General features: G+C 46.9%; 3 protein-coding genes and 1 non-coding gene across 6 annotated transcripts; 3 read left to right on the top strand and 1 right to left on the bottom strand.

Moving 5' to 3' along the window:
* Positions 1-5,225: 5,225 nt before the first annotated feature.
* Positions 5,226-5,364, top strand: LOC114810987. Its single transcript, XR_003758673.1, has one exon. It is a non-coding gene; the product is annotated as a small nucleolar RNA SNORA7 (small nucleolar RNA).
* A 6,339-nt stretch (positions 5,365-11,703) lies between these two features.
* LOC100075203 (interferon-induced protein with tetratricopeptide repeats 5) lies at positions 11,704-13,809 on the bottom strand. The gene is made up of 2 exons (XM_039911326.1): positions 13,763-13,809; positions 11,704-13,094 (listed from the first exon to the last, which is right to left on the bottom strand). Exons 1-2 carry the CDS (start codon positions 13,807-13,809, stop codon positions 11,738-11,740), a joined length of 1,404 nt encoding a protein of 467 aa, XP_039767260.1. The 3' UTR covers positions 11,704-11,737.
* A 19,476-nt stretch (positions 13,810-33,285) lies between these two features.
* LIPA (lipase A, lysosomal acid type) lies at positions 33,286-77,771 on the top strand. 3 transcript variants are annotated; one of them, XM_029060595.2, is made up of 11 exons: positions 33,289-33,622; positions 34,066-34,114; positions 38,001-38,112; positions 40,811-40,928; positions 47,640-47,838; positions 50,982-51,091; positions 52,636-52,772; positions 61,511-61,657; positions 66,186-66,257; positions 71,637-71,708; positions 76,025-77,771. In XM_029060595.2, exons 3-11 carry the CDS (start codon positions 38,008-38,010, stop codon positions 76,256-76,258), a joined length of 1,194 nt encoding a protein of 397 aa, XP_028916428.1. In that variant the 5' UTR covers positions 33,289-33,622; positions 34,066-34,114; positions 38,001-38,007; the 3' UTR covers positions 76,259-77,771. The 3 variants fall into 3 exon arrangements, with proteins under 3 accessions (XP_039767485.1, XP_028916428.1, XP_028916429.1); XM_039911551.1 differs by lacking the exons at positions 34,066-34,114; positions 76,025-77,771 and adding an exon at positions 75,835-75,978 and having other exon boundaries at positions 33,286-33,622; XM_029060596.2 differs by lacking the exon at positions 34,066-34,114.
* A 12,746-nt stretch (positions 77,772-90,517) lies between these two features.
* CH25H (cholesterol 25-hydroxylase) lies at positions 90,518-92,271 on the top strand. The gene is made up of 2 exons (XM_029058955.1): positions 90,518-91,419; positions 91,580-92,271. Exons 1-2 carry the CDS (start codon positions 90,536-90,538, stop codon positions 91,656-91,658), a joined length of 963 nt encoding a protein of 320 aa, XP_028914788.1. The 5' UTR covers positions 90,518-90,535; the 3' UTR covers positions 91,659-92,271.
* The last annotated feature ends 41,526 nt before the right edge of the window (positions 92,272-133,797 follow it).

Below are 133,797 nucleotides of genomic sequence, written 5' to 3'. Positions count from 1 at the left end.
TCCACGTGGGACAACCTGATTACCTTTTATCTACCCCAGTGCTTAGAATAGTGTTTGGCACATAGTAAGCGCTTAACAAATACCATTATTATTATTATTATTACATAATGGAGTTGGTAGACACATTCCGTGCCCACCACAAGCTTACAGTCTAGAGGGGGAGACAGACGTTAATATCAATCGATAAATTATGGATATGTACATAAGTGCTGTGGGGCTGAGGGTGGGGTGAATAAAGTGTTCAAATCCACGTGCAAGGGCGACGCAGAGGAATGTGGTAGAAGAAACGCCCACTAGGAAGGAATTAGAAAGATCCAAATCGTTTAACATCAAACCTTATTCCTTGGCTTCAGTTATCCGGGGAATCGTTTAGTAACTACTGCAGATTGTAAACTCGCTGTGGACAGGAAACATGTCTCTCAACTCTATTGTATTGTACTCTCTGGAGCAATTAGACTGAAAACTCATTATGGCCAAGGGTCATGTCTGTTAATTCGGTTGTATTTTGCTCTCCGAAGCGCTTACTACGGTGCTCTGCACATAGTATGCCATCAATTAATACCACTGGTTGATTTCCTGATTGCTCTGCACACAGTAAGCACTCAATAAATACCTTTGACTGGTGACTTTTTCTGTGGTTAAAGACACCCTCTTGTGCGGGGTTCGAGTTACTGCAATTTCCCAAGTGTTTGGACCCTGGAAACATCAAGCTTAATTTAGGTAATGATTTTACTCCTTTTTCAGGGAGAGAAATTGGTCCGTAACCCCTGGGGGCAAGAGACATTCCCCCACCCTGGCCTTCTGCCCAGCCAGTGGGAGAAGCAGCGTGGCTCAGTGGAAAGACCCTGGGCTTGGGAGTCAGAGGTCATGGGTTCGAATCCCAGACCTGCCACTTGGCAGCTGTGTGACTGTGGGCAAGTCACTTCACTTCTCTGTGCCTCAGTTACCTCATCTGTAAAATGGGGATTAAGTGTGAGCCTCATGTGGGACAACCTGATTACCCTTTATCTACCCCGGCGCTTAGAACACTGCTCTGCACATAGTAAGTGCTTAACAAATACCAACATTATTATTATTATTGTAGCGGCCAGAGCACTGGTCTGAGAGTCGGAGGCTCATGAGTTCTAATCCCGGCCCCACCACTTGTCTGCTGTGTGATCTTGGGCAAGTCATTTCACTTGTCAGTGCCTCAGTGACCTCATCTGTAAAATGGGGATTGAGACCGTGAGCGCCGCGTGGGACTGAGACTGTGTCCAACCCGATTCAAGGGCTTAGTACAGTGCTCTGCACACAGTAAGCGCTCAATAAATACGATTGAATGAATGATTGACTTGTATCCACTCCAGCGCTCAGTACAGCGCTTAACGAAAACCACAACTACAATCGCTGAAATCTACACTTGCCAAAGTTGCAGAAATGCAGGCAGTTCTGTGACTTATGCTGTTTTTACATCACATCCTCCTAGAGTAAGAAGATATCCGAGTTTTTCGGAACCCCCTTTCCAGGGATCAGAGTTGTAGGGAGCACAAGATTCCTGAAGTAAGGTGACTGTCTGAACCCATATGGTGGGGCTATCCTGAAATTTCAGCTTCAGTCCCACTTCCCTCTCTGGAACTTTTGGGAAATATTAACATTTCAGAAAGTCTGAAGAAAAAGGCAAGGTTGGCTGAGATGCACACAATCTCAACAAGAGGCTACGCATAAAAGAAAAGTAGCTTGGTGTAGTGGATAGAGCTTGGATTTGGGAGTCAGAAGAGCATGGGTTCTAATCCCGGCTCTGCCCCTTGTCTTCTGTGTGACCTTTGGCAAATCGCTTCACTTCTCTGGGCTTCAGTTACCTCATCTGTAAAATGGGGATTGAGACTGTGAGCCCTATGTGGGACAGAGAAGGTGTCCAATCCTATTTGCTTTTATCCACCCCAGCGCTTAACAGATAGCAAATCCTTAACAAATATCACAATTATTAAATGCCGTGGAGCTGAGGGATTGGTGAATAAAGGGAGCAAATCGGGGTGACACAGAAGGAAGTGGGAGAAAAGGAAATGAAGGCTTAGTCAGGGAAGACCCCCGGAAGAGATGTGACTGATTAGTTGCCATGACATTGACAAACTGGGAATCAGACACGTATCCCATTGACAAGCCCACGTTCTCTCACTGGGAACCTTAGAGCGTGGGGGAGGGTGGGGCGGAGGAAATTTGAAAATCTGAAGTTCCTCTACTTCCATCCACCCCCAGTTCCCCTTGTTTCGCTTCAAGGGGCGACTGGCATCTCCAACAGATCGAATCGGCACCGCCTCCGTCGCCTGCCTGGGCTCTTCCCAGGAGTCCTGCTAACAAGAGCGAAGCAGAGCCACCATAGGCCATAGGCCAGATCCGGCACTGTGGTCTACATAAAAGCTTACCTCAAGGCCCCCTCTAGACTGTAAGCTCATCGTGGGTAGGGAATGAATCTGTTATATTGTACTCTCCCAAGTGCTTAGTACAGTGTCCTGCAAAGGGTAAGTGCTCAATAAATAAGATTGACTGACCCAGAGCCATCCTGCCGACTGTGTGCTGTCTGTTGAGAGCAGCATTTCTCTGCGGCGGACCTGATTGGCCTTTGGATGTTGATTAGGACCGGTAGGTGGCGCTGATGTCTTAATAATAATAATAATAATACTATTAATGGCATTTGTTCGGCGCTTACTATGTGCGAAGCACTGTTCTAAGCGCTGGGGGGATACAAGGTGATCAGGTTGTCCCACGTGGGGCTCACAGTCTTAATCCCTGTTTTGCAGATGAGGTAACTGAGGCCCAGAGAAGTTAAGTGACTTGCCCAAAGTCACACAGCTGACAAGAGGTGGATCTGGGATTAGAACTCATGACCTCTGACTCCCAAGGCCGTGCTCTTTCCACTGAGCCATGCTGCTTCTCTTTTCTTGCCATTCGAGGTTGAGCAATGTCAAGTTGGTGGGATCTGGCCATTTGAGGTTGGGATGGCTCTGACAGTGAGTCAGGAGGGGTGACATTTCTGAACAAGGATCTCTAAAATTCAGAGTTCTGGAAAGAAACCCAGAAACCCCCTTCCAGCCCACAACCCTCACGCGGGGCTTACTGCAATCTTGAAAAGCTCTGAAAGAATGTAGCATTTAGTCCTGTCTGGTACATCCATTGAGAAGCAGCTTGGCTTAATGGAAAGAGCCTGGGCTTGGGAGTGAGAGGTCGTGGGTTCTAATCCCGGCTCCACCACTTGTCTGCCGTGTGACCTTGGGCAAATCACTTAACTTCTCTGTGCTTCAGTTACCTCATCTGTAAAAATGGGGATTAAAAAAATGTGAGCCCCATGTGGGACAATCTGATTACCCTGTATCTACTCCAGCGCTTAGAATAGTGCTCTTCACATAGGAAGTGCTTAACAAATACTATAATTATTATTATCATTATCCATAACTCTGTCCCGGCATCCACAGAGAGAGGATAGTAGTTCCACAGAGACAGGGATGAAGGCCAAGGGCAGGGACTATTGACTGACAGATTCATTTCAAGTTTCCTTCGTTAGGGGTCCAAGCTGAAAAAGGAAACCTCAGTTTCCCTCCCTCCCTTGCTTGCTCTCCCAACAGGAGCGACTCAGTGGCTGACTCCGGGGGAACAGAACATCGGCCAGTTTGGAAAGCTCGTTGAGGGCAGGGGATGTGTCTTTTGTATTGTATTCTTCCAAGTGTTTTGCTACAGAAATGCAGATGGCAAGCAGAGCCACCCACCCCATTCTGCTCTGTTGTCCCTAGATTGATGAGTGTGAAATTCATTTGAAAGCATCAGCTAATGCTGGTTCGTTCATTCATTCATTCATTCATTCATTCATTCATTCATTCATTCATTCATTCATATTTATTGAACACTTACTCTTCACTCATTCATTCAATGGTATTTATTGAGTGCTTACCACATGCAGATAACTACTAAACGCTTGGGAGAATACAACAATAAACAGACTCGTTCCCTGCCTACAGTGAGCTTACAGTCTAGAGGAGGGGGAGACAGACATTAATATAAATTAAAAAATGACAGATATGTACAAAAGTCCTGTGGAGCTAGGGGCAAGGGGCGAGGTGGCAGGGGTGAACAAAGGAAGTAAGTCAGGATGATTCAGAAGGGAGTGGGAGAAGAGGAAAGGGGGCTTGTCAGGGAAGGCCTCTTGGAGGAAATGTGCCCTCAGTTAGGCTTTGAAGGTGGGGAGAGTAAAACTGTGTGCAAAGCATTGTACTAAGCACTTGGGAGACTACAGTATAACAATATAACAGACACATTCCCTACCCACAACGAGCTTTCCAAACTAGCCGACGTTCTGTTCCTCTGGGGTCAGCCAATGAGTCCTGTTGGGAGAGCAAGGAAGGGAGGTGGGGAAACTGAGGCTTCAATTTTCAGCTTGGACCCCCTAACACAGGAAACCCGAAATGAATCTATTCGTCAGTCCCTGCCCTTGGCCCTCATCCCTGTCTCTATGATCTGCTTTCCTCCCTCTGTGGATGCTGGGACAGTTAGGGATGGACTCAGACACCAGGCACGACTAAGTGTTTCCATCAAGTCATCCCAGCTGCGGCTCCGTGGAACAAGCCAACCTGTTCTTGGGGGCAAAGTGATGAGTTTGATTGCCTCTCTGCTCTGACCTGATTCCCTGGCTATTACTACCGCTTTACTCTCCACTCTTTCTGCCTGTGGGGTCTGGGATTCTGACCCTGTGGTGAGTTTGGCTCAGCCTTCTCTCTGGCGTCTGCGACCTTCACTGTGCCCTTGGATCTGTTTTTCTCTTCTCTTCCCCCGGAGGGGTTAGTAGTGGACAGAGGGGCCGTGTTGCCTATTCCCACCGACCACCCTTGATGGAGCCTCTCAGTACGCGGTGCCGCCGTGAGGGAGATGGCAGTGCCAGGCTGTACCCTGAACACAAGGAGCAGGGAGACGGTGACTTTTCGAGGCGGGGGTGACCTTCGGGCAGGGTCCGTAGGAGGGTTTAAAGGGTGGCTGGTGTTAGCGCAGTCCGAGAAACCACAGCCTGGTGCTAGGCAGGTGGGCGGGTGCCCCGATTAGGTCGGAAGTCGGAATGACTCAGAACGGAGGAAACATGGGCTGGGGAAGAGCTTTAGAAAGTTGCCCATTCAACCCCGTTGACCCGCCAGAGAAGAAGATTCTTGTGATCTTTTGGGGTGCAGTATTCCTTTAGAATTATTTAAAGGAGCTCTATCTATATTCCCCTCTCAGGCTCGCACCTGGAGAGTTTCCAGTCCTCTATTGGTCTCGGCTACGGGAGGGAGGTGTCAAGCAGAGGCCTACCCATTCCATTCTTAGCTTGGGCAGTGGCTAGTGAGTGGAAGGCAATCTGCTACAAGTCAAAACTCACCCGTGCTGGGCAGCAGTGGCATGGGAGAGAGTCGAGGGCGGAGACTTGAGTTTACTGCATGGAAGGCAGCAATGGTAAACCAGTTCCGTATTTTTACCGACAAAACTCCGGATCCACTACCAGAATGATTGCAGATGAAGAGCCCGACTTTCGGGGAGAGATGTATCCGTGGTGCCGCTATGGGTCGGAAATGACTCGAAGGCATAAGACAAGATCTATCTATAGTACTCATGTATGTGCTATACAGACATCCAAGATCCACTGGGGGCCCCAAAAAAGGATGGTGGAAGGATCTCCAAGGTGGGAGGGGAGACTTACTTATGGCTTCAAGATGGGCACCGTGCCTTCAGCCCTCCGGCTCTGGGCCCCAGACCCCGAGGACCTGGAGGGCAGGGTGGCCATAGTAGTCCTGGGATAAGGATCTCAGGGTTCAGGACTTGGCTGCCGAAGCTGCCCAGTCTTCTGGACATGCAGAATCTGGAACTTGGGTTGCTTTGGCTTTCCTGTGAACTGCCTCTCCTCTCACCCCTCCCACCTTTGCGCTGTCTCAGATCCTCCATCACTACCGAGAAAAGCATTGTCATAACTGCCACCTTCTCTCCCACCGAGGGTCCCTGCTCCCAACAGGCTCTGTGCCCATCCAACTGGAGATAAATTGCTCCCGGGTCCTCCTGGACTCTGTGGTGATTGCCACCTTCCTTTCTGCCACATAGTCCCCGCACCCAGCAGGCTCCCTGTCCCCAGGATGGGATAAAAGTTGCTCCTGCATGTTCCCACAGCATGAAACTTCCACAAAACTCCTAAAAGATGAGTGGCTCTGGGTGTGCCCTGATCTTGGACCTCAAGGAGCCTGAAATTCTGCTCTTTTAACCACAGAACCCTACTGATTCTGTTTGCATTTCATGTATTTGTCGGTATGTTTTAATGTTTCTTCATTCCGGATGTGTCTGCCTCCAGCTCCTTCTCCCTGTTCAGATTCTTAGATTATGAGCCTCCCAAAAGCTAGGAACTATGTTTAATTCTTACCTGTGCATTCTCTCCCAGCACTTAGTACAGTGCTCTTCACACAGTAAGTGCTAAATAAATGCTATTACTATTCATTATGTAGAAAGGGAGAAGTGCTGTGACATGGACACTAATTTCTCTCCTCCGATCGACAGAAGTGTACATCATCATCATCACCCTCCTCTTCCTCCTCCTCTTCCTCTTTCTCTTCCTCCTTTCTCCTCCTCTTCCTCTTTCTCTTCCTCCTTTTCCTCTTCCTCTTTCTCCTCCTCCTCCTCCTGCTCCTTCTCCTCCTCAACGGTATTTCTTCAGCACCCTTTGTTGTAGAGCATTGTACTAGAAGCTTGGGAACATATATCACAGAAGCCTATCTCCTACCCCTATGGACCTTGCAGTGTAATCACTCTGTTGTCGTATTTACTGAGCCCTGACTTTGTGCTGAGCACTGTACTAAGTACTTATGTAATGTCCCAGATGACCATTTATGTTTCCTAGTGGTGTTGTTCTCCCTAGGCCTTGGATTTCTTGGGTCTGGGGGTCTCCCTCTCCATCCTCCTGGGGTGGCCAGATTATTCTTTTTGAGCTGAGTGTAGATAGAGGTGGGCAACGACTTAGACAACTGGGCCAGAAGAGGTTACCCAGAATCCGTCCCTTCTGCCTAGCTGTGAATTTTTGATTCTTTGGAGAGTGCTAACCCTTTAGGGTCATCAGCGCTATTATGGTCTCCCTCCATTAGTTTCTCATAGTGAGGTTCAATTGTTTTCACTCCCCCAGTAGTTTGGACTGCCTTTGAATCTTGTTCATTCCTTCTGTCTGACAAGACCCAAATGTTCTGTGTAGTTTGGAAAAGGCCCCAAATTAAGCCTTTCTGAACTATTAAGTGTCCCACGCCCCCTCTCATTTGCCATCCCTCTTAAAGCCACCTCCAAACCGCCTCCCTTTCCACAGTCCCCTCCTGGGTCACAGGGGACTTGAGAAGCAGGGTGGCCTAGAGGATAGAGCACGGGTCTGGGAGTCAGAAGGACTTGGGTTCTAATCCCGACTTCACCACTTGTGTGCTGTGTGACTTCACTGCTCTGGGCCTCAGTTTTCTCATCTGTGCGGTGGGGATTAAGACTGTGAGCCCCCCTGTGGAACAGGGACAGGGACTGTGTCCAACCAGATTATCTTGTATCAACCCCAGTGCTTAGAACAGTGCCTGGCACATAGTAAGCGCTTAACAAATATTATCATTATTATTATTAATAATAAGATGGGAAGAGCTGGGGAATTTGAATGGGGAGTGTTCCAAGGTGAACCAAGGAACCCGTCATCTCAAGGTCAAAACACTATCCAGGACTTCCTGAACGAGCAAGCTGGGACTCGAAAGTGTGGGAGGGGCACCAAAACCGAAACTTCTAGGCATCCCCATGGCACCATCCTATTACCGAAACCGCTAGACATTCCCAAAGTCCACAAAAGTGGAGGTGTCCCTAGTCCTTGTGCCAACCAAATAAGGCATGGAGGAGGAGGAAAGGTGGGAGAGATGGGGAGCCAGTGATTGGATAAACAGAAACCAGAAGCATGAATGACCCAGAAGGGCAGGTAAAAAATGCCTGCTGCCCCTGATGTCCTGAGCAGTCGATCGAGATTCACAGCAGCTGACTGCGGGTCATCTCTGGCCACACCAAGTGAGAAGCCGTGGGAGTGGTGAGTCTCCCGCTGAATGCTTGTGGGGCTGGAAGCTAGGGTGCTTCTCCACATGCAAGTAATGCATAGGTGAATTCCTCCCGAGTGGGAAGCATTGGTAGATGGGAGCTAGGTGCTTCGCCATGTGTAACGCATAATTGAATACCTCCACAGAGGGAAACATTTGTGGGTAGAAGCTAGGCATTTCACCACATACGTGTAACGCATACGCCAATTCCCCCCCAAGAAGGAAGCCTTCAGTTTGAATGACGCAGGGTGTTGTAGGGCACAGGGCGCCAAACTAAAAATAAATATATTCCTCCTGAAAGGGAAGTTCACTTTGCCACGTGGAATAAATTTCGCACGGCTCAGCTCTTTTGATTTCTATCACTCTCGCCGTACCGATCCTCGAACCCGTCCCCGCGTGATGGTGACGGGGTTCCAGATGGAGGGAAGGGTGTGAGCAGGGGGTCTAAACCCTGAGAGGTGAAAGCGAAGGACAGTGAGGAGAATTGCTTGGGAGAAGCATAGAAGTAGGTTCTCAACAAAAACAATTGATGGATTGCTTCCTTGGAAGGACAGTGAGGAGAATTGCTTGGGAGAAGCAAAGAAGTAGGTTCGCAACAAAAACAATTGATGGATTGCTTCCTTGCTAGCCTGAAAGGAGGGCATATCAGAAAGGAGTGGAGCGGCAGAGAGAGAGCCTGGAAGCCAGAGGCCAGCGATGCTTCCTTGTTGCTGCCGGAAATTTCTTCTTAGCCTCTGGCAAAGCTCAGGCAGTTATTCACTTCTTGTTAAATCTTCTTGACTCGTTGCCAGTGGAGTCCAGTACTTTAAACCCAACGGTTAAGGGGCCTGTTCTCCACAGCGTAGCCAGCTGGGTGTGGGAGCAATCATCCAGATAACGGCTTCAGCCTCCGACCTAGTAGCAGCATGGCAGAGTGGCTAGGGAATAGGCCTGGGAGTCAAACTCCACCGCTTGTCCGCTGTGGGACCTCGGTTAAGTCTCTTCACTTCTCTGGGCTTCAGTTTCCTCATCTGTTAAATGAGGATCGAAACTGTGAGCGGCACGTGGGACAGGAACAGTGTCCAACTTGATTTGCTCGTACCACCCAGTGTTTAGTACGGTGCCTGGCATATAGTAAGAGCTTAACAAATACCATTATTATTATTATTATTATTAGAAAAGTGGTGATTGGAAATACTTGGGAACCAAAGCTGGCTTGGATCACCCAGATTTCAGATACCCAAATCAAAGGGGGTCGGGGGCCTTTGCCAGACCCTGCCCAATTTGACCAGGCCACCCAGGCTAGGTGGAGGGTTGGGGGAAGATGGGCAGCAGTGACAAATCTGAGGTAAGGCGCACATCATAACTTCTTTACTGCCACTGCTCCCAGTTCACAAAGGTCCTAAGAGCGGGGACCCAGAATGTCCTGGAAGTTTTGAAATCCTTCCTTTACCCTGGAGGGAAAGGAAAGGGAAGAGCCTTTAAAGCCCTTAACACCTGACATGGTTTTGAACCGGCTCCATCACAGTCAATCAGTACACATAAATAACTCACCTGATTTCTATATTTCTTAAGATTTATTTGCAGCAAGCACCCTGAGATTTCCAGTAACCCAACAGCAGAAAACATGAGTGTGATATCAAGGGAATCTGTCTATTGTTCTCTCCCAAGTGCTTAGTACAATACTGTGCACACAGTAAGTTATTCTATAAATACAGTTGGTTGATTGGTATCACCTCAGGGCATGAGCCTGGGAATTGGTTCTGACACTCTTTGGAGAAGGAAATCCCTCCTGGCAATTTTTTCTTCACATTCTATGTTGGCTCCCACAAAAATCAACTGCATTTTTTCCCTGACCTAGGCTAAGCCAGGCCTCCTGATTCTACTGAGGGGCATTAAAAGGTGCAAATCACTCAAATGAATCAAAGAGTAAATTAATACATAAATATATAAATACATTCAACCATCCTGACCCCCACAGCAGTCTATATCTCACTTATTTAATTCATCACTGGTTCCATCTTTCAATCAATCCATCCATTCCTCATTCACTCAATCCCCTTCCAGTCCTCAATCAGACAATCCCTCCATCCATCCCTTAATCTCTCCATCAGTCAGTGATACTTATCGAGTGCTTACTGTGTTCGAAACACTGTACTAAACGCCGGGGAGATTATAATAATAATAATAATGAAGGTATTTGTTAAGAACTTACTATGTGCCAAGCACTGTTCTAAGCACTGACATAGATACAAGGTAACCAGGTTGTCCCACATGGGGCTCACAATCTTAACCCCCATTTTACAGATGAGGTAACTGAGGCACAGAGAAGTGAAGTGACTTGCTCAAAGTCACACAGCTGACAAGTGGCGGAGCCGGGATTAGAACCCACCACCTCTGACCCAAGCCTGTGCTCTTTCCACTAAGCCACGCTGCTTCTCTACAGCAGAGCTGGTAGACACGTCCTCTACCCATAACGAGTTTACAGCCTCCATTCATCCACCACTTGGTCTGTCCATCCATCATTAAGTCCATCCATCCAATTGCATGCCAGTGTCCGTAAGCGTTAAAAAGGGCAGGTCAGCAAAGTCATAAAGGGGGAGAGGCAGAAAACACATCACACACGAATAAGACCACCAAACTCCATCACGCCTTCACTCCTTGGTTCCTTACTGGGAGAGGGAGGGAGATGGCGACCAAAGTAAGGGCCAGGCATCATAGGAAGGGATGCAAACTGTCTAGCATGAGAGTTGGAGGGAGTCTGAAGTGGGGCGAAACCAACCCAATACAGCTTCAAGACTGTCAGCTTGTCTCTAGACTGTAAACTCATCTGTAGAATGCAAGCTCACTGTGGGCAGGGAACGTATTTATCAACTCTGTTATATTAATAATGTCGGTATTTGTTAAGCGCTTACTATGTGCAGAGCACTGTTCTAAGCGCTGGGATAGATACAGGGTAATCAAGTTGTCCCACATGAGGCTCACAGTTAATCCCCATTTTACAGATGAAGGAACTGAGGCACAGAGAATAATAATAATAATAATAATGTTGGTATTTGTTAAGCGCTTACTATGTGCAGAGCACTGTTCTAAGCGCTGGGTTAGACACAGGGGAATCATATTGTCCCACGTGGGGCTCACAGTCTTAATCCCCATTTTACAGATGAGGGAACTGAGGCACAGAGAAGTGAAGTGACTTGCCCACAGTCACACAGCTGACAAGTGGCAGAGGCGGGAGTCGAACCCATGACCTCTGACTCCGAAGCCCAGGCTCTTTCCACTGAGCCACGCCGCTTACACTCCCAAGAGTTTAGTACAGCACTCTGCACACAGTAAGCACTCGGTAAATACCACTGATGGACTGATCGATCGATCCTCGGTTCCCCCGCTCCTCCCTGCTTTACAGCGGCTGCTCCCACAAGCACTGCTTAGTACAGAGCTCCTCACACAGTAAACGCCCAATCAATACAACTGACTGATTGATTGGCATGGGTCTAGGAATCGACCACAGGATATTCTTTCACCGCACAGCGGCTGATCCCTCTAGACCGCAAACTCATTGTGAGCGGGGACTGTGTCTGTTGTATTGTTATATTGTACTCTCCCAAGCGCTTAGTACAGTGCTCTGCACACAGTAAGTGCTCAATAAATTCGATTGACTGACTGACCGACCGACTGACCGACTAATCCCCTTCTCGGCTCAATTGGCCAAGGGACCTGAGGAGACCCAAACTCTCAGCATCCGCCGGGTTGCGCCTCCGTCCCCGGCTTACTAGTCGATGCACGGCCCTCTTCAGCTTCTCTCTCTCCTGGGATTCCCTTTTGATCTTTAATCCTTCCAAGTAGTGGTGGAGGGCACTGGCTTGAGATTTCCGGTGAAACTCCTGGAAGCGGCCGTAGTTGAGGTGGATCTGTTGCTTCTCCCCATCCGTGAGCTTCTCCAGGCGGAGCACCTTCTGAAAATTGACTTCGGCGTTTTCATAATCAATGCCTTCGGCGTACATGTTGGCCAGGTCGATGTAGGCAAAAACAAACTTTGGCTTCTTCTCCACAAATTTTTCAAATTGAATCGTGGCCAGACTGATTAGCTCCTTCAAGTCGTCTTTATCCCGTCCTCGAGGCTGGTAATTGGTGGCCTTCTTGATTTTATTTATTTGGGCCCTGTAACAGAGGCCTTTCTGGTGGTGCACGAAGCCAGAGGTGGGGGTAAAGCGGGCGGCCTCGTCCAAGAGCTGCAGGGATTTCTCCAGGGCGCCTTTTCGGCGGTAGAACTTGGCGGCGTAGCGGAGGACGTAGGGGACGGAAGACATTCGTTCCAGAGCCTCTTGGATGTACTTTTCTCCCTCGGCTTCCCGGTTCACATCCTGAAGCCTCAGCCCCAGGAAGACCTGAACGGGCGTGTCGTCGGGGTTGAGCCGGACCGCCCGCCTCAGAGCTTGGAGGGACGGAGCGTCAGCGGGAGAGTTTCCGCTGGCGATGTTCTCCAGCCGGTAAATGGCAATGGCGAAGCCGGAATTGAACTCCGGGTTGTTGGGTTCCTGTTTCAGAGCCTTTTCGAAACAGGCCTTGGCCCTCTCGTAGTACTTAAATCCGAACGTGAGCAGCGCCCACCCCTCTTCGGATAAGACCTCGGCCCACTCCACCTTACAGGGGAAGGGGCCGGAGAGGGCCCGGCACACACATTCCACCTTGTCTGCGTAAGCCTGGGCCTCGGCGAGGTGGTCCGTGTGGTAATGCATCCAGGCCAGGTTGCCCCAGGTCACGACACTTCTTACTTCCGCTCGGGACGCATCTTCACCCTGAATCTCTTTCTCTGCCTTCCCCAGGCTTTCCAGGGCTTCTTCGTTATGACCTTGCAGGTACCTCGTGTAGGCCAGGAGGTTGTATGAGGTAGCTTTGGATTTGGTGGTTAGGAACTGAATCTGATTGCAGACTCTCTCTTCCAAATCCTGCAGGGCGATGTCTTCTTTCAGTAAATCCCAGGTAAAATGGCATTCTAATTGCAGCAGGCGAGTCCTTAGTGAATCCTTGGCAACGTTGCTGTGAATGGCGACATTTTCAAAGTTAAGAATGAGGAGCCACAGATCCAACCTGCGCGTGATTTACTAGAGAAAGGGAGGGATAATCTGCGTTCTAAATAGGTCTCTACGGCTATAACGTTTGCGTCTTCCAGGTTTACCGTCTCGATGGTGCGGGTTACATTACAGCCTGCCTAGCCCTGAGTGACTTAGTTTATTTTTCTTTATCGTCGTCCTTGAGCTCACTTAAATCTCATGTATTTTAAAGTCAGGGAGCCTAAAAAGCAACTTGGATTTAGAAGGATTCAAGTTATTGAGTTGTGTCATTTGAACAGCAGAGCTCTGAACGAGTATGCTTCTTTAAAAAATCTGTGACCTCGTCATCATCATAAGCAGCAGCAGCAACAGAAACAAATTTTCCAAGTTGCTCAATGGTTCAGTGACTAGAAATCAGATGTTCCTCTCTGATCTCCCTTCCTCCTGTCTTTCCCTGCTCCAGTCTATTCTTCATTCTGCTGTCCGGATCACCTTCCTACAGAAACACTGGGCATGTCATTCCCCTCCTCAAAAACCTCCAGTGGTTGCCTATCAACCTTCACTTGAAGCAAAAACTCCTCACTCTTGGCTTCAGAGCTGTCCATCACCTTGCCCCCTCCTACCTCACCTCCCTTCTCTCTTTCTACTGCCCACCCCGTGCACTCCGTTCCTTTGCCGCTCATCTCCTCATGGTCTCCCATTCTCCATTCCAAGCGCTTAGTACAGTGCTCTGCACATAGTAAATGCTCAATAAATACTAATGAATGAATGAATAGAAATCTTCATTTGGGCAGAATTTGTCCCGCTTTTTGGGGGAGGGGATTGTTCCACTGCCCTACGGGCAGGGTGGAGGAGTGGTGGTCAGACAGAGGTCAGAAAGGGTCTGCTCTTTGGCCAAGGATGGCAGGAGAAGGTCTCCCTCCCCCCGGCCCCCTGAAAGGAAGAGGACAAGGAGAGGCAGAGCAGCTTTTAGTGATAATAATAATAATAATGTTGGTATTTGTTAAGCGCTTACTATGTGCCGAGCACTGTTCTAAGCGCTGGGGTAGACATAGGGGAATCAGGTTGTCCCACGTGGGGCTCACAGTCTTAATCCCCATTTTACACATGAGGGAACTGAGGCACAGAGAAGTTAAGTGACTTGCCCACAGTTGCATAGCTGACAAGTGGTAGAGCCGGGATTAGAACCCATGACCTCTGACTCCCAAGCCCGGGCTCTTTCTACTGAACCACGCTGCTTCTCTGGCATTTGTTAAGCACTTACTATGTGCCAGGCACTGTACTAAATGCTGTGGTGGACACCCATCCCCTGTGAGGTTCACTATCTCAATCCTCATTTCACAGATGAGGTACCTGAGGCATATAGAAGTGAAGTGACTTGCCCAAGGCCACGCAGCTGACAAGTGGCGGAGCCAGGATTAGAACCCATGACTGCCTGACTTCCAGCATTGCGTGGTTGGGGTGGCTGCGGTTGCTCCTGCTATCACATTTGTGCCTGGGTTGTGACAAGGGTTGTCCGCTGCCTGGCTGGTTGGTGTTGATTCATTCAATTGTATTTACTGAGCGCTTACTGTGTGCAGAAGCACTGTGCTAAGTGCTTGGAAAGTACAATTCGGCAATTGAGACAATTGCCTACCCAACAACGGGCTCACTGTCTAGAAGGTATTCCGGTCACACTGGAAACTCTAATTCACAGTAGAGAGGGTCGGTTTGGACCCAATTAAAGTCACATCTTCTGCATGAAGTCTCCCTTGATTGAACCCTCTTTTCCCCAGCTCGCTCTCCCTTCTGCCTCATCTATGGATCTGTGACCTATGGACATTTGGTATTCGCCCCCCCCCCCCCCCAACCCTACAGCACTTATGTTCATATCTCTAAATTATCTATTAGACATTACTTAGTGACTCATATTAATGCCTGTCTTCCTCTCTAAACTGTAAGGGCAGGGCAGGGAATGCATCTGCTTATTCTCTTGTATTGTTCTCTCCCGAACGGCTCTCTTACTGGTACAGGCTCTCATAATATCCCGGCTGGATTAGTGTGTCAGCCTGCTCTCCGATCTCCCTTCCTCCTGTCTCTCCCCGCTCCAGTCTATTCTTCATTCCGCTGCCTGGCTCATCTTCCTGCAGAAACGCCCTGGGCATGTTGCTTCCCTTCTTAAAAACCTCCAGTGGTTTACCATCAACCTTCGCATGGAAAAAAAACTTCTCACTCTAGGCTTCGAGGCTCTACGTCACCTTGCCCCCTCCTACCTCTCCTCCCTTCTCTCTTTCTACCGCCCACCCTGCACCCTCCGCTCCTCTGCCACCCATCTCCTCACCTTCCCCGTTTCGCCTATCCCGCCGTCGACCCCCGCGCCTCGTCCTCCCGCGGTCCCGGAACGCCCTCCCTCCTCACCTCCGCCAAACTGATTCTCTTCCCTTCTTCAAAACCCTACTTAGAGCTCACCTCCTCCAGGAGGCTTTCCCAGATTGAGCTTCCCCTTTTCCCTCTGCTCCCTCTGCTCTCCCTTTACTCCCCCTTCACCTCCCCTCAGCTAAGCCCTCTTTTCCCCCCTTTCCCTCTGCTCCTCCCTCTCTCCCTTCCCCTCCCCTCAGCACTGTGCTTGACAGCTCAATTGTATATATTTTTCTTACCCTATTTATTTTGTTAATGAGATGTACATCACCTTGATTCTATTTATTGCTATTGTTTTAATGAGATATTCATCCCCTTGATTCTATTTATTGCTATTGTTTTTGTCCGTCTGTCTCCCCGACTTAGACTGTAAGCCCGTCAATGGGGAGGGACAGTTCCTATCTGTTGCCGATTTGTACATTCCAAGTGCTTAGTACAGTGCTCTGCACATAGTAAGCACTCACTAAATACTATTGAATGAATGAATGAATGAATGAATGCTTTGAGAATAGTATGCACTCACTAAATACCACTGATGGATTGACTGACCTGAGTAGCTGCAAATACCACCGACTCTCAGTCCCCTTTTTCTGCCACTGCTTGGCCCAAAGAGTGGGCATGTAGGGAGCAGTGTGGCCTAGTGGATAGAGCACAGGCCTGGTCACTCCTACCCCGTGGGTTGAACGGGCGGCAGCCACTTTGTGCCCTTTCCTGCTCTCTCGGCTCGCTCTCTTGAGTCTGTTCATTTCTACACCAAGGTCACGAAACCCTCTCATGTGATCGCGAGATCAAAGTCGTTTCTCTGACAAAAATCCGTAACAGTTTTGGCGACCACGAAGGGACCTTGTGCTCAGGATTGGACAGACCAGATCGAGAATCTCCGGGAACCAGGTGTCCAAGCGCGCTCAAAGGAAAACTGTAAGTAAGCCCGCTTTTAGGGTCCGGACACCCCTTCCTTGAGATCTCTCGAGCCTAATTTGGAGTGCCCGTGGGTTGAGCGGGTAAGCGGCTAGGATTCGCTCTGTGTCTCACAGAGAGGGGATTCTCTGCCCGGTTCCCAAAGAGAGGGGACTTCTCCGGGTTTGGAGAAGGGGATCACCCTAAGAGATGTCCTAGGGGGCTCTGGGAGATATCCCAGAGGGTCTTTCCTGGTTGAAGGAAAGGGGCTTCCCCGTATAGGGAAGGGTGGGGTCTCATCTGTTCAGAGAGGGCTCCTGTATTCGAAAGTTCTCCGAACCTGGGATCAAAGTCATCTTCCGTTAAGAAAAAAAAGGAAAGAAAAAAGTAATGACAAGAAAGCAATTGAGATGGTGCCATGATTCTTGGACAAATTTAACTGATCGACAGGGTCTCAATTTTTGGCCAGAAGGGGGTATTTTTGATCCTATGGCCCTGCAGACTTTATGTGAAATTCTGATCTACTTAAGACCCGATGAGATATGTTAATGGACATTGTTAAGCAAAATTGTCAGAGGGATTGCTGGGGCCTATGAAAACCCAAGATAAAACCCCCCCTTACTGAGTGTCCCCTGATAGACCTAAGTTGTGGTCAGTCCTAGAATGGACTGCCCAGCCCACGGACCTTCCGTATATCCACCTCTGCCAGTCTCCCCTCCCCTCCCCCGCTACCGCCAGTTTATGGTACCCTTTCACCCTCCCTGCAGATACCGTCCTTCTAGCCCCATTGTAACCTTCAGGCCACACTTAAATGTGAGGAGGAGGGAATCACCCTAACTATTGGGAATCTCCTTGGTAAACCCGACCTGCCTGAGCCCAAGGAGCCAAGGCTCCCTGATGGAAGTTGGTAAAGTCCCCGTGGAAACTGATGACCCCATTTTGCTTACTTTGCCACCAAGCCTTTGGAACTCTCAAACGTAGGTTTCCTCCAGGGAACTGAACCGGTTAAGATCAATACCCTGCTCCATAAGTTTCCTCCCTGTGTCCGGCAATATCTTATGTCACCTGAGGGCCGTGCAGGGTTGGACCCAATTATCTCTGAGTTCTTGGAAAACAATGCTTGTTGAATGCATTTCTCCCTGCAATACTCCCGTGTTGCCAATATGTAAGCCAGGGAACGCCCTAATAATAATAATGTTGGTATTTGTTAAGCGCTTACTATGTGCAGAGCACTGTTCTAAGCGCTGGGGGAGACACAGGGGAATCAGGTTGTCCCACGTGGGGCTCACAGTTTTAATCCCCATTTTACAGATGAGGTAACTGAGGCACAGAGAAGTGAAGTGACTTGCCCACAGTCACACAGCTGACAAGTGGCGGAGCCGGAATTCGAACCCATGACCTCTGACTCCAAAGCCCATGCTCTTTCCACTGAGCCACGCTGCTTCTCTGCTTCCCCTGACTTACGTACTGACTGATTTGTACATTCCAAGCGCTCAGTACAGTGCTCTGCACATAGTAAGTGCTCAATAAATACTATTGAATGAATGAATGAATGAACTTACCATTTCGTACAGGACCTGCAGGTCATTAATGCTTATGTCACCCCTATTCATGTGGTGGCCCGCTCTACCGCTCATTTATATGTATTTTTTTAATTACCCTATTTATTTTGTTAATGAGATGTTCATCACCTTGATTTTATTTATTGCTATTGTTTTAATGATTTGTACATCCCCTTGATTCTATTTATGGCTATTGTTTTTGTCTGTCTCCTCCGATTAGACTATAAGCCCGTCAGTGGACAGGGACTGTATCTGTTGCCGATTTGTACATTCCAAGCGCTTAGTACTGTGCCCTGCACATAATAAGCGCTCAGTAAATACTATTGAATGAAGGACCTGGGTTCTAATCCCAGCTCTGCCAGTTGCCTGCTGTGTGACCTTGGGCAAGACACTTAATTTCTCTGCACCTCGGTTTCCTCAACAGCAAAATAGGGATTCGATATCTGTGCTCCTTCCTTCTCTGTCCCTTTTGATTAACTTGTACCCACACCATTGCTTAGAACAGCACTCGATACATAATAAATGCCAACAAGTACTATAAAAGTGATAAAACGGGCAATTGGTAGAGGTCGGTGGAGAGCGGCAGCTGCTGAGGAGAAGGGAAGACTCCTACCCCTTCTATTCAGTTGTTTATTTGGATTTCTCTCTCTGTAAACAGATCTATGTCTGTTTCCCTGTTAGAATGTGGTGCTCATTTTGAGCAGGAAATGCATCCCTGACTTGTTTAGTTTTTCACAAGTGCTTAGTACGGGGGCACTGCACCCCAATGGTTGCTCAATAAATGCTATTTCTGTGACTATTCTAACTACTTTCCCCTTACTCCCTCTCTTTTCTTTTTCATCTTTTCCTTTCTCTCTCCCTTCTCTTTTTGTTCTTGCTCTGTCCCTTCTCTCCTTTTCCCCCATTTCTCCCTCTCTGCTCTCTTCTTTTTCTGTTTCTCCCTCTCCGCTCTCCCTTTCTCTGTTTTTCCCTCTCCTAACTCCCTTTCCCTGTTCCTCTCTTTTTTAAATTTATTAGTATTTGTTAAGTGCTTACTATATGTCAAGCACTGCTCTAGGCACTGAGGTTGGTACGAGTTAATCAGGTCAGACACAGTCTCTGTCCCAGATGGGGCTTACAGTCTAAGACGAAATCCTCAATTTACATTTGAGGAAACTGAGACCCAGTCAGTGAATCCCGAAAGATCACACAGCAGGCAAGTGGCAGAGCTGGGATTGAAACCCTGGTCCTGTGATTTTTTCCAACTAGGCCATACTCCTTTCTCCTTTTTCCTGTTTCTTCCTCTCCTTTATTCCTTACTCTGTTTCTCCCTTTCCTCTCTTTCCGTTTCTCCCTCTCCTCTGTCCCTTCCCCATTTCTCCCTCTCTCCTCTCCCTTTCCCTGTTTCTCCCTCTTCTTTCTCCCTTTCCCTGTTTCTCCCTCTTCTCTGCTCTCTCTTTTCCTGTTTCTCCCTCTTCTCTCTTTCTCTTTCCTAGGGAAGAAGTCCCAGAAGCTCTGTGGGACTCAGAGGTTGGGATGGGTTTGGACCCTCATTAAAGGTTGATAGTGTTTGTCTAATCAAAGGGGAAGGTCTGGCTAGTCCAGAACCCCCAGTCTTCAAGCGGCAGACTCTGTGGTTCCCAGAGAGCGAGAGAGGGAGAGAGAGAAACAGAGAGAGAGAGACCTAGTGGCCAAAGCAGAGCACCTGAATGATCCCAGATCCAGCAAAATCTGACTCCTAAGTCTGCTGGGCCCTGGGGAACCCCAAAGTCACCCCAGGATTTAGGTGTATGTGAACTAGTGCTCAGTGACTGATTTCAGCAGCTGATGCCTTCTGGAGGACAGCTTGCTGCATCAAGGGCACATAGAAAGGTGCCAGCCTGTCACCACTGAAGGCAGGGCCGAGAGGGAGGCAAGGAAATGCAAGGGAGAGCAGTCGGGTAGTTAGGCTCTAAAGAGCAGATGGGTCAGACAAAATGGATTTTAGGTCATTTCCGTCTCTCAGAAACTCTTGCCTTGTTAAGGCTGACTGGGCCTGCACAGAGCTTTGGCACTACCAAAACTTCTATCGGCAAAACCAAACCACGAATAAACGTATAAACATGTATACATTCTCCCAGCTATTCTAACCAGGGTCCTCCATTTGGCGGCTTGCCCGGCAGCCATTATGGGTTCTTCTTGACAGCTTCCAGGGATGTTTGAGAGAAGCAGTGTGGTCTGGTGGATAGAGCAGATATCTGGGAGTCAGAAGGACCTGGTTTCTAATCCCGGCTCTACCACTTGTCTGCTATATGACCATGGGCAAGTCACATAAGTTCTTCAGTTTCCTCGTCTGTAAAATGGGGACTGGGACAGTGAGCCCCATGTGGGACATGGACCGTGTCCAGCGTGATTAGCTGGTATCTACCCCAGCGCTTAGTACAGTGCCTGACATGAAGTAAGTGCTTAGCAAATACCATATAGAAGGGCAGCCGTGTGGCCACAGGAGGGTGATGGAGGTCACTGTCTCTAAGCCTCGATCATTTCAGGCTTCCATCAGGACCAGAGAACCTCTTGGCAGGAATGAAAAGAGCTAAGGGTTTCTGAAGGACACTGAAAAAAAGACAGCCATACATTCAGCTGGATTCTCCCCTTCCTACTGGTGAGTTTGACCATGGTAGGGCAGCCCTCAATCGATCAATTAATCAATCAATGGTATTTATTGAGCCCTTGCTGTGTGCAGAACACTGTATGAAGCACTTGGCAGAGAACAATACAACAGAGTTGGAAGATACAAACCCTGTCCCTGCTTACAGTTCAGAGGAGACTGATGTTAAGATGAATAAATAAACAGGGGACAGTCATGTTCATAAAGTGTAAACTCATCGTCTAAATTGTAAACTCTTTATGGGCAGGGAATGTGTCTGTTTATTGTAATATTGTACTCTTCCAAGCATGTAGTACAGAGCTCTGCACACAGAAAGTGCTCAATAAATAGGAATATTAATATGAATATAAGTATTATTGACTGAATGACACATCCTTCCCCAGCCACATGCCCCTGACATCCTACTACGCTTTTCATGGTTGGACAGTGGTCTGTTCTAATAGTAATAATAATAATAATGGTATTTGTTAAGTGCTTACTATGTGCCAGGCACCTTTCTTAGTGCTGGAGTAGGTAAGAGGTAATTGGGTTGGACACAGTCCCTATCACCTATTACCTACCTATTAATCCCCATTTTACAGATGCGGCAGCTGAGGTGCAGAAAAGTGAAGTGATTTCCCCAGGGTCACACAGCGGACAAGTAGTGGATCCGGGATTAGAGCCTACGTCCTTCTGATTCCCAGATCCTTGCTCTCTCCACTACGCCACACTGCTTCCCTGTTCTCTCCTCTCTCCTCCAGACAGGGCCAACATGAGAACCTTGCCTGCCATCTCACAGGCCTGAGATCTTTCTCCCAACACCCAGCAGCCTTTCATCTCTCAAGTAAACATAAACTTCACAAGTTGTAGAATATTTAAATAAACTTACTCATTTCACAAAAATCTACTTTCAGTAGCTGCTACCCCTCATCTAATGTCTGCACGAAAGAGAAAGGTGAGCATGGAATTGATCACTGGAATCATTCAAGTAGCAAAACAGAGGAAAAAAACAGATTTACCTCATTTTTCAGGCTGGCCATCGAGTGTCTGACGGAGGTGCTCAACTGATGTCGCCTCACTTTATAAACCTGGCTCATTTCCCATGCTCCTCTAGCTAGTTATGTCCATATCTTTGCTAAACACCCGTCACGTGACTTGTTTTTATTTTGAAGCAGAGCAGTGAAGAAGCATGAATGAAAACGTCATCATAAACAACTGCTAATCCCTCAAGAAATGCCAACCAAAGAAGTGAGAGGGGCTGGGAAACAACCAAAGAAGTGAGAGGGGCTGGGAAACAATCTGAGAGTTTCATCAGAATCTCTGAGCATCTTAGGCGATTTAATTGTGAAGAAACCCCTCATCCTGAAATTAATTGCCGAGAGCTTGTCCGAATAAAAAGCCTCTTTTGGGGTGGTTCTGTGCCAGCCCCGGGGTTGAGAAGCAGATCTGTAGATTCTCAACCTAGAGGACCTTTGGGAGGAATTGGAATTGGTGGGGGGGGGGGAGAAGGAGTGGTCCTGACAGGAGGGAGAGCTAGAGCTTCCATAGAACTTGGGGAAGAGAAATAACAGCAGCCTAAAGGAGAGGGCAGGGCAGACCCTTAAATTTGGGGACCATCCTGCCAAAATCAAAGCATTTGGTTGCCTTATGACTTTTCTCGTTTCCAAAAAAGTGATGAAATTTAGATTGTTTAGCCTGGAGAAGAAAAGTCCCAGAGGGAAAAATAAGCAACTTCTTCCTCCTCTCTTCGGTGCACGTAAAGCGACTTCACTGCGCTCTAATATTGCTATGCTCCGATCCTTCCGGCAACCACGGCCAACGGTCACGGTGACTCTGCAGGACAGGACAGGCCCCAGAGGGGGGAGAGCGGTGTAGTATTGTGTATGGTGAAGCTTGTGCAAATAAGATACAATGAGCCTGCAGTTCAAGAAGAGAACAAATCATTAAGATAACATTATGAAACATGCCTTTAGAGTGGCTTGCCCTGTCAGTTTCTATAACTCCCTTAGAGCGATGATTACTGCAAAGTGATTCCTGAGCTTGTCTCTCCCTTTCTAATTACAACAATAATAATAAAAACGGTATTTGTTAAGCCCTTACTATGTGTCAAGCTCTGTACTGAGTGCTGGGGTAGATACAAGATAACCAGGTCCCACATAGCGCTCACGTTCTTAATCCCCATTTTACAGATGAGGTAAATGAAGCAGAGAGAAGTTAAGTGACTTGCCTGGGGTCACAGAGCAGACAAGAGCCGGAATTAGAACCCATGTCTCTGACTCTCAGGGCTGTGCAATGGTTCCTTGTTACGGGAGGAGGAATTTCAAGGTGGGACAGGCAGACCGTCTCAAACTAATTCTCTGTTTACTTTCTTATGTGTCAAACACTGATCTAAGAGCTGGGGTAGATACACAGTTCCTGTACCGCATGGGCTTTGCAGTCTAAGTAGGAGAGAGAACAGGTAAACTGAGGCTCAGAGCAATTAAGTGACTTGCCTAAGGTCACGCAGCAAAAAATTGGCAGAGTTGTGGTCTTTCCGCTAGGCCATGCTGCTTCTCCAATGCGGGAGAGGCAGTTTCTGATCTGGTTTACAGAACTGCTTGTGGCCAAGGAAAACGTAGTATTCCCTTCTTGATTGCAAGTTCCTTGTGGGTAATGATCGTGCCTACCGCATGGTGTAGTGAGCACAGGGCTGGGAGTCAGAAGGTCATGAGTTCTAATCCTGACTCCGCCACTTGCCTGCTATCTGTCACTTCACTTCTCTGGGCCTCAGTTACCTCATCTATAAAATGGGGATCGAGACTGTGAGCCTCATTTGTGACAGGGACTGTGTCCAACCCTACTTGCTTGTACCCACTCCAGCTCTTAGTACAGTGCCTGGTACATAGTAAGTGCTTAACAAATACTATAATTATTATTATAACCCACTTTATTATAATGTCCTCTCCCAAGTGCTTAGTACAGTTTGACCAGTAAGCACTCAAATACCACTGATAGATTGATGCAGTTGTACTTTCCCAAGGACTTGATACAGTTCACTGCATAAAGTAGGAACTCAAAAAGTGAGGCATAGCCTGGGAGTCAGGAGGACCTGAGTTCTAATCCTAACTCTGCCACTGGTCCCCTGTAGGATCTTGTGCAAGTCAATTCCCTTTTCTTTGCTTCTGTTATCTCATCTGTAAAATGGGGATTGGGACTGTGAACCCCACTGTGGGACAGGGGCTGTGTCCTACCTAATTAGCTTGTTTCTACACCAGTGCTTAGTACAGTGCCTCCTACATAGTATGTGCTTAACAAATACCCATTAAAAAACCAAATACTAACCCTACTCTTACTTGTCCTGTACTTAAAACCTCTCGTATGATCCCGTCTGACCAAGAGGAACCCTCTCCGCTCTCTGAACATATTGGCTGAGCCACAGGAAAACCAGAAATAGGTGCAGATAGGCTTTCCAAGTTTTGAGAGAAAGCTCCTTAAGGAGGAAGTGGGGAGAATGGCTCCCAACATGGGCACTTTTTCTCCTCTCTTGGAATCTAAAAATGAATTCTGTTCAGTTTTATCCATACAAAGGTATTTATTAGGTGTTTCTTAAGGCACAGGGATGATAAACAGCCTGGCTTAGAGGAAAGGATAAGGGCTTGAGAGTCAGAAGGTCATGGATTCTTATTCCGGCTCCACCACTTGACCTTGGGCAAGCCACTTAACTTCTCTGTGCCTCAGTTACCTCATCTGTAAAATGGGAATTAAGACTGTTAGCCCCATCTGGGGCAACCTGATTACCCTGCATCTACCCCAGCATTTAGAACAGTGCTTGGCACATAGCAAGTGCTTAACACATACCATAATTTTTTTCTAGACTGTGAGCTCATTGTTGGGTAGGGATTGTCTCTATTTGTTGCCTAATTGTATTTTCTAAGAGCTCAGTACAGTGCTCTGCACACAGTAAGTGCTCAATAAATACGACTGACTGACTGAATGAATGAATAATTCAGTCAGTCCATTGTCCACAAGGGCCTCACAACTTTGGACTGAAGCGGGGGGGAGGAAGTGAGTCGGATCCACGAGGAAAGGTTGAGACGAGATAAAGATGGCCAAGAAGAAACAAAGGGCAACAGTAAGAACGACGAGAGTAGAGCCTATCATGGGCCAGGAGTGGTTTGCAGGCTTTTTATTACTCAGGCAGGTCGGTCCGGAGTTCAAGAATCCCAGCAGGCCCGACCTTCTGAGTGTTCTGAAGATTGGGTCTCAGTGCAGCTGCTGTCTGTGGTCGTGGATTTGGTGGTGGACAGTACCGTCACGTAGCCAAAAGCTAAATCCAGAGATTCACCCGATAGCCCAAACTGAATCCTGGGCAATCATCCGCACTCCTGACCTAGAGTGACCAGTCATTCAGTTCAACCCTGCCCAGTACTGGATGGTCTCAGATCTGGTTTTTCATTTTTTCATTCATTCAGTCAATCGTCTTTATCGAGCGCTTACTGTGTGCAGAGCACTGTACTGAGCACTTGGAAAGTACAATTCAGCAACAAAGAGAGACAATCCCTGCCCACACAGGCTCATAGTCTAGAAATGGGTAGACAGACATTAAGACAAGTAAACAGGCAACAAGAGCATCGGTATAGATAAATAGAATTATAGATATATACAAATCAAAACAAGTAATAATAATAATAACGTTGGTATTTGTTAAGCGCTTACTACGTGCAGAGCATTGTTCTAAGCGCTGGGGTAGATACAGGGGAATCAGGTTGACAAACAGGCATTCATTATAAATAATTAGAATGATAGATATGTACATATATACACAAGTGCTGTGGGGTGGAGAGGGGGGTAGAACAAAGGGAGCGAGTCGGGGTGATGGGGAGGGGAGGGAGAGCTGCAGAAAGAAGTGGGGGCTTAATCTGGGAAGGCCTCCTGGAGAAGGTGAGCCTTCAGTAGGGCTTTGAAGGGGGGGAAGTTTGACTGTTTGGCAGATTTGAGGAGTGAGGGCGTTTCAGGCCAGAAGCAGGAGGTGGAGCAGGGGTCGACGGCGGATCAGGTGAGAACGAGGCACAGTGAGGAGGTTTGCGGCGGCAGAGGAGCAAAGTGTGCGGGCTGAGCTGTAGAAGGCGAGAAGGAAGGTGAGGTAGGAGGGGGCCAGGTGATAGAGAGCTTTGAATCCAACAGTGAGGAGCTTGGTACGGAGGGTGATAGGCAACCACTGGAAGGCTTTTAGCATTTTTTGGCATCAAGCCTTTCTCTGCTTATACCCTGCCCTGGACTTGACACCAACCCATGACTGGAATGCATACGTCCTGGACAAGTGGGGGATTTAGTAGACCTTTTTCATTTTAAATGATACTTGTTAAACCCTTACTATGTGCCAAGCCCCGTACTAAGCGTTGAGGTAGATACAAGTACCCAGGTTGGACACAGGTCCAATCCCATATGAGTCTCAGTGTCTAAGTAGGTGCCCCCTGAGAAACACTGTAGGATTATGCAGTGTTGGCATCGTTCCACAAAACCGGCTGTGAGGGCATTACATTATGCTGCATGTGTGATATCACATGAGTCTCCTTGTCCAGTGGCAGGGAGGGATTTTTTTTTGATGGTATTTGTTAAGCGCTTACTATGTGCAAAGCACTGTTCTAAGGTTGTCAGTGGCTGCCCCATGTTGAACCCTTGTTTGGCTGCAGGACCCCTTGGGTGTTTAGATTTGACCAGCGATTGATTGCTTTGAAGATTTTGCCTCCGACCTTTCTCTCACTCCTGTCTCTGGCCTGGAACGCCTTTCCTCTTCATCGCTGACAGATAATGACCGTCAGACAATGACCAATGACCCTCCTTATTAATAATAATGATGGCATTTGTTAAGTGCTTACTATGTGCAAAGCACTGTTCTAAGCTTTGGGGGGGGCGGTACAAGGTGATTAGGTTGTCCCACGTGGGCTCACAGTCTTCATCCCCATTTTACAGATGAGGGAACTGAGGCACAGAGAAGTTGTGACTTGCCCAAAGTCACACAGCTGACAAGTGGAGGAGCCGAAATTAGAACCCATGACCTCTGACGCCCAAACCTGTGCTCTTTCCACTGAGCCACGCTGAAGGCAAACCTCCTCCGAGAGGCTTTGCCTGACTAAACCCTCCTTTTCTCTTCTCCCACTCTCTCCTCTTCACCCTGACCTGCTCCCTTCAATCACCTCCCCTTCCAGCCCCGCAGCACTAATATACATATCTGTAATTTTATTTATTTATATTCATTCATTCAATAGTATTTATTAAGCGCTTACTGTGTGCAGAGCACTGTACTAAGCGCTTGGAATGTACAAATCGGTAACAGAGACAGTCCCTGCCCTTTGACGGGCTTACGGTCCAATCGGGGGAGAAGGACAGACAAGAACAGTGGCAATAAATAGAATCGAGGGGAAGAACATCTCATTAAAGCAATAGCAAATAAATAGAATCAAGGTGATGTACATCTCATTAACAAAATAAATAGGGTAATGAAGATATATACAGTTAATTTCTATTAATGCCTGTCTCGCCCCCTAGGCTGTAAACTCATTGTGGGCAAGGAATGTGACTGTTATATGTATTCTATATGTATTCTCCCAAGCACTTAGCACAGTATTCTGCACAAGGTAAGTGCTCAATAAATACAACTGACTGGCTGACTCACACCGCAGGGGGAATCCACCCCTCCTCTACAGACCAGGCCACCGATGCCCTACAGAACTCCTGAGGGTCTAAGCATTGAGCAGCCCAGAAAGTTGGATCCCAGCCCTGTCCAACCCAGACTAATAATAATAATAATGTTGGTATTTGTTAAGCGCTTACTATGTGCCGAGCACTGTTCTAAGCGCTGGGGTAGACATAGGGGAATCAGGTTGTCCCACGTGGGGCTCACAGTCTTAATCCCCATTTTACAGATGAGGGAACTGAGGCACAGAGAAGTTAAGTGACTTGCCCACAGTCACACAGCCGACAAGTGGCAGAGCTGGGATTCGAACTCATGAGCCCTGACTCCAAAGCCCATGCTCTTTCCACTGAGCCACGCTGCTTCTCCTACACTGGCGTCTGTCCGCTGCACAGCAGCCAGGAGACTGCCACCCAGGAAGTGCTTGGTCCAAGCAAGTCACTTCACTTCTCTGTGCCTCAGTTACCTCATCTGTAAAATGAGCACTGAGACGGTGAGTTCCATGTGGGATGTGGACTGTGTCCAACATATCTTGAGAAGCAGCGTGGCTCGGTGGAAAGAGCCCGGGCTTGGGAGTCCGAGGTCATGGGTTCGAATCCCGGCTCCGCCACTTGGCAGCTGTTTGACTGTGGGCAAGTCACTTCACTTCTCTGTGCCTCAGTTACCTCATCTGTAAAATGGGGATGAAGACTGTGAGCCTCACGTGGGACAACCTGATTACCCTGTATCTCCCCCAGCGCTTAGAACAGTGCTCTGCACATAGTAAGCGCTTAACAAATGCCAACATTATTATTATTATTACCCCAGTGCTCAGCACAGTGCCTGGCACGTAGTAAGCACTTGCCATTGAAAAAAGGAAACAAGCTACAAATACCAAAATTGTTCTTATCATTTTGTCTCCTTTTTTTAATGGTATTTGTTAAGCACTTACTAAGTGCCAGATACTGAACTAAACTCTAGGGTGGATACAAGCAAATTGGCTTGGACACAGTCCCTGGCCCACATGGGGCTCACAGTCTCAATCCCTGTTTTACAGATGAGGTAATTGAGGCCCTGAGAAATTAAATATATGTTGGGATTTGTTAAGCGCTTACTATGTGCACAGCACTGTTCTAAGCCCTGGGGTAGATACAGGGTAATCAGGTCGTCCCACGTGAGGCTCACCGTCTTAATCCCCATTTTACAGATGAGGGAACTGAGGCACCGAGAAGTGAAGTGACTCGCCCACAGTCACACAGCTGACAAGGGGCAGAGCGGGGATTCAAACTCATGACCTCTGACTCCCAAGCCCGTGTTCTTACCACTGAGCCATCCTGCTTCTCTAAATGACTTGCCAAGGGTCACATAGAAAGCAAGTGGCTGAGTCAGGTTTAGAACCCAGGTCCTTCTGACTCCCAGGCCAGTGCTCTATCCACTATGTCAACCAAAAATCCCTTTCAGGGGATCCTGTGCTGTCTGTGAGGCTGTTCCACAGCGATGCTGGACTGGACACTCTCCAATAAACCGGCATGCCGACCGTCTCCCCCGATTAGACCGTAAACCCGTCAAAGGGCAGGGACTGTCTCTATCTGTCACTAAGCACATTCCAAGTGCTTAGTACAGTGCTCTGCACATAGTAAGCGCTCAATAAATACTATTGAATGAATGAATTTGGCACTGAGCCTTTCTATTTCAGTAGCACTGTGCTTTCTCCTGCAATGATAACAGTGGCCCCAGTCAAGTCTGCCCCAACTCCCCCCCGCTTTGGAGCAGGGCTGTTCTGAAGCATTACCGCTGACTGTCAAGTTTCTCTTCCCCACCCCCACCTCCCAAAGTCTCCAGGGAATTCAGGATAAAAATCTTGGTGCAGTTAATCCTGTCAGGATTTAGTCATCAGTAATAACTGCAGGGTTTATTTAGCATCTACTCCGTTAAATCAACTATTCTGAGCAGTTGGGAAGCACAGAATGAAGAAGTGACACATCCTCTGACCACAACTTTACAGCCACACCCAAACGTGTCAGATGAACTTCACTATCAGTGGTGTCTTCTAATCAATCAGTGGTATTTATTGAGCACTTACTGTGTGCAGAGCACTGTACCTACCGATTGGGAGAGTACAATACAAGTGAGTTGGTAGACTTGCTCCCTGATAAGGACAAATATCTACCTGAATCTAGATATATATTGTGGTGACTACGGCAAGAGTGCTACTTTGTTGACCAATTTGAATGTTTTCATCATTAAATTTGGAAAGAAGAGAAGCATGTGGCTCAGTGGATAGGGCACGGGGCTGGAAGTCAGAAGGCTAGACTACTGTGTCAGCCTTCTCTCTGATCTCCCTTCCTCCTCTCTCGCCCGCTCCAGTCTATTCTTCACTCCGCTGCCCGGCTCATCTTCCTGCAGAAACACTCTGGGCCTGTCACCCCCCTTCTTAAACACCTCCAGTGGTTGCCTATCGACCTCCGCTCCAAACAAAAACTCCTCACTCTAGGCTTCGAGGCTCTCCATCCCCTTGCCCCTTCCTACCTCTCCTCCCTTCTCTCTTTCTACCGCCCACCCCGCACACTCTGCTCCTCTGCCGCCCACCTCCTCACCGTCCCTCGGTCTCGCCCATCCCGCCGTCGAGCCCTGGGCCACGTCCTCTCGCGGCCCTGGAACGCCCTCCCTCCTCACCTCCGCCAAACTGATTCTCTTCCCCTCTTGAAAACCCTACTTAAAACTCACCTCCTCCAAGAGGCCTTCCCAGACTGAGCTCCTCTTCTCCCTCTACTCCTTCTACCACCCCCCTTCGCCTCTCCACAGTTTAACCCTCTTTTCCCCCCATCTCCCTCTGCTCCTCCCCCTCTCCCGTCCCATCCCCTCAGCACCGTACTCGTGCGCTCAACTGTATATATTTTCATTACCCTATTTATTTTGTTAATGAAATGTACATCGCCTCGATTCTATTTAGTTGCCATTGTTTTTACGAGATGTTCTTCCCCTCGACTCTATTTATCGCCTTCGTTCTCGTCTGTCCGTCTCCCCCGATTAGACCGTAAGCCCGTCAAACGGCAGGGACCGTCGTCTATCTGTTGCCGACTTGTTCATTCCAAGCGCTTAGTACATTGCTCTGCACATAGTAAGCGCTCAATAAATACTATTGAATGAATGAATGAAAAGGTCCTGGGTTCTAATATCTCCTCTGCCATGTCGGCTTTGTGACCTCGGACAAGTCACTTAACTTCTCTGTGTCTGTTACCTCATCTGTAAAAGGAGCCTCCTCCTTGCCCTCCACGGGCCCTGGAACCACCGAGGGGGCTTCTCCCCCAAATGAGATGTCAGAGTGGATAGAGCATGGGCCTGGGAGTTAGAAAGTCATGGGTTCTAATCCCCCCTCCGGCACGTGTCTGCTGGGTGACCTTGGGCAAGTCAAGAAGCAGCGTGGCTTAGTGGAAAGAGTGCAGTTTTGGGAGTCAAAGGACCTGGGTTCTAATCCCGGTTCCGCCACTTGTCGGCTGTATGACTTTGGGCAAGTCACTTCACTTCTCTGTGCCTCAGTACCCTTATTTGTAAAATGGGGATTAAAACTGTGAGCCCCACGTGGTACAACCTAACCTTGTTTCTATCCCAGCGCTCAGAACAGAGCTTGGCACATAGTAAGCACTTAAATAATAATAATAATGATGATGGCATTTGTTAAGCACTTAATATGTGCCAAGCACTGTTTTAAGTGCTGGGGGCATGGAGGGAGATACAAGGTAATCAGGTTGTCCCATGTGGCGCTCACAGTCTCAATCCCCATTTTACACATGAGGGAACTGAAGCACAGAGAAGTTAAGTGTCTTGCCCAAAGTCACACAGTTGACAAGTGTCAAAGTCGGGATTAGAACCCAGGACCTTCTGACTCCCAAGCCCAGGCTCTTTCCATCGTTATTATTATTCCCTTCTCTGGGCCTCAGTTCCCTTAACTGTAAAATGAGGATTGGGACTTTGAGTGCCACGTGTCCAACTCGATTTGCTTCACTCCACTCCAGGGCTTAGTACAGTGCCTGACACATAGTAAGCATGGAGAAGCAGCGTGGCTCAGTAGAAAGAGCCCGGGCTTGGGGGTCAGAGGTCATGGGTTCGAATCCCAGATATGCCATTGTCAGCTGTGTGACTGTGGGCATATCTCAACCTGATTAGACTTGTAAGCCCATCAATGGGCAGGGATTGTCTCTATGTGTTGCCGAATTGTACATTCCAAGTGCTTAGTACAGTGCTCTGCACATCCCGGCTGTGCCACTTGTCAGCTGCGTGACTGTGGGTAAGTCACTTCACTTCTCTGTGCCTCAGTGACCTCAACTGTAAACGGGGAATGAAGACTGTGAGCCTCACGTGGGACAACCTGATTACCTTGTATAATAATAATAATAATGTTGGTATTTGTTAAGCGCTTACTATGTGCAGAGCACTGTTCTAAGCGCTGGGGTAGACACAGGGGAATCAAGTCGTCCCAAGTGGGGCTCACAGTCTTAATCCCCATTTTACAGATGAAGTAACTGAGGCACAGAGAAGTGAAGTGACTTGCCCACAGTCACACAGCTGCCAAGGGGCAGAGCCGGGATTCGAACCCCTGACCTCTGACTCCAAAGTCCGTGCTCTTTCCACTGAGCCACACTGCTTCTCCGGTGTGGTGGTATAATAATGGTGGTATTTGCTAAGTTCTTACTATGTGCAAAGCACTGTTCTAAGTGCTGGGGGGATACAAGCTGATCAGGATGTCCCCCGTGGCGGGGGGGGGGGGGTTCCCCAGTCTTCATCCCCATTTTACAGATGAGGTCACTGAGGCACAGGGAGTTGCCCACAGGTATACAGCAGACAGGTGGCAGGGTCGGGATTCGAACCCATGACCTGACTCCCAAGCCTGAGTTCTTGCCACGGTGCCACGCAGCTTCTCTACCCCAGCGCTTAGAACAGTGCTCTGCACACAGTAAGCGCTTAAATATCAACATTATTATTATTATTATTATTATTATTGTAGTGAGCTTCTCCTTTTCCCTCTGCTGCCTCTCTGCCCCCCCCCCTTCACCTCCCCTCTGCTAAGCCCCCTTTTCCCCACCTTTCCCTCTGCTCGCCCCCCTCGCTTCCCTTCAGCACTGTGCTTATCTGCTCATTTGTATATATTTTTATTAACCTATTGATTTCGTTAATGAGATGTTCATCCCCTTGATTCTATTTCTTGCTATTGTTTTTGTCTGCCCGTCTCCCCCGACTAGACTGTAAGCCCGACACAGGGCAGGGACTGTCTCCCTCTGTGGCCGATTTGTCCATTCCAAGCGCTTAGTGCAGTGCTCTGCACATAGTATAAGCGCTCAATAAATACTATTGAATGAATGAGTGAATAAATGAATAAGCGCTCAATAAATATGAATGAATGATTAAGCGCTCAATAAATGTGAATGAATGAATGAATAAGCGCTCAATAAATATGAATGAGTGAATGAATGAATAAGCGCTCAATAAATATGAATGAATGAATGAACGAACGAACGAACGAATGAATGAATGTGAGGGCCCGGGGGCGGGGCGAAGTGCCTGCGCAGGCGCCGTGTGCGGGGTCGGGGAAGGGGGCGTGGCCCGGGTCGGCCTGGGGGCGTGGCCAGAGTGCCCGCGCAGACGCAGTCGGGCGGGACAGGGGGCGTGGCCCGGGTCGGCTTGGGGGCGTGGCCAGAGAACCCGCGTAGGCGCCGTCGGGCAGGGGCGGGGACAGGGGGCGTGGCCCTGGTCGGCCTGAGGGCGTGGCCAGAATCCCGCGCAGGCGCCGTCGGGAAGGGGCGGGGAAGGGGCGTGGCTCGGGCGGGCCGGGGGCGTGGCCGGAGTGCCCGCGCAGGCGCCGTCGGGTAGGGGCGGGACAGGGGGCGTGGCTTGGGCGGGACGGGGGCGTGGCCGGATAGGTGGCGCAGGCGCCGTGGGGCGGGCGTGGTCGGGGGGGGGGGGGGGCGGTCCCGGGCGGTGGGCCGGGTGTGGGGGGGGCAGCCGCCCGCAGGTGAGGTTGGGGCCGGGCGCGCCTCGGAGGGGTGGGGGGCGGGGCGGCGGGGGGCGGCCACTGCAGCCCCACCACCTCCCGGCCCGTCCTCCGAGAACCGAGCGCTCAGCACACCATTGAATGAAAGCCAGCCGCTGCTTCCCCGGGCATAGCGGCCGGGAAGAGGGCGGGGGCAGGAGGAGGAGGAGGAGGAGGGACCGACTTCGCCTGGAGATTTTCAAGCCGCCGTTGATGGGAATGTTTTCCTCTGGCAATGACAAATGAGGATGGAAAAGTCATCTTCTAAGGGCTGGGACGGGGCAGCGAGACCTTGAAACTACTCTCTCACTTTTCCTGGAGCCTAGAGAGAGAGAGGAGGCGAGGATTCTTCGCGATTTCCTGGTGAAACGGGGTAAACTGGTGTCCCCTTTCGCTTCCCACCCCTATCCATCTAGAAGTAGATCTCTATATCTATTTCTGTATCCATTTATGTGTATATCTATTTATATTTATATGCATTTATCTATCTATAGCTCTCTGTTTAAACAGGGTAAATTGGTGTCCCCTTTCACTTCCAACCCCCATCTCTCCGTCTAGAGATAATGTATATATCTATTTCTATATCCCTTTATATGTATATCTATATTTATATCCATTTTTATCTCTATTCATATCTCTCTTTTTAAACAGGGTTAATTGGTGTCCCCTTTCCATTTATATGTATATCTTTATATTTATAATATCTATTTATATCTCTCTATTGAAACAGGGTAAATTGGTGTCCCCTTTCCATTTATATGTATATCTTTATATTTATATATCCATTTATATATCTATATCTCTCTGTTTAAACAGGGTAAATTGGTGTCCCCTTTCACTTCCAACCCCCTCTCTCCATCTAGAAGTAAGTCTATATATCTATTTCTATATCCATTTAGATGTATATCTGTTTATATTGACATCTGTATATCCATTTATATATCTATTTATATCTCTCTGTTGAAACAGGGTAAATTGGTGTCCCCTTTCATTTCCCACCCCCATCTCTCCACCTAGAAGTAGATCTATATATCTATTTATATATCCATTTATATGTATATCTTTATATATCTAACTATTTATATATCTCTGTTTAAACGGGGTAAATTGGTGTCCCCTTTCACTTCCCACCTCCATCTCTCCATCTAGAAATAGAGCTATATATCCATTTATATGTATATCTTTGTATATATTTATATATCCATTTGTAGATTTATATATCTCTGCTTAAACAGGGTAAATTGGTGTCCCCTTTCGCTTCCCACCCTCATCTCTCCATCTAGAAATAGAGCTATATATCCATTTGCATGTATATTTTTCTATATGTTTATATATCCATTTATAGATTTATATATCTCTGCTTAAACAGGGTAAATTGGTTTCCCCTTTCACTTCCAACCCCCATTTTTCCAAGCGCCTAGTACAGTGCAGAGCACATAGGAAGCGCTCAATAAATACTACTGAATGAATCTAGAGGTAGATGTATATATTTATATATCCATTTATACATCTAGCTTTATATATATTTGTATATCCATTTATATATCTATATAGCTCTCTTTAAACAGGGTAAATTGATGTCCCCTTTCACTTCCAACCCCCATCTCTCCATCTAGAGATAGATCTATATGTGTATTTATATAACTCTGTTTAAACAGGGTAAATTGGTGTCCCCTTTCACTTCCAACCCCCATCTCTCCATCTAGAGATAGATCTATATGTCTATTTATATAACTCTGTTTAAACAGGGTAAATTGGTGTCCCCTTTCACTTCCAACCCCCATCTCTCCATCTAGAGATAGATCTATATGTCTATTTATATAACTCTGTTTAAACAGGGTAAATTGGTGTCCCCTTTCACTTCCAACCCCCATCTCTACATCTAGAGATATATATATCCATCTCTAGATGTAGAGGTAAGCCCGGTGTGGGAAGGGGTTATCTCTCTTGATTGCTAAATTGTACTTTCCAAGCACTTAGTACAATGCTCTGCACACACTAAAAGCTCAATAAATTTGATTGAATGAAATAGGATTGAATGAATCTCTTCATCAAGACCCCTGGCAGCAGCCCCCACGGGAGGGCTTAGGTCCCAGATAAGAAAGAGGTGGGCACAATCCTCTTGCCTTCCCAGGAAATGTGTGACTGGTTTGGAGCTCCACAAAATTCAGTCCACTAGGTTTCATATATTGTCTTTAACCCCTTTCTCCTCTTCCCAAGACTGCCCTGCCCTGTCCATGTGAGCATCCAGGAATCCAGGGAAGCAACGAGAGCCTCTTGGGAGCCTTTTGTAGATACTGCCTTTTCTTACTTTTCAAGCTTGTTTGTGTCCTTCCTCTTTCCTGACTTCTGTTTCCTGCTTTGGCCGGCTCTTAGTGTGGCAGGGCTTTCTTAAGTGGTAGAAATGCTACACCTATTAATTGTTGAACTTTTTAGTGGAAAAAACCTCTAGGAACAGAAAGGGAGACTTTGAATTGAATCCTTATTCTCTAGACTGAGTTCAAGGGGGAAAGAATTGTTTGATTTGGAGAGGGAATGTTTTGCCATTGCAGGCTCCTTATGGGCAGGGAATATGTCTATCAAGTATTATATTCTTCCAAGTGGTTAATATAGTGATCAGCCCACTGAAGCATTCAATAAATATGACTGTGCAGGTGCAGAATCGGTGCTTTAGAACTATTTAGCTTTAGTGTATTTTAGTCAGTACACTTTAGAGCAGCAGAGTGGCTCAGTGGAAAGAGCACGGGCTTGGGAGTCACAGGACATGGGTTCTAATGCCGGCTCTGCCACTTGTCAGCTGTGTGACTTTGGGCAAGTCACTTAACTTCTCTGGACCTCAGTTACCTCATCTGTAAAATGGGGATTAAAACTGTGAGCCCCATGTGAGACAACCTGATAGCCTTGTTTCTACCCCAGTGCTTAGAACAGTGCTTGGCACATAGGAAGCGCTTAACAAATACCGTAATTATTATTATTATTACTACACCTCATTATTTTTTTAAAATTCACCTCCTAAAGGAATGACCATCAGATGTGGCCTACAAGTACTTCCAAAAGAAGGAGTTTTATTTGTAGGGAGTAAGGGAAAAGGCAAGGGAAGAATCAGTCATCGGAGGTGCTCGCTAAGTGCTGTGTGCAGAGCCGTGTACTAAGCGCTACCAGTAGAGCTGTTCAGCCCGATTTGCTCTCCTACTCTTTTCCCTCTGCCCTCCTCTCCCCTCCCTGTTTTCTGTTTGGCTCTGTGGGGTTGGTTTTTAGCTCTGCATGTGCCAGGAGGCCGCATTGAGCAGGCAAGAGAAAGAAGAAATCACACCTGAGAGAAAGAGGTCCTCTGGTCAGCAACACTGACCCTCCCTGCTTTATCCTCTACTCAGTCCCCTGACCTCCCCCTTTTTCATCCTCCTTCCATCTCTGGCTCTGCTTACACTGTGACTTTGGAGAGAACCTCACCACTAGACTGTAAACTCTGTTGTACTCTCCCAAGGGCTTAGTACAGCACACAGTAAGCACTCAGATACCATTGATTGATGGATTTTTTAAAAATGGTATTTAAGTGGCTACTATGTATCGGCCACTGTACTAAGCCCCTGACTGATTGAGGGGTAGGGAGACTGCCCAAGGAGCAGCTCAGTATTTTCAGTTTCAGTTCTTATGTTGAAAGTATATGTTAACTGGAGGCAAAGAGACTTCACATTTTATACTTGTGAGGGAGAATTCCTCAGTTTTCTTGCTTAGTCAGAGTGGACAAAGTACTGTAACTCTTGCAGTATTTGTTCTTCTCCTGCCCTTTTATTCTCGTGCACAAGAAGATAACTTGTTATATCAACAGTCTTTCCTCTAGGCTTTTTTTTCAACCGGAGACTCGTGATTTTCTTCACCACTCTTGGCTGCCTTTCTCAGTGACATTTGTGGAGAGATTTCAAGTTCCAGTAGAAGTTCCTCTCAGCATTTGTTACTACTCTATCTTGACACATAGAAAACTTAAAAAAAAAAAATGAGTATCCTGCACTGAAATTTTTTTAAATTTTCCCGGCTTTAACAAGTAACTGAAAGTTCTTTGAAATTAGTTAGCTAGAGGTGGTTAGAGGCCCCCCTAAACTGTAAGCCCTATCCCCTTTTTTAAATGGTATTTGTTAAGTGCTTACTGTGTTTCAAGTACTACAAGTTTCCCATGTTGGACACAGTCTCTGTCCCACTTGGGCTTCAAAGTCTAAGTGGGAGGGAGGAGGATTTAACCCCCTTTTTACAGATGAGAAAATTGAGGCACAGAGAAGTCACACAGCGAGCAATTGGACTAGCAGGGTTGAGATCCCCAGTCTTCCGACTCCCAGGCTCATGCTGTTTCCACTTCCCCAAGCATTTAGTACAGTGCTCAAACAGCACTGATCGATTGAATTACTGAGTTGTGAAGCAAGCCCAGAGTTGTCCAGGATAAAAATCCTGCATCCTGTTCAATCAAGCAATCAATCAATGATATTTATTGAGCACTTACTGTGTACAGAGCAGTATACTAAGCACTTGGGAGCGTACAGTAGAATAGAATCAGCTGTTACTTTCCCTGCCCACAGCAAACTGACAGTCTAGAGGGATGAGGTTACAGTTTCTGGGGGAGCAGTCTGAGAGACCCCAGATGGTGTAGCTGAAACAGAGTTTAGAAAATATAAATGAACAATCTCTCTTTATTTTCACCACCTATTGGAAATTCTCAAAACAAAGTGGTGGTTGTGTTTCTGTTCCTCTTTCTTTCCCAGAGTGAAAATGTGGTCAGTAGGAATAGCGGTGTGCTGGATCCTCACGGTTGGCCTTTCCGAGTGTCATCTAAGAAAACCAAAAAATGTGGATCCCGAAACGGCTATGAATGTTGTAAGTTCTGCATTTGGAAAGTAAAACTGTGGCAAGGGTCACACATGGGACTACTTCCTATGGTAATGTGGCTTTGGTGGCCAAAAATAAGTGACAAATTGACTATCGCCCAATTACAACATTCTTTCTTTATTAACAGTCTGTGAAAGAAGTATTTTGTTTACTTTTTGGAGTTTGTTTTCACCTTACCATGCTTTTTCTTAGAAATGATCCATTTTGAATTGCCAGTCCTTTTTTTCCAGTGGTATTTGTGTAACGCTTACACAAATATATATATCAGGCACTGTACTAATGCTGGGGTAGATACAAGATAATCAGGTTGGACACAATCCATGTCCTATGTGGGGCTCAGTCTTCATCCCCATTTTGCAGATGAGGGAATAGGTACAGAGAAATGAAGTAACTTGCCCAAGGTCACACATCAGACAAGTGGTGGAGCTAGAGTTATTCATTCATTCAATTGTATTTATGGAGCACTTACGATGTGCAAAGCACTGTACTAAGCGCTTGGAATGCACAATTCGGCAACAGAGACAATCCCTGCCCAACAGTGTGCTCACAGTCTAAAGTGGGGAGACAGGCAACAAAACAAAGCAAGTATTTAGGCATCAATACCTTCAAGATAAATAGAATCATAGATATATACACATCATTAATAAAATAGAGTAATAATACATACAAATATACACAAGTGCTGTGGGGAGGGGAAGAGGGTAGAGCAGAGGGAGTAGGGGGAATGGGGAGGGGAGAAGAGGCAGAGGGAAAGGGAGGGCTTAGTCTGGAAAGGCCTCCTGGAGGAGGTGAGCTCTCAGTAGGGCTCTGAAGAGGGGAAGAGAGTTGGGCGAATGTGAGGAGGGAGGGCATTCCAGGTCAGTGGTAGGACGTGGGCCAGGTGTCGACGGGACAGGCAAGAATGAGGCACCGTGAGGAGGTGAGCGGCAGAGAAGCGGAGTGTACGCGGTGGGCTGTAGAAGGAGAGAAGGGCGGTGAGGTAGGAGGTGGGCTAGGTGATGGAGAGCTTTGAAGCCAAGAGTGAGGAGTTTTTGTTCCATGCAAAAGCTGATAGGCAACCACTGGAGGTTTTTGAGGAGGGGAGTGACATTCCCAGAGCGTTTCTGTAGAAAGGTAATCCGGGCAAAGGAATGAAGTATAGACTGGAGTGGGGAAAAACAGGAGGAAGGGAATTAGAGAGGAGGCTGATGCAGTAATGCAGTTGGGATATTATGAGAGCTTGTACCAGCATGATAGCCGTTTGGATGGAGAGTAGAGGGTGGATCTTGGCGATGTTGTGAAGGTGAGACTGGCAGGTTTTGGTGACGGATTGGAAGTGTGGGGTGAATGAGAGAGAGGAATCAAGGATGACCCCAAGGTTGCGGGCCTTTGAGACGGGAAGGATGGTAGCGCTGTCCACAGTGACGGGAAAGTAAGGGAATGGACAGGGTTTGGGAGGCAAGATAAGGAGCTCGGTCTCAGACATGTTGAGTTTTAGGTGGCGGGTGGACATCCAGGCGGAGATGTTCTGAAGGCCAGAGGAGATACGAGCCTGGAGGGAGAGAAAAGAACAGGGGAGGAGATGTAGACTTAGGTGTCATCTGCATAGAGATGATAATTGAAGCCGTGGGAGCGAATGAGTTCACCAAGGGAGTGAGTATAGATGGAGAACAGAAGGGGACCAAGAACTGACCGTTGAGGAACCCCTACAGTTAGGGGATGGGAGGGGGAGGAGGAGCCCACGAAGGAGACTGAGAATGAACGGCCAGAGAGATGAGAGAACGAAGTCCGTAAAGCCAAGTTTGGGTAATGTGTTGAGGAGAAGGGGATGGTCGACAGTGTCAAAGGCAGCTAAGAGGTCGAGGAGGATTAGGATAAAGTAGGAGCCATTGGATTTGGCGAGAAGGAGGTTATGGGTGACCTTTGAGAGGGCAGTTTTGGTGGGGTGGAGGGGGCGGAAGCCAGATTGGAGGGGGTCCAGGAGAGAGTTGGAGTTGAGGAATTCAAAGCAGTGAGTGTAAACAGCTCGTTCTAAGAGTTCGGAAAGGAAGGGTAGGTAGATCCCAGGACCTTCTGACTCTCAGGCCCATGCTCTATCCACTAGGCAACACAGCCCTTTCTTGATCCTGGAGGTAGAAGGAAACCAGACTGGCACGGATCAGTTAAAAGAACCTCTAAATTGCAAGGTCATTTTTGCTAATCATTTTAAACGGAGACCAAATGTTTTTTTTTACCCTCAAAGAGATGGAGAAGGAGAAACAAAGGTTTGATTGTGAGAGGGGTCGATTTGGGGGTGTGTGTGTGTGTGTGTGTTCTGAGTACAGGGCCTGGGCCAGGGAGGACTCCTACACCCTAAATTATTCATTTTAATGTCTGTCTCTCCCTCTAGACTGTAAGCTCATTGTGGGCAAGGAGCATGTCTCTCTCCCAAGTGCTTAGTACAGTCTTCTCTGCACACAGTAAGTGCACAATAAATACCATTGAATGATTCCCATATTGGATAATCACTTGCAGAATTTAGAGGTCATGAAATCCTTGAGGTGGGAGAGAGGAGGTATTGAGATCTGTGGTTATGACTGTGCTGCAGGTCACAGGTGCTAACTCTGTACTTTTAATTTGGTGGACTTTTAGATGGGAGAAAGCGGCCATCATTGGCCATCATTTTCAGGATCCTTTCCTTGCTCACATTTTCCTTTCCACCCTGCAGAGCGAGATCATCTCTCACTGGGGATACCCCAGCGAAGAGTACCAAGTAATGACGGAAGATGGATATATTCTTAGTGTTAACAGAATTCCTCATGGGAGGAAAAACTATTGGAGAAAAGGTATGCATTTTTTCTCTGGGGAAAAAATAAGGACTTTTGGAAATGACTGTGTTTCTAGAATTCTTACAGCTTTCACAGGGTGCATCTCGTAATATATTGAGAAGATCCTATTGGTTGTTACTTTTAAACGAGGGTCTGAAAATGATAAGATTTCGGTGAATAATTTGGTTTTCTAGGAAAAATTAGTTGACCAATATGAAATCTTTTTCTTTGCCATCTCTCTGGAAAAGGGAACAAAACAAAATTCATTGTTTTTTTGAGTGGAATGGTATTTGTTAATAGTAATTTGTAATAATTATATGGTATTTGTTAAGCACTTACTATGTGCCATGCTCTGTACTAATTGCTGGGGGAGATACAAGCTAATAGCGTTGGGCACATTCCCTGACACACCTGGGGCTGACATTCTTAAACCCATTTTCCACATGAGGGAACTGAGGCCCAGAGAAGTGAATTGACTTGCCCAAGGTCACCCAGCAGACATGTGGCGGGGTCGAGATTAGAACCCAGGGGTCCTTCTGATTCCCGGGCCTATGATCTATTAGGCCGTGTCTTATTTTAATGTGAAGCAGTGGGTGTTGGATCAGTCGTTGGACCCTTGATGGTAGGAGTTGCCTATCATTTAATGATTCAAACCAAGTGAAGGCAGTGATGTTGGTCATCACTAGAGGTCTGCCTTGGTTGGTGGATGGATCTTTCAGTGCTACATAATTGACCGATTATCTCTCATATGGTCGTTAAGAGTACGACCAGTTATGAAATCATACAAGACTGTGTTAGTAGGTCAGGCCAATGGTCTGGACTGGGCAGGATGCTGTCTTTTTCTGTGTTAGTAGAATGCTTGGAGAAATGCAACCATGTAGTTAGGAATGGATTCATTCAATAGTATTTATTGAGCACGCACTTAATAATAATGTTGGTATTTGTTAAGCGCTTACTGTATGTGCCGAGCACTGTTCTAAGCGCTGGGGTAGACACAAGGGAAGCAGGTTGTCCCACGTGGGGCTCACAGTCTTCATCCCCATTTTACAGATGAGGTAACTGAGGCACCGAGAAGTTAAGTGACTTGCCCAAAGTCACACAGCTGACAAGTGGCCAAGCTGGAATTTGGACCCATGACCTCTGACTCCAAAGCCCATGCTCTTTCCACTGAGCCACGAGCACTATACTAAGCACTTGGAATGTACAAATCGGTAACAGATAGAGACAGTCCCTGCCCTTTAATCAGGGGAGACAGACAGACAAGAATGATCAAAGAGCTTCCCTAACTTCCTACTTTCCTAGTTTTCCCTCTCTTAACCTCCTTTGCGCCATTCACATATGAATTTATCATCCACATCCCTCATGACCTTTCCTATGCTTTTGGCCTATGCAGCTTCCTGAACTTTGCACTTATTTGTTCACCCAGAGACTGCCCTGTTAAAGTTCAGGAAGTGAAGTCTTTGGGTGAACAAATCGAGAAGCAGCATGACCTGGTGGAAAGAGCGTGGGCCTCAGAGGCAGAGGACCTGTGTTCTAATCTGCTGAATGTTTGCTGTGTGGTCTTGGGTAGGTCACTGAACTTCTCCATGCCTGAGTTTCCTCATTTGTAAAATGGGGATTAACTACCTTCTCTCCCTCCTATTTAGACTGTGAGCCCCATACTAGGCAGGGATTGTGTCCAACCTGATAACCTTGTGTCTACCCCAGCTCTTAGAGCAGTGCTTGACACATTGTAAGCGCTCAACAAATACCATAACTAACTGAATACATGTGGAGGGCCTTCTGTTGATTCCACTCTAGTTTCTTACTGGGAAGACACAAAGTCTGATGTACTGAGTGGATACAAATAGTGGAAATGAAGAAAAACCTAGATAACTGGTAACAGGAAAATTCAGCAAAAAAAAGAGGAATAAACAGATATGCACACTAGAGAAGCTGCATGGCCTAGTGGATAAAGCATGGGTCTGGGAAGGACCTGTGTTCTATCCCACCTCTACTGCTTGTCTGCTGTGTGACCTTGGGCAAGACACTTCACTTCTCTGGGCCTCAGTTCCCTCATCTGTAAAATGGGGATGAAGACTGTAGTTCCCCATGTGGGACGGAGACTGTGTTCAACCCAATGTGCTTGAATCCACCCCAGCGCTTAGTACAGTGCTTGGCATATAGTAAGCTCTTAAAAAAAAAAAAGTCATTATTATTATTAGTGCAGAGGGAGGCTGATGGGATGAAATGACTGGAAGAGATGGGAATAAGTTGGGGAAGGCTTCCTGGTGGAGGTGGTCTTTCTGGAGGCCTCTGAAGGTAGGGAGTGACGTGGTCTGCTGGATTGGAAGGGGGTGAAGTTTGAGGTCGGGGACAGGGTTTGGGTAGTTGATTGGAGACAGGAGAGTGGAGAACGACATACAGTTTAGGAGGTTAGAATGGGTGGAGCGAAGAGTGTGAGCTGGAAGGGAGAGACTGAAAAGATCGAAAAGATGAAGCTAACTCTCAAGAGTCTCTTTTTGATGTGGATCAATCAATCAATCATTTATTGAGCACTCATTGTCCACGGAACACTGTGCTAAATGCTTGGGAAAATAACAGTATAACAGGGTTGGTAGAAGCATTCCTTGCCCACATCAAGAGAAGTGGGTAACTTTTTGAGGTTCTTCAGAAAGAGCGTGGCTTACTGAACACAACACGGGCCTGGGAGTCAGAAGGACCTGGGTTCTAATCCCGGCTCCACCGTATATCTGCAGTGTGACCTTGGGCATGTCACTTCACTTCTCTGGGCCTCAGTAACATCATCTGTAAAATGGGGATTAAGAGTGGGAGCCCTGTGTGTGACATGGACTGTGGCCAACCTGATTAGTGTGCATCTACCCCAGCACTTAGAACAGTGCCTGACACATAGTAAGCACTTAACAAGTGCCATCATTATTATTATTATTATGTGGAGAAATTTTGGAGGTAAGATGAGATCTGAGATTGTAGTGGAGGTGAGAAGTTGGGGCTGCTGAGTGGTAGCTGAAGCCATGTGATTGGATGAGTTCCCTGAGGGAATAAATGTGGGCAAGGTGGAGAAAGAGAAAACCTATAACAGAGCCTTGTGGGATCCTTATAGTTAAAAAGGAGGAGTAAGAAGAGCTAATATATGATACTGAGAAACAATTTTTTTTTTTGCTTTTGTTGTTTTTTATGGCATTAGCCAAGCACTTACTATGTGCTAAACCCTGGGATAGATACAAGATAGGTTGGACAGAGTCCCTGTCTCACATAGGGCTCAAACTCCTCATTTTACAGATGAGGTAATTGAGGCATGGAGATGTGAAGTGACTTGCCCAGGGGCACAGAGCAGACAAGTCGTGGAGGCGGGATTAGAACCCAGGTCCTTCTGACTCCCAGGCCCCTGCTCTGTCCATTGGATGAGGAGGACATCGGGAGAGAACCATGCCAGTGAAGCTAAGGTCAGAGTTCCTAGGAGAAGAAAGTCAGCAATATTGAAGGCAACCAAGACACCAACTAGGATGAGGACAAAGAGGAGTCCATTAGACTTGACTAAAAGGAGGTTATTGGAGGCTTGTGAGTGTAATTCCATTAGGGCAAAGTGTGAGAAAACCAGGTTGCAGGAGATTGAGAAGAGACCTGTTGGAGATAAAGTGAAGGCAGTGGGTGTGTACGGCCAGTTCAAGGAACGTGGATAAGAACAACTGCAGAGAAGCTGGTCTTAGAGAATGGAGATATAGCCGAGATGTAATTAAACTTCTCCACAAATAGGGTTCAACAGAAACAGTGACAAGATTAATACCAAGCAGACAGTGAAGGGGGAAGCAGAGAAGTATTGAGAGGGGACTTTAAAACAAATTAAAATAAACTGAGGGGCAGAGCATCAAACAGGAGAAAGTTGGTTTAATGAACTTAACCCGCATTGATTGAGCTGGTCTGCAGTAGAGCCCTTTTAAAAGATTCACTTAGAAAAGATCATACCATTCTATAGATCACAGCTAGGATTTTTCGGTGTCCGTTACCTCCGAGGAGACAAATGCTTCAAAATTTTGGTTCTGCATTTCAAGGTCTTGCCCTTTAAAACAGTGAACTTGATGAGTCAGACGTAGATGATAAAAGCAACATTGAAACACATTCCAAAATAAACAGTGATCCAGTAATCTTGTGATTAGTCAGCCACCCAGTCACTCTGAACAGGTATGGAAATAGAAAGAGGAAATACTTTTTCTGGGAATTCTTGCTCTCTTTGTTAAGCAGAGAACAAAACCCAGTGGAAATCAGTCAGTCCCTGGTATATATCAAGGGCGTACTGTGTGCAGAGCAGCCCTGTTCCAAGTGCTTGGGAGAATACTATACAACAGAGTTGGTAGACACGTTCCCTACCTACAACGAGCTTCCAGTCTAAAGTGAATCTGAGTTATTGCTCACCTGGTCAGTTGGTCATATGATAAAAAATGAAGCATCATACATCATATTCTTTACACTCCCAGTTACCCGTGCTGCTGGAGCGAATCCATAAGAGGATATTGGAAAATCATGGATAATCCACAAATTCATGTTTTCACCCTCTTGAGAAAAGAAGTTGCTCAAATCTCTGACATTTCCCTTCAGTTCTCAAAATTTATTGGCCCGATTTGGAACATTTAGAGAGGAAGAGGAGAGCGTGTGTGTATGTGTGTATATACATGCACACTGTGGACTGATCAGGAGCTGCTGTCACTTAGCAGGGATTAGGGAAGGGGCCTGTAATATCTCTGGGAATATTGACCTAGACCAGATTAATGCTAGTGGCCTAATAATAATTATAATCATTGTGGTAATCATTAACTCTTGTGCCAAGCTCTGTACTAAGCCCTGGGTTACAGGTAATCAGGTCAGATACAGTCCCTTTCCCACATGAAGCTCACAGTCTAAGGGGAGAGAGAACAGGTATTGAATCCCCATTTTGCAGATGAGGAAACTGAGATATGGAGAAGTTATGTGACTTGTCCAAGGTCAAGCAGCAGGTAAGTAGCAGAACTGGGATTAGGGCTCAGGTCTTTTGACTCGCGAACCTGTGGTCTTTCTGCTTGGCTACGCTGGTTGGGGCAGGGTCCTAGGTGACTTGTCCAGGGGACTGACTTTAGTGTGGGGCAGGATCAAAGCAAAGCCAGTTTGTGGTGGCTCCTGTGATATCCTACACAGCGTGATGTAATAATGTCATTTGTGGGCCCTGCAAAAGCGACTCATCCTCCAGCCTCATGGGAGGGTCAGTCCAGCCCCGGTGGGTCCCTGTTGATCTAGAAAAGTGAGAATAAAGAGGGGTGTTTAAAGAGGGAAAATTTCATCTTTAAATACCTTCTCCCTTCATCCCAGACTGACATTTCCTGATGTTGGTGTGCTCTTCCTAGAGGGATTCTAGACAGCCCTGGGCCCCAAACACTTCCCTCTTCCCCAGTGAGCCGAACTCCGGACGGAGAGCTGATTTGTCAGTGGGACTGTTCCCACCTGCTGGCTGCTGTTTCATAATAATTCGTAATAATTATGGTGTTTAAGTACTTATTTTGTGGTGAAAGGGGAAGGAGTTTCATGCAGGAGGGAGGTGTGAGCAAGAGGTCAGAAGTGAAAGCTTGTGGACCATTGAGTGGTTGGGCTTGAGTGGAATGAAGAAGGAGAAATGAGGTATAAGCGGGAGAGGAACGAGGATGAGTAGAAGGGAGAGATCTGATAGACTGTCTCAGAGCCAATAAGCCAGGAGTTTCTGCTTGATGAGGGAAGCGGCATAATAATAATAATAATGTTGGTATTTGTTAAGCGCTTACTATGTGCCGAGCACTGTTCTAAGCGCTGGGGTAAACACAGGGGAATCAGGTTGTCCCACGTGGGGCTCACACTTAATCCCCATTTTACAGATGAGGGAACTGAGGCACAGAGAAGTTAAGTGACTTGCCCACAGTCACACAGCTGACAAGTGGCAGAGCTGGGATTTGAACTCATGAGCCCTGACTCCAAAGCCCATGCTCTTTCCACTGCGCCACGCTGCTTCTCATATGCTTCTCATATGACATATGGCATGTCGTAATGGAAAGAACATGGGCCTAGGAGTCAGAAGGGCCTGGATTCTAATGCCGGCTCCTCCACGTGTTTGCTGTGTGGCCTCGGGCAAGCCACTTAATTTATCTGTGCCTCAGTTACCTCATCTTTAAAATGGGCTTAAGACTGTGAGCCCCATGTGGAGAAGCAGCATCGCATGGTGGAAAGAGCATGGGCTTGGGAGTCAGAGGTTGTGGGTTCTAATCCTGGATCTGCCACTTGTCAGCTGTGTGACTTTGGGCCAATGACTTCACCTCTCTGTACCTCAGTTACCTCCTCTGTAAAATGGGGATTATGACTGTGAGCCCCATGTGGGACAACTTGACTACCTTTTATCTATCCCAGTGCTTAGAACAGTGCTGGACATATACTAAGCGCTTAACAGATACCATCATTATTATTATGTGGGACAGGGACCATATCCAACTTGAGTAGCTTGTATCTACCTCACTGCTTAGTACAGTAACTGGCACGTAGTAAGCTCTTAACAGATTCCAATAAAAAAAATAGGAGAGGAACAGGCCACTTAACACCCCACTAATTTGCTTTGACCCCCTTGGAAACCCTTTGTCCTTTACTTGGAGTTCAGAGTTGAGATGTGGAATAGGGGGTTTGATTTATTTTAAACAGATGGTTCGTTCTGCCTCACTGCTAAACACTTGTTCTTTTCAGGTCCAAAGCCAGTTGTGTTTCTGCAGCACGGTTTGCTTGCGGACGGCAGTAACTGGGTCACAAACACAGCCAACAACAGCCTCGGTTTCATCCTGGCCGATGCTGGCTATGACGTGTGGATGGGGAACAGCCGAGGGAACACCTGGTCTAGGAAGCACAAGACCCTTTCAGTTTTCCAGAGAGAATTCTGGGCATTCAGGTAGACAAAATTCTCACTTTCTTGAAGCATCACTCAGCCCACTTCCCTCCTCTCCTCCAAACCTTCCACCGGCTTCCGTCAAACAGAACCTCTCCCGGTCAGCTTGAAAGTTTCTGCCAACTCACCCATCTGATCTCTGTACTCCCTTCACTCAATCGAAAAGTTAGTCAGTGGTAGTTATGGAGTGCTTACTGTGTGCAGAGCACTGTACTAAGCACTTGGGAGAGTTCAGTACGATAGAGTTGGCAGACACGTTCTCACTCACAATTCCCCAACTCTCTCCATTCTTACCCAGCTGACTTTCTAACTGTTCCCTGCTCTTGACTCTCCTGCCTCCTCCCTCATGCTGTCCTCCCGTCTTGGAATTCCCTTCCGTACAAACCCAGTTCTCTCCACATTCAAAATCCTCCTAAAATCCCAGCTCCTCCAACAGATCTTCACTAATCAATTCCCAGCACCCTAGGTTGTATAAACCCATCAGCTATCTCTAACATTATCAGCTCATTCTACTCTTCCTCAGCATTTTTGTAAATACGTGTAGAGTCAGTTGTGCATTAGATTATTATCTTGACTGCTCTATTTGTAAAAGATCTTAATGTCTCTCTCCCCGATTAGAGCGTAAATTCCTTATGGGCAGGAATCATATACCTTCTTTGTACTTCCCAGATGCTTCGTTCCGAGTAGAACACCAAAGGATAGCTCAATAAATACTACTACTAACAATAATTGCGGTATTTGTTAAGCACTGTGCCAAGCACTGTACTAAGTGTTGGGGTAGGTAAAATGCAGTCAGATCAGACAAACTCCCTATCCTACATGGAGCTCTCGATCTAAGGGGGAGGACAAAGTTATTTACTCCTCATTTTTCAGGTGAGGAAATAATAATAATAATAATAATGTTGGTATTTGATAAGCGCTTGCTATGTGCCGAGCGCTGTTCTAAGCGCTGGGGTAGATACAGGGTAATCAGCTTGTCCCACGTGAGGCTCACAGTTCATCCCCATTTTACAGATGAGGTAACTGAGGCACAGGGAAGTTAAGTGACTTGCCCACAGCCGACACGGGATTCGAACTCATGACCTCGGACTCCCAAGCCCGTGCTCTTTCCGCTGAGCCACGGAAACTGAGGCCAAGGGAAGTTAATGACGTTTCCAAGGCCAGTGGTAGAGGTAGGATTAAAACCCAGGTCCTCTGACTCCCAGGGCTGAGCTGCTTCTACTAGGCAACACTGCATCTCACTAAATGAGTTGTAAAATCGTGCCGGTCTCATAACTGCTGAAAATGAGCAATTAACATAGGGTCGTATGGCAGTTGTGAGTATTATTGCCAGATTCCCACAGTGTCGTGTGTGTGATGGGCTTTTCCTGTTACTAGGTCAGTGGTATTTATTGAGCGCTTACTGTGCGCAGAGCACCGTACTAAATGCGAAAGTTCAGTGTAACGATAAGCAGGCCCTTTCCCTGCTCACAACGAGCTTACCTGCCATCCTTCCAGGGGTGATGGAAGTGGAGGAGGCCTGGGAACCCTGCTTATTCAGGGCGATCCTAGAAGTCTCTCTGTACAACTAATGATATTTGGGGGGCCGCATGAGCTGCCCCTACTGTGAATGACCACTCCTTCTGCCCTCTCCGCCCCGCCCCACCCCAGATCTGTCAGGGAGGTCTCTGAGCTAGAGGTGATCAGGGCTGCAATAAATAGGCTCCGCCTCCCATCACTCTTTCATTCCTGGGACTGTACTGATCTGGGGTGGTCCTGGATTCCAGGGTCAAGAAGCCCCAGGATGGGAAAAGGCAAAGGGAGGGTGTGAGGGGTGAGGTTGCTACTGCCCTCCACGGAGGACCAACTGCCCGGCCGTCCTCCCAGGTTAAACCACTTCTCGCAACACAGACTCTCTTATTTGCACTAGTATTGTTCTGAAAACAGAGTGAAACCAGATCTTTCTGGCATGTCCAGGTTCGTGCGGTACATCTGGCCCAGACTTTTATAAATTGCCATCGGGTGGCCGTGTAACATAAGGGTAAGAACAGGGGACTGGGAATCAGGAGACCCAGGCCTCCTAACCTGGCTCTAGTCCAGGCTTCGTCACTTGCCTGTTGGGTGACCCTGGGTATGTCGCGTCCCTGTGCCTCAGTTTCCCCATCTGTAAAATGGGGATAAAACCACAAGTTCTCCCTCTTAGACTGTGAGTCTTTTGTGGACTAGGGACTATACTGAACTGATCATCTTGTATCTACCCCAACTCCTAGCCCAGAATTTGTCATATGATAAGTTCTCAATAAATACCGTTAATGTTGTTTGTTGCAGTAGTAATATTAATAGTACTATCGCTAGTAATTTTAAATTCTGTGTACATGAGAGCTCAGTGACGTACAACAGTGAGAAGAGCAGGTGGGTAAGATAGTGGATTATTTTATCCAGACTCAGAAATGACGTGAAATGGACATAATCAGACATACAACTCCATCTTTCCAAAGTTAGTGAGTGGATGAGGGGCTAAAATCAGTCTGGAGCTATTTTTTGGGAGGGTTGGAGGGGTGATCTTTGCTTAGATCTGTCTTGTCATCACCCTTCTCTGGGCATAGAGTAAATGCCGTCACATTTCGAAACTGTCCTCGGTTCCGTGCATTCTCGGTAATTGTACGGTTTATTTATAGAACCGTAAACTGTGTCCTGCTGGCGTCAGAACAGTATTCAGACCAGCAATCCTTTCTTTAAATGGTCTTTGTTAAGTACTTATTATGTGCCAGGCACTGTACTAAGTGCTAAGGAAGATATAGGATAATCAGGTTGGACACAGGCCGTGTCCCATATAGGGCTCCCAGCCTTAATCCCAATTTTACAGGTGAGGTAACTGAGTCACGCAGAAGGAGGGTGACTCGCTTAAGGTCACACGGCAGACAAGTGGTAGAACCCAGGGTTAGAACCCAGGTCCTCTAACCTCCAGGCCCATGCTCTTTCACTAGGCCACGCTGCTTCTCGTGAGCAGCATAAAGGCCTGGCTTCCTTGCCCTCTTTGACATCCATCTTCACCGTTAGGGATGGATTTTTGTAACATCTTTCACTTTTTCCTCTGTAGTACTTGATGGATGCTGAAGTGCAAAGTTGACAATTTTATCTCTAAAATTGTCCTTTCTGGTTTACAGTTATGATGAGATGGCGCAATATGACCTTCCAGCTGTGATCAATTTCATCTTAAATAAAACGGGTCAAGAACAAGTGTATTATGTTGGACATTCTCAAGGCACCACCATAGGTATGTTGTAAGAGCTACAAGTTGATATCCGTCTAATCTACTGCATTTTTAAGAATCAAAATTTTATTGTTAAGAAGTTGTAGAGCTGATTATTGTTCTTGGGTTTTGTTGTCTATTTTTCTGCCCTTTTACACAAACGAAGAATTCATATAGCATTCTCTGGGTAAACTGGGAGATTTTAAGAATTCGTTGAGTCTAACAAGTGGCCCGAATCTAAGCTTCCACTGAAGTGTGGGGGTTGACGTGGGCTCTGCTTGGGCTCTGCTTTTTAAACAAAAGGCTCTGTAAATGGCCCAAAATGTCACATATTCATAGCCGGGGAGGGATCGGGAATGTTTTCCTAAGATATGAGTCTGGAAAATCTTGTAAGCTGTTTAGAAATGACTGACCCCCCAGAGGTGTTTGCCCACCCCAGCGCTTAGTACAGTGCCTGGCACATAGTTAAGCACTTAACAAATACCATCATTATTATTATTATCAGAAGGAACCATGTGATGCTGGATTGCTCTTGGGCTGGAACAAAGGACTTTTTGACATATGTTTAGCCAGCCTGGGCTGCATAACAAGTGGTGTGGGGAAGAAACCTCCAGATTGAGGAAGATGAGAATGCTTCCAACTAAAAGCAAAGTTGAGGTTCTGGGCAAGCATGCAATAAGCCACTCGATTAGCTGGTTATTTAGCTCCTACCGCCTGGACAAATAGGAGACATTTTCGGGCCATGGTCTCAAAATTTTGAATTTGGGTTAGGAACTAGCAGACCCAGAGCTGGGTTAAAGCTTTCTGGTGTTTCAATGACTCTCTCAGTTTGTTCCAGTGGTCTATGGGGCGGGGAAGGGGAGAGGGAGCTCAGTCAGTCATTTGTATTTCTTGAGAGTTTACTGTGCGCAGAGCACTATAACATAATTGGTAGATTCATTCCCTCCCCATAACAAGCACAGTCTAGTGGGAGAAACAGACAGTAATGTATATAATTTAATTATGGATATGTATATATTCATAAAAGCAGCATGGCATAGTGGAGAGAACCTTGGCATGGGAATCAGAAGGTCATGGGTTCTAATCCCACATCTGCCACTTGTGTGCTTTGTGACCTTGGGCGAGTCACTTCACTTCTCTGGGCCTCAGTTACCTCATATTTAAAATGGGGATTGAGACTGTGCGCTCCACGCGGGACAGGGACTGTGTCCAACCCGATTTGTACGTAACCATCCCAGCGTTTAGAACAGAACCTGGCACATAGTAAGCGCTTAATAAATTCCATTATTATTACATCCCAGCTCTGGCATTTGCCACTTGGGCAAGTTGCTTAACTTCTCTGTGCCTCAGTTACCTCATCTGTAATATGGGAATTAAGACTGTGAGCCCCCTATGAGACATGGTCTGTGTCCAATCTCATTAGCTTGTGCTTAGAATCGTGCCTGGTTCATAGGAAACACTTAATGCCATAAAAAGTGCTCGGCAATAATTAGTGGTCAATTCTTTAGACACTGACAAAAATATTGTATTCTCTGAAAGCAGAATTCTTAACTTTTGTGTTTTCTTAGCTTTCATAGCATTTTCAACCTTGCCTCAACTAGCCAAAAAGATCAAAATGTTTTTTGCCCTGGCTCCTGTTGCTACAGTCAAGTTTTCCACTAGTCCTCTGGCAAAACTGGGAATATTTCCAGAGCTGCTGTTTAAGGTATGGGGCTTCTTTTCTTCTGAGTTTTTCCTTTGTTTTCCTGGTGGAAGTGTCACTGGTCACTTAGAGCTCCAGGGCTTTACGTAGCATTGTTTGTACTGAATACTGACAGATTGACTGTGGGGTATTGTACGGTCACGGTCTCCTTTGACCATTTGCAGGGCCAATGTCAGCGAAATTGGGAATGCCATGTTCTCAACCACTTAATTGGAATTTTTCCCTTAGTCTATCCCCGGACTGCTGAACTTGAGTGTCTGACATTGGTTCTTGTAGTCAGATCTAATTGGCGATCTGAAATGTCAGGCTCAGTCAAACTGTTCTGATCCCATGTTCAAGTACATCCAGTGAAGACTCACATACTAAAAGAAGACATTAACTTCAATCAATCCATCAATGGTATTTATTGAATGCTAGTATGTGCAGAGCACTGTTCTAAGCGCTTGAGAGAGTACACTACAAGAGATTTAGCAGGCATGTTCCTTGCCCATAGTGAACTTATAGTCTAGAAGGGAGTCTGACATTAATATGAATTAATAAGCAATTTATAATATACAATTTCAAGATGCATACATAGGTTCTGTAGGGTTGGGGATGGGGTGAATATCCAACGTCTAAAGGTCACAGACCCAGTACATAGACAAAGCAGAAGGGAGAATGAGCTGGGGAAAAGAGGGCTTAATCAGGGAAGGCCTCAGGGAGGAGATGTGACCTAACTTGGGCTTTGAAGGTGGAGAGAGTGGTGTAGTTCCAGGCTAGGGAAAGGATGTGAGAAACAGGTCGACAGCGAGATAGATGAGACCGGGGCACAGTGAGAAAGCTGGCACTAGAGGAGCGGAGTGTGCGGGCTGGGCTGGAGTAGATTAGTGAGGTGAGGTAGGATGGGGTGAGCTGATTGAGTGCTTTAAAGGAGTTAACCTTACATGAAGGTCACACTGGCCCATGGATAGAAACTAGAGCGCAACTTGAGAAGCAGTGCGGCTTAGTGGAAAGATCCCGGCCTTGGGAGTCAGAGATTGTGGGTTCTGATCCCAGCTCCGCCCCTTGTCAGCTATGTGGCTTTGTGCAAGTCACTTCATTTCTCTGATCCTCAGTTACCTCATCTAGAAAATGGGGATGAAGACTGTGACCCCCATGTGGGTCCACCTGATTGCCTTGAGTGTACCCCAGCGCTTAGAACAGTGCTCGGTACATAGTAAGCACTTAACAAATACCATCGTTATTTAGAGCGATTCACCTGTGTGTCAGGTAATGGGATACTCTTCTATTGGACACCTAAAACCAAGAGCTCTGGTTCCTGCATAAGGAATTTTAGAAGGAGTGAAACCCTCTTAAATCACATCTCTTCAAAGAGACCTTTCCTGACTAATCCCTCACTTCCCCTACTCCCTCTTCCTTCTGCATTGCCTACACACTTGGAAACAATCAATCAGTGATGTTTATCGAGTGCTTAATGTGTGTGGAGCACTGTACTGAGCACTTGGGAGAGTACAGTGCAGTAGAGAAGCAGCGTGGCTCAGTGGAAAGAGCACGGGCTTTGGAGTCAGAGGTCATGGATTCAAATCCCAGCTCGGCCACTTGTCAGCTGTGTGACTTTGGGCAAGTCACTTCACTTCTCGGTGCCTCAGTTCCCTCATCTGTAAAATGGGGATTAAGACTGTGAGCCCCACGTGGGACAACCTGATTCCCCTGTGTCTACCCCAGCGCTTAGAACAGTGCTCGACACATGGTAAGCGCTTAATAAATACCAACATAGAGTTGCTAGACACATTTCTTGCCCACAGGGAGCCTTAAACATATTCACCCCACCCTCAATCCCATAGCATTTACATACATATCCATAATTCATTTTAATGTCTGCTCCTCTAGACTGTAAGCTTCTTGAGGGCAGGAATCATGGCTACCAACTGTATTGCATTTTACTCTCTGAAATGCTTAGTATGGTAGTCTTCACACAGTAAGTGCTTTGCACAGAGTAAGTGCTCAGTAAATACAATTGAAATATATGCTGTTGATTGATTGATTAATGTCTCAGGTCATTCCCAAGAACTGAGCATGGCCCAAGGTTGTGTACTCAGGGCAGCAGGATGAGGAAAAGAGGGGGAGAGAGGGAAAGATGGAAGAGTTGGGAAGCATGGAATGATGCTGGATCATGACCTGACCAATATATGAGACCCTCTGTCTTGCTCTTCCTCTTCCTGGAACCCTTGGGTTTATTTGAACCTCAACTTTCGGCGGGGGATTTGCTCTTTCAGAAAGGCCATTTTTCTGGAAGTTCTGCTTCCTCTTTTCCTCTCCTTTCTCAAATCTGTGCTTTCCCAGGCTGATAAAATTAAGAAAAGAAAAAAATTCTTCTGCTTGTTGACTAGCCATTCCCAGGCTAGCCAGGACTGTCCTCTGAGGCATTCGAAGCCCAGTCCCATTTGGTGATTGTAAACTTCCTGAACTGGACAAATGTCCATTGCTAAACTGAATTCAGTCATTCAGTCAACCAATGGTATTTATCGAGCGCTTACTGTGCAGAACAGCAGACTGAGTGCTTGGGAGAATCCACTACAGCGGAGTTGGTAGATACATTGCCTGCCCACAAGGAGCTTACGGTCTAAAGGAGGAGACGGACATTAATATAAATACAGTACAGATAGGTATATAAATGCTGTGGGGCTGAGAGTGGGCTGAATACCAGGTGCTTACATGTACAGATACAAATGCAGAGATGCCGCAAAAGGGAAAGTGAGTAGGGGGAACTGAAGACTTTGCTGGGGAAGGCCTCTTGGAGAAGATGAGATTTTAATAAGACTTTGAAGATGGGGAGAGTGGTGATCTGATGAATATGAAGGGAGAGGGAGTTCCAAGTTAAAGGGAGGACTTGGGCAAGGAGTTGGTGGTGAGTTAGAGGAGAGTGAAGTACAGCGAGTAAGTTGGTGATAGAGGAGAGTGAAGTACAGCGAGTAAGTTGGTGATAGAGGAGTGAAGTATGGACTGGGTTATAGCAGGAAAGCAGCGAGGTAAGGTAGAGGGTGAGCTGATTTACTACTTGAAAGCCAATGGAAGGAGTTTGTTGCAGAAGTGGTTGGGCAACCACTGAAGAGTATTGAGTGGGGAAACCTGAACTTGCCAACTCCTTGCCCACATCCTCTCTCTGGCCTGGTACTTCCTCCCCTTTCATAATGAACAGACCACGACTCTCCCTTCCTTAAAAACCTTATAAAAATCACAACTCCAAAAGGCCTTCCTGGACTAATCTTTCATTTCTCTTACTCCCTCTTCCTGTTGCACTGCCCATACACTTGATTATGTACCCTTTACACATCCCACCCTCAGCCCCACAACACTTGGAGGCAGATCCATAATTTATTTTAATGTCTGTCTCCCTCTGTAGACTGAAAACTAGTAGGCAGGGAACATGTCTACTCTGTTATACTCTCCCAAGTATTCATTCAGTCGTATGTATTGAGCGCTTACTATGTGCAGAGCACTGTACTAAGCCCTTGCACTTAGTACAGTGCTCTGCACACAGTAAGCACTCATTAAATATGATTTATTTGGTTGATAGAGTGAATAGTTTTTTTAGAAAAATGATACAGACAGCAGAGTGAAGTATGGACTGGAGGGGAGAGAAAGGAGGCAAATAGGCCAGTGAAGAGGCTAATTCATTCAATAGTATTTATTGAGCACTTACTATGTGCAGAGCACTGTACTAAGCACTTGGAATGTACAAATCGGCAACAGAGACGGTCCCTGCCCATTGACGGGCTTACAGTCTAATCGGGGGAGACAGACAAAAAACAAAAACAGTAGCAATAAATAGAATCAAGGGGATGTACATCTCATTAAAACAATAGCAATAAATAGAATCAAGGTGATGTACATCTCATTAATAAAATAAATAGGGTAATGAAAATATATACAATTGAGTGGACGAGTGCAGTACTGAGGGGAGGGGAAGGGAGAGGGGGAGGAGCAGAGGGAAAGGCGGGGAAAAGAGGGCTTAGCTGAGTGGAGGTGAAGGAGGGGTAAAGAGGGAACAGAGGGAGCAGAGGGAAAAGGGGAAGCTCAGTCTGGGGCTAATGCAGTAGTCAAGTGCCTGGATCAAGGTAGGATCATTCATTCAGTCAGTCGTATTTATTGAACACTTACTGTGTGCAGAGCACTGTACTAAGCGTTTGGGATAGTTGAGTACAACAATAAACAGTGACATTCCCTGACCACAACAAGCTTACAGTTTATAGCTGGGAAGACAGACATCAATACAAATAAATAAAATTATAGATATGTACATAAGTGCTGTGGAGCTGGGAGGGGGGAAGAGCAAAGGGAACAAGTCAGAATGACGCAGAAGGGAGTGGGAGATGAGGAAAAGTGAGGCTTAGTCTGGGAAGGCCTCTTGGAGGAGAGAGAGGTTGTTGGTCGGATTTGAGGAGGGAGGGCAATCCAGGCCAGAGGCAGGATGTGGGTGAGGGGTGGACGGCAAGACAGGTGAGATGGAGACACAGTGAGAAGGTTAGCACTAGAGGAGTGAAGTGTTTGGGCAGGTTGTAGTAGGAAAGCAGAGAGGAAGGGCAGGAGGGGCAAGGTGATTGAATGCTTTAAAGGACTAAGCACTTGGAAGAATACAATACAACAGAGTTGGTAGACATGTACCCTGCCCACAGGGCGCTTACTACACTCTAGACAAACACCCTTCTATGTATCACTTACTTTAGTTTTGCCTCCTCCCGCTCCCCACTGTAAAGACGAACCGGAGTCTCAGGGATGAACAGCAACCTCCTCCCTGTCTTATAGGCCCGTAACCTTGGCGCTGTCCTTGACTCATCTCTCTTACAACTTGCGTATTTCATGTCACCAAATCCTGTTGGTTCAACCTTCACAACATTGCTAAAGTCCACCTTCTCCTCTCCATCCAAACTGCTCTCCTAACTGTTGGAGTCCCTCGAGGTTCAGTTCTGGGTCCCCTTCTAATTCTCTATCTACACCCACTCCCTTGGCGAACTCATTCATTCCCGTGGCTTCAAATACCACCTTTATGCAACTCCAACCCTGATCTCTCTCCCTCTCTCCAGTCTCGCATCTCCTCCTGCCTTCAAGACATCTCTATTGGGATGTCCTCCCATCACCTCAAGCTTAACATGTCCAAAACAACCCCTCCTCTTCCCACCCAAACCCTGTCCTACCCCTGACTTTCCCATCACTGTAGACGGCACCACTATCCTTCCTGTCTCACAAGCCTGTTACCTTCGCGTTATCCTTGACTCCTCTCTCATTCAACCCACATATTCAGTCCATCACCAAATCCTGTCGGTCCCACCTTCGCGGCACTGCTAAAAGCCCCCTTTCCTCACCATCCCAAACTGCTACTGGGTTAATACAATCACTTATCCTATCCTGCCTGGATTACTGCATCAGCCTCCTTGCTGACCACCCACCCTTTTGGTCTCTCCCCACTCTAATCCATACTTCACTCTGCTGCCCAGATCATTTTTCTACAAAAATCCTCAGGACATGATGATGATGTTGGTATTTGTTAAGCGCTTACTATGTGCAGAGCACTGTTCTAAGCGCTGGGGTAGATACAGGGTAATCAGGTTGTCCCACGTGAGGCTCACAGTCTTAATCCCCATTTTACCGATGAGGGAACTGAGGCACAGAGAAGTTAAGTGACTTGCCCACAGTCACACAGCTGACAAGTGGCAGAACTGGGATTCGAACCCATGACCTCTGACTCCCAAGCCCGGGCTCTTTCCACTGAGCCATGCTTACATGTTACCCCGCCTCCTCAAAAAGCTCCAGTGGTTGCCCATCCACCTCCATATCAAACAAAAACTTCTCACCTGGCTTTAAAGCAGTCCATCACCCTGCCCCCTCCTACCTCATCTCACTTCTCTCCTTCTACAACCCTGCCCATGCACTTCACTCCTCCCAGCCCACATCCTGCCTCTGTAATGGGCACGGGTCTGGGAGTCAGAAGGTCATGAGTTCTGATTCCACCTCCTCCACTAGTCTGCTGTGTGGCCTTGGGCAAGTCTTTTCACTGGGCCTCACTTACCTCATCTGTAAAATGGGGATTAAGACTGTGAGCCCCATGTGGGACAGGAACTGCATCCAATCAATTTGCTTGTATCCACCCCAGTGCTTAGTACAGTGCCTGACACATAGTAAGCATTTAACAAATACCACAGTTGTTATGAGTATCCAACAGAGTCATTCATTCAATCATTATTTATTGAGCACTTGGACTGTGTGCAAAGCACTGTACTAAGCAGTTAGTACAGACTTTCACTCTCCCCACCTTCAAAGCCTTATTGGTAGCACATCTCTTCTGAGAGGCCTTCCCTGATTAAGTCCTGATTTCTTCATTTCTCATTCCTCTCTGCATTGCTGTGCATTAAGGTTTGCACCCTTTATTCACTCCTCCCTTAGCCCCATAATAGTTATGTACATATCCATAATTTTATTTATGTTACGATCTGCTCCCCCTCTGGACTGTAAACTCCACATGGGGAGGGAATTTGTTTATCACTTTTGTTGTATTATATTCTCCCGAGTGCTTAGTATAGTGCTCTGCACTCAGTAAGCGCTCAAATACTACTGAATGAATATACTTTTTTGTTTTGTTCTTTCCCAAGTGCTTAGCTCTGTGCTGTACACACAGTAAGCGCTCATTGAATACCAATACCCTCTAAAGACTAAGCCCCCCTTTTCCTCAGCTCCCCCTCCCCTCTGTGTCGCCCCGACTCTCCCTTTGCTATACCCCCGTCCCCACAGCACCTATATATATATGTTCATATCTATAATTCCATTTATTTATGTCGATGCCTGTTTACTTGTTTTGATGTGTATATATCTATAATTCTATTTATACTGATGCCTATTTACTTGTTTTAATGTCTGTCTCCCCTCTTCTAGTCAGTAAGCCTGGAGTGGGCAGGGACTGTCTCTCTTTATTGCTGAAATATACTTTCCAAGCACTTAGTACAGTGCTCTGCACACAGTAAGCACTTAATAAATACGATTGGAATGAATGAATGAAGGAACCATTGATTGATTGGCCTGGACTTTCATGTCATGCTCCTTCTCTCCACGGCTTCATACTTACCCTCTCACGGTTCCTTCTCTTTCCCAGTGTTTTCCTAAGAAACACTCCTAATCACGAGGGAGAAGATTAGATAACAGTAGCCTATATAACCTGCCTGCTGATCTTCTGTGGTTAGATTGCCTGGTGCGAGAATTCCCGCACACTGTTCAGCTACACATTGGCTGAAATACATTCAGCTCCTCCCAGGATTGAGAAAGGAGTCCAGAAGTTGGTCAGCATAAATCCTTCGAACAGTCCAAGCTCAAATGTCAGATTAATGTCACCTCGCTCATGCTTGGTGTCAATATAGACAGGGACTGGAATCTCCTCTGGTTCTTGTCTCCAGTGGTATTTTGCTGATTGGATGTCTGGGTTCTGCAGAGTGTACAAGTATGGGGCACATCTGAAGTTAAAATAGCTGTCGGTTGTTTCTTAACGGTGCTAATGCTGGCAGCTTCATTTTCAACCTGGTACAGTAAGGTGTTAGCTGGAACTGGGCTAGAAGGCTTCTCCTCCTCCTGGGAGGAGGCCTTCCCTGATTAAATCCTCTTTCTCTTCCCATCTCCATGCATTTTGAGTCTGTTATATACAAGGATATGTGACCTTTGGGCATTTGGTATTTACCCACAACACATATAGACAAATCTAAAAATTACATAATAGTCATTATGTCTTTATATTAATGATCTTCTCCTCCCCTAGATTGCAAGCTCGTTGTGGGCATGGAATATGTTTATCAACTCTGTTGTACTCTCCCAAGTGCACAGTACAGTGCTCTGTACATAGTACAGCGTAAGCACTCAATAAGTAACACTAACAGATTAATTGCTTCTGGCTTTCTGGTATTAGAGCAGACTATGCTAGGATCTTGGGTTGCAACTCAGCCCAACACTATTGAAAAATTGCATAAAGAATAATAGTGATGTTAATAATAGTGGTGTTGGACCTGGACTCCCCCCCCCCCCCCCTTCATTTCGGGCAAACCGTCACTCTCCCCATCTTCAAAGCCGTATTAAAATCGTATCATCTCCTAGAGGCCTTTCCTGGCTAAACCTTCATTTTCCTTCACTCTGAGACACCTATGCACTTGAATCTGTAGCCACTAAGCACTCAATATTCATCCCACCCTCAATCGCACAGCACTTATGGAGCAGCAGCACGGCCTAGCTGATGGAACGTGACCCTGGGAGCCAGAAGCTCATGGATTCTAATCCAGGCTCCCCCACTTGTCTGCCGTGTGACCTTGGGCAAATCACTTCTCTGTGCCTCAGTTACCTCATCTGTAAAATGGGGATAGAGACTGTGAGCCCCACCTGGGACAGGGACCGTGTCCAACCCTAATTCCTTGTATCCACCCCAGTGCTTAGTACAGTGCCTGGCGCATAGTAAGTGCTTAACAAATACAATTATCATTATTATCAGTTATCGTCATCATCAGTGGTATTTGAGCACTTACTGTAGAGCTCTGTAGTATGCACTTCACTGCCCTCAGCGAATTTACAACCTGGGGGGAGAGGCATATTAATATAAATAAATAATTTATAATGTATAATTTATAAATATGTTCTTAAGTACTATGGGGTACTACTATTCCCACTATCAGAGGGATAAGACAGTTTACCATAAGGAAACTCTAATGAATGGGGGCTTCTCTTTGTTTTTTCAGGAAATATTTGGAACAAGGGAATTTTTGCCCCAGACTGCAATTATAAAATGGCTTGCTATCCACGTGTGTACTCACAGAATACTGAAAGAACTCTGTGGCAACCTCTTCTTTGTTCTTTGTGGATTTAACGAGAGAAACCTGAATATGGTATGTATTGAAGGCTTCCGAGAGCTTGCTTCGGATGAGTATTCATTTTATATTTAAATATTTGCCCATTTTCCTTTGATGTACTGATGATTCATATTCACTCTGGGGGAAGGTGATTGTTAAAACATATGGCCGTCATTACATTCATGAAAACTAATTTAATTCTAATGTTTTATATTATTTCCTAGCAAATTTTGGTCTGGTGATAGTTAATAGGAAATTAGAAGAAGAAGAATTCTGCCATTGTTAAGCACTTATTTATGTGCCAACCACTGTACTAAGCACGCAGGTATAGACAAGATTTTTCAGGTTGGGCACAGTTCCTGTCCATCCTGGGGCTCACAGTCTAAGTAGAAGGGAAAACACGTATTGAATCCCCATCGTAGAGATGAGGAAACCAGAACACAGAGAATGAAAATGGCTTACCCAGGGTCACACAGCAGGCAGGTGTTAGTGCAGAGATTAGAACCCAGATCCTCTGCCTCCCAAACCCGTGCTCTTTCTTCTGGGCCACGCTGCTTCCAACAGAACTTTTTTTAAATGAGAAATCAAGCTCTAGTTATACTAGTTTGACTAACTCTGCAGAGGCACAGAGCACTTCTACTTATCTGAAACCTTTAACCAGGCCAAAAGAGTGATTCTCTATCACCTTTCTCTTCGACTTTTTGAATGTACTGGGAATTATACAAATAAGGCCATGTTGCTAATGAGTCAATCAAGTCTCCTCTCGAGAATGATGGAAAAACCTCAGGTCCCGGAATTTCTGGGCCAAGTATCTGTGCAAAAGAATCGATGCTAGTGCCGCTTGGTCTCTCTCTTACATGCTAGTAGTGTTCCCGCTGGGGCCTGGCTGTGGTGAGTAGGCAGGAGTGCATCACCCTGCAAAATGCATGAAATGTTGTTTTATGTAAGCAGTAGTGGATAGAGCACAGGCCTGGGAGTCAGAGGTCGTGGGTTCTAATCCTGGCTCCGCCACTTGTCTGCTGTGTGACCTTGGGCAAGTCACTTTCTTCTCTGTGCCTCAGGTACCTCCTCTTTAAAATGATTCAATATGTGTTCTCTCTTCTATGAGGGTCAGGGACTGTGGTCAACACTCTCTGCTTGTATCCACCCCAGGCCCCGGTACAGTAAATGCTTAACAAATTCTGAAATAATTATTATTACAGGACCTGTTGGCAGCACAGTCCTAATAATAACATTAGCAGCATGGCCTAATGGAAAGACCATGGGTCTGGGAGTCAGAGGACCTGAATTCTAATCCCGGCTCTGCCACTTGTCTGATACGTGATCTTGGGCAAGTCGCTTCACTTCTCTGTGCCTCAGTTACCTCATCTATAAAACGAGGATTAAGGCTGTGAGCCCCGTGTGGGACAGGTACTGTGTTCAGCCTAATTAGCTTGTATCTACCCCAGCACTTAAGTCAGTGCTTTGCATATAGTTAGCCCTTAGCAAATACAATAAAAAATAACAATAATAATTGTGGTATTAGTTAAGCACTTACTATGAACTGACTCAGCTCTGTCATTCACCGCACACATCCAATCCGTCACCAATGCCTGCTGGTCTCACCTTTACAATATCGCCAAGATCCACCCTTTCTTCTCCATCCAAATGGCTATCCTACTGGTACAAGCTCTCATAATATCCCGGCTGGATTATTGTGTCAGCCTTCTCTTTGATCTCCCTTCCTCCTGTCTCTCCCTGCTCCAGTCTATTCTTCATTCCGCTGCCCGGACCATCTTCCTAAAGAAACGCTCTGGGCATGTCTCTCCCCTCCTCAAAAACCTCCAGTGGTTGCCTATCAACCTCTGCACGAAACAAAAACTTCTCATTCTGGGCTTCAAGGCTCTCCATCACCTTGCCCCTTCCTACCTCACCTCCCTTCTCTCTTTCCACTGCCCACACACTCCGCTTCTCTGCTACCCACCTCCTCACCGTCCCCCGTTCACGCCTATTCTTCCGGAGACCTCTGGCCCGCGCCCCTCTGCGGTCCCGGAATGCCCTCCCTCCTCACTTCCGCCAAACTAACTCTCCTCCCCTCTTCAAGGCCCTACTGAGAGCTCACCTTTTCCGGCAGGCCTTCCCAGACTGAGCTTCCCCTTTTCCCTCTGCTCCCTCTCTGCTCCCCCTCCGCCCTCTGCTCCCTCCCCCTTCGCTTCCCCCCTTCACTTCCCCTCAGCTAAGCCCCCTTTCCCTCTGCTCCTCCACCTCTCCCTTCCTCTCCCCTCAGCACTGTGCTCATTTGTATATGTTTTTATTACCCTATTTATTTTGTTAATGAGGTGTACATCCCCGTGATTCTATTTATCGTAATTACGTTGTCTTATTTTTGTCTCCCCCGATTAGACTGTAAGCCTGTCATTGGGCAGGGATTGTCTCTATCCGTTGCTGAATTGTACATTCCAAGCGCTTAGTACAGACAAGAACAATGGCAATAAATAGAATCAAGGGGAAGAACATCTCATTAAAACAATCGCAAATAAGTAGAATCAAGGTGATGTACGTCTCATTAACAAAATAAATAGGGTGATGAAGATATATACAGTTGAGAGGACGAATACAGAGCTGAGGGGATGGGAAGGGATGGGGGAGGAGCAGAGGGAAAGGGGGAAGAAGAGGTTTTAGCTGCGGAGAGGTGAAGGGAGGGTAGAGGGAGCAGAGGGAAAAGGGGAGCTCAGTCTGGGAAGGTCTTTTGGAGGAGGTGAGCTTTAAGTAGGGTTTTGAAGAAGGGAAGAGAATGAGTTTGGCGGAGGTGAGGAGGGAGGGCGTTCCAGGACCGCGGGAGGACGTGGCCCAGGGGTCAACTGCGGGATAGGCGAGAACGGGGGACGGTGAGAAGGTGGGCGGCAGAGGAGCAGAGCGTGCGGGGTGGGCGGTAGAAAGAGAGAAGGGAGGAGAGGTAGGAGGGGGCAAGGGGATGGAGAGCCTTGAAGCCTATCTAGTATATCTTAGAACATATAGTAAGTGTTTAACAAATGTTAGATATATGTTCTTACACTGTTCTAAGCACTGGACTAGGTGCAAGTTTATCAGGTTGGACACAGTTCCTGCCCACACGGGGCTCACAGTCTAAGGTGGAGGGAGGAGGATTTAATCCCCATTTTTCAGATGAGGTAACTGAGGCACAGAGAAATTAGTGACTTGTTCAAGGTCCTACAGCAAGCAGTTGGCAGAACTGGGTTTAGAATCCAAGTCTTCTGACTCCCAGACCTGTGCTCTTTCCACTAGGCCGCACTGCTTACTGTTTCTCGTAGCCTGCATAAATGTTAATGTTGCAAAGTAGGTAGTTCACCGGTGCTGTTTTACTCATTGACTGTCTTGCAGCATGGGTTGGTGAAATTACAAAAGATGGGTCCTCTAGACTGTAAGGTCACTGTGGGCAGGGAAAGTGTCCGCCGCCTGTTACATTGTACTCCCCCAAGCACTTAGTACAATGCTCTGTGCAAAGTAGGCAGTCAGTAAATACAGCTGATTGATTGATGGGTCTTTGTCACTTCCTGACTTTAATTTATGCCAATGAGTGTTTTGTTTTGCTGCTGCAGAACAGAGTTTATTAACAATGATAATAATAGTGGTATTTGTTGAGTGCTTACTATGTGTCAGGCACTGTAATCAGCATTGGGGTAGATACAAGATAATCAGGTCCCACATAGGGCTCACAGTCTAAGCAGGAGAAAGAACAGGTATTAAATCCCCATTTTGCAGATGAGGGAACTGAGGCACTCAATTTTTCTGTGCTTCACTTCTCCTGTTCTCCTTCCTACTTAGATTCACTCATTCACTCAATTCATTCAATTGCAATTATTGAGCGCTTACTCTGTGCAGAGCACTGTACTGAGTGCTTGGAAAGTACAATTCAGCAGTAGAGACAATCCCTGCCCACACCGGGCTTACAGTCTAGAAGGTGAGCTCCCTCAGGGACAGGGATTGACCTGATTCACCTAATTCACTTATATCTACCCCAGTGTTTAGAACAGTGACCGAGACATAGTGAGTGCTTAACAGATAACATTTTCTTAAAAAAAAGTAGTCAAATGATTTACCCCAGGTCACACACAGAAGGCAAATGGTAGAGCTGGGATTAGAACGCAGGTTCTCTGACTCCCAGACCTGTGCTCTATCTACTAGGCCATGCTGCTTTTACATTTTGATATCCTTGTGAAATCTCACAAAAAAGAAAGAGAGAATAATGTGTTCATACGGTTAAAATATAGGGTCAGTACTGAGTCGGGAGATAATGACTGGTATCACTGAGACTTTGAACCTGAAGAGGGACAGGGACTGGTGCAACTTGATTATCGTCTCTCTCCCCCACCCCCGGTGTTCATCACATATTAAACGTGTAACAGATACCACCATTATTAGTTTATTAGTTTTGTTATTATTATAATGTGTCAAATTACATAGAATCATTTTTTGGAAACTAAGTCCTGTGTCTCTTAAAATTATCTTGAAAGGTGAAAAAAGAGTAGTCCTTATCGTTGAAAGGCCAACTTCATTTTCTAATGAAACGATGTTTGTTTCTCAGTCCCGGATTGACGTTTACAGCACACACTGCCCGGCTGGAACATCTGTGCAGAACATGATTCACTGGAGTCAGGTAAGGGACCTGATGTCCCAATTCCCTGCTGGTGTTTGGTTAGAAGGGTCAGACTAGGCCATGGTGCCGGGATCTTCTAAACTTTGTTCTGTTGTTATAGGAAGGTGTTGCTTAGTTTAGCAGGCTGCAGAGTAAGCTGAATATTGTACTCTCCCAAGTATTTAGTACAGTGCTCTGCATTCATTCATTCAATAGTATTTATTGAGCGCTTACTATGTGAGAGCACTGTACTAAGCGCTTGGAATGAACAAGTCGGCAACAGATAGAGACGGTCCCTGCCGTTTGACGGGCTTACGGTCTAATCGGGGGAGACGGACAGACGAGAACGATGGCGATAAATAGAGTCGAGGGGAAGAACATCTTGTAAAAACAATGGCGACTGAATAGAATCGAGGCGATGTACATTTCATTAACAAAATAAATAGGGTGATGAAAATATATACAGTCGAGCGGACGAGTACAGTGCTGAGGGGATGGGAAGGGAGAGGGGGAGGAGCAGAGGGAGATGGGGGGAAAAGAGGGTTAAGCTGCGGAGAGGTGAAGGGCGGGTGGTAGAGGGAGTAGAGGGAGAAGAGGAGCTCAGTCTGGGAAGGCCTCTTGGAGGAGGTGAGTTTAAGTAGGGTTTTGAAGAGGGGAAGAGAATTAGTTTGGCGGAGGTGAGGAGGGAGGGCGTTCTGGGACCGTGGGAGGACGCGGCCCGGGGGTCGACGGCGGAATGGGCGAGACCGAGGGACGGTGAGGTGGGCGGCGGAGGAGCGGAGCGTGCGGGGTGGGCGGTAGAAAGAGAGAAGGGAGGAGAGGTAGGAAGGGGCGAGGTGATGGAGAGCCTCGAAGCCTAGAGTGAGGAGTTTTTGTTTGGAGCAGAGGTCGATAGGCAACCACTGGAGATGTTTAAGAAGGGGAGTGACATGCCCAGATCGTTTCTGCAGGAAGATGTGCCGGGCAGCGGAGTGAAGAATAGACTGGAGCGGGGCGAGAGAGGAGGAAGGGAGGTCAGAGAGAAGGCTGACACGGTAGTCTAGCCGGGATATAACGAGAGCCCGTAGCAGTAAGGTAGCCGTTTGGGTGGAGAGGAGAGGGCGGATCTTGGCGATATTGTAAAGGTGAAACCGGCAGGTCTCGGTAACGGATAGGATGCGTGGGGTGAACGAGAGAGACGAGTCAAGGATGACACCGAGATCGCGGGCCTGATCGACAGGAAGGATGGTCGTGCCATCTACGGTGATAGAGAAGTCTGGGAGAGGACCGGGTTTGGGAGGGAAAATGAGGAGCTCAGTCTCGCTCATGTTGAGTTTTAGGTGGCGGGCACAAAGTAAGTGTCCAGTAAATACCACTGATTGATACACCCCACATCTCTCGTGGCTCAGTGGAAAGAGCCTGGACTTAGAGGTCAAGGGTTTGAATCCCTGCTCCGCCGCTTGTCAGCTGTGTGACTGGGCAAGTCACTTAACTTCTCTGAGCCTCAGTTACCTCATCTGTTAAATGGGGATTAAGACTGTGAGCCTCGTGTGGGACAACCTGATTACCCTATATCTACCCCAGCGCTTAGAACAGTGATCTGCACATAGTAAGCGCTTAACAAGTTCCAATGTTATTATTATTATTATCTCTGGTCTGGAACAATTAGACTTGTAAATTTAGTGGGCTGACAGCTCTCTATCATTCATTCATTCAGTAGTATTTATTGAGCGCTTACTATTTGCAGAGCACTGTACTAAGCACTTGGAATGTACAATTCGGTAACAGATAGAGACAATCCTTGCCCAATGACGGGCTTACAGTCTAATCGGGGGAGACAGATGGACAAAAACAAGACAACTTAATCACGATAAATAGAATCAAGGGGATGTATACCTCATTAACAAAATAAATAGGGTAATAAATACATATACAAATGAGCACAGTGCTGAGGGGAGGGGAAGGGAGAGGGGGAGGAGCGGAGGGAAAGGGAGGGAAAGGGGCTTAGCTGAGGGGAGGTGAAGGGGGAACAGAGAGGGAGCAGAGGAGGGGCAGAGGGGGAGCAGAGGGAAAAGTTGAAGTTCAGTCTGGGAAGGCCTCTTGGAGGAGGTGAGCTCTCAGTAGGGCTTTGAAGAGGGGAAGAGAGTTAGTTTGGCAGAGGTGAGGAGGGAGGGCATTCCAAGACAGCGGTAGGACGTGGGCCAGAGGTCGACGGCGGGATAGGTGTGAACGGGGGACGGTGAGGAGGTGAGCGGCGGGGGGGGTGGAGCGTTAACTGGTTCACAACAACCAGAAATGGTTGTTGAGTAGAAGCCCTTAATTTCCTCCCCTGCTTCTACACCCTGAGCCTGGATGTGGGAACTGACCTGTCTATAGCACTGTTTTGTTTTTTTGTTTTGTTTTGTTTTGGTGTTTTTTTTTGTCTTTTGTTAAGTAAGCACTTTTACTATGTGTCAGGTACTGTATTAAGCCCCGGGGTTGATACAAGCTAATCAGGTTGGACACAATCCCTGTCCCAAATGGGGCTCACAGTCTTAATCCCCATTTTACAGATGAGGTAACTGAGGCCCAGAGAAGTAAAGTGACGTGGCCAAGGCCACAAAGCAGACTGGTGGCAGAACCGGGATTAGAACTCATGATCTTTTGACTCCCAGGCCTTGGCTCTCTCCATTAGACCACGTTGCTTCTCTTTGGTACTCAACCCTCCTTTGGCTGCTAATTTCTTGACCAGGCTGGTTATGCTCTTTTTCTCTATCAGCACAGCAGAGTTGGTAGATGTGACCCCTACCCACAAATAATTTACAGTCCACGGAGGAAGACAAACATTCAAGTAGATTAGGGGTGGGTGAAATAGTAGAGTTATAGGGGAAATAAACTTCCCCCACACTGTAAGCAACACTACTATAAATAAATAAATTACAGATAGGAGAACTGGGAAAGAAGGATTTGGGCATAATTGCTGTGGGACAGGGCTGAGTATCAAAACGTTTAAGGGGATGTCCAGCCAATAGTCAATGCAGAAGGGAGGATGGATAGGGGAAAAGCCAGCACTTCAAACATACTATATATTCTATTAATAATAATAGTGGCATTTATTATCCTCTCATTCAGTTCTACCAGTTAATTAGATTGGATGCAGTTCTTGCTCCATTTTGGGCTCACAGTGTAAGAGAAGGGGTGAACAAGCATCTTATCTGTAGTTTACTTATGAGGAAACTGAGTCCCCGAGAGGTTAAGTGACTTGCCCAGTGTCACACAGTAGTCCAGGGACAGAGCTAGGAGCCCATGATTCACAGGCCTTTGCTTTCCCCATTAGGCCGTAGCTGCAAGGTGTATTTCCTGTCACCTGTTAGAGTGCAAAGGAGAATTTGGGTTTCTCCCTGGTCTAAAATTGGAGTTTCTTCACTGTAGACTTATAAATTCATTCATTCATTCAGTTGTATTTATTGAATGCTTACTGTGTGCAGAGTACTGTACTAAGCGCTCGGGCGAATACAGTACAACAATAAACAGACACATTCCCTGCCCACAACGAGCTTACAGTTTACAGCTTACAGTCCCAACCGTTTCTTTCATTAGGTCAATTACTGTCAGCTTAAAATTGTCAGCACTTAAAATTAACTAAAGAAAGGTCCAGACTTCAGAGAGAATATGCTAAAATTTAGAACTTTACAACAAATGCAGCAAATATTTTTCATAGTAGTTTTCCTCTACCAAAACCCACATTTAAAATATTTTAGATGCGCCTACAAAAGGCTGGAAGATCATTCTACAAGCAGAGCTCCAAGATTGTTACAAATTGAAGCGTGACATCATAGATTGATGCCTACTTGAGGGTAGGAACTCTGCCTTTTTCCAAAATCCTGTGGTGTCCAATACTGGACACTGAACTAATTGATGATTTGTGAACCAGTTAATTTCATTCTAATATGAATGTAATGACTGGCTAAAATAGATAAGAGCAATTTAACGTCAACATTTAAAATAAAAGGTGGAACAGCACCAGCCTTCCTGTGTTTATAAGCATCAAAGGAAGGAGTAGACCTTAATTCCCCCAAGGATTCCATTAAAATGGTTTATAGGCCTTGGTTGAGCAACACCCACGAACAAGTAGGATTAACAAACAGGATTTAATTCAGAACACAGAGAGATACAACACAAGCTAAGCTGTATACCAGGAAGCACCCTAATAGTTCATCAGCCCCCCTCTTCTGGGGCCTTCCTTCCCATCAGCTTAATTTAAGGAAAGCGGCCTACCCACGCGGAGTGAACTCTGAAGAGATTACTTGCTTAGCAGCAGCTGGAGAGTGAAAGAGGGTGAGCAGAAATCCTACACCACCTTTGTCAAGACCCAACAGGAACTTAGCTCTGCACAGGACCCTCCACCACTGTGGTGCAGAGGCTATGAGTCAGCCCCTTAATTCCTGGGAAATGTAGTTTATCTTTTCCTTCCCCACAACTCTCTTACCAGTCTTCAGTAGGATCCATTGGATAACCAGAGACTAATAATGTAGCCCTGACGTTATAGAATCACTGTTTTCAGTAGCAGGAAAAGGAAGGGAACAGTGAAGTACTTCTCTTTATTTTTTTCCCATTTTAAACTAATTATGTCCTTTATGAAAAACCACCTCAGGACCCAAGTTTCCAATGAAACAATAGCAAAAACCTATTATGTGGCAGCAGGGTATGAACCAGGTTGTAACAGGGAAAAGAGCTATTGAAGGCGTTTTGTGATCTGAGGTCTGGTTGCTTCGAAGAAGCTTCTTCCTAAAGCTATTAAACTCTTCAGATGTCAAAATTTAAGATTAATCTTAAAATTAAGATTAAAATTAAGATTAAGATGAAAATTTAAGATTAACGTGAACCAGGAAGAAGTTGGCATTAAGCACACTTTCTTCACAATGGTGAGTTGAAGCAGCGTGGCTAGTGGAAAGAGCACAGGCCTGGAGGTGAGAAGACGTGGGTTCTAATCCTGGCTCCACATCGTGTCTGCTGTGTGACCTTAGGCAAGTCACGTAACTTCTCTGGGCCTCACTTCTCTCATTTGTAAAATGGGGATTAAGACCGTGAGCCCCATGTGGGTCAGGAACTGTATCCAACCCAATTAGCTTGTATCTACTCCAGCACTTACAACGGTGCTTGGCAAATAGTAAGCACTTAACAAATACCACTATTATTATTATTGTTATTACAGTAGTGCAGGACTAGATTACTGCAAGACAGCAGTAGTAGCATTTATGGATTGTATTAATAATTATAGTATTTGTTAAGCGCTTACTTGTGCTGAGCACTATTAGGTGCTGGGAAGTTCAGAAGTATGATGTGATGCATTCCTTATTCCCAAGGAGCTTACACTCGAACAGGGAAGACATCATAAAACATATTTACAATGAATAAACTTTTTTCCCACCTTTTTTTTAGGCTGTTAAATCTGGAGAGCTCAAAGCCTATGACTGGGGGAGCAAGGCCAAGAATTATTTTCATTATAACCAGGTAAGAAATAGGAAGTGAGTGATCTTTGACATGTAGTCAAAATGCAGCCCATTTGAATGAGTCTTCTCAGATGGGAAGCCCATCCTTCCCATCTCACAAGCCTTTAACCTCAGTGTCATCCTTAACTCCGCTCTCTCATTCACCTCACATGTCCATTCCGTCACCAAAGCCTGCCGGTCTCAACTTCACAACATCGCCAAGATCCGCCATTTCCTCTCCATCCAAACGACTACCACGTTAGCGCAGTCACTCATCCTATCCTGACAGGATTACTGCATCAGCTTCCTCTCTGACCTCCCAACCCCTTGTCTCTCCCCATTTCAGTCTATTCTCTCTGCTGCCTGGATTATCTTTCTACAGAAATGTTCTGGGCTTGTCACCCCCTTTCTCAAAAATCTCCAGTGGTTGCCTGTCATTCTCCGTATCAAACAGAAACTCCTCACTCTTGGCTTCGAAGCTGTCCATTACCTTACCCCCTCCTTCCTCACCTTCCTTCTCTCCTTCTCCAGCCCATACGCTCCACTCTTCTGATGCTAACCTCACTGTGCCTTGTTCTCGTCTATCCCACCGTCGACCACTGGCCCACATCGTACCTCTGGCCTGGAACACCCTCTCTCCTCAAATCCACCAATCACACTTCCCCCCTTCAAAGCCCTACTGAAGGCTCCCCTCTCCCAAGAGGCCTTCCCAGACCAAGCCCCCCTTTTCCTCAGCTCCCCTTGTGCTCCGCAACACCTCAACTCACTCCCTTTACTCTACCCCCTTCTCCCTGCCCCAAAGCACTTGTGTATCTGTGTACATATCTATAATAGTATTTATTTATATTTTCGCCTGTTTACTTGTTTTGATGTGTATATGTCTATAATTCTATTTATTGGTATTGATTCCTGTTTACTTGTTTTGGTGTCTGTTTCCCCCTTCTAGACTGTAAGCCCGCTGTGGGCAGGGATTGTCTCTCTTTATTGCTGAATTGTACTTCCCAAGTGCTTAGTACAGTGCTCTGCACACAATAAGCCGTCAGTAAATATGACTGAGTGAATAAATCAACGAATGAATGAAAATGAGGCTAGTTCATTTTCTGTCAGTTGTGGGCCAAATTTCTGAGGCTTTCTTCTTTTCCAGCATCTGTTTTCATGGTCTTCATCCTTCTAAATGGGGAGAGTTCTCTCTATAATAATAATCATTCATTCATTCAATAATATTTACTGAGGGATTACTATGTGCAGAGCACTGTACTAAGCGCTTGGAATGTACAATTCAGTAACAGAGACAATCCCTGCCCATTGACGGGCTTACAGTCTAATCGGGGGAGACAGACGAACAAAAAACAAGACAACTTAATCACGATAAATAGAATCAAGGGGATGTACACCTCATTAACAAAATAAATAAGGTAATAAAAATATATACAAATGAGCACAGTGCTGAGGGGAGGGGAAAGGAGGGGGGAGGAACAGAGGGAAAGGAGGGAAAGGGGGCTTAGCTGAGAGGAGGTGAAGGGGGAACAGAGAGGGAGCAGAGGGAAAAGGGGACACTGAGTCTGGGAAGACCACTTGGAGGAGGTGAGCTCTCAGTAGGGCTTTGAAGAGGGGAAGAGAGTTAGTTTGGTGGAGGTGAGGAGGGAGGGCATTTCAAGACAGCGGTAGGACGTGGGCCAGAGGTCGACGGCGGGATAGGCGTGAACGGGGGACGATGAGGAGGTGAGCGGCAGAGGAGCGAGCGTGCGGGGTGGGCAGTAGAAAGAGAGAAGGGAGGTGAGGTAGGAAGGGGCAAGGGGATGGAGAGCCTTGAAGCCTAGAGTGAGAAGTTTTTGTTTCATGCGGAGGTTGATAGGCAACCACTGGAGGTTTTTAAGGAGGGGAGAGACATGTCCAGAGTGTTTCTGCAGGAAGATGATCCGGGCAGCGGAATGAAGAATATAGACTGGAGCGGGGAGAGACAGGAGGAAGGGAGATCAGAGAGAAGACTGACACAATAATCCAGCCGGGATATTATGAGAGCTTGTACCAGTAAGATAGCCGTTTGAGTGGAGAGGAAAGGACGGATCTTGGCGATATTGTAAAGGTGAGACCGGCAGGCATCGGTGACAGATTGGATGTGTGGGGTGAATGAGAGATGATGTGAATATGGTAATAGTATTTAAGTGCTTACTGTGTGCCAAGCACTGTACTAAGCTATGGGATAGGTAAAAGGTAATCGGCTCCCACATTTGTCTAACAGTTCAAGTAGGAGGGAGACTAGGTATTGAATCCCTGCAGATGAGGGAACTGAGAAGTCAAGTGACTCGCTCAAGGTCACCCAGCAAACAAATGGTGAAGCTGTGATTAGACTCCCAGGCCCATGCTCTTTCCACTAGGCCATGTTGCATCTCACATTCTCAAGCTGGGGTCCGGCTCTTTTCGGGGACTTGGGACAGGGAGTAGTTCAGAGAGAACGTGCAGTTGGAGTTGGCGTCATTGACTCACTGCCTACGCAGCGGTGAATTAGCCGGACAGATCATTGAGCTGGCCTCGTCAGGTGGTCGGTTATGCGTGGTGTGCCACTGTGGGTAGACCTTCCTGGTAGGGGCAAGGGAAGATACAGAGAGATGAACCAGGGCCACCGTTCTCAGAGAGCTTAAAGTTCCTGAGGGAGAGATCTCTGTATGGAAAATGTGAACCCTTGAAATAAAACAAAAGATGAATCCTGAGGAATTACCTCAGAGAGATAACGAGATAAAATGTGAATGGTTGCAGGAGACGTGAACCCAACGTCGTCCGATGAGTTTCTCTAGAAGCTGTGAAGGGGCTGTTCTTTCCACCCACTCAGCACCCGTAGTCCCGGACCCCGGCGTCAGGAGAGACTCTAAACCCCAAGCGTGGGTGGCGGGGGGAATGGGGCTCTGTGAATCCCTTCCTTTCTCCTCCTATCCCCAGCCGTAAAAGGCTGTCCTTTGAGGGTGGCCGATTCTGGGTTGTCAGAAGAATCCGTGAGCGATCCGCAGCGGTCAAAGGAACCACCTGGAACGCCGCAATGGGAAAGCAGTAAGTGGCCATGCGGCCAACGTGGAGTGAAAAATGTCCCAGAGAATTCTTCTCCTTTATGGAGTGAAAAATGTCCCAGAGACTGCTTTTCCTTTATCCTCGGGAGGGATTGGACTTGGCCGCTGCTTGGATTACCCAATGTGGAGCTGGCCTGAAGCAGGGGGGCCAGTCGGGCGGCCAGTCGGTAACCAGCAGCGCCTTCTGCTCCGGGTGCGAGCAATCACAGCCCCGGATGGGGAATCAGATGACAGCTCAGGCTGGTGGGGAAGGTGGACCTGTGCTCCTGCTGATCCTGTTTTTCAGCCAGTGGGATGTAGACCCCAGCCCGGCAACTTGTGGAGTCTCCCCCATCCTCACTGGGGTTCAGGACAAGCTGGAGTAGTTCTCACCCCTTCCCTCTGCCCCCTGCTCAATACCTCCTTGTCTTCTGCCACTATATCACTGTGCTGGTAGCCACGGCAATTTAGGGACTACCCAGCTGGTGCCCCTCTCAGGGTCGCACCTGGAGAGCTTCCAGTACTCTCCTAGTCTCAGCTACCGGAGGGAGAGTCAAGCATAGGCGTACCCATTTTCGTTCATAGCTGGGCCAGGGGGTAGCGAGTGGAAGGCCATCTGCTACAGGTCAAAACTCACCTGTGCTGGGCAGCAGCGACATGAGAGAGAGTCGAGGGTGGAGATTTAAGATTACTGCGCGGAAGGAGACAATAGTAAACCACTTCCGGATTTTTACCGAGAAAACTCTATGGATACACCACTGGAACGACTGCAGATGGAGGTGGGGCGTTCTTGGAAAGATGTGTCCGTGGTGCCATTATGGGTCGGAGATGACTTGACAGCATAGGACAAGACTTGCCTGGTGTAGGAGATTTTCGCTTTCATCTCTGGCAGCATATAGCTTGGAATAAAAAAAATGCTAAAACTATTTGCAAACCATTGTCTAAAGCTTGATGGGAATTTTGAAATTAAGATAGAAGGCCCAAGTTCAGTCTAGTTCCACTGTCCCCCATCTCGGTACCCAGAGACCAAGCCTTTCGGATGTTATTGTTCTTACATGACTCTGCAGACTTTGGTTTAGGTTTTTTCTTTTGTGGCTCTTTTCCCAGACAAGCCCTCCCTCCTATAACTTGAAGGATGTTATTGTTCTTACATGTGCTGAAACTTTTGTTCGGGTTTTTTCTTCTGTGGCTCTTTTCCCAGAAAAGCCCTCCTTCCTACAGTGTGAAAGATGTTAGTGTTCTTACGTGACTCGGCAGACTTTTGTTCAGGTTTTTTCTCCTGTGGCTCTTTTCCCAGACAAGCCCTCCTTTGTACAAGGTGAAAGACATGCTGGTGCCTACTGCAGTGTGGACCGGTGGTCAGGACTGGCTGGCAGACTCCAAAGATACTCAGTTGTTATTGACTCAAATTACCCAGCTGGTTTACCACAAGAATATTCCTGAGTGGGAACATCTGGATTTCATCTGGGGCTTGGATGCTCCTCAGCGCCTGTATGATGAAATCCTCAATCTGATGAAGAAATACCAGTGACGGCCCAGGCCGGGAGACAAGTTAGAATTAAGCGTTCGATTGGACGTTCTGAAAATGTATTGTTTTTACTTGCAGTAGCCTTAAACTTTATCATTTCAAAAAACACCCTGGTGAATGTGAAGATCGTTCATAACCACATTTCTTTCTGTCAGAAAACAGGGGCATTTCACTGTCCCAGAATGGACTGATGCCAACTAACTTGCTGAAATTTTTTGAGGTGGGGCGGGGTGGCGGGGGCAGGGAGGGGAGAGAATGGGAAGTGGCAAGATTGGTCCAAAAACTATACTTATCATAATTAATGTTCCATGAAGAGCACACTCACCATTGAACCCACGTCAGAGTACATGAAGTCACGAAGTGTACCGGAAGTGCAAAGAGCAGTCGACGGGGGACTGGGAGAAATGAAATAATAAGATGGTAAATCCTTGAGCTGTTTTCTGATGAAGTGGTGTGCCACTAAATGTGGAATTTTGCTGTCATCCCTGTTCAGATTCTGTTGATGAATCACAGGATAATTCTTGAGGGAAATAGCATTTTTACATTCTGTGAAATACTTTAAAACCACAGAGACTTAATTGCGTGTTAATTGTGTTGGTCACAGAAACTGGACAGCTGAAAACATTACTGCTTTCACTACATATCAGCTCAGATATTAAGTGGAACGTATAAGCTCGTTCACTTGAGAATAATCACATTTATAATATTGCCAGTGGAGACGGTTAAAAGAATGAGCTTTTCAACTTCTTTGGTGATGGCTTACTCCGAACCTCTCACAAAATATTCATTTCATTCTTTCTGATTCCCAGCAGTTTCCATTATCATTGTCTTCCAAATCTGTACTTTCCCAGGTGCTTTAGGTCAATGCTCAATACACATTAAACACTCAATAAATACCATTGGTTGATCATTTTAAAATTTGTATATTGGAAATTACTATTGATTCGTGATGGTCCCAAATGTCGTTCTAAGAAAAATGGCGGGGGAGAAGCAGAGCAGCTCTCGTGCTGAACTTTGTGAAGCTCGCAGCCACTGAAGCAAGATTGGAAACCATGTCAAGGGGGTAAAAAAAGAATCATCTACCTTACACCAAAAACGTATCCTTTCTGATTTGCTCTAACTCACTGAAAATCCCACCCTGAATCAGAAAAGAGATATTAACTTTTCTATAATGAAAAACAAAATATATTGCTTTCTTGCCTACATCAGGGTATCCTTCACATCTGTTCTTTTAGCTTGCCATTTGTGTACATATGTGTGTGTGCAATATTTGAGGCATTTGTCAGTTCTACACAAAGCCATGAGTTTGTGTTCTCATAAAAACTTTCACTCAACTGCCATTTGATGAATAGGAAAAGTATGTGAAAGACCGTGATCTGATTTTCTAGTTTGAAGTAAGGACATTTGAGTCAGCCAAAAAATGTTCAGAAATAATGTTTATGGAATGTTTTAAGAATGTTAAATTTTTTATCAATAAAATGTAGTGAATGTTTGCCTTTACCTCCCTCCATTGTAATCAGGGTTTTGGGTGCTTTGTTTTTTTAAAATAGTATTTAATTGCTTAGTACATGCCAGTCACCTAGCTAATTAGATTGGACACAGTCCCTGGCTCAGATAGGGCTCACAGTCTCCATACAGATGAGATAAGGCACAGAGAAGTGAAATGACTTGCCCAAGGTCACACAAACAAGAGGCAGAGCTGGGATTAAAACCCGGGTCCTTCTGACTCTCAAGTCGGTGCTGTATCCATCAGGCCCAGCGCTTAGAACAGTGCTCTGCACATAGTAAGTGCTTAACAAATACCAACATTATTATTATTATTTTGCAAAGTCAGAGTTGGGATGGGAGCTTGCAACTCCAGAGAGAGGTCTGATGCGATCATTCATTCAATTCAATTGTATATGGTGAGTGATTACTGTGTGCCGAGCACTGTTCTAAGCGCTTGAGAGAGTACACTAAAACAATAAACAGGCACATTCCCTGCCCACAACAAGCTCGCAGTCTAAAGGGAAAGACGTTAATACAAATAAATTATAGGTATGTACATAAGTGCTATGGGGCTGGAAGCGGAGATGAATAAAGGGAGCAAGTCAGGGCGACAGAGAAGGGAGTGGGAGAGAGGAAAAGAGGGCATAATCAGGGAAGAGCTTTTGGAGGAGATGTTTGAAATGTTTCAAATAAGGCTTTGAAATAGGGAAGAGTCATTGTTTGGACATGAGGAGCAAGGGTGTACTAGACCAGAGGCAGGTTGTGGGCGAGGGGTCAGTGGTGAGACAGAGGAGATGGAGGTAGAGTGAGAAGGTTATCACCGGAGGAGTGAAGTGTGTGGGCTGGATTGTAGTAGGAGAGTAATGAGGTGAGGTAGGAGGGGGCAAGGTGATTGAGTGCTTTTAAAGCCAATGGTGAGGAGTTTTTGTCTGATGTAGATGTGGATGGGCAACTCCCGGAGTTTCTTGAGTGGGGAAACGTCCTGCACGTTTGTCAAAAAATGATCCAGGCAGCAAAGTGAAGTATGGACTGGAGTGGGGAGAGACAGGAGGCAGGGAGGTCAGCAAGGAGGCTGATACAGTAATCAAGGTGGGATAGGTTAAGGGATTGGATTAACGAAGTAATCTGGATGGCGGGGAAAGGCGGATTTTAGCGATGTGAATGAAGGTGGAACCGACAGGGTTTAGTGATGGATTGAATACGTGGGTTAAAAGAGAGGAATCAAGGATAACCCTGAGGTTACGGGCTAGGGAAACAGGACGGATGGTGGTGCCGTCTAAAGTGATGGGAAAGTCGGGGAGGATGGGGTTTGGCTGGGAAGATAAGTTCTGCTTTAGACATATTAAGTTTGAGGTGACGGAAGGACATTCAAGTAGAGACGTCTTGGCAGGAGGAAATGTGAGACTGCGGAGGCAGAGAGAGTTCAGGGTTGGAGATGTAGAGGCGATAGTTAAAGCCATGGGAGCGAATGAATTCTCCAAGGAAATGGGTGTAAACAGAGAACAGAAGGGGTCACAGAACTGAACCTTGAGGGACACCCACAGTAGAAGGTGGGAGGCAAACAAAACGAACATTGAGAGCTCCTTCAGGGCAGGGATTCCCAAGCGCTTCGTACAATGCTTTACACTCAATAGGAGCTCATTATTCACCTCCAATTGTTGGTAACCTCAGCTCCAAAAGGACAAGCTTGCTCCCTCCTGCTGCTCTTTCTCATGAGTTCTGGTCCACTCCTCTGCTCCTCATCCCTTCAGTGGCCTCCCCAGCCTCTGCCTCCTTGTAGTCCCTTCACCCCATCTCCCTGGCGGTCCGGTGTCCGAGGTCCTTTGGGCAGGGGGACTTTGGGGCCAGTAGCTTTTGTCTCTCTCCTGTGGGAACCCACACATTGCCCACGAACCCTCCTACCTGTGCCGAAACGGGGAATGGCCTCCAGGATGGTCACTCCGTGAAGCTCGGGATTTGGTCTCACTGGGCAAAGCAGGCATGCATCCAGCGGTGCCAGACAGATCGATTCTGATGCTGCCCAAGGATGACTTCATTTCTACTTCTTTCCTTCCCTGACCGTCTCCTGCTCCAACTCCGTCCCCCATTCCCACTCCACTGCCCTCCTTAAACCGGTCAAGTTTCCCAAATAATCTCCTTGTCCCACCCACACCCATCCTCTGGGCCTCAAAACCCCAAACCCGTCCCGGCCAACTTTGGTTTTTTTAAATTGTCCCTCCGCAGACACCCCGACATCTTCCGTCACTCACAATCGGTGCCATTAGGGGATTGCTGGGGATGGGGCTGGGCATTCATTCATTCAATCGTATTTATTGAGCGCTTACTGAGTGCGAGAGCAATGTACTAAGCGCTTGGAATGTACAATTCGGCAACAGATAGAGACACTACCCACCCAAAACCGGGCACACAGTCTAAAAGGGGGAGACAGACAACGAAGCAAAAAAAAAAAAGTCAGTATTAGTTGTCGGCAGAGCTGGGAAGGTCCCGCCCTATCCCCAGGGTGTAAGGGGTCGGCAGAAGCACAGGTGGACCTGGTGACCAGTCAGTCAATTGTATTTAATGAGCCAGAAGGTCATGGGTTCTAATCCCAGCTCCGCCACTTGTCTGCTGTGTGACCTTGGGCAAGTCACTTCACTGGGCCTCAGTTACCTTATCTGTGAGCCCCAGATGGGACTGTGTCCAACCTGATTACCTTGTATCTACCCCAGTGTTTAGAACAGTGCTTGGCACATAGTAAGCGCAAACCAAATACCATTGTCATTATTATCATCATTATTATTACTGAGCACTTTCTGAGTGCAGAGCACTGTACTAAGAGCTTGGGAAAGTACGATATTACAATATAACGGACAAATTCCCTGCCCGCAGTGGGCTTACAGTCTAGAGGAGGGGTAATTTGAAAGTTTAAAGGATTAGAGGAAGTCACAGAGAGGTGGAGTAAAAAAAAACATTTTAATGAAAACTTTTTATCTGGATAGTAGGTTGCAGGGCCAGGATGATTTAGTTTGGCTTGCCTGTGGCCAGTGCATCCAAGTGCCCCATGGATGCTTTGCTTTTCCTTTTCTTCACTCTGTACGTCTTTCCCGGTCCCTTTTGGCAGCACCTCCTGCGCCTGGAATGGTCTGAATGAGCTCCATCCAGAGATGGGGAGGAATCCAACTGCACGTCCAGCTTCTCAGGGCCCCAGGAGTCCGTTCAGAGCTACTGGGGCCAGAGTGCATGGCGGAGTGAAGAAGCAGTCAATCATATTTATTGAGTGCTTACTCTGTGCCAAGCACTGTACTAAGTGCTTGGGAGAGTACAATATAACAATATACAGACACATTCCCTGCCCACAATAAGCTTATAGTCTAGAGAGGGAGACTGACATTAATGTAAATAAATAAATACGTTACAGATATGAAGCTGGGAGTGGGGATGAATAAAGGGAACAAGTCAGGGCCACCCAGAAGAGAGTGGGAGAAGAGAGTGGGAGAAGAGAGTGGGAGAAGAGGAAAAGAGGGCTTAGTCAGGGAAGGCCTCTTGGAAGAGATGTGCTTTCAATAAAGCTTTGAATGGGGGGAGATTCACTGACCGTCAGATAGGAGGAGGGAGGGCGTTCCAGGCCAGAGGCAGGATGGGGATGAGAGGTCAGCAGCAAGATAGATGAGCTTGAGGTACACTGAGAAAGTATTAGACGAGAGAAAACAGGGTGGAAGGTTTGGTTTTCTTGTCCAGTTTGGTGTTTCTTTTTTTTTGGGCGGGGGCAGCTTGTAGGTTCTGGATAGGGAGAAATCAAGTCCCTCCCTGGGGAGAAGGAGAGGTCCAGGGAGCTAGTGCAGTGCTCTGCTTGCAGTAAGCATCAGTGAATTACAGATTTCTTAATTTTTATTATCATATCTGTTAAGCATTTACTACAGTTCTGAGCGCTGGGGTAGAGCCAAGTTAATCAGCTCAGACACCTAGGTGAACCCAAAGTCATGAGAACCAAATGCATTGGTACTGAGTTCCAGAGAATTCTGAGCTGCCCCAGAGAGAGAGAGAGAGAGATCTGCCGCAGGGTGCCAGCTCCTTGCTGATCTCCCATCCTCCCGTCTCCCCTCTTCAGTCTATACTTGACTCCGCTGCCCGGATTATCTTTCTACAGCAACGCTCTGGGCATGTCATGCAACCTCTTCAAAAATCTCTAGTGGTTGCCTATCAACCTTCGCTTGAAACAGACAACTCCTCAGTATTGGCTTCAAAGCTCTCCATCACCTGGCCCCCTCCTACCTCACCTCCCTTCTCTCCTTCTACAACCCAGCCCGCACACTCCGCCCCTCTGCTGCTAACCTCCCCACTGGGCCTCGTTCCCACCTGTCCTGCCATCAACCCCTGGCCCACGTCCTACCTCGGGCCTAGAATACCCTCCCTCCTCACAACCACCAAACTAACTCTCTTCCCCTCTTCAAAGCCCCACTGAGAGCTCACCTCCTCCAGGAGGCCTTCCCAGACTGAGCCTTCCCTTTCCCTCTGCTCCTCCTCCCTTCCCCATCGCCCCGACTCCCTCCCTCGGCTCTATCCCCTTCCCCTCCCGACAAAACTTGTATATATTTGTATCTATTTATTGCTCTATTTATTTTATTAATGATGTGCATTTATCTCTGGCTCTATTTATTTTGATGGAAGTGATGCCTGTCTACTTGTTTTGTTTTGTTGTCTGTCTCCCCCTTCTAGACTCTGAGCCCGTTGTTGGGTAGGGATTGTTTCTATGTGGTGCCCGAATTGTACTTTCCGAGCGCTTAGTACAGTGCTCTGCACACAGTGAGCGCTCAATAGATACGATTGAATGAACTGGCCTCATCGAGAGAATACTTACTGAGAAGGGCAAAAAAAAAAAAGGAAAGGACGCCAACTTCGTGTTGTTGGCCAGAAGGTGACAGTGTTGTACTTGCGGCTTCTTCGGTGCTGGTGAGCAGTCAGTCCTAATAACCAGAATAATAATAGTATTTTTTAAGCGCTTACTATGTGCCAGGCACGGTAATAATAATAATAATAACGTTGGTATTTGTTATACGCATACTATGTGCCGAGCACTGTTCTAAGCGCTGGGGTAGATACAGGGTAATCAGGTTGTCCCACCTGAGACTCACAGTCTTAATCCCCATTTTACAGATGAGGTAACTGAGGCACCGAGAAGTTAAGTGACTTGCCCAAAGTCACACAGCTGACAAACGGCCGAGCCCCAAGTCACACAGCTGACTCCCCAGCCCCTACTCTTTCCACTGAGCCACTACTTAGTACTGGGGTGGATACAAGCAAATCGGGTTGGACATGGTACCTGTCCCACATGTGGATCATAGTTTCAATCCCCATTTTACAGATGAGTAAACTGAGGCGTATAGAAGTGAAATGACTTACCCAAGAGCACAAAACATTCAACTGGCAGAGCCAGGCTTAGGAACCAGGTTCCTCTGACTCCCAGGCCTGCGCTATATTCACTAGTCCATGTTCTGCTTCCCCGATCTGTAATTAATTTAAAAGTCTGTCTCCCTTTCTGGACTATAATCTCCTTTAATAATAATAACAATAATTATGGTATTTGTTAAGGGCTTTCTCTGTGCCACACACTGTTCTAAGAGCTGGGGTGGTTACAAGGTAAGCAGGTGGTCCCACAGGGGGCTCACAGTCTTAATCCCCATTTTAGAGATGAGGTAACTGAGGCCCGGGGAAGTTAAGTGGCTTGCCCAAAATCACAGAGCAAAGTGGTGGATCTGGATTAGAACCCACAACCTCCGACTTGTGCTCTTTCCACCGATTATACTGTACCCTCCCAAGTGGATTAGTACAGTGTTCTATACGCGGTAAACTCTCAATAAATACCATTGATTGATTGACTAATTGATTAGTTTTCCAAAACCCTCAGGGAGCCAGGAGTCCCAGAAAGGCAGTGATCCAGACAGGCAAGATTCTTTTTCCGTCTCGGAGGTGCCTTCGGGCTTGGAGAAGCAAGCTGCAGATGAGGAAGGGCAGAGTTGTCAAAGGAATAGTAATTAGTAATAATAATTGTGGCATTTGTTAATCGCTTACTACGTGCCAAGCACTGTACTAAGCGCTGGGGTAGATACAAGATAGTCTGCGGCAGACATGCCTGCAGTTCAGCAGCGGCTCCAGGAGCGCAGCCCCCGAGAGGCCATCACCGGCCCCTGGTGTGGAGCTGGACTTCAGCTCCTTTTGAGCCTGTTCCACTGACCCTCAATGCTGCTGTCGGCTTGTGCTGCCCCTTCCCTTCACTGATCACTCCTGCCCACCCGCCTTGCACAGATTTTGCCCAACCTAAATGAAAAAGAAAGAAAGAATAACAACCCTTCTGGCAGAGATTTTTATTTCAGGCGATGAGGAGTGACGGGGGAAATGACTGAAAAATGAAACAAAATGGCCACCACGCATGATCAACTTCTGGGGACAGGGTCTCATCACCTGCCTGGTGACCATTTGATCAGGAGTCTGAATGGGGCACATCCCAAACTGTGGCCATCTCGAGTGTGTCAGGGTGCAGGTGCAGTCCTGAGGTGATCGCTTACCTTATTTCCCTTGTGAAGTTAGTCCTGCCAGTATCCTCCTTGCTTTGAAGTGCAGAATCCTCTAGCCTTTGGACACGTCTGGCACCAGGGTGTCTGGCACCAGGACTACCCGAGAGCAAAAGCCGGACCGAAAGCAGTGTGGCCTAGTGGAAAAAGCTCAGGCCTGGGAGTCAGAGAATCCCAACTGGGCCACTTGTCTGCTATTGGGAAGTCACTTAATTTCTCTGTATCTCAGTTACAGAGAAATATCTCTGAGTATCTCTGTAAAATGTGGATTAAGACTGTTATGTGGAACAGAGAGTCATTCGATTGTATTTATTTAGCACTGTACTAAGCACTTGGGAAAGTACACGGTAACAATCAACAGACACATTTCTCACCTGATTATCTTGTAACTATCCCAGTGTTTAGTACAGTGCCTGGCACATAGAAAGCACTTAACAAATACCTTTTTTTTTTTAAAGAAAGAAAGATTCAGGAGATAAGATTATCTGGGAAAAAAAAGGGTATGTACATTCCACTGTCAGCCTCCACAGTTCTAACTGAAATTTTGCAACTAGATCATGTGTAAAATAATATGCAGTCCTAGCTCACATTCTCCTTTGCCATAGTCCTTGCACCCATTTTTCTGAATAAAAAATAATACATTAGAGAATTGAAAGGTATTAATTTTTTTAAGACTAGAGCCAGTTTTTATTCAAGTAGATCTGCTCAACGGAGCAAAAAATGGAATGCAGTTTAGGCAGACAATCTTGTTGGGATTTGTAACTTTTGCAAATTATTGTTTGAACAGGTGAAACATGAATAGCCTAGGTCAGTTCACTTCCCTAACTCTAACTCATAGCTTGCTAAATATTCTCAACCGGCCAGTGGTAGTGAAATAATAAATGGGTGGCCCAGAGAGGACCTATATGTGTTAAAAAGCATTTACGGTGAGAAGCAGCATGGGCTGGTGAAAGGAGAACGGGTCTGCGAGTCAGAAGACTTGGGGTTCTAATCCCGGCTCTGCCAACTGCTTGCTGTATGACCTTGGGCAAGTCACTAAACTTCTTTTTGCCTCAGTTCTCCTGTTTTCCCTCCTACATAGACTGAGACAGGGGCAGGGACCGAGCTAATTAACTTGCATCTACCCCAATTCATAGTAAGCACTTAACAAATGTCATAAATACTGATAATAATGATCAGTGATATAGTATTCCTAAATGTGTCATTTTAATAGCAGCATGGCCTGGGAGTTAGGAGGACCTGGGTTTTAATCCCTGCTCCACCACTTTCTGCTATGAGACCTTGGGCAAATCACTTAACTTCTTCGTACCTCAGTTACCTCATCGATAAAATGGGGATTAAGGCTGCGAGCCCCTTTCGGGACAGGGACTGTTTCCAACCTGATTAATAATAATGTTGGTATTTGTTAAGCACTTACTATGTGCAGAGCACTGTTCTAAGCGCTGGCTGTAGACACAGGGGAATCAGGTTGTCCCATGTGGGGCTCACAGTCTTAATCCCCATTTTACAGATGAGGTAACTGAGGCACCGAGAAGTGAAGTGACTTGCCCACAGTCACACAGCTGACAGGTGGCAGAGCCGGGATTCGAACCCATGACCTCTGACTCCAAAGCCCGTGCTCTTTCCACTGAGCCAATTAGCTTGTATCTACTTGACACATAGTAAGCACTTAACAAATAGCATCATTATTACTATTATTACTAATGAAAGGGATCTAAGGGCAAAGGGAGAAGACAGCAGGGGATTCCATGTGATTGGTTCTTTCCGATTCTAGCAGTATATGCAGAGGAGGTGAACATGACCAAAACTGACCCCTGCACTGGGATATCTATCTGTTGCCGAATTGTATATTTCAAGCGCTTAGTACAGTGCTCTGCACATAGTAAGGGCTCAATAAATACCACTGAATGAAGTGATGATAGACCTTAGAAGAGATGCAGAGATTGCCCTGAGTTGTGTGGACAGTATAAGCTCCCTGTGGATTGGGAATTTGTCATTTCTTTATTTTGTCCTTCCCAGGTGCCTGCTACGCATTCCTAGCTTGGGCAGTGGCTAGCGAGCGGAAGGCAATCTGCTGCAAGTCAAAACTCCCCTGTGCTGGGCAGCAGCGGCACGGGAGAGAGCCGAGGGTGGAGACTCGAGTTTTCTGTGCGGAAGGAGGCAGTGGAAAACCACTTCCGGATTTTGACCAAGAAAGCTCTACGGATCCACAACCGGAACGATTGCTGACGGAGGTGGGACGGGTCGGAGACGACTCGACAGCATAAGTCCAGACAAGATATATGCCTACTACAGTGCTCTACAACAAGTGGACCCTCAATAAATACCACTGCTGCTGCTACTATCCATTAATTTATTGGGCACTTACTGTGTGCAGAACACACTGTACTGAGCACTTGGGAGAGTGTGATGTGACAGAGGTGGTTGACCATTCCCTGCCCTTACAATTACTACAAGTACCGGTAATAATAATAATAATGATGGCATTTCTTGAGTGCTTACTATGTGCCAAGCACTATTGTAAGTGCTGGGGGTATACTAGGTCATCAGGTTGTCCCACGTGGGGCTCACAGTCTTCATCCCCATTTTACAGATGAGATAACTGAGGCACAGGGAAGTGAAGTGACTCGTCCAAAGTCGCACAGATGACAAGTGGCAGAGCTGGGATTAGAACCCACAACCTCTGACTCCCAAGACTGGGCTCTTTCCACTGAGCCATGCTGCTTCCCTATAATTATTACTACTGTTACTAAAATCGGATACCATCGATCAATCAATCAATTGTATTTATTGAACACTTACCGTGTGATTAGAGGGTTCAATATAACAGAATCGGTAGACACGTTCCCTGTCCACGATGAGCTTACAGTCTACCACGTGATGTGTACCCTCCTGGGAAGGTGGTCTTTCCTGGTGTGGTGTCGGAGTCCTTTCTGGGGTCTGTGCCTCTTTGCAGGATGGTTTTCTCACTTCACTCTCCCTAATCTGTTCCCAGAGTAGCTTCTCCCCGCCAACTCCCCCCCACCGCCACCCCAAATCCTCCTCCCCAGGGCTTTTGTAGGGATCTTTAAACTCAACCGATTCTCCTTACCTGTAATTTACTTGTCAGTCACCTCTGTCCTAACATAATCTCCCAAGCACTTAGTTCAGAGTAAGTGCTCAATAAATCGATAGTCTGTCTCAACTGCTAGATTGTAAGTTCCTTAATACAGTACTCTGCACAGTGTAAGTGCTGAATAAATACAATTTATTAGGTCAATCAATTAATCAGTGATTCCCACTGAACATTTTTGTGGCTAATGCATTCTTCCACCTTGGCCACGATTCTGACAATATCTTCCGTTTCTGCCACGTTTCTGGGGAGAGTGTCTTCTTCCACCTTGTCAAATTTCTGGCAGCAATGTATTCTTCCACTTTTACCACATTTCTGTGGGTAATGCATTTCTGCCCCATGTTCTAATCCCGCTTGGTCACTTGTCTGCTGTGTGACCGTGGGCAAGTCATTTCACTTCTCTGGGCCTCAGTTACCTCATCTGTAAAATGGGGATAGAGACTGTGAGCCCCACATGGGACAGGGACTGTGTTCAACCCGATTTGCTTGTAACCAGCCCAGCACTTATTACAGTGTCTGGCACATAGCTAAGCACTTAACAGATACCATCATTATTGCCTTCCATTTTTGCCATATTTCTGTGGATAGTGCAATTCTTCTCCCTTTGCCCGTTTCTGTGGGCAGTCCCCTTTAGCAGATTTCTGGGGCAGTCCCCTTTAGCAGATTTCTGGCAATAATGTACTCGATCCATTTTTGCCTCGTTTCTGGCTTTGAGGGAGGGCCCCCAGAGCAGTTTCTGCCAGAAGCTGGGCAGATCTGAGTGAGGAAGGGCAGTGAGGCAGGGCCAGTGTCAGGAAGGTCTGGCTGAGTGGCCCTAGCTTCCCACCAGCCTCCCACTCCCTGCTATCTCTGAGAACATCAGCCCGCATGCCGCGAGCAGCCAGTTCTCTATGCAGACTGAGCGGGCACCTTGCTTTTGCCCCGGGTCCTGTCTGTCCTGTTTCATTAGAGGCACGCCGCGCATGTCGTCGCCTCCAACCACCCTGGCATTTTGTCACAGATGGTGTGGCCAAGTGGAAAGAGCATGGGCCTGAATGTCAGAGGACCTGGTGAATGAATGAACAATCTAACTCGTATCTTTCTCAGTGCTCAGAACAGTGCTTGACACCTAGTAAGCATCTAACAGATGCCATCATTTTTATTATGACGCCTCCTAGTTTCATCCCCAATCTCACAGCCCTTTAGGGATGAAAATTACCAAGGTTCGTCCCAAAGCCGGCATTTTGGCCATTTCCCTCCCCCTCCCCGCCCCCCAGAAGTCGTTTCACCCCTGCCTCTCCCTGTTCTGATGGCTAAGGGGGACTTGACATCTGGAAAATCTGAACCTCAGATTATAAAAATCAAGGGAATTTGATTGTTATTGTTTTTAGGAGGCTAATCCGTTAAGGCGCCCAGCACAAATTTAAGAGGTGCTTCACGATAAGAGATCATTGGAGCCTTCTTTAGAGAGGGAAAGAAAATCACTTAGTAGGCGAATATGGTTTTTTAGTTTTAGTTTTTGTTTTGTTTTAATTGGAAGGTGGGGTGTCAAGTCGGATCGGGGCTATGCAATTCTGTTGTACTCTCCCAAGCGCCGCGCAGAGTAAGCGCTCAATAAATATTATCGATTGGTTGACGGATGGATAGTCAGAATTCCGTTTGTTGGGGGGCGGCTCCCCAGATGACCCCCAAATCGTCACCCTCCCTGCAAAGCGAAAACGTTACACATTGCATTCAAAGCTGAGAAGCAGCATGGCTCAGCGGCAAGAGCCCAAGCTTGGGAGTCAGAGGTCGGGGGTTCTAATCCCAGATCTACCACTTGTCATCTGTGTGACTTTGGATAAGTCACTTCACTTCTCTGGGCCTCAGTTACCTCATCTGTAAAATGGGGATGAAGACTGTGAGCCCCACGTGGGCCAACCTGACTATCTTTTATCTACCCCAGAGCTTAGAACCGTGCTTGGCACTTACACCATTATTATTATTATTATTTGAAACCAGAAAAAGTGTCTTTCTTGGGAATCTACCTTCTCGATGGTCCATTCCTGATGGAATGCGATGGCATCAGCCCCACAGCTTGTTGACAGTGAAGAGTCCCCGGAAATCTTCCAAACTAACGGGGGTCCCGGGGGGTGGTGGGCCGGGCAGTGGTCTGGGCAGTCCGGTTGGCTGTGCCAAGTGGGAAGCCCGCTCCGATTCCCGGCAGGAAAAAGCTAACCTGCGAAGCTCGCCCTCCACGACAAGGAATTCCCTGGATTTCCTTCTCCCTTCTCCTCCCCTTCCCTCTCCCCGTCCTCCTCCTCTTACTCCCCTCCCGGGGCCCGACCCTTGCTTTATGTTCGCTCTCCGCTGGGGAGAGAGAAAGAGAGAGACAGGAGACGGAGCTAAACAGAGACAGAGAGACAGACAGGGAGACAGAGAGAGAGAGAGGGAGACAGAGAGACACAGAGACAGAGATAGACACAGAAAGAGAGACAGGGAGACAGAGACAGGGAGATAGAGATAGAAAAACAGGGAGAAAGAGATGGACATAGAGAGAGACAGGGAGACAGAAACAGGGAGATAAAGAGAGTGAGAGACAGGGATGGACACAGAAAGAGACACAGAGACAGGGAGAGACAGAGAGACAGGGACAGGGAGACAGAAATAGAGAGAAAAACGGGGAGAAGGAGATGGACAAAGAGAGAGACAGGGAGACAGAAACAGGGAGATAGACAAAGAGAGAGAGAGAGACAGGGATGGGCACCGAGAAAGACAGGGAGACTCAGAGAGACAGAGAAAGACAAGGAGACACAGAGAGAGACAGAGAAACAGGGAGAAGGAGATGGACAAAGAGAGAGACAGGGAGACAGAAACAGGGAGCTAGACAGAGAGAGACAGGGAGATACAGAGAGACTCAGAGAGACAGAGACAGGGAGACAGAGGCAGTAAGAAACGGTGAGGGAGACCCAGAGAGTTGAGGAGGGAGGCAGAGAAAGGGAAAGGAAAGGGAGAGAGGAAGAAGGAAAGGGAGGGAGGGAAGAGGGACGGAGGAAAGAGATCTTTGAGGTGGGGGTGGGGGGGTAGGAGGGGCTGAGGTGACGCCGGGGGCGGGGCAGAAGAGGAGGTTAGTAAAGGGCGGCCCGGGTCAGGGGCTGAGCACACTCTGTCATCATGAACAGCAGCAGCAGCGGGCCCGGCTGCATCAGCAGCAGCGGCAGCAGCAGCAGCGGCTGCAGCAGCAACGACAGCACCATCGGCAGCCTCCACTGGTCAGTCCCGTTGGATGCCCGGCCCCGGGGGATCCTCCAGCCCCTCTGGCTGGTCCTGAAATCCAGGGAAGCCCTGCTGCAGTCTCCCTTCTTCCCCGGGACCTTCTCCTTCGTGACTTACGTGGGCTTCTGCCTGCCTTTCGTCATCCTGGACTTCCTGAGCTGGAAGGTGCCAGCCTTGAGGAGGTACAAGCTCAACCCCCGGGCCTCTCCCTCTCCGCGCCAGATGCTGCTCTGCTTGGCTCAGTCCGTCTACCACCACCTGGTCTTCATCTTCCCCCTGACGGTGGCCCGCTGGTCCTGGAGGCCGGTGGGCTTCCCGGAGGCGGCCCCTCCGCTCCCGGAGGTCCTGACCCAGGTGGTGGGCTGCCTGCTGCTCTTCGACTTCCAGTACTTCCTCTGGCACTGGCTGCACCATAAGGTGCCTTGGCTCTACCGGACCTTCCACAGAGTCCACCACAAGCACACCTCCGCTTTTGCTCTGGCCACCCAGTATTCCAGCATCTGGGAGCTCCTGTCCCTGGGATTCTTCGCCGCCGTGAACCCCGTGCTCCTCCGGTGCCATCCTCTCACCGAAATGACGTTCTTCCTGGTCAACATCTGGCTCTCCGTGGAGGACCACTCGGGCTACGACTTCCCCTGGTCCACTCACCGGCTGGTGCCCTTCGGCCTGTACGGGGGAGCGCCCCACCACGACGTTCACCACCTGAAGTTCAAGTGCAACTACGCCCCGTACTTCACCCACTGGGACTGGCTGTTTGGGACCCTGGCCTCCCCCCATCCCAAGTAAGGACTTCTCTCCTCAACACGTGCTTCTCTACTGAACGGTGACGCCCCGGCGTTACCGCGGGGATCGAGAGGGAAAGTATTTTTTTAAAAGTAATTTGTGATCCGGATTTAAACCATTTTAACAGAAGTGTCTCCGCGGCTTCCGGTATTTTTATAGGGGGACGGGTAAAGTAGAATGGACTGGATACCCACCGGGACGGTGCCCACCGCAGAGCGACCGAGAGCGGAGGCGATGAGACGTCCCGCGTTACTCTGTCAGATCTGTCATCGTCGACCGGTGGCTCTGCTCGTCTTCCGACACCTTCCCGAGAAGGGGTTTGATTGTTACGGGCTTATATCCTGTAAAGTATTTATGCTGGTTTATCCGGAATTTGGAATCGAATTCCAAATTTCTATACGTGAAAAATGTTTCTGCTGAGCAGGAATGAATTTGACTCTATCTGTTCTACGTCTTCCTCTGGATTTTGAATGTGTATTTCTGTTCCCCTCACCCGACGTGATCTATATTGTACTTTCCGGGGAGTATGATAATCACCTGGTATCTTAGTGCTGTGAATCTATTATAACGGAGTATAATGTAGCAAGTCCTAGCTATAATTCACTTCAAGCTTCTTCCCGCATTTACGTTATCTAGTTTCACAGGAAGCCTATCCCAGAAATAGACTCTTTCCAGTTATCCTCTGTGGGAGGGCAATCTGATCGGAAATGCTTATTGATCGTTGCCAGTGTGCTGGGTATCGTCTGGGACGTAAGGTGGTCTGGTCCTACCGATTTTTACTATTAATAATAATGTGTTTTATTGTACTCTCCCAGTTTTATTGCACTCTCCCAGTATTGAGCACAGTAAGTGCTCAGTAAACATGATCGATTGATTGTTAAGTGTGTCCACTACCGGGATAGATACGAGATAATCAATTTGGAGTTTTAGGAGGGCAGGAGTGAGGGCAGTTAAGGGTAAAGTGGTTGGTTAGGAGGGAGAATGGGTCTCAGATCCCCATTCAACAGAGGAGTTAAGAGGCACAGAGAAGTTAAGTGACCTGACCAAGATCAGACAGAAAGTGGCAAGAGGACATTTCAAAGTCCAAGAAGAGTCCAAGCAATTTTGACAGAAATCCACAAGGAAAGACACTTCCTCACTCTAACCTCTGGCTCCAGAATTTCCTACTCAATCAGTCAATCAGGCAGCCTGACTGGATTTAAAATAACAAAATTGTCCTTGCAACTGGACTTTTCAGCAAAACAAGTGTGAGGTGAGAAGAGTGCAGGACATTCCAGAAAAAGAGGAAGTGGGGATTGGAAGTTATACACGTGAGAGATGGGGGAATGAGGGAGCGGGTGAGGGGTGGGAGGTGCTTTGAGAAAGTCCCATGCTCTCAGGGTTTGCTGGGACTGACCCATCGCTATAGAAACATGGTGCCGAGTGTACACGGGACGATGAAAATATGTCATGACTTTTCTGTCTGTCTGGGAGAGGCAAATGGATGGTATGTCTTGTGTGTGCCATTGCCCTGGGACAGAATTAGGGAAAGGTTGTAAGGACTGCCTCAGAGTCAGTGGGCTGGCCACTTTAGATTCTCTCACCTCAGGGCTTTGGGGGCAGCAGTTGTTGCCGGCTGCTGCACTGTGGGGAAGGATGTGTGGGAGCGGAAGGAGGCTCTTTTAGCTCTTGGCTTGAACTGCCCCAAAGCCATGTACTTAAGGAGGGCTTCTGGGGAGTCTATTTAAATCGTTAAAATAGGTTCACATTGAAGCCATTATGTCAAACGAAGAAAAATCCAGCCCTGACTCCTTTGAGACCATTTTCATTCAGGTTCTATTTTGTTACTTGTGTACATTTCTCACTTAATTTTAATGGGGTTCCACACATCGCTCTCTGGAACAAATCCTTTGCAAAGCTTCTATGAGACTTTGGCCTGTTTCTTCCCTACAGGAATTCAAAAGAACAAGCAATTTAAAGAACACTCTGTTCAATGAATTACATTTTGTCTTACTAGCCCTGTAGAAAAGCATTTTGCTTTCTCGTTCTACTAGTGGATTGATGTTTCTCTTCGTCTGAGCATTGGCGTTGTACCGTTTGGATGGTGTCTGTCTTAAAGTCATGTGTGTTGACAAAGTGAAGATGGGGAAGGGCCATTCCTGGGCCTGCAGGGGAATGCCGTGGTGGGCGTCGGGTCTTTGGCTGTCCATCATCCAAAGTCCCAGAGCCCTCGCTTGATCTGGGAACTTTTGCATGTGAAATAGTGGGGTGGTTGGAGGAAGTTGAGTTTTAGGAGGGCAAGAGTTAAGGTAGTTAAAGGTAAAGTGGATGGCTAGTTCAGTCACCTGAGCAACTCAGGGCAGCGAAAACCTTGAACTGAAAGACAATGGGAGACCACTGGGAGGAACCAGTGGAAGGTGGAAAGTTTTAGAGAGAGAAGAGAGGGCAGGAAAGACTAAAGTGGTCGCCGAGGAAGAGGCTTGGGGGGGAGGAAAATTGGAAGAGCAGCGAGGGACTGGTTTGTTCACCAAGAGTTGGGAGCCATGGAGGACTAGAAGGCAGATCTTGAGAAGAAAGAAGAAGATATCTGCAGGGCTTCTGAGCCAGAGAGAGAGAATTTGAGAGAGAGAGAGAGTGTGTGTGGTTGTATATGTGTATATATAAGAGACAGAGAGACACAAAGAGAGAGACAGAGAGGAATCCCGTCTCTCTCATCCCGACCTTCGGCAGGCAATCTCAGGAAGATCAGTTGTATTTCTTTTTGACCTTGACTAAATGGTCCCCTTCAAATGTATGTTTGGTTTTACTTCGTCTGTAATGTTTAATTATTTATTAATCATTGTATCAATTTGTAGCTCTGAAATAAATGACTATTACACTGATTCTCTCTGGAATGATATCACCATCATCGTCAAGGTCATTGTTATTCTAGATGTTTGCTAAAAACCTACTGAGTTCTGAGTACATAGAGTAAAAGTTTAAGATATGGAATCAGCCCTCAAGGCACATATACAATCTAATGGGATCTGACCTGAATCAGAATTCTAGGTCGCAGTCTGAGCACCTGAGCCTGGGGCTTTGAGAACTTCATAGGGAATCAATCAGTCTTTCAGTGGTGTTTATTGAGAGCTTACCGTGTGCAGAACACTGTACTAAACACTTGGTAAAGTACCATCCGCTTGAGTTAGGGAGATTGCAGAGAACTTCCTCTCTCTGCAAAGTGGTGGTCCCTTCCGATGGGTTTATGGACTCCTACCAGAGCCTGGACCCTGAGCCTGGAAGGCCAGCAACTGAGTCCCAGCCCCAAACTCACTAGATACTTCCCTACCCTGCCCCACTCCCCTGAGCTGAGACTGGTCTTCTCAGGGCACCTCGAGGAAAGCATCTCCCACCTCTCAGATAATGATAATAATAATAATTATGATATTTGTTAAGCACTTACAAGGTGACAGGCACTGTACTAAGCGCTGGGGTGGATAAAAGCCAATTGGGTTGAACAGAGTCCCTGTCCCATGTGGGGCTCACAGTCTTAATCCCCATTTTACAGATGAAGAAACTGAGGCATGGAGAAGTGAAGAGACTTGTCGAAGGTCAAACAGTAGACAAGTGGCAGAGCAGGGATTAAGACTCCCAGGCCCATGCTCTATCCACTAGGCCACGCTGCTTCTCAGATCTGGGGCTATCTCTGGTGGGATCAGAGACTGAGGCTGGGTTGTAGGAAACTCCCTGCCTTGGGCACCATTAGACCTTTGAAGGATTTTCTAAGGCCTTCTGGAGTGGGGAAGCTCACTTCTAGCCAAGTATTTCACCTTTCAGAAATGGGACTGGTATGATTTCCCCACTCACAACTCAGCCAGATTAGAATTTATTGCTTTTCCTCTCTGGGAACTCTGATGGGGAAGAGTCCAGTGCACGACACCACTGGTGGAAAGTAAGGCATCTAGTCAGCCTCATCCAACTTAAACTCACCTATTTTTTGTTTTTATTTTTTTAAACTATGTGCCAGGCACTGTGCTACGTGCTGGGGTAGATACAAGATAATCATGTTGGATACAGACCCTGTCCCACATGGACACAGGCTCAATCTCCATTTTGGAGATGAGGAAACTGAGGCACAGAAGAGGTAAGTGATTTGCCCGAGGTCACAAAGAAGGCCCTTGGTGGTGATAAAAGCTCAGGTCCCCTGACTCCAAGGCTTGTGTTCTTTCTACTGGGCCACTTTGCTTCTCATCCTCACAGCCACAACTCTGTGTTCTCCACTCTTCAGCTACACTATTACTCTTCCCTCACTGACTCCCATACCCACTGGCCGCTACAACGATTCCTTAGTTTTAACTCCCTCCTTAAATTCCCTGTGCACCCACCTTCTCCCCTCTGTCACCCTTTGATGAGCAGGCCAACTATTTTGTTGATCAAATTGAAACCATCAGGTGTGAACTTCCCTAAATCTTCCCTTCACCAATTCTCTTCTAACTCTCCATCCACTCTCTCATCTCTCACAGCTGTCTCTCCAGAGGAGCTCTTCCACCTGCTTCCAAAATCTACTCTCATTTTAGAAAAACACTTGTGCCCACTATTCTTCCCTCCCAGCGTGCCATCGTCAACTTCTCTCTTCTGGCTCGTTCCCCTCTGTTTTCAAAAACACCTATGTATCTCCTACCTTTTTAAAAAGCCTTCTCTCAACCTCACTGCATTATCTAGTTATCAGCCCCCCCACCCATCTCCCTCCTCTCATTTCTGTCTAAATTCTTAAATGGATTGCTCACTGCTTCTACTCCCTCTCTTCTAACTCCTCCTTTGATCTTCTGCAATCTGACTCCCTCACTCCATTCCACTCCACTCAAACTACTGTCTCCACAAGAACTCTTAGCATCAAACCTAACTCTGTCTACTTGATCCTAGTCCTTGATCTCTCAGCAGCCTTCGGCACTGCGAACCACCCTCGTCTCCTGGAGAGTCTCTGCAAACTTGGTTTTTACAACACGGGTTCTCTCCTGGTTCCTCTCTTACCTCTCTTGTTCTTTTTCAGTTCGTTTCACTGGATCTCCATCTGCCTCTGATTCCCTGATTATGGTCGTCCCTCAAAGCTCAGTTCTGGCACCTCTTCTTTTCTCAATCTCTACCCCCTCCCATGGGGAGTTCCTCTGCACTAACAGCTTCAACTTTAACCTCTATATGGTTGTCTTCCAAATCTACCTCACGATCCCTGACCTCTCTCCTCTCAGTCAATCAATCAATTCTATTTTTTGAATGCTTACTGTGTGCAGAACACTGCACTAAGCATTTGGAGAGTACAATATAACAGAGCTGATAGACCTATTCCCTGCCCACAGGGAGCTTGCTGTTTAAATGGAGGAGCTTACAGTCTGGAGGTCTTCAAGTCTCAGTCTCACATTTCTTCGTGCCTCCAGGACACCTGTATTTGGATGTCCCACAAACACCTCAAGTTCCACGTGTCCATAATTGAACTCCTCATCTTCCTGCTCAAATCCTGTCCTCCCCCAACACCACTACCTTCCTTTCCAACTTTCAAAACTTTGCATTATCCTTGACTCCTCTTCCTCTCCATCCAACTCCCCCCCCCCCCCCCCCCCATATTCAATCAGTCACCAAATCTTGTTGGTTCTTTCTTCACAACATCTCCAGAATCCGGTGCATTCATTCCATCCAAATTGCCAACATGGTTTTCTGATCAAGTCTCATATCCTGACTCTACTCCTGTATCAGCCTCCTCACAGACCTCACTGCTTCTGGCCTCTCCCCTCTCCAGTTCATTCTTCACTCTGTTGTCCCAATCATTTTTTCTCAATCCCTTTTTTGCACTTATCTCCCCACTCCTCTAAAACCTCCGAAGACTGCCCAATTCTTTCCACCTCAAAAATAAATTCCTCTCCACTGGTTTTAAGGCACTAATTCAGCTCTCTCTCCCCTCTATTAATCCTCGCCCCTCTCTCACTACACCCCAGCTTGAAACTTTCACTCCTTTCAAGCCAATTTATTTACTCTCTATCTTCAAAGCCCTTCTAAGGTCAAATCTCCATCTTATTTCCCCCTTTACTCTCACTCCAGCACTTCTGTGCCACCAAAGGGGTACTTAGGTAGCACTTATGAGCATATTGCTAAACTGTTTTTTTCTTTTTTTCATATTGTTTAGTGCTTACTATAGTCCAGGCACTGTATTAAGGGTGGGGTAGATACAAGCTAATCAGGTTGGACACTGTCCCTGTCCCACACAGGGCTCGCAAACTTAATTCCCATTTTACAGATGAGGTAACAGAGGCTCAGAGATGTCAAGTGACTTGCCAAAGGTCACATGACAGACAAGTGGCAGAGCTGGGATTAGAACCCAGGCCCTTCTGACTCTCAGGCCCGTACTCTATCCACTAAGCCACATCCATGCTGTAATTCTCCTCTGGAGAGATCCCAGCCCCATGCCGCTTCTGTTCCTAATGTATTTTCATGTCTGACTTATTGGGGCTGATGACAGATAACTCTCAGAGACCAAGGAAAGGTTGGAAAGTTAGAAAGTTCTATGTCAGTTGCCCAGATTTCAGCTAGTAGTTAGTATTGGTGGGAACCAGAGGTACATAGTGTAGCCAAGTGCCTGGATTTATTCCTCTCAGTCTGGTTTTGCCCCGGACAGTGTGGTTTTTAAATTGGGCTGTTAAATTGGACTTAAACACTTTTATGTTGGTGTTTGTATATTTGGATGAAGCCTCCTCTCCCTCCACCGTGGCTCCTGCCACCAAGTCATGTGGCTTGAAGACTATGCCAGACTTCTCAAAGAGCTGACGGGGCGGGCAAAGGCTTCCAAGCAAGTGGGGGGATTAGTGGTCCCACTGAGAAATGTTCTAAGGCCACATGAAATCCATAAATTTCCATAAAAGGTGGCAGCGTGGTGTGGTGGATAGAGCAAGGACTTGGAAGTCAGAAAGTCATGGGTTCTAATTCTGGCCACTTGCCTGCTTTGTGACCTTGGGCAAATCACTTGCTACTCTGTACCTCGATTACCTCATCTGTAAAATGGGGATTGATACTGTAAGCCCCACATAGGACAGAGACTTTGTCCAACTTGATTTGCTTGTATCCACCCTAGTGCTTAGTACAGTGCCTGGCACATAGTAATGAATGCCACAATTATTATTATTTTTTTTATTTTTACAGAAGCAGCATGGTGCAGTGGAGACAGCACTGACCTGGGAGTCAGAAGGTCATGGTTCTAATCCCAGCTCCGCCATTTGCCTGCTGTGTGACTCTGGGCAAATCACTTAACTTCTTTGTGCCTCAGTTCCCTCATCTGTAAAATGGGGATTAAGACCATGGACTTATTTGGGACAAGGACTATGTCCAACCCGATTAGCTTGTATCTACTCCAACGCTTAGAACAGTGCCTGGCACATAGTAAGCACTTAACAAATAATAATAATAATAATGATTATTATTATCATTGCTTTAATCTGTGTGTCTGGCATGTCATGCTGACACATATGATGTTACACTAACATGTGTGAGGTCACACATGCTCCTTATCTGTGCTAGGGAAGGGCCATCAGCAGCCCTTCCACCTGGACACCAGACAGGGTGAGAAAGGAGTACTCTCCCATGCATTCAGTTTTCTAACTTCGAGGGAAATTTGAGGAAAGTTTTCCCCTAAGCTAAAATAAATAAATCTGAAGGGAACTGATTTTCCCTATCGTGCTTTGCACTGTTTGGACCATAATTTTCTGATTTTTTTTTATGGTATTTGTTAAGAGCTTACTATGTGCCAAGCACTGAACTAAGCACTGGGGTAGAAACAAGATAATCATGTCGGACACAGTCTGTGTTCTATGTGGGCTCACAGCCTTAATCCCCATTTTACAGAGGAGGAAACTGAGACTCAGAGAACTGAAGTGCGTTGCTCAAGGTCACACAGCAGACAAGTGGTGGAGACCGGATTAGAACCCAGGTCCTTCTGACTCCCAGACCTTTGCTCTATCCATTAGGCCACACTGCTCCTCTTGTCTTATACTTGTCATTCTACTTAATCATTTCAAATGAAGAACTATCTACTGCCTTTCCTCACCAAACATTCCCAGCTCTCCCTCACTTTACTCTTGGGCAAGTGTAAAGAAAATAGAGAAAAGTCAAGCAAGAGGAACCAGTGCAAAGCCAAAGTAAAGGGGCTTAAGTTCCTGAGATTGGACTGTGATGATGGCACATATTGCATAAGAGACGTTTGGTTGGCTTACAAAATTGTCTGGGTGTCCTACCAATCCCAAGGTGAAGGAGTTGAACTATGGTCCAACCTGATGCCGCCTCCCCTTTCCCCTAGTTACAGGATGCAATCTGACACCAGCTTTTTTTACCTCATAAACATTTTGTAGAGCAAAATCTTCTGAATTGTTGTGGAAAATCACTGATTCTGGCTGGGACCTGGGCTAGTGATACAGAGGAGGAAGAACCAGTAGCAAAACTGAGAAACAGCATGGCATAATGGATAGAGCACGTGCCTGGGAGTCAGGAGGTCATGGACTCTAATCCCAACTCTGCCACTCATCTGCTGGGTGACCTTGGCAAGTCGTTTCATTTCTCTGGGCCTCAGTTACCTCATCTGTAACATGAGGATGGAAATTGTGAGCCCCATGTAGGACAGGGACTGTTTCCAACCCAATTTGCTTGTATCCACACCAGTGCTTAGTACAGTGCCTGGGACATAGTAAGCACTTAACAAATGCCATAATTATCATTATAATTATTAATAAAACTCCAGGTTACTTAGGTGGAGAAAAAGGGAGATTATGGGCAGGAAATGTATCTGTTAAATTGCTTAGCTGCACTCTCCCAAGCACTTAGTACAGTTCCCTGCACACCATAAATGCTCAAGAAATATGATTGACTTGATTGAATAATGGAAGAGAAGATGAAATTACCATCAAAACAGAAGGACCACTTCAAAGGGTCAATATCAATTCCTCCCCACCTTTTCTAAATAGGATTTTGTTCCCATCTCAGACTGTAAGCCTGATGTGGGCAGGGATCGTCTCTCTTTATTGCTGTATTGTACTTTCCAAATGCTTAGTACAGTGCTCTGCACATAGTAAGTGTTCAATAGATATGATTGAATGAACGAATGAATCTGGATGTTGGCCCTGATGGAAGGGGAATCTGAGGAAAGATCGGGAGAGATTCCTCTCCTCTCTTGACCTTGAATGACACAGGGCAAGTGGAAGTCAGGTCAAAATTTAGTCCCAAATTAACAGTGCCAGTTGTCTTGGATACAAATAATAATAATTCTCGTATTTGTTAAGCACTTACTATGCACCTGTAGTCCCTATGTGTTTATAGTCTCTGCTTAGAGGAAGCTGTTATTTGGAATAGCCAGCAGCCAAATCCGGTGAATTCCACTGTCCATCTAACCATGACGTGAATGTGTCAGCTTGAGGAAAATGCAATAGCCGGTGTGGAAAAGTTAGAAAATCCACATACAACTTAATGGTCCCACCAATAGCCAGTCAGCATTTGGGGGACTTTAATCTAGAGAAGCAGCGTGGCTCAGTGGAAAGAGCATGGGCTTTGGAGTCAAAGATCATGAGTTTGAATCCCAGCTCTGCCACTTGTCAGCTGTGTGACTGTGGGCAAGTCACTTAACTTCTCTGAGCCTCAGTTCCCTCAACTGTAAAATGGGGATTAAGACTGTGAGCCCCACGTGGGACAACCTGATTCCCCTGTGTCTACCCCAGCGCTTAGAACAGTGCTCTGCACATAGTAAGCGCTTAACAAATACCAACATTATTATTATTATTATTAGTCCCAGTTGCAATCAGCTTGACAGCACGGAGTCTGTACCGGGAGATGTTGTTCTGGTGTGTCCACTGATGGTTGGTAGACTCAGCCTGGGGGCTCTGGTCTCCGTAGTCTCTGGTCACCCAAGACAGCAGCTTCCAGTTGACTAATAATTATTATGGTATTTGTTAAGTGCTTACTTTGTGCAAAACACTGTTCTAAGCACTGGGGTTGATACAAGGTAATCAGGTTCTCCCACATGAGGCTCACAGTCTTAATCCCCATTTGACAGATGATGTTACTGAGGCACAGAGTAGGTAAGTGACTTGCCCAAAGTCACACAGCTAAGTGGGGAAGCCGGGATTAGAACCCATGACCTCTGACTCCCAAGGCAGGGCTATTTCCATTAAGCCATGCTGTTTCTCTAGTAGTGTCACCTCAGGGCCCTGGGGCCTGCTCACAGGCAGACACAAACAGTCCAGGAAGCTTAGAATGTTGATCTTGAGCGCAAGGTGCTGGCAGACGCTTGGTGAACCCAGTGTCTTCCGGTGGTCTTTAACGGCTTCTCTGGGAAAGTCCGGAATGCCTCTGCTCTACCTGCTTGGAGGACTTAAAAGGGAACAAACACGCACCAGCAGTCACCGTCACAGACATCATCTGTGTTGATAGTTATGGTTTATTAAAAATTCTGTTTATCGAAACCTGTTGACCAATTTCTTTCCACCTCCAATGACGCTCACCCCGTTCTCGGGCTTCAGGCTCCCTCCCCATCCAATTCAGGATACCCATATCTTTACCAAGCAGCTCTGGAGTAAGGTCCGAGGCGGTCTTTTCCCATGGCAGGGCAATCCTATCACGGTACTGGCATCGGCCTACCGGATGGCCGTCTGTCGGCTTCGGGGCTTCCAGGTGCCTTTCTTCTTTCCAAGCCAGGCGAGGAGGAGGAGTGGACACAGGTCAAGTGCTTTGAACTAGAGTCACTCATCTCGAAGCCGACTGGAGAGCCACGGACTCTCTGCTTCTAAACGTTAAGAGTTTAGGAAGGAGAATTTGAGGGAAAATAATTATGTTTTTTGTTAAGCACTTACTATGAGCCAGGCACTGTACTGAGGACTAAATCGACAGGGAAATATTTACAGAGCCCAGCTTCAATCAACTAAGTCCCTTTCCTTGTTTGTCCAAATCTTCTCCCTTGGGAAACTTTCCCAAACTCGTGAAAAGTGTGGCGTGCGGGTGGGGGAAGATGGGGAGGGTCCCATCTATCTAGAGGATGTCTGTCCAATAGATCCAAAATAATAATAATTAATAATTGTGGTATTTGTTAAGCACTTACTATGTGCCAAGCACTGTTCTAAGCGCTGGGGTAGATACAGGGTAATCAGATTATCCCACGTGGGGCTCATAATTTTAATCCCCATTTTGCAGATGAGGTAACTGAGGAACAGAGAAGTTAAATGATTTGGCCAGGATCGCACAGCAGGCAAGTGGCAGAGGCAGAATTAGAACCTACATCCGCCGACTCCCAAGCCCGTGCTCTGTCCACTAAGCCAGGCTGCTTCACAGTTCCCTCATCTGTAAAATGGGGATTAAGATTGTGAGCTCTGTGTGTGTGGCACTAGTAAGTGCTTAACAAATGCTTTTTAAAAGAAAATCTACTCCCCTCTGCTCCTCCCCCTCTCCCTTCCCCTCAGCACTGTGCTAGTCCAGTCTTTTATATATATTTTTTATTACCCTATTTATTTTGTTAATGAGATGTACATCCCCTTGATTCTATTTATTGCTACTGTTTTTGTCTGTCTCCCCTGATTAGACTGTAAGCCCGTCAATGGGCAGGAACTGTCTCTATCTGCTGCCGATTTGTACATTCCAAGCGCTTAGTACAGTGCTCTGCATAGCTGTGTGACTGTGGGCAAGTCACTTAACTTCTCCGTGCCTTAGTTACCTCATATGTAAAATGGGGATTAAGATTGTGAGCCCCACGTGGGACAACCTTATTCCCCTGTGTCTACCCCAGCGCTTAGAACAGTGCTCTGCACATAGTAAGCGCTTAATAAATACAAACATTATTAGTAAGCGCTCAATAAATACTATTGAATGAATGAATGAATGCTTATCAAACAGCTTCCTGTCCTAAAGCACAAACACACAAACCCTCCACCTTAAAAACAAAACAAAAAAAAGCAAAATACCAAATGAATTATGGATGAGGATTGCATGGCATTTTAGGTGGACATAAATCATGAATATGACAGTGAGGAACTGTTAAATATCAGTCTATCAACCAATGGTAATTACTGAGTGCTTACTGTGTACAGAGCACTGTAATAAGTGTTTGGGAGAGTTCAGTACAACAGAGTTGGTAGACACTTTCCCTGCCCAAAATGAGCTTACAGTCTAGAGGGGAAGACAGACATTATTAATAATAAAAATAATAGTAATAATAATAATTACAGCATTTGTTAAGCATTGCTCTAAGCGCTGGGGTAGAAAAAAGGTAATCAGCTTGTAACACATAGGGCTCACAGTCTTCATCCCCATTTTACAGATGAGGTAACTGAGGCACAGAGAAGTGAAGTGGCTTCCCCGAGGTCACACAGCAGTCAAGTGGCAGAGCTGGGATTAGAACCAACATCCTCTAACTCCCGAGCCCATGCTCTTTCCATTAAGCCACGCTGCACGGGCCTGGGAGTCAGAAGGACCTGGATTCTAATCCCAGCTATGCCATATGTTTGCTGCGTGACCTTGGGCAGGTCACTTAAGTTTTCAGAGCCTCAGTTACCTCATCTGTAAAATGGGGATTGAAAATGCGAGCCTCATGCGGAGCTGTTTCTACACCAGTACGTAGCCGTAGAACGGTGCTTGGCACAGAGTAAGTGCTTAACAAGTACCATAATAATTACTATAATTGGGGGTGATGATAGTTGAATACTAAATGCCCAAAGGGCATCCTAGGTGGGGAGGCTGAGCAATTAAGTCAGCAGGTCCAACCCCAAGTCTACCTTCTGGTGGCTTGAAGGCCCCAGATCCCAATTTCCTTTGCTGGCTCAGCAGCCTCCCCCTCTCCCTCAGCTGGATCCCTGCTCATCCTGGAAAACTTAAACGCTGGCGATAGGAGGCTTCGCTTCCCGCTTCCCCAGAATGTAAGCTCACTGTGGGCAGGGAACGAGTCTACCAACTCCAGTAGACTCCAATGAGGATGGGATTTGTTAAGCGCTTACTGTAGACACAAGCTAATGAGGTTGGACACAGTCCCGTCCCATATGGAGCTCACAGTCTTCACCTCCATTTCACAGATGAGGTCACTGAGGCACAGAGAAGTGAAGTGACTTGCCTGAGGACAACACAGCAAAATGGTGGGGACTGGATTAGAACCCGGCTTTTTCTAACTCCCAGGCCCATGCTCTATCCTCTAGGCCACACTACCCTGTATTGGAGAGAATCTGTGACTGCTATCATTATGCTCCTTTGCCTTTCCAAAACGGGAACCATGTGACTTTAACAACAGCCACCTTTCACACATCCATATTCTCTTGTGCTTATAACAAAGTGCTTATAACAAGTGCTTATAACAAATTCCACTCTTATTATTCATTCCTACTCTCTGCATCGCATATATATGCATGTTTATTTGTATTTTCACTTATTTATTCTGCAATTTCATCCAGATGTATTTTTACTGTGACCTGTTATGGTCTCCTTCTTCTTCTTCTGACAAATTTTTGCTGGCTGGTTTCCCCCATTAAATTGTAAGGTCACAAGGGCAGGAAACAAATCTTGCTCCTCATCCTCTCCCAGGTGCTGCAGTGCAATAGGCAATCAATCGATACTGTTAATTGATTGATTTGGGGTATCATGTGACCCAGTGGGAGTAGAGAGCCCTGATAATCTGCCAGCAGTGGTCTGATGAAAACATTTGGAGAGAAGTGGTAAGAGTGATCTCTCTTTCTCTCTCTGTTCCTTGTGCCCAGAGTTTAGAAGAGTGCTTGACACACAGTAAGTGCTTAACAAATAGCATTATTATGATTCCTCTATTTCTTTCTTTCTATTTTTGGTATTTGTTAAGCAGTTACTTTGTGTCAAACACTTTTCTAAGGGCTGGGGTGGGTAAAACTTAAGTAGGTTGGACCCAGTCCCTGTCCCACCTGGGGCTCATAGTCAAAGTAGGAGGGGAGAACAAGTATTTAATCCCCATTTTACAGTTGAGGTAACTGAGGCATAGAGAAGTTAAGTGACTTTTACAAGGTCACGCAGCAGATGTGTGGTAGAGTTGAATTTAGGACCCAGTTTAACAATTATGATATTTATATGGTATAATAATTATGGGGTGTGCTTACTGTGTTCCAAGCATTGTTCTAAGGGCTAGGGTAGATACAAAGGGAATCAGGTTGTTCCACGTGGGGCTCACAGTCTTAACCCCCATTCTGCAGATGAAGTAACTGAGGCACAGAGAAGTTGTGGCTTGCCCAAGGTCACATAGCAGCCAAGTGGCAGAGCCAGGATTAGATCTCTCTCTCTTTCTCTCTCATTCTTTCTCTCTCCCCTCTGGGGCCTTGAATGTGTTGTTCAACTTCTGGAGCTGCGGACCAGAGAATCAACATCAACATCAGGTCTCTTTTACGGGGGAGGAAACGGAGACTGAGAGAACAAGTGATTTGCCCAAGAAACAGAGAGCTCAGTGTCTGGGTATGGGTTGGGGAATGGAAAATGGAATAATTAGATTCAAGGCATTAAGATTCCTTCCCACCCTTCCTTAGGTTTGGGATGTGTCTCTCCTATTGCCCTCTCGTGAGGGGAGGCAGGATGGTAATTCAGGGCCCGGGAGAAAAGCCTGGTTTTGAGTATCTACTTTTAAGGGAATGTCACTCAGGTGAGAAATCTGTATTGATGGCAAATTAAACACTTTTTTAAAATGGTATCTGTTGAGGACTAACTATATGTCAGGAACAATACTAAGAGCAGGAGTTGGGCAGGGAATGTGTTTGTTTATTGTCATACACACCCGAATACCTAGTACAGGGTTCTGCACACAGTAAGAGCTCAATAAATATAAATGAAAGAATAGACACAAGCTAATCAGGTTGAAACACATATGGTTTCAGCTTTTAAAGAATGACCCAGGAGCTGCAGATGGCACACGGAGCCACATCTCTGAGGAAATCTCCCAATTTTTCCGGTAAAGACTCTGGAAGAGGCAGCAGTTCCAGCTGTTAAAGAAATCCTCTCTTGGTTGGCCTAGCACGGACACCATCATATCTGGTTCTGGGAAAGAGAGCTCACTGGTAAGCACTTATCTTTCCTCTTACTGTTCTGGAGGTAGTTGATCCCGCTTCCAGCTGGCTCAGCTGAACCAGAGTTGGGCATAGGTTTCGGGGGATTGAGCAGAGCTCCAAGCAACTTTGCAGGCCCGAGAGAGCACAGTGGGTCAGTGTGAAACATCTGGAGGAGGCCACAGTACTTGCAATCATAAAGCCAAGAATAGTTGGAGGTGCTACGCCTGTCCGAGACCGCGGCAACTTGGTGATTGATCACATCGTGCATATATGAATTAATAGCGTGGATGACCTTCTTCCTCCTAAACCATGGTCTGTGTTTAGGAATCCAAGGTCCATCGCACAAATGTCTGTGGTGCCCCCCAAAATATCTATATTAATGTGTGTATACGTGTAATTTATTTATATTTATGCCTTTCTCCCTTTCTAGGACTTCAGGGAAGGGAAAGTGTGGGCAGGGAATGTGTCTACCAACTCCCCTATAATGTTTTATTGTACTCTCCCAAGTGCTTAGTACAGTGCTCTGTCCACAGTAATTTCTAAATAAATACCACTGACTGATTAATAAACCTTTAGAATTTTTGTCTTGCATAACGCCATCGAGTCGTGTCCGACCCATAACGATGCCATGGACTCGTCTCTCCCAGAATGTCCCACCTCCATTTGCCATCATTCTGGTAGTTTATCCTTAGAGTTTTCTTGGTTAAAAATATGGAAGTGGTTTACCATTGCCTCCTCCCGCACAGCAAATTTGAGTCTCTGCCCTCTACTCTCTCCCGTGCCACTGCTGCCCAGCATAGATGAGTTTTGTCTTCCACTCACTATTCACTGCCCAAGATAGGAATGGAATGGGTAGGCCTCTGTTTGATTCTCCCTCCAGTAGTCAAGACTGCTAGAGTACTGGAAACTCTCCAGATGCAACCCTGAGAGGGGATTTAGAATTTTACTGGAATGAATTTACACTAAATGGAGTGAATGATTCTTTTAGGTGCTAGATTCATTAGGGGTGAAGAGGTCATTAAAACTAACCTCTTTAAAAAGAAACCTAGATTGTAAGCTCCTTAGGGAAAGGCTTTGATCCTTTTTTGCACTCTTCTGGCAAGTGCTTAGTACAGTGATAATTAATTGTGGTATTATGGGCCTACTATGTGCCAGTCACTGTACTAAGCGCTGCAGTGGCTACAAGCAAATCTCGTTGGACGTAGTCCCTGTCCCTTGTGGAGCTTACGGTCTCAATCCCCATTTTACAGATGAGGTAACTGAGGCACAGAGAAGTGAAGTCACTTGCCCAAGGCCATACAGCAGGCAAGTAGCAGAGTCCAGGATTAGAACCAATGACCTTCTGACTTCCAGGTTCGTGCTCTATCCACTAGGTTCCTTTGCTTCCCTGTTCTCTGTTCAGTGACATGCTGCTTCTCATGCTTATCACATAGTAGACACTCATAAATATCAATGATGGATCAATCAACTGATTGAGCCTCCCCCTCTAGCCTGGATGCTCCTTGTGGGCAGGGAGTGTGTCTGTTTAATTGTTATATTATATTCTCCAAAGTGCTTAGGACAGAGCTCTGCACGCAGTAAGCGCTTAGTAAATACGATTGACTGAATAATAATAGTAATGATGGATTAGACTGTAAGCCCGTGATTAGACTGTAAGCCCGTCAAAGGGCGGGGACTGTCTCTATCTGTTACCGATTTGTACATCCCAAGCGCTTAGTACAGTGCTCTGCACATAGTAAGCGCTCAATAAATACTATTGAATGAATTGAGATGTGAGCCCCCTATGGGACAGGGACTGTGTCCAACCTGATTTGTTTGAATCCACCCCAGCTCTCAGTGCAGTGCCTGTCACATAGTAAGCACTTAAATGCCATAATTATTATTAGAAAACAGGAGACGCAGCATGGCATACAGGATAGAGTACAGGCCTGGGAGTCAGAATGTCTTGGGTTCTAATCCTGGCTCTGCCTCTCAAGAATAATAATGGTGGTATTTGTTAAGCACTTACTATGTGCAAAGCACTGTTCTAAGCACTGGGGGGATACAAGGTGATCAGTTTGTCCCACGTGGGGCTCACAGTTTTCATCCCCATTTTACAGATGAGATAACTGAGGCACAGAGAAGTTAAGGCCCAAAGTCACACGGCTGGCAAGCGGCAGAGCCGGGATTTGAACCCATGACCTCTGAATCCCAGGCCTGGGCTCTGTCCACTGAGCCACGCTGTTTGTCTCCTGTGTAACCTTGGGCAAGTCACTTCATTTCTCTGTGCCTCAGTTACCTCATCTGTAAAATCGGCATTGAGACTGAGAGCCCCCTATGGGACAAGGACTGAGTCCAACCTTATTTGCTTGTATCCACCCCAGAGCTTAGTACAGTGCCTAGCTCATAGTAAGCACTTAATAAATACCACAATTATTATGTTATTATTAGGCCGGAATTAGAACCTGGGTGCTCTGACTCCTAGGCCTATGCGTTATCCAATAGGCCACACTGCTTCTCTTTTGTATTATATTCTCCCAAGTGCTTAGTAAAATAAAGTGCTCTGCACACAATAAGCACTCTGCACTCTATAAATACCATCGATCAACTGATGGATTAGATCATAAAGTGGCCCTGAGAGTCAGCTGCTACTTGATGTGGGAAATATTTTGATGGTTAGATCCAGCCCCTTCCTTAAAACTCTAAGAGAAATGAATGTTTGCTCTAGAATTTATCTCTTGTATAAACATTCTCTCTAGATTCTACATTATGAGCAAAGTGCTGCTTATTAAATGATCAATCAATTCATCAATGTATTTATTAAGTGCCTATTGAGTCTGCACAAAGCCCATGGGAGAGTACAGCGGAAGACAAACATTATTCCCTGACCTCAAGGAGCTTACTATCTCTAATGGAGGAGACAGAACAGTTTTTTTTTTTTTTTACAAACAGCAGAAGGAAGGACTAGAACATAACAGAAAATATAGTGGAATAAAACAATGAATAAACAAATATATGTACATACGCAAGGACTGAAGATAGGTTGCCTAAGTGTTTAAGATGGTTGTTGTGTTGGCATAAGGAGCATCTGGATTAATCAGGGAGGTCTACCTGGAGGAGGTGGGGTTCCAGAAGGGATTTGAAGAATCAAAAAGGTGTGGTTTGGGAGTTCCAGGCCAGAGGGAAAAGGGAGAGATGGAGGTGGAAGAGTCAAGAATGAGGTACATTTCGAAGGTGAGTTTGGATATAGCAAATTGTGTGAGCTGGGGGATAGCGGGTAAGAGAGTAGAGAACCTTGAAGCCATCTGTGGGCAATTTTTGCTGAGGTGGAGGTAGATGGGCAGCCACGGGGGGATTTTGAGGAGTGAAGAAACATCACAGGAAGATGGTCTGGGCATACAGTGAGTAATGGAGACTGAAGGAGAGTGAGACTGGCAGCAGAAAGGCTAGGGACTAACACAGTACTCCATCTCGATATGTTTGGACTGGGGGAGTGGCTGTTTGGGTCTAGAGGAAGCCCTTAGCCCAAACCTCTTTACACAGTAAGCATTCAAGAAATACTATGATTGACTGAAGGGGCAGATCCAGGAATACTGTGGCAGAAGAACATATATGATTCAGGAAAGAATGAATAATCTTAGAAAGTTTTCCTAAGACCTTGACTTAATATGCAAACAAAAAGACATTCTAATTCTGAAGTTCTTCAAGGAAACTGATTTGCTACTTCAACATTCCCAGGCTTCTGCCTATTTCATGGAGGGAACCCAGCAGGAAGACAAAATTTAGTCAGCAAGTTTATTTTTCTATACTACTTTCAGTTGTGTCAATATTTTTCCTGCTATTGTATGCATCCAATTTATGACTGCCTTTCTCTCCAAATAGACTGCAAACTCCCAAACCCACAGTACAGTGTTCTTCAAATGATACATATCTTTATGACCGCATTACCATAAGATGGCATAGAAATTGTTTCAGAATTGTAGCACTTTTTTCAGCTATAGTTCTGGATGGGACCACTGAACCCTAACTGGTACTAGGGACCTTCAGGAATGGTGGTCATGTTTCAAGGCACCAACTTTTTCTGGGGCTATGTCAAAATTTTGACAAGCAGTGTGCCTAGTGGATAGAACACAGGCCTCGGAGTCAGAAGGACCTGGTTCTAATCCTAGCTCTGCCACTTACCTGCCATATGACTTTGGGCAAGTCCTTTAACTTCTCTGGGCCTCAGTTACCTCATCTGTAAAATGGAGATTAAGACTGTGAGCCCTATGCGGGACAGGGACTGTGTCCAACCCAATTTGATTGTTTCCACTCTGGTGCTTAGTACAGTGCCTGGCACATAGTAAGTGCTTAACAAATACCACAATTATTATAATATTATGTAGCCCGGGGAACATCACTTTTACAAATCTTTTGATGTGTTCAGAATAAGGCAAGTGATGAGGTGTGAGATTATCAGGCCTGTTGCAGATTCTGGTGAGTCCCCAGGAGTTTTATCAATCAATTAATCAATCATATTTATTGAGTGCTTACTATGAAGAGAGCACTATAGTAAGTGTTTGAGAAAGCGTAATAAATATCACAGCTTTGCTAGGCACATTTCCTCCCTGCAAGGAGTTTACAGTCTAGAGGGAGTTTTAGGCTAGGAATTTCTGGGAAAAATAGAAACCTGAATCAACTTAATCAACCTCCCTGATCATGGTCTCTGGGATGCAGTGAGATGGACAAAAAAGCAGTGAGGCAGAAGGTCATGGGTTCTAATCCCGGCACTCCCACTTGTCTGCTATGTGGCCTTGGGCAAATCACTTCATTTCTCTGTGTCTCAGTTACCTCGTATTTAAATTGGGGATTAAGACTTCGAACACTATGTGGGACAGGGACTGTGTACAATCTGAGTTGTTTGTATCCGCCCCATTGCTTAGTACAGTGCAGGGTGACATAGTAAGCACTTAACAAATACCACAAGTTATTATTATTACAGTGCTCAGAAGGCTGTAAGCACTCAGTAAAAGACACTGATTGGGTGTGTCCTGGGGAAATCTTGGTGATGACTAGAACCTAGTTACTAACTTTTTTTTTATGCTATTGGTTAAGCACTTACTATGTGACAGGTACTGTACTAAGCACTGGGGTACATACAAAATAACCACATTGGACATAGTTCAAGTCCTACATATGGCACGAGTCTTAATCTTCATTTTACAGATGAAGTAACTGAGGCACAGATAAATTCAGTGACTTGCCCAAGGCCCTAGTCACACAGCAGGCAAGTGATACAGCCCGGTATTAGAACCCTAGTCCTCTTATTTCAAGGCTCTGCTCCGCGTCGCTGTGAAACAAAGGTGATTCTGTCACTGCTCTGCTGGGAAGTTGGGGAGAAAAAATGTAATGTGAGAAAACCATACAGTGGTCAGAAATTATGATGATGATTTAATAAGCATTTATGAAGTGCCAGGCTATGTGCTAAATTCTGGGGTAGATAGAAGATAGTCGTCAGACACAGTCCCTGTCCCTTTTGGGCTCACGGTCTAAGATGGAGGGAGAACAGGACAGCTGGTCAAAGTCTTCCTCTCATATTCAAGTCGGTTACTGTGACCCCCTCAAAAACTAAACAATCCCAGTATCATTACCCTTTATCCATCGGCTCTTTCTTCCAACTCCATTTTTCTCTTTCTTCTCTGGATGATCTCCAGTTTCTCTTCATTGTTTTTAAAGGGCTTTGGCCAGAATTGGAAACCATGCCTAACAGTTCAGCTCTGGATGGAAAAACTATTCCTCTTAATCAATCAGTGGTATTTAGAGAAGCAGCGTGGCTCAGTGGAAAGAGCATGGGCTTTGGAGTCAGGGCTCATGAGTTCGAATCCCAGCTCTGCCACTTGTCGGCTGTGTGACTGTGGGCAAGTCACTTAACTTCTCTGTGCCTCAGTTCCCTCATCTGTAAAATGGGGATTAAGACTGTGAGCCCCACGTGGGACAACCTGATTCCCCTATGTCTACCCCAGTGCTTAGAACAGTGCTCGGCACATAGTAAGCGCTTAACAAATACCAACATTATTATTATAGCACCAAGCCGACCTCACACACTTCAAATTTATCCTTTCTTGCCTTAACTCTGCCCTCTCCTCCGCCAGGCAAAACTTCTTCTCCTCCCTCATCGACACCCATGCCCGTCACCCCCGCCGATTGTTCCGGACCTTTAACTCTCTCCTTAGGCCCCCTGTTCCTCCTCCTTCCCCATCTCTCACCCCCAGTGATCTGGCCACCTATTTCCTCACGAAAATCAACACAATCAGGTCTGAGGTCCCCAAGGTCACCCCTCCGCCTCTCCCCTCCCCTCCAACAACCCTCTCCCCTACTTTCCCATCCTTTCCTGCAGTATCCTCAGAGGAGATCTCCTCCCTCCTCGCAAGTGCCACCCGCTCCACCTGCGCCTCAGACCCCATTCCCTCTCACCTTATTAAAACCGTCGCCCCTGCCCTCCTCCCTTCCTCAACTTCTATTTTTAACCACTCAATCTCCAATGGCTCCTTCCCCGCTGCCTTCAAACATGCCCACGTCTCCCCGATCCTAAAAAAACCCGCTCTCGACCCCACTTCCCCCTCCAGTTATCGCCCTATCTCCCTACTACCCTTCCTTTCCAAAATCCTAGAACGAGTCGTCTACGATCGCTGCTTAGAATTCCTTAACTCCCATTCTCTCCCGGACCCCCTCCGATCTGGCTTCCGTCCCCTCCACTCTACCGAGACTGCTCTCTCTAAGGTCACCCGTGACCTCCTTCTTGCCAAATCCAATGGCTCCTACTCCATTCTGATCCTCCTTGACCTCTCTGCTGCCTTTGACACTGTCGACCATCCCCTCCTCCTCCATACCTTATCTCACCTTGGCTTCACGGACTCTGTCCTCTCCCGGTTCTCCTCTTACCTCTCTGGCCGATCATTCTCGGTCTCCTACGCCGGAGCCTCCTCCCCCTCCCATCCTTTAACTGTTGGAGTTCCTCAAGGGTCAGTTCTCGGCCCTCTTCTGTTCTCCATTTACACTCACTCCCTCAGTGAACTCATTCGCTCTTATGGCTCTGACTACCATCTCTACACAGATGACACGCAGATCTACATCTCCGCCCCTGTCCTCTCCCCCTCCCTTCGGGCTCGCATCTCCTCCCGCCTCCGGGATGTCTCCACCTGGATGTCGGCCCGCCACCTAAAACTCAACATGAGCAAGACTGAGCTCCTCATCTTCCCTCCCAAACCCGGTCCTCTCCCAGACTTCTCTATCACCGTGGTGGGCACGACCATCCTTCCCGTCTCTCGGGCCCGCAATCTCGGTGTCATCCTTGACTCGTCTCTCTCATTCACCCCACATATCCTATCCGTTACCAAGATCCGCCCTTTCCTCTCCACTCAAACGGCTACCTTACTGCTACAGGCTCTTGTTATATCCCGGCTAGACTACTTTGTCAGCCTTCTCTCTGATCTCCCTTCCTCCTCTCTCGCCCCGCTCCAATCTATTCTTCACTCCGCTGCCCGGCTCATCTTCCTGCAGAAACGATCTGGGCATGTCACTCCCCTTCTTAAACAACTCCAGTGGTTGCCTATCGACCTCCGCTCCAAACAGAAACTCCTCACTCTAGGCTTCGAGGCTCTATGTCACCTTGCCCCTTCCTACCTCTCCTCCCTTCTCTCTTCTACCGCCCACCCCGCACGCTCCGCTCCTCCGCCGCCCACCTCCTCGCCGTCCCTCGGTCTCGCCTATCCCGCCGTCGACCCCCGGGCCACGTCCTCCCGCGGTCCTGGAATGCCCTCCCTCCTCACCTCCTCCAAACCGATTCTCTTCCCCTCTTCAAAACCCTACTTAAAACTCACCCCCTCCAAGAGGCCTTCCCAGACTGAGCTCCTCTTCTCCCTCTACTCCCTCTACCACCCCCCCTTCACCTCTCCGCAGCTTAACCCTCTTTTCCCCCCATCTCCCTCTGCTCCTCCACCTCTCCCTTCCCATCCCCACAGCACTGTACTCGTCCGCTCGACTGTATATATTTTCGTTACCCTATTTATTTTGTTAATGAATTGTACATCGCCTCTATTCTATTTAGTTGCCATTGTTTTTACGAGATGTTCTTCCCCTCGACGTTGTTTATTGCCATTGTTCTTGTCTGTCCGTCTCCCCCGATTAGACCGTAAGCCCGTCAAACGGCAGGGACTGTATCTGTTGCTGACTTGTTCATTCCAAGCGCTTAGTACAGTGCTCTGCACATAGTAAGCGCTCAATAAATACTATTGAATGAATGAATTGAGTGCATACTGTGTGCAGAGCACTGTACTAAGCACTTGGGACCATCCAAGACACGTTCCCTGCCCATAATGAGCTTACCCTTTCATATCATTATCCTGTTAATGTACCCCACTTCCATTTATTTAATAATTACCCTGCTCCACTGAATCATATGCAGTTCCCTGCCAGCTAAAGTCCTGGGTCTTTCCCTGCTATGCTTGACTTAGCATTCCCTCTCAATCTTCATCTATCTCTGTTACGCTTCATGAGGAGCTGAAGTTTACCCCATTCCAGAAAGCCTTGGGGGACTTGCTGGAAATGAGCCCTGTGTGTGTGACAGTGTCCCACCTGATCATCAAGAACAGAGCATAGTAAGCGCTTAACAAACACCACACTCCCTCACTGTTCTCTACCCTAGTTGTATCAACACGAAAGCCACCGTTAGCACTTAGGTTTTTTATTTTATTTCCCATCATCAGTAACTGTACTAGTAGTTAGTAATAGCCAGGCAATCAAACTTATTGAATGCTTACTATATGCAGAGCATTGTACTAAATGCTTGGGAAAGTACACTATAACAATAAACAGACCCACTCCCTGCCCACAATGAACTTGTAGTCTAGAGGGGAGGACAGATCTTAATATAAATAGTATTAGTTGCAATATTAGTATTTATTAAGGCATTTATTCTTTGCAGAGCACTTTACTAAACGGGTAGAAATTGCCCCCAGGTCCTGCCCTTCAAGGATCTCCCAAACTAGGCCTATAGGTAGGGTGTGGGAAGGAGGACTGAAGAAAGGCACATTCATTTATTCATTCAATCATATTTATCGAGTGCTTACTGTGTGCAGAGCACTGTACTAAGCGCTTGGAAAGTAGAATTCAGCAATAATGAGAGACAATCCCTGCCCACACTGGGTTTAGAAGGGGGTGGGGGGAACAGACATCAAACAAGTAAACAGGCAGCAGTGAAGAGCTAAAACATTAAAACAGTTCAAGGAACAAGCACAAATTTTGGAATATACAAAATAGAAAGAAAAGTGGAAAGGATGTGTGACTCGAGAGGGTAGAGAAAGAGCACTTATGTAGTAAATTATATTTTATTTGGATTTTCAAGTGAACCCTATGTGGGACAGTGACTGTCTCCAACCCAGTTTGTTTGGAGCCCCGTGCTTAGTACAGTGCCTGGCACATAGTAAGCACTTAACAAATACCACAGTTATTATTAATATTATTACAGTCCTCAGAAGGCTGTAAGCACTCAATAAATACCACTGATTACTAGGTGCGTCCTGGGGAATTCTGGGTGATGACTAGAGCCTAGCTATTAGCTTTTGTTTTAATGGTATTGGTTAAGTGCTTACTATGTGACAAGCACTGTACTAAGCACTGAGGTAGATACAAATTAACCACATTGGACATAGTCCATGTCCTACATGGGGCATGTCTTAATCCCCATTTTACAGATGAGGTAACTGAGGCACAGAGAAGTTCAGTGACTTACCCAAGGCCCTAGTCACAAAGGCAAGTGACAGATCCGGGATTAGAACGCTAGTCCCCTTACTTGAAGGCTCTGCTCTATCTACTAGGTCGTGTAGTTGCTGTGAAACTAAGGTGAGTCCGCCACTTAGTTGTTCTGCTGGGAAGTTGGGGAGGAAAAAAAAGTAATGTGAGAAAACCATGCAGTGGGCAGAAACCATGAGTTATTAAGCACTTCTGAAGTGCCAGGCATTGTGCTAAATGCTGGCGCTTACCAGGTACCGTAATAATAATCATAATCATTTGTGTATTCGACTACTTGTCTGCTACTTCATCCTGATATACTTGAACCACATTTCCTGTTACCTCCTCCTACACACAATACTTGTAAATCATTTTTGTCCATCTCCCCTTCTAGACTGGAGGCAGCGAGCGAGTGTCTTGCTTCCACTGTACTTTCTATCGAGCACTTAACAGGTGCTCTTTAAATATTACAGATCGACTTTCTAAAGGCGGGAGGTTAACTGGCTCAATCCAGACAGTTTTCATTCATTCATTCAATAGTATTTATTGAGCGCTTACTATGTGCAGAGCACTGTACTAAGCGCTTGGAATGTACAAATAGGTAACAGATAGAGACAGTCCCTGCCCATTGACGGGCTTACAGTCTAATCGGGGTGACAGACAGACAAAAATGATAGCAATAATTAGAATCCAGGGGATGAACATCTCATTGAAACAATAGCAATAAATAGAATCAAGGTGATGTACATCTCATTAACAAAATAAATAGGGTAAGGAAAATATATACAACTGAGCGGACGAGCACAGTGCTGAGGGGAGGGGAAGGGAGAGGGGGAGGAGCAGAGGGAAACGGGGGGAAAAGAGGGCTTAGAGGGGAGGTGAAGGGGGGGTAAAGGGGGAGCGGAGGGAAAAGGGGAAGCTCAGTCTGAGAAGGCCTCTTGGAGGAGGTGAGCTCTCAGTGGGTTTTTGAAGAGGGGAAGAGAATGGAATAAGACTTTGGAATGGAATTTAGTTTGGCAAGTGGAATAAGGCTTTGATTACCTAGATTCCCCTGCTGGCCGTCCTATCATCCCGGAACTCTTGGAGAAAGAGAGGAGCAGTTACCATCTTTTTCCCTCCCTTCCATTCCCGACAGCCATTCCTGATGGCTATTTCAATCTCAAACACACACCCCCAACCCAACACACACACACAAACACACACATACACACACACACACAACCATCTAGTTTGTTTTACCGACTAAATTCAACTCTGTTCAAGAGATGGCAAAGATTCTGCTACATTATTTGGTGGAAAGAAGGGCTATATTCATCAACAGTCAGCATTCCCAGCCAGGATCATAGTTGCGTCTGCTGATGTGGGGAATGTTATTATTATTATTATTACTAGGATTTAGTCCATTTCAATATCCTGGCCTAGTGGATGTGTTCTAGATCCAGCTCTGCCAGTTACTTACTTACCTTATTTATTATTTAAATGATAAGAAGCAGAAACAGCGTGGCTCAGTGGAAAGAGCCTGGGCTTGGGAGTCAGAGGTCATGGGTTCGACTCCCGGCTCTGCCGCTTGTCAGCTGTGTGACTGTGGGCAAGTCACTTCACTTCTCTGTGCCTTAGTTGCCTCAACTGGAAAATGGGGATGAAGACTGTGAGCTTCACGTGGGACAACCTGATTACCCTATATTTACCCCAGGGCTTAGAACAGTGCTCTGCACATAGTAAGCGCTTAACAAATATCAACATTATTATTATTTACCTTGGGTAAGTCATTTAACCTCTCTGTACCGCAGCCAGACCATCTGTACAATGGGGATTAAACTCTCCTCCCTCCAGTTTAGACTGTGAGCCCCAAGAGGAACAGAGACTGTGTCCAACCTGATAAATCTGTATCTCTCCCAGCGTTTAGAACATATAGTAAGTGCTTAACAAATACCATAAAAAAGAGGATCTGTTTGTACGCTGCACTACTTTAAGTGCTTGGGGATAAACAAAAATAATAAAGATATTCCCAGTCCACAAGGAGTTTAAAAATCTTGTGGGGAAGACAAACACATAGGTCTACTAACTAGAAACCACAGCTGAAAGAAATTTACCTAGACCCTGTAGTCGCTGTGACCACACTCCCTAGACTAAATAGCCTGCTTAAGAATCTCTTAACACTGAGTGCAATTTTCCCAAATCCTTAAACTACTCATCTCAGTTTTGGGGTCATCCCCAGGGCACTAGGAAGGTTCTACAGGTTCTTTTGAACCATTTCAAAGTGCTGGGTCAGTTCTAAAGAACTACCCAGTTCTTCCACAGGGATCTGGAAATTGGGAACTGGACAAAGTGGGGCTTAATTCTCCAGAAGGTGCTGTGGTTCTCCCTGAATCAATCAATCAGTGGTATTTATTGGGCACTTACTGTGTGCCGAGCACTGGATTAAGCGCACATTCCCTGCCTTACAAGGAGTGCTTAGAACGTTACCTGACACTGTAGTAAGAGCTTAATACATGCCATTATTATTATTATTAGTTTAGAAAATTCCAACCCAAATCACTGGCAGTCCTGGGGACTCTGAGGGTGTCCCTGTTTGGCTGTGGTACCCAAGACTCTACACAGTCCAGACTGCACCTCAGACGGGTACCTTGCCGGCAGCAAGCAGAAATACATCCATGCAGATTCATTCATTCAATCATATTTGTTGAGCGCTTACTGCGTACACTAAGCGCTTGGAAAGTAAATTTAGCGACAAATAGAGACAATCTATACCCAACAGTGGGCTCATCATCACTAGAGAGTCTTATTCATCCCATCCTCACCCTGCCTCGGTCAGGTGTGCCGGGTTATGTTTCTGCAGGGGGAACAGAGGAGGTGGAATTCTTTCCCACTTTGGGCAAACCCACAGGAGACGAACTTCTCGGGATTAGGCTCCTCTCGTTCCTCTGCACATAAGAATGGGGTTCAAAATACCTGTTCTCCCTTCTCTTTAGACTGTGGGCCCCATGTGGGACAGGGACTGGGTCAAGTCTGCTTATAGTATACAAACCCCAGTGCTAAGTACAGTGCTCGGCATTTAGTAAGTGCTTAATAAGTAGTACAGTTATTAATGCTGTGGGCAGGAATGTGTCTGTGTATTGTTGGATTGTATTTTCCCAACTGCTTAGTAGAGTGCTTTGCACACCGTAAGTGCTCAATTATTACGATTAACTGTTAGTAGTAGTAGTAATAGTAAATCTAGTTCAATGATTTGTTTGAAAGACTTTAGATGTGCTGATTGATGATAAATTTGTCAAAGCTTAATCTTTCTGTCAGTTGGTTCATTATAGGACCATTACGAGTGCCACTGATGCTACCTGTGGATAGGGAATTCGTTGACCAACTCTGTTATTTTGTACTCTCCCACTGCTCTGCATAAAGTTAGCACTCAATAAATACATTGCATGGTTTTTTAGTTACTTATTTCCTGCCAGGATGCTGCAATACATTGTAGAGAAGCAATGTAGCCTATTGGAAAGAGCATGGGCCTGGAAGTCATTCATTCAATAGTATTTATTGAGCGCTTACTATGTGCAGAGCACTGTACTAAGCGCTTGGGATGAACAAGTCGGCAACAGATAGAGACGGTCCCTGCCGTTTGACGGGCTTACAGTCTAATCGGGGGAGACGGACAGACAAGAACAATGGCAATAAACTGCGTCAAGGGGAAGAACATCTCGTAAAAACGATGGCAACTAAATAGAATCAAGGCAATGTACAATTCATTAACAAAATAAATAGGGTAAGTCAGAGGAGGTGGGTTCTAATCACGGCTCCAATATATAATAATAATAATGATAATGATGATGATGGCATTTGTTAAGCACTCACTATGTGCCAAACACTGTTCTAAGTTCTGGGGGGCGGGAGAATACAAGGTAATCAGGTTGTCCCACGTGAGGCTCACAGTCTTAATCCCCATTTTACAGAAGCAGAGCGGCTCAGTGGAAGGAGCACGGGCTTGGGAGTCAGAGTCAGGTTCTAATCCCGGATCCGCCACTTGTCAGTTGTGTGACTTTGGGCACGTCACTTAATTTATCTGTGCCTCAGGTCCCTCATCTGTATAATGGGGATGAAGACTGGCAGTCCCATGTGGGAGTCAGGGATTGTGTCTGACTTGATTAGCTTTTATCTACTTCAGCACTTAGAACAGTGCTTGACACATAATAAGTGCTTAATGAATACAATTATTATTATTACTATCACTGTTATTATTATTAGAGAAGCAGTGTGGCTCAGTGGAAAGAGCACGGGCTTTGGAGTCAGAGATCATGGGTTCGAATCTCGGCTCTGCCACTTGTCAGTTGTGTGACTGTGGGCAAGTCACTTAGCTTCTCTGTGCCTCAGTTACATCATCTGTAAAATGGGGATTAAGACTGTGAACCCCACATGGGACAACCCGATTCCCTTGTGTCTACCCCAGCGCTTAGAACAGTGCTTGGCACATAGTAAGCGCTTAACAAATGCCAACATTATTATTATTATTATTACTACCCTAGTGCTTAGAATTGTGCTTGCCACAGTACTTAAGCACTTAGTGCTTAATAAATAACACAAGTTATTATTATTAATGTTATCTGTTCTAGAAAGGGGAGGAAAATCAGTAGTATTCATATACTTTCTACAGTGTGCAAAGCACTGTAGGGAATACCTGGGAGAGTACAATGGAGTTAAGACACAATCCCTAACTTCAAGGAATTACAGCCTAACAGATATGGTTGATCAGAACACGATTAAGATTCTCCTCCCTTTGTTTCAAACTTTCAGAACAATAGACAATAGCAGAGGATGAAAGTCCACCCAGAGGGCAGGGTGAACACCCAGTGAAGGTGTGAGAGCCTAGGAAAGGATTTGCGACAGAGAATCATCTTCTCCCCTGGGAGGTCAAGAGAAGCAGCGGCACCCAGTGGAAAGCACCCAGGCCTGGGAAACAGAGGATCTGGGTTCTAATCCTGACTCTGCCACTCTCTTGCTGCGTGATCTTGGGTAAGTCGTTTTACTTCTCTGGGCTTCAGTTTCCTCATCTAGGGATTCAATATCTGTTCTCCTTCCTACTCAGACTGTAGCCCCATGTGGTTCAGGGACTGTGTCTGACCTGATCATTTTGCTTCTACCTCAGGGCTTAGAAGAAGTCCTGGCACATTCTACTTCTTTAAGGTAAAGTTCTTCGTCAGGGTAAAGCTTTGGCCAAGAAAACCCAACTGCTCTATCCTTTGTCACGGGGGCTCTAGGGGAGCTGGGGCAGATGATCTAGAGGAAATGGAAAAGTGGCATCGGCTCCGTTTCTGCATAGCCATTGGCAGGGAGCTGCCAACGGGGGTCTGGCTGGTCCCTGCCCAGTGGAGTATTGTTCTTCCATAATTTGGGAACTGTATCCAAGGATGCTGATTCAGGCTAATGACTTGATGACAATATTCTGGATTTTCAGACCAACTATTTCCCAAGAAACCAAAGCTGTTTCTCATTTATTTTTTTTCCTTCTGTGCTCCTTGCGAAGCTATGAGTCAGGTGGCAGTATTGAATGATTGCTTCTTCAGTAAGTGTGCCTGGGGCAGTTCGGTGGCAAGACAAAACCCCAGACCCACAACATTCTTATAGGTTTGAATGGAAGCAGTATTGCATTCGGTCTTATGAAAGGGGGATTGGCAACTCTTTCTTTTTGACATCATTTTTCAGGGGTGGCTACAACCTGATCTTGACTTGCTCATGCACGTCTCCAGTTACCCCTGCTGCTCAGGCATGCCGGGAGCCTTAGCTCCTCTCCTCCCCCTGCTGCTAGCATGGCATCTGAGCTCTGGGGACCCGGTGGTCCTCAAGGACCCCGCCAGGGAGGCAGGGAGTGGAGGGTAAGGGTTGCGGGGGAGGGGAAGAGATGGAGGTAGAGCTCTCTGTCTCTCAGATGATTGTGTGGGAATCAGAGTTTCTAGGGTGGGATCTGGGGCAGGGGAAGAGATGGGACTAGAGCTCTCTGCCCATCAAATGACAGTGTGGGAATCAAAAGTTTCTAGAATGGGCTCTGGGCAAGGGAAGGGATGGGGCTAGAGCTCTCTGTCCCTCAGGTGACTGTGTGGGAATCAGGGTTTCTAGAATGGGCTCAGGGCAGGAGAAGGGATGGGGCTAGAGCTCTCTATCCCTAGGGTGATTGTGTGGGAATCAGTTTCCAGGGTGGATTCTGGGGCAGGGGAAGAGACGGGACTACAGCTCTCCATCGAATGACAGTGTGGGAATCAAAGTTTCTAGAATGGGCTCTGGGCTGGGGAAGGGATGGGGCTAGAGTTCTCTGTTTCTCAAATGATTGGGTGGGAATCAGGGTTTTCAGGGAGAGCTCTTGGGGAAGGGATGGGGCTAAAGCTCTCTCTCCCTCGGTGACTGTGTAGGAATCAGAGTTCCCAGAGTGGGCTCTGTGGGCAGGACTTAGCAGTGTTGGGCTCTACGATTGTTACCCCTGGCTACCCGGAGCTTGCTCCACAAACACCGACTCACTGCTCAGAGCTGCATTTGCCCTGAACTGATTCAGGTCAAATACTGTTATTTCCTCTGGAAAAATCCTCTCAAAAATCCTGTTAAAACTAACTAATCATGCCTGGGAACAGCTACCGGGGTGAAGATGAGAGTGGGCAGAAAAAAGATGCGATTGCTCTCTTGTACTCTCCCGAATGCTTAATAGAGTATTCTGCTTCCAGTGTGGACTTAATAAATGTCATTTGATGATATTTGTTGAGCGTTTACTGTGTGCAGAGCTACTAAGCAGTTGGGAGAGTACAATAGAGTTGGTAAACATGTTCACTGCCCCCAAATAAATTACAGATAAGGATATGTACCTAAATTCTGTGGAGCTGGGGGTGGGGTGAGTATCAAAGTGCTTAAGGGGTTCAGACCCAAGTGCACAGGGGACACAAACGGGAGGGTGAATAAGGGAAATGAGGGGGACTCTAAAGGAGATGTGATTTTAGGAGGTTGATCTTTCAGATATGAAGAGGGAGGGAGTTCCAGGCCAGAGGGAGAACGTGGGTAAGTGGTTGATGGTGAAGTAGGTACAGTGGTATATAGATCAAGGTACAGTGGTATATAGATCGGTATGCAGTAGGAGAGTAGCTAGGTAAGGTGGGAGGGAGAAAGCTGATGGAGCGCCTTAAAGCCAATTGTAAGGAGTTTCAGTCTGAAGTGGAGATAGTTGGGCAACCGACAGTGGAAATTTTTGAGGCGCATGACCTAGTGGAAAGATCATGAGCTTGGGAGTCAGGGCTCCTGGGTTTTAACCCTGATGCCCCCCCCACTTGCCTAATAAATACTATTGAATGAATGAATGTTGTGTGACCTTGGGCAAGTCGCTTAATTTCTTCAGTTCTCTCATCCGTAAAATGGGCACTCAATACGTATTGTTCCTCCTATTTAGGTTGTGGACCTGATTATCTTGTCCCAGCACTTAGTAAGCAGTTAACAAATACCACAATTGCTATTATTAGGAGTGGAGAGATGTGTGCAAAATGTTGGTTTGTGGTTTTTTTTTTGAAAATGAACTGGGCAGCAGAGTGAAGTATGGCCTGGAATGGGAGGAGATCAGCGATAGGGAGGTCAATGAGGAGGCTGTTGACTGATTGATTATTTATGGTTCTACCCCCTTCTACAGATCCCTGAGAGCAGTAGATGAAGGGAAACTTTCCGATTTATCCATTGCTTGAGGTGCAGACTCTTGAGCTGTGGGGAGGCACTGCGGAACTGGAAGAGCAGACACAGTCCTCTCTACAGGGATGGCCAGCCTAATAGGGGGAAACAAGGGAGACACAGATGTACAGAGCATCAACTAGTTCTAAGGTCAAGACAGGAAGGAAGGCTGAGGGTGTAAAAAGAAATAGAAGAAAACCAAATACAGTTTATCAGCATCTCCAGAACTGCTATGGGTTAGTAGCTGATCACATCTATCTCGCCGCCAAACTCTCTCCCTCGTCCTGCCTCTGTTCTGGAATGCCCTCCTTCCTCATGTCTGTCAGACAGTGACTCTTTTCAAAGCTTTACTCCCCTCCTTTCCTCTTCTCCTGCTTCTTCTGCATCATTCTTCTAACTAACTCCCTTTGTTCATCCACTCTCCCAGCCTCACAGAATTATGTAGAGATCTGTAACTTATTTATATTAATGTCTGTCTCCCCCCTTCTAGACTATAAAGCTCACTGTGGGCAGGGAATGTCTGTTTATTGTCATATACTCTCCCAAGTGCTTAGTACAGTGCTCTGCACATGGTAAATGTCCAGTAAGCGCGACTGACTGCCGGACTGAAAGGATCAGATCCAACAGAGGCTAACTACCTGGTACTGATGGGGAAATTGAGGCACAGCAAGGTTCAGTGGCAGAGCCAAGACTGCAAGCCAGGATTCCTGGTACCCAGGCCCGGATGTCTCGACAGTGATGTTCCTGTTTCCCTCCCTCCAGCTGGGATCTGGGCCCATGGGGAAATGGGCATCTTCCTTGGTTTGCAGTAGAAAGGAACAGGAAGGGCTGTGCCCAAACACGCTTCAGCGAAGAATTGTCCGATGAGATTGATGGCGTTTGACTGGGAAATTCTCAAAGTAGATGTGCCGAAAAGCCCACAGCCCTAGTTCCATGAGGAAAGCCGGTATGTACACGCCCGGCCATTGTGTGTTCCACCTGCAGCCTAGCAGGCTGGGTCTGACTTTGGAGGAAGCGGTCCTCACTCTGGGGGGTTGGGGTCATCTGTGGGATCGCCCTTGGGGGCTGGGGGTCCCCCAGAGTGGAACAGAGGCACTCCCTCCTCTGAAGACAGTGACCGTACGTACGAGTGAGGCCAGTGATCACATCTAATAATAATTATAATAATAATTATGGTATTTGTTAAGCATTTACTTTGTGCCAGGAACTGTTCCAAGCACTGGGGTGAATACAAGCAAATTGGGTGGGACACAGTTCCTGTCTCACATGGGGCCTACTGGAATAATTTATTCAACTTCTCTAATGATCAAAAGATACAGGGGAACAACTGAAAATGGTCCAGATTTTTTTCTTCTTAAATTTTTAACTCAGAGGGTCATTTATCAGAACAATTGTGAACCAACTCAGGGACCTCAAACAGAAGATTACAGCGTGGCTTGGTGGCAAGAGCCCGGGCTTGGGAGTCAGAGGTCGCGGGTTCGAATCCCGATTCTGCCACTTGTCTGCTGTGTGTGACCTTGGGCAAGTCACTTCACTTCTTCTGGGCCTCAGTTCCCTCATCTGGAAGATGGGGATGAAGACTGTGAGCCCCACGTGGGACAACTCGATTAACTTGTAAGAATAATAATAATTTTCCTACTGAGAGCTCACCTCCTCCAAGATGCCTTCCCAGACTGAGCCCCCCCTTTCCCTCTGCTCCCCCTCCACCCTCTGCTCCTCCCCCTTCCCCCTTCCCTTCCCCTCAGCTCTGTGCTCATTTGTATAAAGTATTTATTACCCTATTTATTTTGTTAATGAGGTGTACATCCCCTTGATTCTTTTTATCCTGATAATGTTGTCTTGATTTTGTTTTGTTCCATTTTGCTCTGCTGTCTGTCTCCCCCTATTAGGCCGTGAGCCCGTCATTGGGCAGGGATGGTCTCTATCTGTTGCCGAATTGCACATTCCAATCGCTTAGTACAGAGCTCTGCACATAGTAAGCGCTCAGTAAATACTATTGAATGAATGAATGAATGAATGAATGAATGGGGCTCCCAGCCTCAATCCCCATTTTACAGATGAGGTAACTGAAGCACAGTGAAATGACTTCCCAAGGTCACACAGAAGACAAGTGGTGGAGATGGGATTAGAACCCATGACTTTCTATCAGGCACGTGCTCTAACCCCAATGCCACGCTGCTTCTCTAACAGAATGACATTGGCCAAGGAGGCCCCATGTGGTCCTGCCCAAATGGGGCGAGGGTGGGAGGGGGATTGAAAACAACCAGATGACCTTCCTCGGGGTTGGGATTGGGGGATGGGGAGTAGTTCTCAGCTGAGAGCAGTGGGGTCTCCAGGTCAGCTGTCCACCTGGGAGGTTCGGAGTAGCCTGGGGCTTTCGGTTCAAGCCAGAGCCCTGAGCAGCCCTGAGGAGCCATGGAACATTCTACCCCTGGGCCCCTCAGATTCAAGGCCTCCTGGGCCTGGGCCAGACACCTGACACCTATTCTCCAATGCCCACAGACACAGCCCCCAAGCGGCTGCAGGAGTTCAACCAGTTTGGACTGTGCCCTAAAAGGGCCCCTGGGTAATCGATCAATCAATGATATTTCTTGGGTGCTTACTCTGTGCAGAGCATTGTACTAAGCACCTGGGTGTGTACACTCTACCAGAGTTGGTATATATGTTCCCACTAAGAAGTTGCCTGGCTGACAAGCTGGCGGTGGGGCAACTTCCCAGCCATGCTTCTGGGGACCCAGATCCAGCCTGGGCACCCACTCCAGTGCCAGGCACTCTGGGGCACCCACAGTCACTGGCAGCCGATCACTCATGGCTGGTTTCCTGCCCTCGGCGTATTTATTGAACACTTACTTTGTGCAGAGCACTGTATTAAGCTCTTGGGAGAGTACAATATGACAACAAATTAGTGTCCACAATGAGGTTACAGTCAGAGAAGCAGTATGGCTTACTGGATAGAGCACGGGCCTGGGAGTCAGAAGGAGCTGGGTTCTAATCCCGGCTCTACCTGTTTGTTGCGTGACTTGGGCAAGTCACTTTGCTCCTCTGGGCCTCAGTTCCCTCATCTGTAAAATGAGGATGAAGACTGTGAGCCCCATGAGGGACAGGGACAGTTTTCAACCTGATTAACTTGTACCTAACCCAGTGCTTAATAATGATGGCATTTGTTAAGCGCTTACTATGTACCAAGCACTGTTTTAAGCCCTGGGAGAGGGGAGAGATGGAAGGTTCATTCAATAGTATTTCATTCGATAGTATTTATTGAGCGCTTACTATGTGCAGAGCACTGTACTAAGCGCTTGGAATGAACAAGTCGGCAACAGATAGAGACGGTCCCTGCCGTTTGACGGGCTTACGGTCTAATCGGGGGAGACGGACGGACGAGAACGATGGCGATAAATAGAGTCGAGGGGAAGAACATCTCGTAAAAACAATGGCGACTGAATAGAATCGAGGCGATGTACATTTCATTAACAAAATAAATAGGGTGATGAAAATATATACAGTCGAGCGGACGAGTACGGTGCCGAGGGGATGGGAAGGGAGAGGGGGAGGAGCAGAGGGAGATGGGGGGAAAAGAGGGTTAAGCTGCGGAGAGGTGAAGGGGGGATGGCAGAGGGAGTAGAGGGAGAAGAGGAGCTCAGTCTGGGAAGGCCTCTTGGAGGTGGTGAGTTTTAAGTAGGGTTTTGAAGAGGGGAAGAGAATCAGTTTGGCGGAGGTGAGGAGGGAGGGCGTTCCGGGACCGTGGGAGGACGTGGCCCGGGGGTCGATGGCGGGATGGACGAGACCGAGGGACAGTGAGGAGGTGGGCGGCAGAGGAACGGAGCGTGCGGGGTGGGCGGTAGAAAGAGAGAAGGGAGGAGAGGTAGGAAGGGGCAAGGTGATGGAGAGCCTCAAAGCCTAGAGTGAGGAGTTTTTGTTTGGAGCGGAGGTCGATAGGCAACCACTGGAGGTGTTTAAGAAGGGGAGTGACATGCCCAGATCGTTTCTACAGGAAGATGAGCCGGGCAGAGGAGTGAAGAATAGACCGGAGCGGGGCGAGAGAGGAGGAAGGGAGATCAGAGAGAAGACTGACACAGTAGTCTAGCCGGGATATAAAGAGAGCCCGTAGCAGTAAGGTAGCCGTTTGGGTGGCGAGGAGAGGGCGGATCTTGGCGATATTGTAAAGGTGAAACCGGCAGGTCTCGGTAACGTATAGGATGCGCGGGGTGAACGAGAGAGACGAGTCAAGGATGACACCGAGATCGCGGGCCCGAGAGACGGGAAGGATGGTCGTGCCATCCACGGTGATAGGGAAGTCTGGGAGAGGACCAGGTTTGGGAGGGAAGATGAGGAGCTCAGTCTCACTCATGTTGAGTTTATGTGGCGGGCCGACATCCAGGTGGAGACGTCCCGGAGGCGGGAGGAGATGCGAGCCCGAAGGGAGGGGGAAAGGACAGGGGCGGAGATGTAGATCTGCGTGTCATCTGCGTAGAGATGGTAGTCAAAGCCGTGAGAGCGAACGAGTTCACCGAGGGAGTGAGTGTAAATGGAGAACAGAAGAGGGCCGAGAACTGACCCTTGAGGAACTCCAACAGTTAAAGGATGGGAGGGGGAGGAGGCGCCGGCGAAGGAGACCGAGAATGACCGGCCAGAGAGGTGAGAGGAGAACCGGGAGAGGACGGAGTCCGTGAAGCCAAGGTGAGATAAGGTGTGGAGGAGGAGGGGATGGTCGACAGTGTCAAAGACAGCAGAGAGGTCAAGGAGGATCAGAATGGAGTAGGAGCCATTGGATTTGGCAAGAAGGAGGTCACGGGTGACCTTAGAGAGAGCAGTCTCGGTAGAGTGGAGGGGACGGAAGCCAGATCGGAGGGGGTCCGGGAGAGAATGGGAGTTAAGGAATTCTAAGCAGCGATCGTAGACGACTCGTTCTAGGATTTTGGAAAGGAAGGGTAGTAGGGAGATAGGGCGATAACTGGAGGGGGAAGTGGGGTCGAGAGCGGGTTTTTTTAGGATCGGGGAGACGTGGGCATGTTTGAAGGCAGCGGGGAAGGAGCCATTGGAGATTGAGTGGTTAAAAATAGAAGTTAAGGAAGGGAGGAGGGCAGGGGCGATGGTTTTAATAAGGTGAGAGGGAATGGGGTCTGAGGCGCAGGTGGAGCGGGTGGCACTTGCGAGGAGGGAGGAAATCTCAGGTTATCCCACATGGGGCTCATAACCTTAGTCCCCATTTTCCAAATGAGGTAACTGAGGCCTAGAGAAGTTAAGTGACTTGCCCAAAGTCACACAGCTGACAAGTGGTGGAGTTGGGATGTGAATCCATGACCTCTGACTCCCAAGCCCGGGCTCTTTCCTCTGGGCCACACTGCTTCTTATAGGCTTAGAACAGTGCTTGGCACGTGGTAAGCACGTAACAAGTACTGTAATATTATTAGAGGGGGAGACAGACATTAATGTCAGACATTAAAACAATAAATTGGAGATATGTACATAAATTACAGATACGTATGCAGCCCGACCCCATGCCTGATCTAAGTAGGAAGCTTTGCTCCAGGTGATGAATGTTGAGAGCCCATGGCTTGGGAGCGGGCTCTCTTTAGTCACATGATATCTGCCCTTTTGCCCCAGGGTGAGGAAAGATGTGGGAAGGGCCGAGAGGCCTTTCCTCTTCGGGTCCCAGCGCATGCAGAGGTAATGTTTACTGAGTAACAACTGTGTTGGTGCTGATGAGGAAGTGGGATTGGGCTCTGGGTGGTGTCCTGCTGTGAGCCAGTTGTTGGGTAGGGATTGTCTTTATTTGTTGCCAAATTGTACTTTCCAAGCGCTTAGTTCAGTGCTCTGCACACAGTAAGCGCTCAATAAATGTGATTAATGAATCCAGGTAGGGCTCTGGGATGGGATCCGTAGACAGCCTGCTGACATTGTCCAGTTACAGCCCTGGGGTGGGATTCGGGGGGACGTTCTGCTGACGCTGTCCAGTCACAGTCCTGAGATTAGATTTGGGGACGTCCAACAGACATTGTCCAGCTATAGCTCTGGGATCAATCAGTTTTCATATGACGTGTTCTTTGGAACATCTGGATTATTTATTGGTCAGAACCCAGGGAGGTTGTTGGGTTTGGCCAGGAGTCGGGATTTGGTGTGCTGGGGGACTTGGAGCCAGAGGTCATGGGTTCTAATCCCGGCTCTGCTGCTTGTCAGCTGTGTCACTGGACAAGTCACTTAACTTCTCTGGGCCTCAGTTACCTCATCTGTAAAATGGGGATTAAGACTGTGAGCCCCACGTGGGACAACCTGATCACCTTGCATTCCCCCCGGTGCTTAGAACGGTGCTTTGCACATGGTAAGTGTTTAACAATGCCATCATCATCATTATTATTACTATTATTAATATGATTGAATGACAAGTGGTAGAGCCGGGATTAGAACTGAGGTCCCTCTGACTCCCAGGCCCGTGCTCTTTCCATTCGGCCACACTGCTTCCCTCGTGTGATTCTGGTGGCTTTCTGGTGAAGATGTGATTCTTAGAGGATCTTATAGTTGAGGAGGGCATTGGCCGGCCGCATGTGATTAGGGAGGGAGCCCCAGACAGGAGGGAGGGTGTGAGCCAAGAGGTCAGCAGCCAGAGAAATGAGAATGGGGCACAGTGAGTAGGTTGGCATTAGAGGAACTCGCAGCGCAGTCTGGATAGCGGTGGAAGAGGAGTGAGGATGAATGGGTGGGAGAGCTGATTCATTCCCTAACCAAATCCATTACCTCACAACATCCCACCAGTTATTCTTAGCACTCACTGATGCCTTGTCTCAGGCAATGTTGAACCTCATCTGGAAACGGGAAGCCAACTGTTGCAGATACACTAGCTGATGGGAAGCCTACTGGAAATTATAATTGATAAATGGAAAGAGCCTGGTCCTGGAAGTGAGAAGACCTGGGTTCTAATCCCAGCTCTGCCTCTTGCCTGCTTAGGGCAAACCACATCACTTCTCTATGTCTCAGTTTCCTCAACTGAGTATTAAATGCTCTTTCTCCCTACTACTTGAACTGAGAGCCCCATGTAGGATGAACTGTGACTGATCTGATTAGGTTGTATCTACCCCAGTCACTTAACTTCTTTGGGCCTCAGTTACCTCATCTGTAAAATGGGGATGAAGACCGTGAGACCCATGAGGGACAACCTGATCACCTTGTATCCCCCCAGGGCTTAGAACAGTGCTTTGCACGTAGTAGTGCTTAACAAATACCAAATACCAACATTATTATTACTCCAGTATCTATAGTGCTTGACACATAGTAAGTGCTTAACAAATATCATAAAAAATAGTGTTTATGTTCATTCAATCGTATTTATTGAGCGCTTACCGTGTGCAGAGTGCCTGGAAAGTACAATTCGGCAACAGAGACGATCCCTACCCCACAACGGGCAATATTTATCATGTTTACTACGTGCCAAGCACTGAGAGGTGGGTAGATACAAAATGATCAGATCAGACACAGTGTCTAATCTAGAGTTCTCTGAACTCACAAAATAGATAAATCAAATGGTATTTACTGAGCACTTACTGTGTGCAGAGCACTGTACTAAGCACTGGGGAGAGAACAATAGAGTAAGCAGACGTAATCCCTGCCCCTCAAGGAGCTAACAACCTAGTGGGGGAGATAGATACTAAAATAAATCACAGGTAGGAAGAGCATTGTTAATAAATGCTACTCAGTGAGTGGGTGTTTGTGTGAAAGTGTGAGTTTATATATGATTATATCTGAGGGAGGTGAGTTTGTGTGTGAGTCCATGTGTGAGAATCTGTGATTGGGTGACTTTATGTGGGTTTGTGTGGGAGCATATGTGCCTCTGTGGGTAAGTAAGGGGGTGAGTGTGAGTTGGTGTAAGAGTGACCCTCATTGATCCAGACTCTGGGACCCCTGTGACATTAAACTCTAAGTTAGGTTGGGCACACATATCCCATGATGATGTCCAAGTACTTAGTACAGTGCTCTGCACACAATAAGTGCCCAATAAATATCATTGATCTCACACGCAACACTGCACAAAAATTGGTCCAGGTCCTCCAGATTCATCCATTCAAGCGTATTTATTGAGCACTTACTATGTGCAGAGTACTGTACTAAGCGCTTGAGGGAATATAGTATAACAGCACACAGACATATTCCCTGACCACAACAAGCTTTCAGTCTGAGTACTTCAGTGCTGTGGGGCTGGGAAGCAGTGCTGGGGGGGGATGATGCGGGTGAATTTCTCCCGGGGAACCGGTGACTCCCCATTTGTTCCAGAGCCTTTGGGTTCTTCTCCAAAGGTGTTGGGATGACGGACAGGCGCTGTTTCCGAGCTGTGGACCTCAGCGGCAGGAGGGAGGCTGCCTGCTTAAAATATAAAGAGGAGCAGAAGTAGCCTGACAATAGAGAGAAGTTGGGCCTGGGAGTCTGAAGGACCTAGGTTCCAACCCTGGCTCCACCACATATCTGCCGTGTGACCTTGGGTAAGTCACTTAACTTCTCTGGGCCTCAGTTACCTCATCTGTAAAAATGGGGATTAAGAGTATGAGCCCCATGTGGGGCAGGGATTGTGTCCAACGGGATTAACTTCTATCCACCCCAGTGCTTAGAACAGTGCTCGGCCCATAGTAAGCGCTTAACAAGTACTATCATTATTCCAAATCCTGCTTGTCCTACCTTCACATATCGCTAAACGCCTCCCTTTCTTCTTCTATGCTTACCCAAGAACTTACCTTATCCCGTCTTGACTATCGCATCTGTCTCCTCACTGACTCCAGGCTTCCTGTCTCTCCCTGCTCAAGTCGATACTTTTCTCTACTGCATGGATCGTTTTTCCACACAAGCATTCAGTCCCTGTTAACTCACTCCTCAAGAACGTCCAGTGGCTGCCCATCTAGCTCCAAATCAAACAGAAACTCCTTACCATCAACACCTCACTGATGTGTTGCTACAGCCCAGCCTACACACTCCACTCCTCTAGCTCCAGCTTACTCACTGGGCCCCGATCTTGTCTATCTCACCGCTGGCCCCTTTCCCACATCCTCCCCTTGGCCTTGAACTCTTTTCCTTTCTATGTACGCCAGACCACCACTTTCTCCACCTTCAAAGCATTGGTAAGATCATATCTCCTCCACGAGGCCTTCCCTAATTAAGCTCCATTTTAACCTCTCTCTCTCTCTCTCCCTCTCTCTCTCTCTTCTGCATCGTCTGTGTACTTGGATCCCAGCTCCACCACTTCTCAGCTGTATGACTTTGGGCAAGTCACTTCACTTCTCTGTGCCTCAGTTACCTCATCTGTAAAATGGGGATTATGTCGGGGAGCCCCACATAGGGCAATCTGATTGCCTTGTATCTACCCCAGTGCTTAGAACAGTGCTTGGCACCTAGTAAGTGCTTAACAAACACCATCAGCAGCAGCAGCTGTGACCTTTGGGCATTTGATATTCACATCACCCCCCAACCTAAGCGTGGCTCAGTGGAAAGACCCCGGGCTTGGGAGCCTGAGGTCATGGGTTCGAATCCCGGCTCTGCCACCTGCCAGCTGTGTGACTGTGGGCAAGTCACTTTACTTCTCTGGGCTTCAGTTCCCTCATCTGTAAAATGGGGATAAAGACTGTGAGCTCCACGTGGGACAACCTGATTACTCTGTACCTACCCCAGCCCTTAGAACAGTGCTCTGCACATAGTAAGCGCTTAACAAATACCAACATTATTATTACCCTTATGTACAAATCTTCAAATTAGATATTATACATTATTCATATGAACATCTGCCTTCCCCTCTAGACTGTAAGCCTGTTCTGGGCAGGGAACGTGTCCACTAATTCTGTTGTACTCTCCCAGAGGATTAGTACATTACAGTAGAGTAAGACAGTGAGCCTCACGTGGGACAACCTGGCTACCCTGAAAATCTACCCCAGCGCTTAGAACAGTGCTCTGCACATAGTA

The sequence above is a fragment of the Ornithorhynchus anatinus genome, chromosome 3 (assembly GCF_004115215.2).
Source record: "Ornithorhynchus anatinus isolate Pmale09 chromosome 3, mOrnAna1.pri.v4, whole genome shotgun sequence".
Lineage (NCBI taxonomy): Eukaryota > Metazoa > Chordata > Mammalia > Monotremata > Ornithorhynchidae > Ornithorhynchus > Ornithorhynchus anatinus.
The sequence above is the reverse complement of the archived record's forward strand: the minus strand, read 5'-3'. Positions and strand labels throughout refer to the sequence as shown.

Coding starts and splice junctions, on each gene's coding strand:
- LOC100075203 (XM_039911326.1), bottom strand. CDS start 13,809: ATGGGAGACCATGAGGAGATGAGCGGCAAAGGAACGGAGTGCACGGG. Junction 13,095..13,762: donor AAAGGAACGGAGTGCACGGG/GTGGGCAGTAGA, acceptor CGCCATTCACAG/CAACGTTGCCAAGGATTCAC.
- LIPA (XM_029060596.2), top strand. CDS start 38,008: ATGTGGTCAGTAGGAATAGCGGTGTGCTGGATCCTCACGGTTGGCCTT. Junction 47,839..50,981: donor AGAGAATTCTGGGCATTCAG/GTAGACAAAATT, acceptor TCTGGTTTACAG/TTATGATGAGATGGCGCAAT. Junction 51,092..52,635: donor TTCTCAAGGCACCACCATAG/GTATGTTGTAAG, acceptor GTGTTTTCTTAG/CTTTCATAGCATTTTCAACC.
- CH25H (XM_029058955.1), top strand. CDS start 90,536: ATGAACAGCAGCAGCAGCGGGCCCGGCTGCATCAGCAGCAGCGGCAGC. Junction 91,420..91,579: donor CTGGCCTCCCCCCATCCCAA/GTAAGGACTTCT, acceptor GTATTTTTATAG/GGGGACGGGTAAAGTAGAAT.